General features: G+C 32.4%; 12 protein-coding genes and 1 long non-coding RNA gene across 20 annotated transcripts; 6 read left to right on the top strand and 7 right to left on the bottom strand.

Moving 5' to 3' along the window:
- Positions 1-3,344: 3,344 nt before the first annotated feature.
- LOC110600520 (glycerophosphodiester phosphodiesterase GDPDL7) lies at positions 3,345-7,877 on the bottom strand. The gene is made up of 10 exons (XM_043950707.1): positions 7,746-7,877; positions 6,557-6,653; positions 6,148-6,452; positions 5,960-6,097; positions 5,029-5,639; positions 4,955-4,977; positions 4,570-4,851; positions 4,346-4,488; positions 3,757-4,255; positions 3,345-3,718 (listed from the first exon to the last, which is right to left on the bottom strand). The coding sequence occupies exons 1-10, from the start codon at positions 7,875-7,877 to the stop codon at positions 3,345-3,347; spliced, it is 2,604 nt and encodes an 867-aa protein (XP_043806642.1).
- Positions 7,878-29,052: 21,175 nt separating this feature from the next.
- Positions 29,053-29,544, top strand: LOC110600519 (protein RALF-like 19). Its single transcript, XM_021737376.1, has 2 exons — positions 29,053-29,362; positions 29,474-29,544. The coding sequence occupies exons 1-2, from the start codon at positions 29,053-29,055 to the stop codon at positions 29,542-29,544; spliced, it is 381 nt and encodes a 126-aa protein (XP_021593068.1).
- An 11,766-nt stretch (positions 29,545-41,310) lies between these two features.
- On the top strand, positions 41,311-44,484 carry LOC110631195 (alpha/beta hydrolase domain-containing protein 17B). Its single transcript, XM_021778937.2, has 5 exons — positions 41,311-42,014; positions 42,887-42,923; positions 43,107-43,343; positions 43,445-43,492; positions 43,872-44,484. The coding sequence occupies exons 1-5, from the start codon at positions 41,716-41,718 to the stop codon at positions 44,136-44,138; spliced, it is 888 nt and encodes a 295-aa protein (XP_021634629.1). The 5' UTR covers positions 41,311-41,715; the 3' UTR covers positions 44,139-44,484.
- Positions 44,485-56,974: 12,490 nt separating this feature from the next.
- Positions 56,975-61,589, top strand: LOC110631158 (two-component response regulator ARR12). 4 transcript variants are annotated; one of them, XR_002490463.2, is made up of 7 exons: positions 56,975-57,546; positions 58,014-58,166; positions 58,362-58,769; positions 58,876-58,952; positions 59,230-60,492; positions 61,132-61,210; positions 61,323-61,589. XR_002490463.2 is itself a non-coding variant. In XM_021778890.2 (6 exons), exons 1-6 carry the CDS (start codon positions 57,411-57,413, stop codon positions 61,380-61,382), a joined length of 2,100 nt encoding a protein of 699 aa, XP_021634582.1. In that variant the 5' UTR covers positions 56,975-57,410; the 3' UTR covers positions 61,383-61,589. The 4 variants fall into 4 exon arrangements, 2 of the variants coding, with proteins under 2 accessions (XP_021634582.1, XP_021634583.1); XR_002490464.2 differs by having other exon boundaries at positions 61,320-61,589; XM_021778890.2 differs by lacking the exon at positions 61,132-61,210 and having other exon boundaries at positions 61,320-61,589.
- Positions 61,590-62,174: 585 nt separating this feature from the next.
- On the bottom strand, positions 62,175-66,680 carry LOC110599920 (calmodulin-binding protein 60 E). 2 transcript variants are annotated; one of them, XM_021736540.2, is made up of 7 exons: positions 66,204-66,680; positions 65,801-65,876; positions 65,456-65,514; positions 64,787-65,277; positions 63,787-63,947; positions 63,434-63,637; positions 62,175-63,047 (listed from the first exon to the last, which is right to left on the bottom strand). In XM_021736540.2, the coding sequence occupies exons 1-7, from the start codon at positions 66,314-66,316 to the stop codon at positions 62,316-62,318; spliced, it is 1,836 nt and encodes a 611-aa protein (XP_021592232.1). In that variant the 5' UTR covers positions 66,317-66,680; the 3' UTR covers positions 62,175-62,315. The 2 variants fall into 2 exon arrangements, with proteins under 2 accessions (XP_021592232.1, XP_021592233.1); XM_021736541.2 differs by lacking the exon at positions 65,801-65,876 and having other exon boundaries at positions 66,204-66,321.
- Positions 66,681-66,960: 280 nt separating this feature from the next.
- LOC110599921 lies at positions 66,961-75,908 on the bottom strand. Its single transcript, XM_021736542.2, has 3 exons — positions 75,554-75,908; positions 68,249-68,272; positions 66,961-67,457 (listed from the first exon to the last, which is right to left on the bottom strand). The coding sequence occupies exons 1-3, from the start codon at positions 75,744-75,746 to the stop codon at positions 67,156-67,158; spliced, it is 519 nt and encodes a 172-aa protein (XP_021592234.1). The 5' UTR covers positions 75,747-75,908; the 3' UTR covers positions 66,961-67,155.
- A 1,565-nt stretch (positions 75,909-77,473) lies between these two features.
- Positions 77,474-83,394, bottom strand: LOC110630999 (lysosomal Pro-X carboxypeptidase). Of its 2 annotated transcripts, none has more exons than XM_021778682.2 (10): positions 82,902-83,394; positions 82,375-82,555; positions 81,803-81,936; positions 81,600-81,712; positions 80,914-81,037; positions 80,644-80,799; positions 78,642-78,794; positions 78,481-78,560; positions 77,886-77,935; positions 77,474-77,770 (listed from the first exon to the last, which is right to left on the bottom strand). In XM_021778682.2, the coding sequence occupies exons 1-10, from the start codon at positions 83,274-83,276 to the stop codon at positions 77,628-77,630; spliced, it is 1,509 nt and encodes a 502-aa protein (XP_021634374.1). In that variant the 5' UTR covers positions 83,277-83,394; the 3' UTR covers positions 77,474-77,627. The 2 variants fall into 2 exon arrangements, with proteins under 2 accessions (XP_021634374.1, XP_021634375.1); XM_021778683.2 differs by having other exon boundaries at positions 83,103-83,394.
- A 5,860-nt stretch (positions 83,395-89,254) lies between these two features.
- On the top strand, positions 89,255-90,388 carry LOC110630801 (temperature-induced lipocalin-1). The gene is made up of 2 exons (XM_021778386.2): positions 89,255-89,840; positions 89,918-90,388. The coding sequence occupies exons 1-2, from the start codon at positions 89,466-89,468 to the stop codon at positions 90,098-90,100; spliced, it is 558 nt and encodes a 185-aa protein (XP_021634078.1). The 5' UTR covers positions 89,255-89,465; the 3' UTR covers positions 90,101-90,388.
- A 1,723-nt stretch (positions 90,389-92,111) lies between these two features.
- On the bottom strand, positions 92,112-98,711 carry LOC110600182 (VAMP-like protein YKT61). The gene is made up of 6 exons (XM_021736969.2): positions 98,409-98,711; positions 98,025-98,122; positions 97,164-97,268; positions 96,218-96,283; positions 94,019-94,105; positions 92,112-92,455 (listed from the first exon to the last, which is right to left on the bottom strand). Exons 1-6 carry the CDS (start codon positions 98,599-98,601, stop codon positions 92,405-92,407), a joined length of 600 nt encoding a protein of 199 aa, XP_021592661.1. The 5' UTR covers positions 98,602-98,711; the 3' UTR covers positions 92,112-92,404.
- A 1,948-nt stretch (positions 98,712-100,659) lies between these two features.
- LOC110630786 lies at positions 100,660-107,350 on the bottom strand. Of its 2 annotated transcripts, none has more exons than XR_002490416.2 (2): positions 101,588-107,350; positions 100,660-101,487 (listed from the first exon to the last, which is right to left on the bottom strand). It is a non-coding gene; the product is annotated as an uncharacterized LOC110630786 (long non-coding RNA). The 2 variants fall into 2 exon arrangements; XR_002490417.2 differs by having other exon boundaries at positions 102,040-107,350.
- A 7,937-nt stretch (positions 107,351-115,287) lies between these two features.
- Positions 115,288-119,056, top strand: LOC110630881 (probable UDP-3-O-acylglucosamine N-acyltransferase 2, mitochondrial). Of its 2 annotated transcripts, none has more exons than XM_021778513.2 (10): positions 115,288-115,681; positions 115,816-116,023; positions 116,128-116,204; positions 116,581-116,630; positions 117,030-117,094; positions 117,214-117,265; positions 117,338-117,408; positions 117,571-117,637; positions 118,049-118,120; positions 118,276-119,056. In XM_021778513.2, the coding sequence occupies exons 1-10, from the start codon at positions 115,519-115,521 to the stop codon at positions 118,342-118,344; spliced, it is 894 nt and encodes a 297-aa protein (XP_021634205.1). In that variant the 5' UTR covers positions 115,288-115,518; the 3' UTR covers positions 118,345-119,056. The 2 variants fall into 2 exon arrangements, with proteins under 2 accessions (XP_021634205.1, XP_021634206.1); XM_021778514.2 differs by having other exon boundaries at positions 115,302-115,681; positions 115,819-116,023.
- Positions 119,057-120,478: 1,422 nt separating this feature from the next.
- Positions 120,479-122,017, top strand: LOC110631051 (class V chitinase CHIT5b). The gene is made up of 2 exons (XM_021778758.2): positions 120,479-121,675; positions 121,787-122,017. Exons 1-2 carry the CDS (start codon positions 120,505-120,507, stop codon positions 121,813-121,815), a joined length of 1,200 nt encoding a protein of 399 aa, XP_021634450.2. The 5' UTR covers positions 120,479-120,504; the 3' UTR covers positions 121,816-122,017.
- A 2,428-nt stretch (positions 122,018-124,445) lies between these two features.
- LOC110631237 (DCN1-like protein 4) lies at positions 124,446-130,464 on the bottom strand. Its single transcript, XM_021778990.2, has 10 exons — positions 130,170-130,464; positions 128,688-128,766; positions 128,095-128,169; positions 127,963-127,999; positions 126,431-126,514; positions 126,258-126,318; positions 125,891-125,997; positions 125,718-125,783; positions 124,838-124,994; positions 124,446-124,740 (listed from the first exon to the last, which is right to left on the bottom strand). Exons 1-9 carry the CDS (start codon positions 130,243-130,245, stop codon positions 124,899-124,901), a joined length of 681 nt encoding a protein of 226 aa, XP_021634682.1. The 5' UTR covers positions 130,246-130,464; the 3' UTR covers positions 124,446-124,740; positions 124,838-124,898.
- Between the last annotated feature and the right edge of the window lie 13,394 nt (positions 130,465-143,858).

Raw genomic sequence — 143,858 nt, 5'->3', positions numbered from 1 at the left:
TTTCTTGATGAGAAATGTGTTGACCAGGCTTAATGTATGGCATGCTTGATGAGACGCCAGTGGGTTGTGTTTTGGGAAGAAAGGGTAACCAATTCCTTGACCACTGAGAGGGAAGAAAGGGTTCCAATCCCTTGACCCAACCGTGAGGGAAGAAAGGGTTTCAATCCCTTGACCCACAGCGGTCAGTAGTCACTGGTGTAGGCCCTGAGGGCTGTTTCAGATTTGTATAAATAGTAGTTAAGCCTGGTAGTTTTACAGGATTGTTGTTTATGTTTGATTATGTATGGGATTTATCAGACACGCAGAGTAGTTAGTAGGCTTGCTATGGGTGCCGGCGGCCTTAAGCCGACCTGGATCCTAGCGCTGGTGGCGGTTCGGACCGTTACAGTAGGGTATCGGATTTCGGGTTGTTACATTTTTTTTCCACATTTTTTTACTCTATTTTTAGCAAATTTACCTCGTAAAACTTTTGGAACAACATAAATGTCAGCCATAGATAAATTAAAACAGAAAGAGAAAGAGGATAAAGAAGTTAAAAAATAAATCAACAGGAAAGAAATAAGTAAAAGCAGGCGTGGCAGAGATGAAATCGAGCAGAGATGAAAACGAGCGCAGCATTTATAGGGTGAAGGTGGTGCCTCTTAAAGAGGCGCCAGGATGGTTGGGTTTTCCTGATGCGTCAGGATGGTTGGCGCCTCTTAAAGAAGTGCCAGGGCGATGGGTTTTTTCGAGGCGATGGGTTTTTCCGAGGCACCAGGGTGAGGCTGGCGCCTCTTTAAGAGGCACCAGCCTGTCTGCGAAGCGTCAGGCCACGCTTGGCGCCTATCAAAGAGGCGCCAAGACTTCATCTGGCGCTTCTTTGAGAAGCGCCAGGGCCTGGCGCCTTTCAAAGAGGCGCCATACACTCTTTTCGCTTGCCAGAACCTCAAATTGGCAAATAAAATTTTTTCCATCCCTAATTTTGTAAAAAGACCTAAAAAGACAGCCGCCCAAACACCGATAAAATAATGAAACTCAACCTCAAATCAAACCCTCACATTGCTTTACTACTGTTCCCTTCTCGTTCTCCCATCCCTTTCTCTCTCTTATTATCATTTGGATAATTCAATGTGTTACAAAATCAAAAGAATTTTACATTCATCCTTACTATAATTTATTATATACACATATTATTATTGAAAAATATTATAACAACCCCAGCTTTAATTTTAATTTAAAATTTAAAATATATTAATAAAATTATATATATATATCTCAATAATATAGAAAATGACTTTTTCTTTTAAACTATGAAAGTCATTTTATTTATAAAAGTATAAGAAAAACACATAGAAAGTATATAAATCTAAAGTGAGAGTTTATTTTATTTTTTAAAAAATTAAAATTTTATTTAATTATTTTTAAGAATCTCTATATGCCTTAGTAGCTTATACTATATATTTTTAAAATTTAAACATTTCATGTTATCCTAACGGTTGAATTATGAAAAGCAATATGAAATAAAAATAAGGATTTATTTTGATATATTTTTAAAATTAAAAAAATTACTTAATATTTCTTTAGTTTATTTAATCTAATTTTAAATTAAAATATCTTATTTAATCGATTTTAATAGTTAAATAATTTATTTAAATTAAAAAATTAAAGAATTTATACAAATGTTTACGCATGGCTTTAACATCTCAACAGAATTTAAGGGGGAGGGGAAGGGCTGGAGGGGCACCGCAGCGTCAGCCAAACAGAGGCCATAGTGTAACACGCTCCCAAACCATCGCGAAATCGCAATTGACCAAAATAACCTTATACTCGGCCGCCTCAATGTCTTTCTACAGCTAGTGGACCTATAAGGGTAATATGGGAATAGTGGAACTAGCATGTAACTTCTCACTATAAAAGGACGCTATTATCACAAACAGAGAGTAAACACTTATTAGTAATAATAATAATAATAATAATTAAGCGCTCCTTAGTTTAAGAATGAGGCTTTGCTCTCGGACAGGCGGACGGGTTTTCTTGGTAGGGTGGTTGCCAGCCTCTCCGAATGCATGCGGAGCCGATGATTTCAACGCCGCTTCTGTAAAATCAACCGCTCTATATGTTTATTTATTTGTTTATTTATCATCTTCTGCTGCTGCTGCTTTATTTACGAAATCGAATCGGAAGAGGCTGTGATGATTTTTTTTTTCTGAGTGCGAAAATCAGACGTTAAAGAACGCTTTGAATTTTTGGCGGGGCGATATCTATGTATTTCTGTGGAGATGGCTTTGCCTGCCTTCATGGAGATCTTCTTTGTTGCAGCCATAGCCATTGTGTTCCTTTTCTTGTCTGATAAAAGGCGAATCTGAGCCTCCATATGCTTTTCCCCAAATTCTTTTGGTTTCACTCGGAGTTAGGTCTAATTGTGATTTTCAAGTATTTTGGGCTTTCTTTTTTAGTATATTGATTGATTAATTCAATATAGACAGTCAGTTGGGGAGAAAAAGGATCGATTAATGTATATGGTTAATTTGATTTTTAAATGAGTCGTATTAATTTTATTAAAGAACCTAAATTTAATAAAAATAAAATATTTGGTTTAATCTTGTCCGTAAAAATATTTTGGTTAATAATTTGAGATATTTTTTATTTTGAACTTTAGATTTCAAAGAACAGAAGATAAGAGCTAATAGATTCTACTGGAAAGGTGATTTTTGGCATGATCATAATTTTAATTCAATTGCAAACAAAATTACAATCTACCGGTAAAACTTCTGTTTCCAGCATATCAAATTGAATGGATACAATTCTTCTTATCAAAATTGTAAGAACCAAATGGATACTCAAAAAATAATAAAACAAGGATTAAATTGTTGTTTATATTTATGGTTATTTTATGGGTTGAGAGCTCTAGAAATTGTGAAGCTAGACATGCACAAGGAAGAAATTTTAACACGATGGTTTTATTATGAACATTGCATATAGTGGGACAGTTAAATCTTTTATTTTCTTTACACAATCTAATGCAGAGGAGTGAGAGAGCTTTAGGAACTTGACAAGTATTGCAGAATTTTCTTTGTTTTGACATGCAGGTATCCCATCCACGTTTGAAGGACTCATCAGCTATCCACATATGTTCTGCATCTTATCTATGCTTGGTGAAACTTGTTTAGTTCATTGCTGATTTGTCTATTATCCAATCCACGAATGCTGTGTTTTTTATCTACTCATCCATTAAAACTGATATCAATATGCCACTCTTATATCAATCTCATAACTATTTACTACAGATTTCTCAAGGGATGGAATAAGGCTAGCAACATCAAGGTTAAATATCAGTTTCCAAGTCAATTTATGCGTGCTTCTTTTTAATATCCTTTACAGAGAAAGCCTAACACCAAACTTGCCACCAGAAAAGAACCCAAAACATCTGCATTTAGTAGAGCACTTGAAGATTTTTTATCACTGCCTGGAGCAGCAGGGGTGCTATCAGCGTCGGTGATTTTGGCTACTGGTGGTAATGCTGGGTCAACAACATCTGCAGGTTTCAGAGGCGGATTAGGAGCACTTGCTGGTCCTGGTATGTTACCAAGGAGCTGAATTAGATATGGTGGTTGAATCGCTATTACGTAGGGAGTAGTGTCGAGATCTGAACATACATTAGCTGCAAGACCAAAGCAAAAACCATTGTTATCTGTTGGATAGATTAAAACTCTGATTCCTACAAAGAAAAAAAAAAACTCTGATCAATAAGAAAGAGCTTGCATTTGTAATACTTACTGAAATATCTGTTTACAGTTGCTGGGTACTCGCTTACAAGCCCATCCATGTTGAATTCAGCAAATGTAGCAATTTCTACTGTAGGATCAGCCATATAATCAAATGCAAGAGAAAAGAATTCATTTCTCATGACTGAGATGTATACTGTTAGATTTGCTCTTTTCAGTTCTTCTACAACATTGGTTACAGATTTAATAAGGCCTTGCGTTCTAGTACCACCTTGGTTTACTACAATGACGGATTGTCTAAGGATATTAACTGCATCAGCAAACTTCTTGATTTCATCTATAGACTGCATGGGTGCATCACCTATGTCGTTTGTAATGGCAAACACTCTTTGGTATGAGGGGACAGTCTTAAATTTGGACAATACTGAAGTGTCATCTGATTGGATTAGGACTTGTAGTGTTGACTCCTTGTCCAAAGAGGCTTTGCTCAAGGCAGCGTTAACGGCGCCGATTATATCAAGACCCTTCTTTGCAGCTAGGTAAGCAGCATTCTGCAGGTACATATTTGTAAGCATAGCAGGGTAGCAATTTGAATGAATCACATCAATTTTCCATGTGAAGTGAAAAGAAGAAATGCTTACCTCTATGTTGATTAATATTCCATATGCTGCCTTGGTTTTCGCTAATTCCAGAAACTGACCCAGAGTCACCAATTTACCTGCGTTCTTGTATGCAGGATTTCTTGGATATTTTTGTTGCATTCCAAAAGGGCTTCCCAATTGAGCTGCGATAAGAGATATTTAACAACTGTTACAGAGGGATTACCAGAAACATCATGCAACTGTATGCAGTAAGAAGGCCTTACGTTTCAATGTCTGAACTTCACTCCATGTGAGGTCAAAAGAAAAGATTCCAGGACGGACTTGAATTTCTGGGATGGTGGCAACTCGCGTTTGGAAGGTAGCCACTGCGGTAGTTTCTCCTGCAAGATCTGCAGAACCCATACAAAATGCCATCCCATCCTTTGTCATTTGAACTTTGCAATCTATTATGTCAGCTCCATCGGTTAATGCTTCTTCATAAGCAAGATCTGTGCAGTTAGAGTAAATTCCACTCGCTCCATTATGTGATATGATCAAAGGTTTATCTGCACAAGTACAAATTTTTTTTATGTTAAAAAAATTTTCTACTGCTAATCAATTGTCCCCACTACATTAGAATAGGAACTTACTCTTCTTAGTGAAGTTTACATCTCTGTAGGTTGCAAAGCATTCTGCATAAACCAATCAGAAGTTAGATGGCAAAAAGAGTTATCCAAAATCACATATCGAGTTGTTTTCTTACAACCCTTTTGTTTAAATTAGATGCATATTGGTAAGAAAATGACAGATGAATATAGAGACATGGTGATAATACATTACCAATAGCTGATGCTGCTGTGTTAGCGAAATCTGTAATCACTCCATCAACAGAAAACTGGGGAGCATCAATGAAATTCAAGTACTCGGCTATAGGATCATAAGAATAATTAAAGACGTTGAGAAAGTCATTAGCAAAGCCAGTAGCATAGACTTGTAGACCCAGTTCATGAGCATCAGGGACAAGAGTAGTGGGATCCTCCAAATACTTGGCTTTGTTTACAGGCCAAATGTAATCTTTTGGGACAACAATCCCAGATGCAAATGCCTTGACTGAAGCAAGATTTTCCAATATTGAACCATATGTTTGGTTTGTTGAGGGTTCAATTTCATCTTTTCCCCGGAAAACAAAGATAAGTTGAGTCCTGACCTTGTTCACTTTCCCATTCATTGTCTTCAAGAAATCTATCTCTGCACAAGATATGTACTTGACCTTCCGAAATGATTTTTCCCCTTGAATATATGATGCCAGATTTAGTTTTTGTTGTGAATAGAACGCAGCATTCTGCATATTGAAAAGTTAGGAATTATTACAACCAGTTGTATCTATATATGGAAATAAATAAAGAAAGAAAAATTTACTATCCAGTTCCTTAGGTATAAAAAATAATTAATTATCTGAAGTTATGTTGTATGAAAATTTATTAATTAATTCATCAATTTTGTAAAAATATCTACTAATTAATTTGATTGTATTTTAAATTTTTTTAAAAAAAATTTTAAGAATGTTTTAATTTATGTTTTAGAATAGAGGGATTTACTAGTTAATTTTTTTGTACCATAGGGACTAAAAACTAATTTTTCAATCAATAAATTCATTCAACACAAGAAGGTTACCTGAACATTCAACCAAAATGAAGAGAAGTCATTTTGGAAAATTTCTTCAACGGTGAGAAGGGGAAACATATCGTCAAGAAAATCCGGCCGATTTAATACAGTTTGCATCCCTGAATAGACCAAAACATTAAACAAACTCTGAATTCAAACAACACCCAATTGTTCATTAAAGGATTTGTGACTCAAACTTTACCTGTTACATTGGCTTTGAGCATATCATCAATTGTATAATCCACAGCAAACCAGCCTTTCACATCCTTGCCATTAATTTTATAGGTTTTTTCATCATTTGGAAACTTCATATCTATATTTGTTGAAACTTGAAGATTCATGTCTTCTTGGCATAATCCAACCCCATCTTTTGTTAATTGTAAATTGCAGTACAAAACTGTCCCTTTTGTCCCAAAATCCATTGCCATTTGAATTGCCAAGAAAGATGATTCAGGGAAAACCCCTGAAAGCCCTCCTCTTGCCATTATAGTAGGTGGCCGGCCTGCATTAAAAAAAAAATTAAAAAATTTTACAGTTTCTTTTAGAATATCAAAGTTAAAAACCCAAGAAAAAAACTTAAAAAAGTCATCCTTTCTTCTTGTTTACCATTTAGAGTTAGCCATTTCTTGGTGCTTGCTGGTTTTGAAGATACATGAATCAACAAGGAAATGAGAATAAAAAACCTGATCATTTTCTTCATATCCTGATTCAATCAACACCCAAATATTAAAATTTCTTTCTCTATTTCTTTCTTCATGATCATCATAATCCAAAGCAACAACAACTTACAAATGAATCTTGAAGGTTTTTTTAGATTATAGAAAAAAGCAAATCAGTCATTCCCTGTTGGAGTTTCAATATAAAATTGAAACTCTTCAAGGGAATGAAATAACCCAGAATAAAAAGGTAAGAGAGAGGATTGAATTTGCTACGTTGTCTTTAATTTTCTCCCACACATTTATCGCATTAACTGGTGGAATACCGTTTCTTTTTTAAACCCATGTAATAACTTTAAAGCTCTTAATTAATGGTGTTCAATTAATTTATGATCTTTGTAACTACTATTTTTTATTCCTGAATAATAGAAAAAATCAAGTAATTTGTACTTTTAAAGTAGGATGTAAATGAGTAAATGAGTAGAGTACTATGAAAATTAAAATACTCTCATTTAAATTTAATTTATGTCAATAAAATATAAATTCATTTCAAACTTAATATAAAAAATTCATTCCAAATTGAATTATTATTATTGGAACAAAAAATTTAACTCATATATTTTAATTAATAATTTATATAAAAACATTTTTTATTAATAATTTTTATTTAAAAATTTTAATATTTTTTAAAGATATTTAATTTTTAAATAAAAATATATAAAAAAATTTTATAAATATTATTATAAAAATATATTTTTATATTGAATTAATTATTTATTAAATAAATTCAAATGCTGAATATTCTATAAATAAAACATCAAGTCGATCTGAATCATCACACAATATTATTTTTTTTTTAATTTAAATTCATTTCAACTTAATTATAACTATTCATATCAGTTCGATTCAGTGGAGTATCTGAAAATACCTTATCGTCCTTTGATATAGTGAAATTTTTTAGTTGGATACTTAATTTTAAAAAATATTAAAATACTTGTTTAAAAAAATATATTAAAATATAAAAATAATTGTTTTTAAATTTTAAAAATCCTACTGATGACCTCTGGACTCATCTCACCCAAGTCTAGGGCCAGGCCCATGACTTTAGCCCATTACCAAGAGATCCCCAAGCCACTCACGCCAACTGGGTCCAGTCCGCTCAGCCTCACCGCCAGGCCGGCCTCGTCTTTACTGTACCTCGAGCTGATCCCGTTTGAGTCCAGCCTTGTTCCTATCCTCCGGCCCAACCCGGAACCCGAAGAAGGATCCATCCACCCGCCTCGTAGACCCGCCTACACGCGCACAGGGAGAATCAGAGGCCGTTACGCATGGGGCAGAAATCTGATTCCCTCGTACGTCCGTATCAGCGTAGCAGGAACAGATGGCCTAATGATACTCGTTCTGTTGGCACGTCACTAGCAGACAAAAGGAAACATATAAAAGGGGAAATGCTCCTCTCTATGTTTAAGCTTTTCCTAAGTTTTACAAAGCCCATTGTAAAAACCCTATTTTCTGGATCTCAGATCATCAATTGGCGCTGTCTGTGGGAAACGAAGGAGATCTTTTCATCACCGGAGTTTCACTCTTAACAAAACCCACTGAGATCCACGATGGCTAATCACAACGAAAACAACCTTAACATCCCAAATGACCTAAGCTCTGCCCAAGAGGGGTAGCAGTTCTCCTTTTCTAGCCCTACAACACTAAACAACCAAACACCCATTCCTCTCAATCCCTCGCCAAGTTTGGCAGGGAATGCTCCCACCGCTACCTTATCCAACCAGGACCTTCAAACCATGGCCCTCCAACTACAGAACACCGCCCACTGGTTGGGGCAGATAATGCAACAAAGGGGCCTCAGCACCCCGATAAATACACTCCCAGTGGTAGAAGAACCCCAAACCAATGAGCCCCAACCTACCCCTGATCGCCTTCAAACCAGCAGCCGCGACGCCGGGGAAAGGGAGAGAAGGGCCGGAGAAGAGGAAGAGCCGGAGGCCCGAGTCCACGGAAGAAGGGTGAGGGAGATGATAGAAAATGAGGAGGCTGACAACTATTCCGCCGGGACAACCAGGTGGACCAGGAGTGAAGCAGAGGAGGAGGAATATCGCCTGGAGAAAAAGCCCAGGTCGGAAGATGGGGATGTGGACCAAAAACTGCAGAAGTTGAGAGAGCGGCTTTTGGTCGAGCTGGGAAAGAAAGATCAAAGCCAAACCTTCCTGCCCACTTCTTCGCCTTTCTCGAAGTGGGTGCAGCAGGAAACTGTCCCTAAGAAGTTTATGATGCCATCAATGGCAGCCTACGATGGAGCTGGTAACCCGAGGGAGCACGTCATGAATTACAAGACCTTCATGGAACTGCAAACTTTATCGGATGCCTTGATGTGCAAGGTATTCCCAACGACACTCTCAGGGCCAGCGCGAGCGTGGTTCAACAGCCTGGAGACTGGAAGCATTGGGAGTTTTGGAGACCTGGCGACTCGTTTCATCAGCCGGTTCATCGCCGGGGTGCCAGCGGATAGGAAGACGAGCTATCTGGAAACAGTAAGGCAGAGACGGGAGGAATCGCTTAGAGAGTACGTAGCTCGTTTCAATACAGAAGCCCTGCAGATTCTCGAGCTCGATGAAGGAAGGGCGGTGGAGGCCATGCAGAAGGGGATATGACCTCCGTCGAGTTTTTCGGTTCATTAAGCAGGAAGCCTCCGACCTCACTGGCCGAGCTAATGAAGAGGGCTGAGAAGTATATAAGACAGGATGATGCTCTGGTGACAAGCCGATTCGCCAAGGGAGAGGCAGGCAAGGAGAAAGCCCCGGAGGAAAGAAGGCCGGAGAAGCATGAAAAGAAACATGGCAAAAGGTCTGAGCCTTACAGACAGCCTTGGGAGCGAAGGGACCAAAGACCTTTTCCCCCTCGGGCCTCAGAGCAAAGGCCACTCCCTTCATGGGTTCCGGAGAAGCCGACCCCACTTAATGCCTCTAGAGCCGAAGTGCTCGTAGCCGTCCAGGACAAAGAATTCTTACAATGGCCCAAGCCCCTGAAATCGGAAGCCGACCAGCGAAATCCTGACAAATACTGTCAGTTCCACCGAACTCATGGTCACGACACCAATAACTGTTTCCAGTTGATTGCAGAAATTGAGAGGTTGATAAAGAGAGGGCACCTAAAGAACTTTGTAAAGAAACCGGAAGGACAGAGACCTCAACCCAATCCGGCAGCCCAAACGCCGAGAAGAACAGGAGCTAACATTGTGAATGACGGGTCCAGTGGAACTATCAATATGATCGTAGGAGGCACGGGAGGTCGGATGAGCCGAAGGGGGAAAAAGAGAAGCAGAGAAGGAGAAACTAGCAGTGCTGAGGTCATGCAGATCGTTGAACACTCTTCAACAACCATCACTTTCTCCTCGGAGGACGCTCAGGGTATTCAGATGCCTCACGATGACGCCCTTGTCATTGAAGCTGTTATTCACAACTACCGGGTAAAGAAAATCTTGGTGGATGACGGAAGCAAGGTAAACCTGTTGCCTTATCGAGTCTTCCAGCAGATGGGAATTCCTGAAGAGCAACTGGTTCGGAATCAAGCCCCGATTAAAGGGATTGGAGGAGCACCAATCACGATGGAAGGGAAAGTAAAACTAGCCCTTACTTTGGGAGAGGCTCCGAGGGCTCGCACCCATTATGCGGTATTCTTGGTGGCTAAACTCCCCCTGAGTTACAACGCGATTCTGGGATGACCTGTGCTGTTCGACTTTGAGGCTGTCACCAGTATCAGATATCTGGCGATGAAGTTCCCAACAGAAGCAGGGATGGGGATAGTTCGGGGAAGCCAAGAAGAAGCAAGGGCAATATACCTGGCTACGGTGGCAGAGCCGAGCATAACGGAGGAAGGGCTGGATTCAGAAGTCTTAGAGGTCAGGGATGAAAAAACGGAGGCCAGGACAGAGCCAGTAGGGGAACTGGAGACTTTTCCATTATCAGAGGTGGAAACAGATAAGGTCTTTAGTCTCAACGCCGGCCTGACAAAAGAGCAGAAAATCGAGGTCATGACTCTGGTCCGAAGTCACGCACCAAGCTTCGCCTAGAAGCCTTCTGACATGCCCGGAATTGATCCCGAAGTGATGACACATAAGCTGAATGTCCTCCCCGAATCCAAACCAGTAAAGCAGAAGAAGAGGGTGGTAGGAAAGGAAAAGCAACAGGCTACCAGGGAGGAAGTACAGAAGCTAGAAGAGGCAGGCTTCATCAGAGAAGTCATGTACCCGCAGTGGTTAGCTAATCCTGTACTAGTCAAAAAAGCCAATGGCAAATATAGGATGTGCATAGATTTCACTGACTTGAATCAAGCTTGCCCAAAAGATTGTTATCCCCTCCCTGATATTAATAAAATGGTCGATTCTACGGCCGGTTTTGATTATATGTCGTCTTTGGACGCAATGTCTGGTTATCATCAAATTCCAATGGATAGGTCGGATGAAGAAAAGACCTCGTTTATAATAGAAGATGGGACCTATTGTTATAAAGCCATGCCTTTCGGATTGAAAAACGCCGGGGCAACTTACCAAAGACTGATGAACAAAATCTTCAAAAAACAGATCGGCAGAAACGTAGAAGTTTATGTAGACGATATGGTGGTCAAGAGCCTAACTTTCCAACAGCACGTGAAAGATTTGAAGGAGGTGTTCGGAGTATTAGATCAGTACAGAATGAAGCTGAATCCAGCAAAGTGCGCCTTCTTCATCAGAGGAGGAAAATTCCTGGGATACATGGTGAGTGGGAAAGGCATCGAGCCCAATCCGGAGAAGGTAGAAGCCATACTAAATATGTCAGAACCGACCTGTGTAAGGGAAGTCTAGAAACTAACCGGGAGAGTAGTGGCACTCAATCGATTCATGTCACGGTCGGAAGAAAAGTGTTTACCGTTCTTCAGAAAGTTGAGGAAAGTGCCAAACTTCGAATGGACAGAAGACTGTCGTGAAGCCTTCAAAGAACTCAAAAGTTATCTCAGCTCGCCTCATGTGCTTAGTAGTCCCATAGAAGGTGAAGAACTTCTGATATACCTGGCAGCCTCTGAACAAGCAGTTAGCGCCATACTAGTAAGGGTGGAAGAAGGAGAGCAGAAGCCCGTTTTCTATGTCAGCAAGGAGCTTAAAGATGCCGAGGTCAGATATCTGAATATTGAGAAAATAGCGTATGCTCTACTGCTGGCAGTCCGGAAGTTCAGGGTTTACCTGGAAAGCCACCAAGGAGTAGTGATGACAGATCAACCATTGAAGAAGATTCTGCATAGACCAGAGACCTTAGGTCGGATGCTCGCATGGTCCCTCGAGATCAGTCCTTACTGCCTAGAGTACCGACCTCGAACAGCTATAAAATCTCAAGCCCTTGCCGATTTCATAGCAGAATGCACGTTCAGTAAGGAACAAGGGGAATCATCTTCAGAAGCATCGAGGAAGGAGAGGAAGGAAGAACTCTTCCAAAAGTTCAACTGGAAGTTATATGTGGACGGGGCTTCAGGCGCCGGAGGCAGCGGTGCAGGAATAATGCTTAAGGGGCTTGGAGAATTTAAGGTTTGCTACACCCTGTGCTTAGGATTCAAGGCTTCCAATAATGTGGCGGAGTATGAAGCCCTAATAAACGGAATGATGGTGGCAATGGAGGTAGGGGCAACCGACCTCGAAGTAAATAGCGACTCACAACTGGTGGTCAATCAGATAACTGGGGCATATCAGGCCAGGGATCCAACCATGCAGAGTTATCTGGCAAAAGTAAAAGCAATAGAGGCCGAGTACATAGATCAGGGAGTTACCATCAAGTTCCAAAGAATACCACGAGAAGAAAATGAGGAAGCAGACCTGCTTAGCCGGTTGTTTAAAGAAGAACTAGAACAGCTTCCTGACGAAGTGTACATACAAAATGTCCTTACGCCCGCTTTCAGTAAAACAAGCACGGTGCTACAGGTGGAACAAAGCCCAACTTGGATGACCCCATACCTAGAATACCTAGAGAAGGGAAAGCTCCCCGAGGATAACGACGAGGCCAGAAAGATAGCAACTCGTGCCGCCAACTATCAAGCAGTAAGGGGGACCTTGTACAGAAAAGGGAAGTCCAGCCCATGGCTCCGGTGTGTGAGCCCGGTGGAGGCTATAAGGGTGATGGAAGAGATACACAGGGGAATATGTGGAGCTCACGAAGGGGCAGGGACCTTAGCCAATAAAATATTCAGGCAAGGATACTACTGGCCCACTGTCAAAAGGGAAGCAGAAGAGTTCGTCAGAAGGTGTGACATATGCCAAAGATTTGCTAATGCCATCAGAGTCCCAGCCACTCCTCAAGCCAGCATATCCAGCTCATGGCCATTCTCACAATGGGGAATAGACATCCTGGGACCCTTCCCCAAGACCACGGGGCAGAGGAAGTTCGTAGTAGTGGCTGTAGAATACTTCTCAAAATGGCCAGAGGCAAAAGCAATAGCCACGATCACAGCTCGCAAGATGATAGACTTTGTATGGGGAAACATTATCTGCAGATTTGGCATACCAAGAGTGCTTATCTCAGACAATGGCAGACAGTTCGACTGTAGTACTTTCAAAGCATTTACAGCAAACATGGGCATATGGCACAAATTCTCCTCCGTGGCCCATCCCCAGACTAATGGCCAAACAGAGGTTACTAACAGAGCTATCCTCCAAGGATTAAAAAAACGGCTAGATGGAGTAAAGGCGAACTGGGCAGAAGAGCTCAACAGTATCATGTGGGCACTCCAGACTACCCCCAGGACGTCTACTAAAGAAACACCTTTTGCACTTGCCTACGGCACAGAGGCTGTAGTCCCAGTGGAGTTGCAAATCCCCACTCATCGAATCCAATTCGTTAGTGAAAACACTAATGATGATAAGTTAAGAAGCAACCTGGATGCTCTCGAAGAAATCAGGGAAGAAGCTCAAGTCCGAACTGCCGCTTATCAACAACAGGCAGCACGATATTACAATCAAAAAGTCAGAGAAAGAAGCTTGAAAGTGGGAGACATAGCCTTGAGAAACCTGGAGGCTACAGGAAAAAGAGCGGCAGCGGGCAAGTTAGCACCAACCTGGGAGGACCCATTCAGGATAACAAAGATAGTCAAACCGGGAGTATACTGAATTGAAGATATGCAAGGAAATCCGGAGCCTCACGCCTGGAATATCCAGCACCTAAAAAGGTACTTCCCCTAGTATATTTGTAAAAGAAAAGCACTGTACTTTGACAAACATAAATGAATAAAACAACACCATTGTTCACACAGTGGGATTATCTCTATTATCATTATGCATAACAATCCTCCATAGAAAAGAAGACCGGGATCCCCTAAGAACTCCCGAGAAAACAAAACAAAAAAACGGCCGGTGAGGATCTTAAAGACCTCCCGGAGCATGAAGACCGGGATCCCCTAAGAACTCCCGGGAAAACAAAAAAGACCGGGATCCCCTAAGAACTCCCGGGAAAACAAAATAAAAAACGGCCGGTGAGGATCTTAAAGACCTCCCGGAGCATGAAGACCGGGATCCCCTAAGAACTCCCGGGAAAACAAAGAAGACCGGGATCCCCTAAGAACTCCCGGGAAAACAAAACAAAAAACGGACGGTGAGGATCTTAAAGACCTCCCGGAGCATGAAGACCGGGATCCCCTAAGAACTCCCGGGAAAACAAAGAAGACCGGGATCCCCTAAGAACTCCCGGGAAAACAAAACAAAAAACGGCCGGTGAGGATCTTAAAGACCTCCCGGAGCATGAAGACTGGGATCCCCTAAGAACTCCCGGGAAAACAAAGAAGACTGGGATCCCCTAAGAACTCCCGGGAAAACAAAAAAGATCGGGATCCCCTGAGAACTCCCGGGAAAACAAAGAAGACTGGGATCCCCTAAGAACTCCCGGGAAAACAAAAAAGACCGGGATCCCCTAAGAACTCCCGGGAAAACAAAGAAGACCGGGATCCCCTCAGAACTCCCGGGAAAACAAAGAAGACCGGGATCCCCTAAGAACTCCCGGGAAAACAAAGAAGACCGGGATCCCCTAAGAACTCCCGGGAAAACAAAGAAGACCAGGATCCCCTAGAACTTCCGGGAAAACAAAGAAGACCGGGATCCCCTAAGAACTCTCGGGAAAACAAAGAAGACTGGGATTCCCTAGAACTCCCGGAAAAACACAAAACAATCGGAGAAGGCCTTAAGGACCTCCCAGAGCAAAAATTCCCAATATCATCTGCAGGGACAACTCCTAAAAATACAGTTCCGACCTCACACGAAAGACGAGTCCTGAGCTACCAATGAAAAACAAGACCCCGACCTCTCAAAGGAGCTCGGGGCACAATAACCAAAAGCGCCACAGCCCCAGGCCAATCTTCAAAAGCGAGCTCGGTACAACATCAACCTCACAAATCAACTTCTAGTGCTGAACTAGCTAGCCTAGAAAGAGGTCCGAACAGCAAAGCGTCCGGACAATACTCAAAAGTACAGGACGCGCTGCAGATTGTAGGTATAAAAGCCTAAGCAAAAAGCAAAGAACCGATCTCCCAGCTCGGATAGACTCGCAATATGTGACATTCAGAAGGATAGATACAGGCAAAAGATCATGTTCCTAGCTCGAGCCAATTGGTCATAAGCAAACATTTAACAAGAACAACCCAAACAGAAAGAAAACGACAAAAGCCGACCTCCCCGTCCCAGTGGAGCACGTAGAAAGGCAAGGACCAGACAGCCGACCTTACAACTAAAAAAGCAAAGTAAAATCGCCTAAGGGGAGGCCATGCGAGTACAAATAAAATACAGAGATCCACTCCCTCACTACTCATGTAATAAATATTGAGGAAGTAAAGGAGCAATCCGAGGGAAATCCAATGGCATGAAACAGAGAACACCTCAGCTCCAATCCCCGTCAAGACAGAACTAAAGGCAAAAAGTCAGCCCTGTTATTCACCATTAAAAGGTACGTGATCCGACTTTCCATAAGATCGAACAACTAGCTAAAAAACGAGCTCATGGCTAAAAACTAGTTTAGCTCGACTAGTTCCGATCGGAAAAAGCTCATGAATAAAGATTTCTTAGTGAAATATCTTAGTAAAATAGATAAATCTACAAGCCAGAATTTCAGTGCCGATCCAGAATTTCAGTTCTGATGGATCTAAAGGCAAAAAGAGGAAGACATCACAGAGGACCTTTCAAGAAAATCACGAGATATGAAAATTAAGTGCTCCAGTCACGATAAGAAAAGATAAGTTCAAGAATGAAATAAAAGCAACAATAGTCCAAGTAAAAGCAATTAAAATTTCATTAGAAGAAGAAGATAGTACAACTTATTTATCTGATGAATTTGAAGGAAACACAGTCCTCAAGGGACTTACATCTCTCGGAATGTCATCACTTATAGTATCTTTATTTACATTTACATCCGGAGGAGATCTGGCACCCTCCAACTCTGGGCCAGGGTCCCCCTCTTCAGGCTCGGGGTCTTCGCCTTCAGTCCCGAAGTCCTCCATATTGTCCCCCTGTTGCTCGGACTCTTCCCCAGAAGACCCAGCTGCAGCGCGAGAGGTCCCTCTAGGCAAGGGGAAATCATCTTCCCCATAAAGAACATCCTCGCCATCGGAATCCACTTCTCTAGCTCGAAGTTTTGCCATAGGAGTATCAGGAGCACGTCTGGCTTCTCTTAAACCCCTATTGTAGCCAAACCTGAACATGCGAAAGGCTTTCTGCCAGATAGCAGTCTTCATCTCCGCAGAGGCTTTATACTCGTCCAGATGCGACTCACAGGCCTCAGCTATAACTGCCTTCAATTCAGAGGAATCCTTATAGTCTTGGAGGTGAGCTTCACAGGCCTGCTCAATCTTTCTTTTCAGCTCATCCGACTCCTGATACTCCTCCAGACGTCTCTCGCACTCTAGCTGGATCTTATCCTCAGCCTGTCTAGCCGCCTCGAGCAGGGCCGAACATTTACGTTCTAAAGCCCTGACTTCATGGCTAAGCTGTTGATTACGAAGCGTAGACTCCTCGGCCGATGAAGCCAGGTCTCTGATACGCTCAGAACTCGTGCTCAGCTCCTGCTCGAGGATCTCCACCCGAGCCAAGGCCCCCTCCTTTTGAATATTCACCTTATTCAGGTGAACTTGAAGCCCTTCAAAATCAGCCTTCAAGGCCTCATACCGGCACTGGACCTCCTCCTTCTGGCTTATAGCCTCATCCCTTTCACGAAGGGTCTCCACCAGGGAGGACAGCTGCTTCAAAACCTCTTCACTTCGAGCCTCTGCTACAGCCGCCCTCTCATCAGACTCCTTGAGAACCCTGCGAGTATGAGACAACTCTGTCTCCAGGGACTTGATATGCTCTTACGCCCCAACCGTTCTCTCGTCGGCTCTTTTGAGGGCCTCCAACGCAAAATGCAGCTCCGCCTGGAGGGACTGGGTATGAGCTCGAGCTGCTGTGAGGTTGCCCCTAGCATCGCTAGTTGCAGACAAATTCTCCTCCAGACGTGCTTCCTCTATCCGGCGGTCCACAGATTCTCGAAGGGAGTGATCGCGAGCATCCACCTCCATGAAGAGGTCCATCACCTAAAACAAAGGAAAGAACTGTTAAAACAAAGAAAACCAGAATGCAAACAAAGGAGGTACATTAGCTTACCATCAGAAGCATCTCCCTGATGGTGTCTCCGAGCTCCCCGCGAGGTCGTGAACGGAACGCTGCTTGCTCCCTAGTAGAGCTGGCTAAAAGACCGGTGAGGGCAAGCAAGCGCGAATCCGAAGCCTCCAAGATGCCACCGAACATCCGTTCCTTGACGATCTCAGCAACCACGCTCACTGGGGACTGATGAGTGATATCCTCTGCATTCAGAATGTCGTTATCAGAGCGGACAGCAGTGGTATCACAGGGACTTCTTTCTCTTTTCCAATCGGAGGGAGAGCTGGAGCTGATCCCTTGGAAGCTTTGGACTTTTTCTGAGCCGGAGCTGGGGAGGGCACTTCGAGGGAGGCAGGACGTTTGTCCCCTACCTTCTCTATGGCATCCTCGTCCTGGGCAAGGTCAGACCCCATCTCTTTAGGGGCATCTCTGGTAAGAGCCTCCGGGACACTATCCTCAACAAGAATGATTTCCATTCCTGTCCCGGGAACCTCCTCTTCAATAATAGGGGATTCAAACCTTCCCCCTGGTACCTCCTCAACAGGAAGAGCAGGATCCGTCCTTGTCTGTCCAATATCTCCTGCCTGCTTCACAACAGCTAGAGGAGCTCCCTCCGCATCCTCCGTAGAACCCTGACCAGAGTTAGCCTCCTGAACAGGTTTCAGGGCAGGGGCCGACCTGCCACGACCAGATGGCCGAGAGGGTTTGGCGCCATGGGAGCTCGACTTTGGAGCCCGAGAAGAAGCTTTAGTAAGAGGTCGGCTAACCTTCTTAGCAGAAACAACCTGAGCCACCTCTGCAGTGACCTCAGACATGCGGCGCCCAGCCAGAAGGGCATCTAAGGCGGCGTGCATACTCTCCCGGGACAGAACTAAGTTCTTCGGGGGCTTGATCTCATCCATTTTAACGTTAGAAGCTGCCAAGAAACACAAAACCAGAAAGAGTTAGCGTACTTTCTAATATCACTTACGAGAAAAAAGCGGAGTTGCTAAACAAGGCATTATACCCGTGTCCCAGATATCCCTAAGGTTAGACACGAACATACACCTCTCGACGTCATACTTCTTGTCAACAGAAGTCAGTCGAAGATACCCCACCTGCTCGGTGAGGCTTAGTTGGGGCAGGTCATTGATGCCCGGGGGGACATCCTCCCAGTCTAGCCCCACTCCCCACGACAGGCTGGTCTCTTTTCTCAGCTCCGCCACAAGGAAATTCTCTACCCATCCCTTTATTGAGTCCTTGTAGCCCGTGAAAAGAGACAATCCATCACGGGGGGAAAAATAGTAAAAATTCTGAGTCGCCCTAACAAGGCGGAAGAAAGTGACAAATAGACACGCTGTGGGTGTAAAACCCCAACTCAAGCAAATGGATTCAAAACAAGCCATGAACAAAATGGAGTTTGGGGACAGCATCCGAGGGGTTATCCCAAAGTATCGGAAAACCTCAATGAAGAAAGGGGTAAAAGGGAAAGTCAGACCGAAATCCCTCTGCTTAAGGAAGAAGATTATGCAAAGGCCCCTTTGGGGATCTACCAAGCCAGGAGGGGAAGGGTTTGGAAGAACTATCCTTTCATTTCGGAGAGGAGCTCGAAAAAGATAGAGTGGAGTGTCTAAATAACTCCGAGAAATATACTTGGTTATGGAAGAAGGAGTAATGTGCGACTCGAGATTAGCAACATCGGAAAGTTTAGGACCCTCCATGGAAGAGTGAGAGAGCGTACCTGAAACGCAATAAGGTTGAGAAAGCAGAAGAAGTCGAAGGAAAACAGAGAGCAGACGAGAACAAGTTTCTTCAGAAGACAGAAAGAATTCGAAATGAAAGGCAATAATGAGACGAAGCGTTGCTCTGCACAATTTTGTCTTGGAGCGGCGCAGTCATTAACTACTCTCGAAGTTTACCCCCTCACCAGTTAGACAATAACTGACGAGAAGGTAAAGGGGCAATGCTGACCGCTGGATTCTCCTCACCCAGTCTAGGGCCAAGCCCATGGCAATAGCCTATCACCCGAAGGCCCACATGATATCTGCATAAAACAAGCCCAACTTGCTCAAACATTAAGACCAGGCTCCACTTGAACCTCTCACTCAGCAATAAAGACCAAACCTGCTTATTACCTAAGAAGGTCAAGAGCTCGGCTCACAGGTTAAAAACAGAGCTCACGAGTACGACTAGCTCAAAGACGCAAGCAGATGGAAGCATGATACAGACCAGACCTGCTCATTACCTAAGAAGGTCAAGAGCTCGGCTCACAGGTTAAAAACAGAGCTCACGAGTACGACTAGTCCAGCTCGGAAAAAGTAAGTCGAAAGCTCAGTTGGCTAAATGAACTCTAGTTCTGAACGACCAAGGGGGCGAGAGGGAAAAAGCAATACAGCAGATCCCCTGGGAAAAGTTACGGAGCAAGCAACCTAAATACTTCATTTATGACAAGGAAAGAACAGCTCGAGTATGAACGCAAAACAAAAATTTCATTAAAAGAAAAACACATTACAGCATGTCACAAATACCAACACTACGGAATAAAAGGCTATCCTTAAAGGATTTACATGCCCAGGTACATCATCATCTACGTTTACACCACTATCTTAGTTTTCGATTTTAGAAGAATCTCGTAGTTCGGAAGATGAGCTTCGTAGGTCGGCTAAGCTCCGTCTCGTTATTATAGGAGAACTGAACAAGTCGATCCCCATGAGCATCATTCACTGTTCCGTCATAGATAGGCGTTTTGAAGAGCAATGGAACAAGTGAATGTTGCAAGCCTACACCCAAGTGTGATGCGCGATACACTCGTGCACACCCAGGAAAATCAGCGAAACATTCTGAAGAGCAATGGAACAAGTTAAACTTTCAATATCTTGAAACACATGTGGAAAGGCATCATCAGGAAGTGGGGCAGGCTTTGTTCCTGCCAATCTGAAGTCCTCGATTGATCTCAAAGTCTGAGAGGACCTGAGAATTCGAACAATTAGAGCACTTGAGACTGACTTGACACTGATGTACAGCCTTGAAGATTCGGAACCTCGAGAGCTCGGCATGGAAGCCTGAGCTGGAGCCAGGGAAAGACAAACCATACTCCTTTTGCACAACAAAGAAAACTAAACCCTCATCTTTCGGGAGACCGGTTGAACAAGAGGAAGGAAGATCGAAAAGAGAAATCTCGCTGTCTCGTTAAAGATCCCAAGGATGAGAAGGAAATGTCAGTAATATATAGTCAGAGGCTGAGTCATTAATGTGAAACGGGGCGACTCTATACTCTAGGCTAGCAGCATTAGAATCCTTAAAGGCTATTCACCAGAAATGAAAGAAAGCGTACCGAGAAGATAAAAGTAAGAAAGCGAGGATAACAGCGCGCACAAAGAGCAGAGGAAAGCTAAAAATAGAAAAAAGACAGAGAAGATTTAAAGCTACAAGTGACAATAAGATGAAAGGGCAAGCCGAATTCAAACAGACGCGGTCATAATGGTTCTAGGGGTTTACCCCCTCGACAGTTGGGGCAATAACTGCCGATAAGGTAAAGGGGCAATTGATGACCTCTGGACTCATCTCACCCAAGTCTAGGGCCAGGCCCATGACTTTAGCCCATTACCTAGAGATCCCCAAGCCACTCACGCCAACTGGGTCCAGTCCGCTCAGCCTCACCGCCAGGCCGGCCTCGTCTTCACTGTACCTCGAGCTGATCCCGTTTGGGCCTAGCCTTGTTCCTATCCTCCGGCCCAACCCGGAACCTGAAGAAGGATCCATCCACCCGCCTCGTAGACCCGCCTACACTCGCACAGGGAGAATCAGAGGCCGTTACGCATGGGGCAGAGATCTGATTCCCTCGTACGTCTGTATCAGCGTAGCAAGGACAGATGGCCTAATGATACTCGTTCTGTTGGCACGTCACTAGCAGACAAAAGGAAACATATAAAAGGGGAAATGCTCCTCTCTATGTTTAAGCTTTTCCTAAGTTTTACATAACCCATTGTAAAAACCCTATTTTCTGGATCTCAGATCATCACCTACTAATTAATTTTTTTTAATAATTTTAACTATTATTTATTCTCTCTTCTATTTATAAAATATAAAAAAAATTATTTATTAATTTTTTTATTTTAAAAAATATATGTAAAATGTCCATGAAATTATAAAAAAAGTCTATTATTTAAGTACTGTGTTAATTTTAACTGTTAAAATAATTAAAAATAATTTATTTTTTTAATATTTAATAATTAAAATTAATGAGATAATTAAAGAATAGATTTTTTAAAATCTTACCTATGTTTTTTTTTTTTTTTGAATCAAGAAAATCTTACCTATGTTTGTAATATATCTTTTAAAAAATATATAATTTTTTTAATAAAAATATATTTAATATAGTTAAAACAATCATTTGTGGTTATAATAAATTTTGTGATGTGTTTTTAACAGGCTTTTTATTTATATTGTTCAATTATTAAATTATTTTTAGAATTAATAAATTTTAATTTTTAATACATTGTTAAACGGAGTATGTTATAAAATTAATAAATAAACTACCATCTGCAATGACCGGTAAAAAAAATCTAAATGTTTAGAATTTTTTTATATTTATATTATAAACTTAAAATTTTAAATAATAATAAGGGTAATTTTTTTCCATTCATTTTAGAACCGTAAATGAAATAAGTTATTTGTGAGTTATTTAAAATTCATTTCGATAAAAATTCGATAAGACTCTATTTGATTTCTAAACGAGTTAAATTCGAACTTAATTTTTAGCTTTGTTTATTAAACGAGCCAAATTGATTTTTATAGTATTTCTCGTTAAAGTTCATGAGCTAACTTGTTAAGATACTCATGAATCGTGAACAAATTCATTAAAAAACTCGTTAAAAGACTCGTGAACAGATTTGTTAAGAGACTGGTGAACAACTCGTTAAAAGACTTATGAACAGATTCGTTTAAGATACTTATGAATAGACTCCTTAATATGCTCGTTGAGTAGATTCCTTAAGAGACTCAGTTGAATTCGATTATATTTTCAAGCCACTTAATTATTGTTAATTTTTATATTTTTATCCTTTAATTATGTAATTATATTATTTATTTATTATTTATTTTTCGCTATATGTGTAAACACTCTTTTTAAATTATTAAATTTTTTAATAAATTATTGTTATTATTATTATTTAATAAATTAATTTTATAAATTAAAATTTTTATATAATTTAAATATAAATAAATATGATTTTATTGATAAAATTTGAGTATTTTATATATATATATAATTATATAATTTAAATTAATTATATTTATATTAATATATTTATTTTATGTAATAATTTATATTTATATTATATCTATAGTATTTTTTATATAATAAAATAATTTAATATAAATTATAATATATTAATAAATTTTTTATAAAAATATCTATTGATACTAATAATAAAATTATACAGATTTAATTAAAATTATATAATTTAATAAAATTATGCAGATTTAATTAAAACTATATAATTTAAAAAAATAATATAATTTAAAAAAATCTCTTTGAATATTAAAAGTTAAATAATAAAAAAATAAAATATTAAAATATTAAATTTTAAATAATAATAAAAAAATCATTTATTGTCAATGACAATAAAATTACTTTTGATTTTACACGTTATGTTATATATAAAATATTAAAAATTACTGAAATAATATTTCATATTTCACATCTATAAGGATAGGGAATAAAATTTTTCTATAAATAAAAAATTTAATTTCTATTATATTTTAATTTAAGAATTTAATTATAATAAAATTTAATTAAATTATATTTAATTCTCTTTTAATTTTTTATTTTAAAATTTTAATATTTAAAAATTTAAATTAATTAAATTTTATTAATAAATTTTTTAATTGAATTTTTGAATTTCAATTTAAATTAAACTCGTTATTAATTTAAACAAATATTTCAATCGAATTTTCGAATTCAAACTTCAATTAAACTTATTATTAGTTTAAACGAGTTGTTTATGAGACGAACTCGATTATAGTATTTAATTTTTTAATCGATGTCGAATTTAATATTTGAACTCGAGTTGAGTGTAATATTAAAACTCGTCGAATTCGAACTCAATTTTATAAAATTTTTTAATAAACGTGTTTAAACTTTAGAAAGGTAGATTTCATACCATTAGATTACACCTTTAATTCATTTTAATTTTAATTATTAATTTCAATCAATTTTAATATCTATGTATGTGAATTATAATCTTACGTGTATTAAATAAAATATTTTAAATATTTAATATATAAAACTTTAAATTTTAAATAATAAAATATAAAATTTAATAATAAATTATAATAAAATCTCTTTTACTTAACTATAAAATAATTTTTAAAATTCATATTTTTTTAATAATATTCTTTTGTAATAGTATTATTTATTCCTTTTCTTTTTTATATACACAGTAGCTTAATTAAAATTTAAAATGTACAGTAACTTTATAGATTAAAATATTTAATATTTTAGTTTATTTAATATTATTAATATAAAATATAATTTTTTATATACTAAAAATATACATATAATTTATAATATTGAATATAAATATTTAATAAAATTTGATTCAAAAAAAAATATTTAATAAAATACTATAATATATAATATTATATGTGCTATTTTATATGATTGAAAATTTATTTGTAATAAATATTTATTTAATATATAAAATAAATTTACTTTTAATATAAAATTTAAATGAAAAATTATGTATTTTATTAAGGTAACATTTTAGAAATTATATTCTAATTTATAGAGACATGAGATCTCGTGACAAATTACAAATCATTTAGACGTATTTTAAATAATTTTATATATAGCATAAAAATTATCATTAGCTCCCTGTATATTTAAAAAAATTATTAATTAGTTTTTATTCTGAAATCATTTGAAAATATTTTCTATTTTATAAAATTAAAATTTTTAATTTTTTATTAAATAAATCCTTATCTGCATTCAATATTATTTAGTTCATTTAATTTTAATTATTTATTTTATTTTTCCCTCATATTTTTAATTTTTCAATTCATAAAATTTATTTTTTATTTTTAAAATTTCAACTCCAATACGTAACTATTTTTTAAAAAAAATTATTCATTTATTGCATAATTTAATTTTATATGCTATTTTTATTATTAAAAAGTAAGTATTTTACTTAATTTATTTATATAATTAAAATTATTTATTAAACTATCTAAATTTAGAGAAATAAATTTTAAATTTTTATAAATAAAAGTGTTTTATGATTAATATTTTATTAATTAATGAGTTTCATTGATTATTTAAATTTAAAAATAATTTAATTTTAAAAATATAAATTTAGTGGACAATAGGTTAGATAATTTAAGTTTAAAAATACTTAAATATAAATAAGTATTATTTTTTATAAATAATAGATTAGATTATTTAAATTTAAAAAATAAAATGAAAATATTATTTTTATAATTAATGGGTTAGATAAATTAATTTAAAAAAAATGAAATTTATAGTAAATATTATATTAAATTATTATATTACTTTAAAAATTTATAATAAAATTTTTTTTATAATAAATATTATTAAAAGTTGATTTTATAATAAAATGAGTGATAAGCTATTGATTAAATTTATTATTAACAAAAATATATTTTTAAATATTAAAAATAAAGTTGTTGTTAATATATTTTAATTAATAAATGAATTATAATTTAATTATAATATTTTATTAATATTTATATATATATATTTATTTTATACATTTTATTTTTATTTACCATTCATTAAAATTGAACTCCTAAGTAAATTTTTTGAATCCATTAACCATTATCTTCTTCTGATTCAATTTATTTATTTTTATTATAATTTTAACAAAGTTGACGGAGATTTAATTTTTTATTAAAAGTTTAAAATTTTTTATATAAATATAAATTAAGGTAAATATTTAAATTTTTTTATTAAATTGACTTTAAAAATAAAAATTGATGTAGTATGATAATATGAATTAAAATTTTTTTTATTAAAATTAATTGAGTTTAATCACTAAAATAAGTCAAATGTGAAAATATTTTAAAATTTTAAATATAAATATTCATAAAATTTTAAATTTTTTTATCCAATAAATCATCATAAATATGTTTAAAATTTGATATGATTACAGCTAGTCAAAATTGAATTTGAAAAATTAAAAATAAATTATAAAAATCAACATATAACATATCATTTTTTCATAATTTTTTCATTTTATTTATTCATATATATATTAGAATGAAATTTTTTTATTAATTTTATAATTATATTTATTTTAAAAATTTTAAATTTTATTAAATATTCATCTATATTTTGAATACATATTTAGAAAAATAATAATTAATAAAAAATTTATTAAAAATAAGATAAAATTAAATAAATTTAAATTTTTTTACTATTTAGTTTTAATAATATAAAAAAATTCAATAATTTATTAATTTTATAAAAATATTTACTCATTATTCTCTCAGTCTATTTTAAATTTTTTAAATGAAAATTTACGTGATATGAAATAACTTATTAATTAATTTTTTAATTTTAAAAAATATATTAAAAATCAGAAAAACATAAAAAAACATTAATTATTTCTTTTATTAATTTTGTCTTTAAATATTTTATTATTTAATTTAAGAAAAAGCCATTATAATATTTTTTAGGGTCCCAGAAAGAAGAATAACCCACTCAATAAGGACCCCACTACCAAATCATTTGCCTCTTTTCTTTTCTATGCAGTACACGCATGATTTATTTTTATATGCAACTATTTATAAAATCATTTGTATTTTCATTTTATTATTAAATATCATGTTTAAAAAAATATTTTATTACTTATTTTTTATATAAAAATTTATAAATTTATTTTTATACAAATAGTTTTTAAGAAATAAATAATAAAAATACAAAAAGAAATTTTATAATATTACCAAACACATCCTAAATTATTTAATTTTAAAATGACAAAATTAATTATAATAATTTTTAAAAATTTAATTGATACTGACTAATTGAGTGATCGATCATGTGATCACAGGCGTAATCGAAAATCTGTTGGATTGTTTTTTAATTATCTTGAGCTAAAATATGGGTTTATTGACGATTAATTTTTTCGCTTTGAATTTCATCTCAATTATACATATTTTCCTTTTCTTCTATATTTTCTATATATTTTTCAACAGTTTTCTATATTTTTTATATATTTTTCAACAGTTTTCCTTTAAATTCAATATAATAGTACACAATATTCGATTTAAATTAAAAAATTTAATCGAATTAAATTAATTCAAAATTTTTTTTTTTTTTCAATTCGATTCAATTTTTATTTTCAAAAATTTCAATTATTTCAATTTAATTTATCAGAAAAAGTCAATAAAATCAAATAGATTAGTGACAATAATATATTATTTTTTATAATATAAAGATATTATACCATAATTAAAACTGAAATACTTTAATTAGATTTTAAAATATTAAAAATAAAATATAAAAAGTAAAAAGTTCAATCGGTCAAATCGAATTGAACCGAATTAAATTAGATCAATTTAATTCAAATTGATTTCTGTTTAAAATCGATTCGATTTGATTTGATTTATATAAATATTAAAATTTTAATTTTGGATTATTTGATATAGTTTGATTTTAAACTAAATTAACCGAATGCTCACCTTTAATTTGACCGGTTTGATTTGTCTTTTCAATTTTTTTTTTTTTTTTTCATTCTTTGACGGGTCTTCTTCATTGATTTCTTGGGTTTTTGGTCTTAGAACTCAGTCTTTTGATTAGGTCTTCCTCACTTAGTTTTTCATCTTTAGATATCAGTGAGCCATAAGTTTTTAATATTTTTATTTGGCTTGTAGTTTATAAGTAAAAAATAACAAATTTGAATTTACGTATTTAATTATTAGCTTGGTTATGTATCGATTTTAAGTGTTATAATTTATTAGATGATTTAACAGGCGTAATCGAAAAGCTGTTGGATTATTTTTTTTAATGGTAATTTTATGTAAAGACTTATTCAGCAGAAAGTGAATTTTGATAAAGAATTGAACACTATAGTGTCTAAATTTTCATTTTCATGTATAGTACCATATATTGAATTATCAGACTCTTTCATGTGGATTTGTCTTATAATAATATAACATATGATTTATTTTAGATAATTGTTGTATTATATTAAATATTTTTTTATTAAAAAATATTTTTTATTAATTAAATTATTTAAATAAAAAATATAAAATATCGGCAAACAAACGAGGCTAAAATCTTTAAATCTTTTCATCGGATAAGCGTTAGGTTACAAATAGTTTAAGGTTGGTATCATGAAGTCGTATAAACCTCTAATCATGTTAAAATGTTGGTATATGTGTATAACTTGATTTGATGATTACAAAGGTTTCATCAAATCAAAGTACGGAGGACAATTTTTGTGAGATCATTTGAAAGCTCTTGCCAATGATGCTTCAATATGATGAAATTGTCTACAACAAATTGAGAAATTAAGGTTTTCAAGAATTAAATGCGTGAATCTTGAAACCAATAAATGTCTTAATCTAAGTAATGATGTTAGATAAATCGTTATTTGCAAATTCAGCATACGCCTCTCTCCTTGTATTTTTTATATTTCAAGATGATACTAGGTTCCCAAGACCCATCAAGGAATAAAAAACTTGCTAATAATTAAAAATTATTAGTTATAGAATTTTTATTAAATTAAGACTTTAAATGAATTATAGTGACTTTTATATATAAATTTATTATAAAAGGTAATTTACATTAATAATAATTTTATTTTAAAATTATCCTTGTGGTTTATCTATTTATTTTAAAATTATCCTTCCACGAAATGCAAGGCTTTAATTACTACGTGTTGATCAAAAAAATTAATATTTTCCTATTTTTAATACTATCACTTCATTATATAATTTTAAAAGATTATTATTTACTTTCTATAGTTTTAAAAAATATATTAATTATTTATGAAATTTTAAAAATTTTATTTATTAGCCATTTTATTAATTTTAACGGTTAAATATTTTATTATTTAATTTAATATAAAAAAATTTATCATTTAATCCCTTTGCAAAAATTTTACCAATTAATCTTTTATATTAAAAATATTTTGAATTTTTAACAATATATTTAACGATTAAAATGAATGAAGTTGTTAATTAATAAATTTTTTAAAATTTTAAAAATATTTAATATATTTTTAAAATTTAAAAATTAATTAATGAATTTCTATGTAACCAAATAATAATTTTCCCAATATTTTTTTGTCATTTTAATACATTATACCTTGTAACCAAATAGTATTTCATTTAAAAGTTATTTTTAAGTAATTTTATTAAATAATTACTTTGATAAATTAAAAAATATATTTTAAGTGGAAAATTAAAATTAAATAGTGAACCAAAACACACAATAACTAATCCTTGGTTTTCCACCACACAAAGTTGTTTTCCAAATTTTGAGGTTTTTTTTTCTACTGAACTCATTCAAGATTTATTCTAAATTGAGACACATACCAGATATAGAAAAACAGTTCCCCTCTTAACAAGGGATGCATACGTAACCACCCCATATTACAAACAAAAAACAAACCATACAAAAAAAAAATTAAAAAAAAATAAATAAACAATTACATAATATAATCTACAAAACCCAAATTTTCTCTTATATTCTCTTCTATTCTCTCCCTTTCTTTTAACAAGAAAAGCAGAGAACCAAAAGAAAAACCCACATAAGAAATTCATTTTTCTTTTGAAAATACAATATATAAAATCAAATGAATCTCAAGTTCTGGCAGATACTCATCCTTTTAGCCATAGCCATTGTAGCTAAATCTGCAACATGTGAAGCTGCATTTGCCAACCCCAACCATACTGATGCGGTGGGAGATTCTATCAACGACGAAGAAGAAATGATGATGGATTCAGAAACAAGCCGTAGGGTTTTGGCTGGAAAACCCAGAACCATAAGCTATGCTGTACTCAAGGCGAGTACCACTCCTTGTAATAAAAGAGGAAGATCTTATTACAACTGCAGGGTTGGTACTGGAGCCAACCCTTACAGACGAGGTTGTCAAGTTATTACAGGTTGTTATAGGTTTACCTATTAAACATAAAAAATAATATTTTATATTGATATTATTATTAATATAATATTGATCATATCTTATATGATTATCTATGTATGTTTGTGGCCAGATATCTGTATTTTGCAAACATTTCAAGAACAATTGAAATCTTTGCAGGGTGTGGCTATCTACTCTTCTTGAGTAGTTTATTTTTATGTTTTCTTTTTCATGGGTATGCTTTCTGAATCAATTCTTATGTAATTAATATCAACTTTTGTGTTTCTGCATTTCTTTTTTTTTTTTTTAATTTTGTTCAACATCTTTTTTTTTTCGTTATATATATATATATATATATATATATATCTAATATTGTCCAATTTGTCTTTATTTTATTATTAAATTTAAACCCGCACGGAACTTCAGTAATATTTTAATAAATATTATTAATTAATCGATATTTTAATATTAATATTAAATAATTATAGTATAAATTAAGTAAAATTAATTATGATATATTTTATACACAACATCCCATTCAAATGAAAAATTGTGTTAACATGATCGGCGTTATTACGAAAAAATTATAAATTGGTGAGTATACAAAACCAAAAGGACCATAAAAATATACATAAATCATAATAAAAAGTAACAATTTATATTCTTTAATAGGCTTTATGCCTGAAAAATACATACAAAATCATACATTAAAACATTAATATTTCAGGAATAATGCATAAATAATTATCCGCAATTTGATTTGGATCTTTTAAATTCACAACCTCCCCTATAATACATTAAAATATGATTCTCTAAATAATAAAAAAATTACAATTAAGTGGGAGATACATTAAAAGCCGATTTTCTAATCAACAACATCTACACACAAATAGCCGATTTTCTAATCAACAACATGTACACACAAATTTTGTTTCTTTATTTCTAAATAGTAGAACGTAATTATTTTGAAGATTTTAAGTTTACTATTCTTTAAGCTGTTTCTTTTATCGAGACTATTGCTTGATAGACTATTATAAAAAAGAAAATTCATTTTAATATATTGTGATTTCTAGAAAATAAAGGGGAGACTCTACTTTTAGAATTCATTTCAATGTATTTTGAACACAATTATTTTATTTCTAAAGATTTTATATTTAGAGTTTTGACTGTGGGAGATTCTACTTTTAGAGTTTTTGGTTGTTAGAGATTTTACATTTATGGTCCTCCCAATCTAATATTTTGATGATCTTTCTTTTGAAATGTGTGATCTTAGTAATTTTTCTTTAAAAGATTTGGTCTTATTGTTTTTTTTTTAATTTTTTATTTATCTGCTATATTATTTATTTTGTAATGTATTATGTTTCTCATTCCGAAAAGAAACAAATGCAATGGTGTCTCAATCTCTTGTATACTTTGATCTTATTGTTGAAACTTTTTTTTTAAGCTGGAACATTCTCAGATGTAGAGTCCAAAACATGGATGGAAGAATTAATAGAATCTATACTTACCAATCACTCGTTCAAGACAAATTGGTTTTAATCCAGTCTGGTCTTGCCTTTTCCAGTTCTTGGTTCTAATCTTATAATTCAGCAATATATTTAGCCGATGTATATAAAATTTAATAATTTTAATTGTAATGATTATATTTTTTATTTAGTATAAAATAAATATATTTATATATTATTTATGTGACCTAAATTTAGATATATTTTTTATGAAATCGTATTATGATTTTATGCTTAATTTTACATTACGATTCGAATTAGATAAAAAAAATAAAAATGTGTGTTGGGAGAGGCAAGGAGGATAGGCCTACGCCTGTAGCTCAATATTGATTTCAAATGAAATGCGATAAAAAAAAAAAAAAAAGAAGTATTTTTCTATTTCGTGATCAAATTTACAGTATTCAGTTTAAGACAAATGATAAAAAATGCAAATAGATGAGACAACTCTATATAAGATTTTTATTTGTAAATATGGAAATTTTTTATATTGAATTGATTTTTGTGTTAATTTTAATGAAAATATAAATAAGTGATATAATTATAAAAAAATTATTAATATAAATATTTTTATCGAAAAAGTAAAATATAATTATAAAAAAATATAAAATTTAGAATTTTTATGTACATTTAAAGAATTTAATTATAAATAAGTAGCTCTGTTGTTGGTTCTTGGAACATAAATTAAGAGAATTTCTGGTAAGAAACAGAGGGAAGACAGAAGAAAAAAACAAAAAGAGAATATTATATATTTATACCTAAAGGCTGTTGACTACATTGGAGCAGAATCAAAAGGATTTGTGGTTTCCCAAACAAAAAACTCCATGATAACAATGATTTCCTTTGTTTATTTCTTTCTTTTTCATTGGTCCATCACGTTTGAACTCATTATTAAAGCTCTGTCCCTTATCCACTAGTCTTCAACTTTCATATGCCCACCTATACTTAATTATACAATAAAAAACCACTCACGGACTTTAAAGTATGATGATAAGTCCTTGAATTTGAAGTTTCAGATTCTCCTCTCTTCAGTTTTTAATTATTATTTTAGAAAAGAAATTATATAATAAAAATAAATTTTAATATTAAATAATAAAATTTTTTTATTTTTTAAATTTAAAATTTTAGAGTATGAAAATTTGATTATGAATTTATTAAATGACTGATATATTTTTAATTATTAAATTAAATTAAATTATTCAATTTTTGTATAAAATTATTGATGAGAAGGAAACTAATTCTTTCTTACCACCACTCATAGAGTAGGTTCCTTCCTCACCTCCAGTGATTACTTTCTTTTATTTTTATTTTTTAATTTCTTAGTTTTTTTTCTGTTTTTTAATTTTTTTGCAACAGATTTGTAGAAATATGTGAAGGTTTCTTTCATTTACCGTGGTTTTCTTTTCTCTTGTTCTTTTATGGGTTGTGTTTGTCTACATATAGGTTTTTTTGCTTCATAAATCGACGGCTTCTCTTTCTGAATAAGCTTGGCAGCAGGGGATGGCAATAGCTTATAGAGTAAAATCTCAGAAGGCGCAAATGAGACTCCAAAGAGCACATCCCCTTCATCTTCGTCAGCAACCTTTTCAATCTGTGGTGATTGAAGTTCCAGATTGACTTTTTTCTTTTTTTCTTTCAAGTATGTTATTGGTTGACATAGTGGCTCATTGAGTAGAGTGCAGAATTTGGATCGTTGAAGAGAAAACGTCATTCATCTTCATCGGTGTTTCCTTCAATTTGTAAATGGCTTTTGACTCGAGATTTAGTATGACGCTCTTTATTCTTCTAAATAACAATGGATGCCGGTTGATTTAGTATTGATTTGGTAGAGGTTTGGATCACATTCATCACTATTGTATATCCCGATTTCTAGGCCTTTTACAAAATTTATTGTGCTCCTTCTCATTTTAATATTTCAATATGTATTAAAAATCATTAATTATCTAAATTATTTATACTATTTAAATTTTATAATTTTAATTATATATATTATTTTATTTTTTTAATTTTAAATATTTATACTGTTTAATTTATCTAATTAATGCTAAAATAAATTAATTAAATAATTTTTTACATAAAATAACTAAAGAATTTAATTTTATAAAATATAATAATATTTTTATCGATTGATTTTGAAATCAAAACAAATTAATAAATTTTTTAAAAATTTAAGAAATTAACAGTAATTCTGCTCATATGATACACACTTTTTTTAAAAGATAAATAAACATTTTTTTAGGTTAATAATAATGGAATAAAGATATGAAATAATAAACCTAAAAAGTAATATTTCTCATTAATTAATTAATAATATTAAATTAATATTGTCATGGGATATTATTATTCCACCTGAAAAATCATGATCCATAGATTTCTTAAATCATAGAATCAAAAAAGTCTTCATGGTACAACATCTGACCTTGGTAAAATCCTGGGGGCTCTGCTGACTTGTTAACAGTTATATAACAAAAAATTATTTTCGTCAGTAAATTAAATAATATAGATATTTAAAAATATAAAAATTAAATATTATATATAATTAAAATTTTAATTACTAAATAATATAAATATTAAATATACATATAACGGTTTATAATAGCGACTAAAAAGTTTGATTAATCAAATGATTTTAAAATAAAAATAAATTAATAAAATTTCTGTAAATTTAAGTAATGTTTCTATAAAAAATAAATAAAACAAAAAGTTATAGAATTCACGTTTCCGTCTTGACCCGTCTTAAAGGTGTAAAAGCCAAGGTATCTTTGCAGCTCCTTTCCTTTTTCTTTTCTCTGTTTCTTTCTTTCTTTAAGTGCACCAACTTCCATGCATTCTATGGGCTTTTTGACCCAGTCTAATCCTTTGGACTGAAGGTAAAATTACCTTTTAATTTCTCTAAAAACTAAGTTTTTTTTTAAAGAAAAACTTTTATTAAATTTTGTGATTAAAAAACAAGGAGATTTATAATTTATTCTCTGGGTATTGTCATTATTAACAAGTTAGTCCATGTATTTTTAGAAACCTATTAAAACGTCCTTATATTTTTTTTCTGTCAATGAAATAGTCCTTCCGTCTATTTTTACTGTTAAAAATATAATAAAAGACTAAATTACCTCCATTATTTTCCTCTTCCTCCTCCTTCCTTTTCTTCTTCATCAATTCTTCCTCCTTCCACTTCTTCTTCTGCTTCTGCTTCTTCTTCTTCTACTACTTCTTCTTCTTCTTCTTCTTCTCCTTCTTTTGCTTCTTTTTTCTTCTTTTTCTTCTTTTTCTTCTTTCTCTTCTTCTTCTTCTCCTTCTTCTTTTGAGGAGGAGGAGGAGGAGGAGGAGGAGGAGGAGGAGGAGGAGGAGGAGGAGGAAAGAAAAGACAGGGACTATTTCGTTGACAAAAAGAAACAATAAGGACGTTTTAATAGATCTGAAAAAAGATAGGAACTATTTCGTTGACAAAAAGAAACAATAAGGATGTTTTAATATATTTCTAAAAATATAGGAAGGACGATTTCATTGACAGAAAGAAACAATGAGGATGGACTATTTTGTTGACGGAAAGAAACGATAAGGACGTTTTAATAGATATGAGAAAATATAGGGACTATTTTATTGATCGGAAAAAAACGATAAGAACGTTTTACTAAATATGAAAAAAGATAAAAACGTTTTAATAGATTTTTAAAAATGTAAGGACTAACTTGTTAATAATAGTAATATCCAATGACTAAATAAATGGTTTTATTTGAGGGTAAAATTGGATTTAAAAATTTTTCTCTCTCCTCCTTTATCTAATTTTAACAGAAAAGATGACAGAAGGACTATTTCGTTGATGGAAAGAAAACATAAGGACGTTTTAATAGGTTTCTAAAAATATAGGGACTGACTTGTTAATAATGGCAATACCCAGGGACTAAATTGTAAATCTCTCTTAAAAAAATTGTTATAGACATTGAGTTAATCTCTACCAATAATTAGAGATCACAATTCGATTAGTTTAATTTAAAATCGAATCAAATTAACTAAATTAAAAATTAAAATTTTAGTATTTATAAAAATCGAAACAAATCGATTTTAATTAAAAATCGAATTAAACTCAATCGGTCTGATTCGATTCAATTTGATTAGTTTAAATTTTTAATAAATTTTTTATATTTTACACTTTATTTTTAATATTTTAAAATATAATTGAAATATTTTAATTTAATATAATCTAATCTCTCTATATTATTAAAAATAATATACTATTATCACTAATCAATTTGATTTATTTTTTTTATTTTTTCTGATAAAATCGAATCGAACTGAAATAACCAAAAATTTTAAAATTAAAAACTGAATCGAAATAAATAAAAAACCAAACTAAAATTTTAAATTATTTCAATTTAATTAATTTTTTTTATTTGAATCGAATACTGCTATCCACCGATAATGGAAGGAACACAAAAATTTTAACAGACAACTATTTTCTCTCAATTTTCACTAAAAATATATTTATATCTTTTCCTCATCTTTCTACAAACAATCAATTTTTCTCGAACTCAATTTCATTCGGTTGTTATAATTTAGTTTTGTTTCTGATAAATCTAATCTTCCTCTTACTCCATGATAGATCTAATTTTCTTCTTACTCCATCATATGGGTTCATCAAATGGGTCTCTCAATATACTATTTGAAAGGACCTGCAAAATAAGAAAAGATGGTCAGAGGTCTACCAGGGATACCCGATGGATACCCTTTGACGTTCAAGTCAGATTCATAAACTAGTGTAGTATGGATAGGCAAGAGTTGTAGAGAAAAATAAAAATATGGAGTTGAGGAAGAAGTCAAAAGAAGAAGCCCCACAAAAAATATTCCCTCTCCTTTTTTACTTGCTCCTGACGTCTCCTGTCTCCCTGCTATTGTACTACCTGTTTATGTCACTCAAACCCATACGTACGGACGTGTCAGACCCCTCTCTATGCCAGACGGTCATTTAATTCCCCTGTCGCGCATATGGACAGGGCTGCGAAGTGACTGGATAAGCTCCTCTCCCTCACATCACATTACCGGGCTGGACTTCTTCATGCTAGGTCTGGGTTCGCGAGTAACCCATTCGGTCCGACGTGTTTGGGTCGAGAACTGAAATGCTGAGTTGGTCGGCCTAATGAGGGCTTGATGGGTTTTGGGTCATTGTTCTTTCTTGGACCCGGCCTCGCCCAAGAAAGAAGTCTGGCGATTATCAGTTTTTATTAAAATTTTTAGGAAAATTAAAAAGATTAAAAATTAAATAATGTATAGTATTAATTAAATTTAGAGTAATACATTTTAAATATGGGTGTATTAATTGACTTCAAAAAAAAATATGGGTGTATTAATAAAGTAACAAATAAATTACATTATAAAAAAATAAATTATAATTTAAAATAAATTGAAAAGAAAAATAAGTATATAATTATAAAATGGAGGTAGGATTATTTATGAGGATATAATGTGTATTTACATACGAGTGTTTTAATATTTTTATTTATTAGACAATTAAATTATCTTATAAATACTTAAATTTAAAAAAAATTACTTTTAAACATCTAAATTTTTTTTAAAAAATAACTTTTAAACACTTAAACTTAAAAATAAACCTTTTCTCATATCTATTTGAATTATTTAAATTAATATATTTTTTTATTTTAAATTTATTTTTTTATATTATAATAGTATATAAATTGATTATTATAATTTTATTTTAATTTTAAAATAATTTTTTATTAATTATTTTTTAAAATAAATATTTAAAATATCTTTTAATATTTAATAATTTTATAATAAATATAATTAAAAATTTAATAAAATTTATTTTTTTAATACGCGTGAAAAAACATAAGACCAAATTTACGGGAGAGTGTAATTTTTTAACAAAATGTTAGTCTGGAGTAAGATGGGCGAACAAAAGGCTTACAAAACGAAAGAATGTCTGACACTGACATTTCTCTTTTCTGCTCTGCGGACTGCTGAGATCCTCAGCAGCCTTTGACCAAACCTCTCTTTTTCCATTTTCCCTAATTTTTTACTATTTATTTTGTGTTTTAACAGCACTGGTTTTGAGATTTGTAATCCATTGTCTTCCGATGATATGAGCTTCTTTTTTTCTAACTTAAAAGACCATATTGCCCTTCTTTTGCTAAAATCTCATAAACATATAATATTCAAAATATAAATACAAATATAAAATTTTAAATTTTAATTCAAATAAAATAAAAAAAATATTTTTTATTATTTTATTAATTTTTTAATTAGTATTTATAATTAAATTATATTAAAATATTATATTATTATTAACAAATAATAATAATTTTTAGATTTTGTCAGAAAAACTAACATATAAATCATATTATAAAATATTATTTATGGTATTAATATTTCATATTATATAAAGTATTAGTGAGATGAAAAATCTAATATGTTTAGAGTTTGTAGAACTCAAAAATGTGTTTTTCGTAATTTTATACATGATCAAAATAATTTGAATAATATTTTATTATTTTTGATTTTTTTTTACAATTGAGATATTAAATTTCATTTTTGATAATATATTTACTTTCTAAACATAGTAAAGGCATTTTGATATATCTTTTTTAATTAAAATAAAAAATTAAATAATATTGATGACTACGGTCACTGGCACCCAGCCTATAATCCAACTCTTGTAGGAGAGTGCGGCTTACGACTCATCAAAATTTATTACGCAAACTGATCCATTAACGCGCAATTCAGTTCATAATTGAGTAGGATGATGGGGATCCGGACTCATAAAGAGGAACCCAACTCATCTAATGTGATGAGGCAGTAGGGGGAACAGACTCGATTATGCCATGATCTTATCAGTACGAGCACTAAAAAGAAATTAAATGGTTGCATGACGATGATGAGAAGGTAGGTACGTCTGTATGTACAGCCCTGTATAATAGCGACATGTGGTATTGTATTAAGATAGTGGTTATATATCACTAAAAAATAAAAATATAATAATAAAAAAAGGAAAGTATGAACTATTCAGATTATGTTGAATTATCTTTTTTTGAATCTCACATTATTAGAAATCAATTTATATATATATATAATAAAGTGATGAATTTATTTATTTGATTTTGAAATCATAGAAAGTAAGTTATAAATTTTCAATTGTATTATATTTTATCATATTTTCTAGAGAATTTAATTTATCTATTTTATTACGATAGAAAAAATTGGTGATATTTAACTTTATTGTTAAATATTTAAAGAATTGATTGTAATTATTAATTCAACTATAAATTTAGAATTTTTAATGATTAATTTATAAAAATTTAAATTTTAAAAAGTTGTTATAAAAATGGTTTAATATTAACTGATGTATATCGACAGTGTAGACAGATATTTACTACAATTTTTTAATGTGATTTTCTTTTTTATTATTATTATTTTTCATATTTATGGATGAACAATATCATAGAAAAGCTATCTCTTCTAAGAGAAATTTATATGTATCGTATGAATATTGATTTTAATCATACTAAAGGCTTCAAATTTCTCTTTCATAGTACTTTTCAAGTAGGGTTAGGGTGAGTGTAAATAAAAAATTTGAATTTAAAGAAAAGTGTATTAGAATACGCATTTTAAACTTTGTTTATACTTTACTTTTATATTGTAATAAGATAAGATTAGTTAGTAATTTTTCTAAAAATCCGACTAATACCGGTTGGTGGATAGGAGATCCCGTAATTGTAGGTCAAATAGGGATATGTTGTATATCATCTCTTAATCAGATATCATGAGAGGCTTGATCAGATATACGGAATGAACCTTCTATTGTTTCGTGCATCAATCATCTAGTCAATCGGTGATAATATGCATATTTGTGTAGTTTTAATGTTTTAAAATATTTAAATTTTGAGTTTGATTCTATTTAAAACGGGTTGATTTGTTTGAATTTTGATATCTTGATAGGTTAAGCAAGAATTGGAAAATACTAAAAGAAAAATCATGTTTAAACTCTACATTTTAAAATTAAAGAGTCATGGACATAACCAAGTTCACAAGAGAATAACAAAGCAAAGTCATACTTGAATTATAATTCTCAGATGTACTGTATTATAGACTATGTTGTGGGCATAATATACTTAACGAGAAGAATTAGAGTTAAGTTCTAAATCTGATATGCGATTAGAAATTCTCATCTTTCAAGATATATCAAACTTGACTTTTTTAGAAAAAACCTTCCTGTTTTATTTTGGTTATGAGTATTTACGTTGAATTAAAATTTTAAGTACTATATAAATATGATATTTTGATGTAAAACATCATCTTTTGCTCTGAATTAATTTTGGAAGGCTTAAAACACTATTCTTCTTGTTGTGTTTCAGCTATAAATATGTGAGGCTGAATTTTCTTTTCATTTGAGAGATAATTGAAATTTCAGTCTAATTGGTTGTGAGATTTGAATGTTTTTATGAATATCTTGCGTTTATTAGTTAGAATTAGATTCTTCTACTCCTTAATGTGGTAATTGGATTAAAAATTAGGAGTGACTTTGATATCTATAATTAGTTTTTTTTTTTAAACAAAACTATTGATTGTATTAATAAAATTCCATCAAATAAAGATGGATATCATTCCAAACAAAGAGACGATTATACCTGATAGATTCTCTAGTTAAAGTATAAGCAGTTAGAGTAACATTACGACGAACCCACCTAATAAAAATATCAGTTCTAGAGTTTAATAAAAATTTACAATCATTCAAAATTAAACTACTGCATAAGATAATTTGATAAAAATGCTTCTCAAGTGCCTGTCTAAACCCCTGTATAAGATAATTTGGCAAATATACTCATTATTCTTTCTCATCTCTCGAGCATAAATCATTAAAATCTCCCGAATAAAGCCATGGAAGAGAACTTCTACGAGATAAAGTTCGAATAAGGTTTCAAGACTAACGTCGTCGTTGCGATTCCGGAAACCCATAATAACTAGTAAACCTCCATTGAACATTAAACAAACGAATCAATAAAATTGAAGAAAAGTCAATCACAGAAACAGACCCATAACTTTTCCACATTAACAAAATGTTTCCTCCTATCCTTGTATATTGCAACCATCAAAATAGAAAACTAAAAACTTTTGTTTCCATCAAAAATAATTTGAAATTATCTTTATATCGTATGTAATCAACTAATAAAATTAAAATTAAGATTAATTTTTTAACTGAATTCATCTCATATTAATTTTTTTTCTTAAATTTAATTGTTTAGCTTTTTTAATTAATTTTCTCATTGAATTAATTTTTATTTCCTTACGTTTACGTTTTCTAATTTTTATTTTATTTTTGTTCAATCAATAAAATTATTTTCTTCCCAGTCTATGTGAATTAACCTTACTCATTACTATCAAAATTTATTTTATTTTGGAAAAGTAGAAACTTATTTTGAAAAAATTACTACTTAGTCTCTATGATTTAAAAAAACTCACTAATTAGTTCTTCAGTTTTAAAAAATATATTAAATATCCCTGACTTTTAAAAAATCTACTATTTGGTCCATCCGTTAATTTTGTCATTAAATATTTTATTATTTAGTCACTATAATTTAAAAAAATTTATTAGTTGGTCTTTTAGATTTTTAAAAAATTTATTAATTAGTCCCTCCATATCAAAAATATTTTATACTTTTTTTACAATACTTAACAACTAAAACTAACGAAAGACTAATTAGTAGATTTTATAATGTCAAAAATATTTTAATACATTTTTCAAAATCGATGAATAAATTATAAAAATTAAATAATAATTTTTTTCAATTAGTTTTGGAGGTTTCGATACCTATCAATTGGGTCTTCTCTCTCGTAGATAAAACTTGAGTAATTAAAAGTTACGATTTACCAAAATTCTATTATATAGTTTTATTGTAACAATATATATATATGTTTTGGGCGAGTATTATCCCATGTAAGATGTCTATAAATATTTTCAACACATAAATACTTAAATATACAAAAATAGATAATTATTTTTTAATAACATAGTATGTCCTTCCATTAATGCTTACTGATGTAAACTTTTTTACGACTTCCAGAAGTAAATTATTGAAAGAATATTATTATAGTATATTTCTTTGATTGTTTAAAATTAAAATAAATAAGTTATTACTCAAAAGATATTTTTCTTTTCCTGATAAAATTTGAACAAAAAATTTAATTTTTGTTTTTATATTTTTATTGGTTTTATGTTTAAAAAATTATGATGTATTTATTTTTTATTGTTTATAAATGAAATTTGTTTTTTTGGATATGATGTGGAAAAAAAAAAGAACAAATTGGAAAAATATAGTTGAATGATTTCTGAAGGTCAAAACCGTAACTTCACAACATCATCTTGGAACAATGGGTATCATTCTCAATTTCTCATGCACACACCAAAAAATAGAAATAAAAATTAAAAAATAATTAAAAAATTAAAAATTAAGAATATGGAAGCAGGTTTACAGAGATCATCACCCACCATCAAAACTATAAACCAGCACAAATTTTCCTCCCTCTCTCTCGTCCTCTAAAAATCCATATTATTCATTTTCTGGGTTTCTGTTCCCTCATTATCTCCACCAACTTCACCGCCACCACCACCGCCGTCGTCTCCACCACCTTCAGCTCATCCTTTTAGATTGGATCCCTTCACAATAACCCATGAAAGCACCGTAACCAAATTTCACTAACCGCAGACAAATTCCAACACTTTTCACCATATACGCATATTTCTCAAGTGGGTTCGGTTTTTGTTGTGTTTTGTTTGCTTTCGTGGTTTGTCCTCGTAGAAAAAGAAGATTTTTTTTTTCTAACAAAAAAAAGAAGAAGAAAAGAAGAAAGAAATAATCCGTAAATGGGAAATGTAACGTCTAATGTGGCAGCGAAATTCGCCTTCTTCCCCCCAGACCCACCAACCTACGATGTGTGTGAAGAGCAAGATGGGAGGCTGTTGTTTTCGACTATCACAGCTGACAAGAACATGGACGTGCATTTGTTAGAAACCAGAGGAGGGAACAAGATTGTGGCCACGTTTTGGAAACACCCTTTTGCTAGATTCACCATCTTGTACTCCCATGGAAACGCTGCCGACCTTGGCCAAATGCATGAGCTCTTCATTGAGCTTAGAGCTCATTTGAGAGTCAATATTATGAGGTATGTATTTATATAGGTAATTGCTTCCTTTCTGGGTATTTCTGGTTTGGTTGATTGTCCTGAGAAGGGTTTCCATTTGGTTATGGTGGATTTTTCTGTTGTGTTTATTTATTTGTTGTCGTATGTTCTTGTTTTGGCAATTGATTCAATACCCATTTGCTGATTTCTGATTCCTCCTTGTTTGATGATTGATTCGGATAAAATTAAATAAATTTTCTGGTATTAATTATCTTTAGTTCTAGATTAAGATGTTTTGTGATTCATGTTGCTGCCTGCCAACTTTTTGTGAAAATTTTCTCTCTCAAAATTTTCCTTTGGTTTTTGGATTTGTTGATTTGTCTTTTTCTTCTCTTTCTCTTCTCAGTTGTTCCTGTCTTTCAATATGTTCCTTTGTGTGAGGTTAACTGATGGAAATAATTGGTGTCATGGACCAATTTTTGATCTGAGCATTTGATTTAATTATGTTGCTGGCTTTACAATCATTTCTTGGGGAAAAGAAAAATGATAAATTTGGTTGCTGCTTTAAATTTGATCATGGGTCACATATTTCCTGACTTTTCTGGAATCTGTCGGCATCATTTGTCATTATCTGCTAATGCATATTAATTTATGGGTTTTTTTTAGAATTGAAGGTTTAAGATTTTAATTTATTTTTTCTAAAATTTTCCCCCTTTGTGTCGTGTGCATGCCATGAAGGTATCCTCAAATTGTTCTAATTGAGCATCTGAGATCTTTTATATATGTGCAGAAAGGAAATGAAGATTTAGCATGTCAAGCTTTAGTGGAAATAATTTATCAGGATTTTCAAGTTTTCATTTGATGCAGCTAAGCCTGTGAGCTTTGTTCTTACTTGATATTTCGCTATTTTGCAGCTATGATTATTCAGGATATGGGGCATCTTCTGGCAAGGTAAATATATTCTATGAGATCAATTATCTGTATTTTTTAAATTAAAATCTTGAGTAGCTACTTTTTTTCTCAAAAAAAAAAAAACTATTTGTCTTAATAATTTCTGCCTACATGTTCATTTGTCTTCACCTTCAATGCTAATTTTACATGCCTGATCAGTTGTTATTTGTGGAATTTTAATAGCCCTCTGAGTTAAACACATACTCTGACATAGAGGCTGTGTACAATTGTTTGATGAATGAATATGAAGTTAAGGAAGAGGATTTGATCTTGTATGGCCAATCTGTTGGAAGTGGACCTACTCTGCATTTAGCTTCTCGTTTAGAGAAGTTGAGGGGAGTTGTTCTTCACAGCGCAATCCTTTCAGGCATACGCGTCTTGTGTCCTGTCAAGATGACATTTTGGTTTGACATTTACAAGGTGAGTTTAGTGCCAGTTTTCTTGATATTCTATTCCTTTTTGTACTAGTAAATTACATTTCTTATTATTTTTTAATTGGAGGACTTGTCTATTACTTGCAGAACATTGACAAAATACGGCAAGTCAATTGCCCAGTTCTTGTTATACATGTAAGTTCCTGTCATTGTTATTCTTCGTAATATTACATTACCAGATAACTTCAGTTATGAAAACTTCAGAGTGTAAAATAGTTTCACATTGATTGTAAACCCACATGTGAAGGTAATAATGCATGGTTATCAAACGATATTTGCATATGGCTCAAATTAGCAGAAACTAGAATACAGACAATCAAGCTTCTGTCATTTTCTTCTGTGTCATCCATACTGCTCTTTGCTTATGTTTATGAGCACACTTCATCATTTGGTGTCTTGAAAATATATGCTTGTTTCATATGTGATTATTTACTCTATGATGATTCTATTTGGCTTCTGGTTGAATTGATAAATTGCATTATCGTTGCTGATATTTGTCATTCAACATTCTCAGGGAACAAGCGATGACATTGTTGATTTTTCTCATGGGAAGCGCCTATGGGAACTCGCAAAGGAAAAGTACGACCCCTTATGGGTCAAAGGTGGTGGCCATTGCAACCTCGAAACTTATCCCGAGTATATCAAGCACTTGCGAAAGTTCATGAACGCAATGGAGAAAATATCCATCACAAAACCCACAAAGCAGCTCACTTCTATTCCAAGCATTGATGTCAAACAAAACAAATGCTTAAGATGGAAAAAGGCAGCACCTCAATCGTAGTTCATTATTACAGGTAGTTTCATTGCAAGGAGAATCCATATCCAATGTTAGATCTGCTTGCTTCGTGGACTCGGCAATTGCCAGCCAAGCTTGTTACTGCTTGGTATGTTTCTATTAGATAAGGAACTGATAGCAATTGCACCTAGTATGTTCGATCCAAATCTTTTTTTTTTTGCTAGGGAGCTTCTACATCTGTCTGCGAAAACGATGTACCTAGTGTTCCATTAGAAAATGTAACCCAAGTGTGCTTGATCTGGGTTTCTTGTATAATTTAAAAGAGTTGTTGTGTGTAAAATCTGTCATAATTTTTCGGAAAAGCAAATACATGATAGTTGCTTTTGTTTGCTATAGAGCATTGGCCTTTTCTTCCTGTGATCTTCAATACAACACATTTCAAATTTGCCTGCCTTGTGCATTCCCATTCAATCTTCAAGTTGCATTTCTGATAGTGATGTATTATCTATCCGTGATTTTATGGATTTCCTTGTAAGTTCATAATTAAGATGATGTAGCATTCAGCCCTTCTTTGTTTTCCTGAGATGTAATCCTGGATAGTAAAATCCTTGCTAGTTTGAGACCAAAATTCAGTAGAATTTGAGCAATGGCTGCAAAATGAGCCTTGATCTTGAGGAATGAGGCCTGTTTTATAGGAGTCCTAAAAGGAATTTGCCTGAGGTTTCGGGTAGAATGTCTGAATATACACCTTGTCTGTTCCGGGCTTCGGCTTGTTCGGATATTCGGGCATTTAATAATAAAATTATTAAAATATTTTTGAACTATTTGAAAAAAATCTAATAAAGTAAAATTTAGAATAAAATATTATTTGAGAGAAAGTAAAAATTTTGATTTGAAAATTTTTAAAAAATGAGTTCTTTTAAATAATGTATTAACGAGTCAAGTTAAAAGTGAATTTTAAAAGAAAGTATTTAATATAAGTTGTTTATTATTATTATTATTATTTTTAAGTTTCTCAACTAAACAAGCCACTGTTTATTAGATCCAGTCTAGTTTGTTTATAGTGGAGGCAACATGGCACCAGTTAATTCGTTGGAATATCCCAATGATCTCTTTACAACTAATGATCTAATCATTTCAATTACTCAAATCTTTTAATAAAAGAAGGGAAAGGTCACTGAGCGTATAGAGTTTGTTTTGGGGTTGGATGCGGTTCGATCTATAGTTGCTTTGGTTGGTTCAGTTTTTGAGTTGGGTTTAATTACTTTATGGGCCTTATTTTCTTCCTTTTGAACCTATGGAAATGCAATACTTTTACATGTTAAAAAAAAAAATTTGTTTGAATTTGAATGATAATTATAATAAGAATGGATCACAAATATCATGTTTAAATTATTTGAACTTTCTAGAATTTAATTTTTTTAAAGAAAAGACAATTAATAGCATTAACTGGGGCTTTTGTCTGCCCAATAATATTATTAAATTAAAGACACGAGGCAATAATTTTTTTTTTTAATAAGGAAAAGCCATAGCCAGTTGCCTAATTGTGACCACTAAACTTGGAACAATTGATTATTTAATTATTCTCTCTAAACTTATACACTTGCAATCAACGGATGTATTAGACTTGGATTCATATATCATTAATCAAGTTTGATTTAAAATTAAATTAAATAAATTAAAAATTAAAATTTTAGATATTTATAAAATTTAAATTAAATTGTAAAAAAGTGATTTAAATTAAATCGATTTAATTCGATTGATTGATTTTTTTTATTTTTTATATTTTATTTTAAATATTTTATAATTTAATTAAAATATTTCAATTTTATTTAAAATATAATCTCTTTATATTATAAAAATAATAATATTATTAAATAATTAATTTAATTTAATTTTTCTCTGATTAAAATTAAATTAAATTAAATTAAAATAATTGAATTTATTAAAGAGATTATATTTTAAATTAATTCAATTTAATTAATTATTTTAATTTAAACTAAATAATATTTCCCTCTAGATTTAAAAGTAAAACACAAAATAACTATATATTTTATTAAAAAATAAAAAAATATATATTATATTTTTTTATTAATTAGAAAAGGTTCTGAGACTTTGTTTTTTAATCCATTACGTGTAGTTTAAAGTTAACTGTTCTAGTCCCTATATTATTATCAATAACAATATATAAAATTTCTAAAATTAAAATATTCTACAAAATAATAATTTATGAATTAATTTACCGTGTAATCTAATTTAAGAATCATAAACTCATTATGAAAAAAAAATCATTTTCAATAATATTTTAAATTTTAATTTAATTTAAATTTTATTATAGTTATATAATATTTATGATTATCAAAACCAGACCGGTCGATTGAATCGATTTAACAGAAAATCGAATATATAAATCTTTAATTTTAAAATTTTAATTTTAATTTGATATGAATCGGCCAATTAACTATCAAACTGTTGATTTAAATCGGATTTTCTAAATCTAACCGGTTACTTTTAACATAAAAAAAATAATTACTAATGTTTGCAGCAAAGGTTCAACCAACACTGAATTTTATTAGTTCAACCATTAAGGCTACCAAACTAATTGTTATTTTTCACAACCAATAATATGCTAACCGACACAAGTGATATTAATATAAGTAATTATTAACGTATAACTTATTATTTATAAAAAAAATTAAATGCAATTTAGAAAATTAATAGTATATAATAATTTATTTTATTAAGTAAAATAAATTATTATATATTTTTCATTTTATTATCTTTTATAAAATTTTAAAAAAATACATAATTTTTTAGTTATTTTGTTATAAACATTATTATTTATTTTTATTAGTTATTATGAAGTTTTCATTTTAAGTATTTTTATTATATAATATTGAATATTATTATTTGAAATTTTAAATTATTTTTTAAAAAATATTCTGAATTTCAAAATTTAGGTGAATTTATTTTAATAATTATTTATAAGATATATAAAATAATAATTAAAATAAAAATATTATTATTATATTTATTTAATAACATTTCAATTGTACTACTTCAGAAAAAAAAAAAAAAAAACATTTCATTTGTACTTTAAATCTTTAACTCTCTCTATTCACTGGTTCATTGACGGGACTGAGTCTGAAAATATTGATAATATTAGTAATTAATTTTTAAAATTTATATTATAAAGTTATTTAATCGAAACTCATAAATTTAATTCAACTGTAAGTGCATTTAATTAGTGGTAAGTGGATTAAATTGAATATTGAAAAGTTTTAAATTTATTTCAATTTTATCTTATACTTTTATTTTTTATCAATTAAATTTTATCTTTTTAATGTTTAACTAAATATATTTTACACTTACAGAATTATTAATTTATATTTTTTTATTATTAAATGTATTTAAAAATTACTATTTATATTATTATTCAATTTTTTTTATTTTTATCAATAATTTTATAATAACAATTTGTTTTATCCTATTTTGACTAAAATATCATCAATCCAATTTTTTTTTAAATTTGTTTAATATACTTATCATTTAATATTATTTTTAAAATTATTATTAAAAAAATAATCTTATTAAATATATTAGTTATAAAATATTAAAAAATAATTTAAAATAATATTTAATATGATTCAATTTAAAAAATATAAAAATAATAAAATTATTTTTTTAATTCTCAAATATAATGTTAATATATTACTTTTTCTGACGTATTTTAAATTTATTATAATATTTATAAATTTTATTTATTTATATATAGTATAAATTTAAATATTAATGTATATAACCAAAATTTAAATATTTATTTACAGTAAATATTAATATTCAAATATAATAATTGATAATTAGAACAACATATCATCTAATAATTTTATATTATCAAATTATTTATAATTTTTCATTATGATTTAATCTTTAATTTAAAATTAAAATATTTATAAAAATTATATTTTTATCATAATTAATAATATATAAATAATTTAAATTGAGATGCAGTGCAGATTAATAAATAAAGAGCTCATTAAATTATTAAAAATGAGAGTATAAACTACTAAACACTTACATGATTATTAATGATGTCTGCTAATAAATATCATCATAGATTTTATACTTTTGAAAAATGTATATTATTAAATTATTATTAATTCAATCTTAATTTTAGTAAATATTTATTTAAATATTTTTAGAATTTTTTGTTTCATTTTTAATTTTATGTACTTATCTCAGCCATTCATTAAAATAAAATCAATATTAATGTAATTATTTTAAATTAGTTTATATTAAATTACAATTTATCATTTTAATGGTTTCAATTTTTATCTATTGTATAATTATATTTCAAAATACTTTATATGATAATAAAATATAATTTTAGCATTATTAAATTAATTATTATTACTAAATAATAGTTCAATTAAAATTCTTAAATTTTAGTATTCATTCAAATTCAATAACTTATATCCTATACAATATAATAATAATATATGCTATTATAAAAAATCTAAACTACAAATATTATTAATTAATTAATTAATTAATTAATTAATTGTTAATAAATAAATCATTTCCATATATATTTATAAAAATATTTTATACTTTTATAACTATTTAAAAAATTATTTTTATATTTATTTTATATTAATTTTATTATACGATATAATTTTATAATAATCATATTATAGTATAATATTTATTCTAATCTATCTATATATATAATATTTATATATATAATATAAATAACAAAATTATCATTTAATTTATATCCTTATTTTAAAAAAAATTAATGTTATTATATTTATATATTTTTTAAATTTTTTATTAACTAATTAAAATTAATATAAATTATAATATTATTATATATTTAAAAATTAAATTTTAAAAAATAAAATTATTAACTATTTAAATAATTAAATATGGTTGTAAATAATTTAAAGACTTAAGAGTATTATGGGCAATCCTATTATTTTTCACTTAAAAGTTAATTTATCAAAAAAATGCCTTTAGAAAAACCACCAAACTTTATGAAGACCTTTTTAACTAAGTGAATGATTTTCTATTTTAAAATGAAAAAATTATTTTTATTAAAAATAACTTTTTTTTTATTTAAGTAGAAAAATATTTTATATTGATAAAATTTTCAATATTTTAAATATTAAAAAATATAAAAATGGACCCTTATATAGATAAATTTATTAACATATTTTATTTTTTAAATTAAAATTAAAATATTTAATATAAAAAATATATAAAAAGATATTTTTTAAATATAAATTATTTTCTAAAATAAATAGAGTTGGTATATTCATTTGTTTTATTGGCTTAAAGTACTTTTGGCCTTTCTTTAATTTTTTTTTTTCCCTCAATCATATTTCTTACATTGAAGACAGTTTTGTTCCCATTGGTTGTGCGAAGTGGGTCTCCTTGTCTTTTAACTTTCTTTTTGTTCTTTTTAAGGTTTTATTTTTTCTGCTCCAATGGCTGAAACATGTTACAAAAGTTACCACATCTTTTCAAATTTAATTAAACTTCTTTGATGACTAGTTCCATTTGCAAACATTTCATTTTTAAATTTATTAACAAAAAGCTCAAATATTGAGATCATTACAAAAATATTAAGAATGCAATTAACCCAAATCGATCTGAACTTCACAGTTTAGGTTTAATTTATGAATATTTTTTAAATTCAAGTGAAGTTTGAATTTTAATTTTAATTTAAATATATATAAAATGATGTAAACAAATTTTTTTAGTTATTTATTTATTTATTTAAAGAAAAGTGGTTTGATTGAAATGTTGAGTGGTTGGGGGGACAAAGAACCAACCTTGTATTGAAATTGTCATATAGCATATCTATTTAAAAGGAGATGTTTGTATTAATATTGCTATTGTTGACTGTTTGGTATATACCTACTCTCCCTAAACAAAACCTCCAATTATAATACTTACACCTTATTGGTGGGTCCAACTTCTTCTTCATCATTTTTTTTTTAAAAATAATAATAAAAAGTCCATTATATATATATTTCTCAATATACTTTTTTTTTAACCTATGAAGGAATTGGGTGAATAATTTGCCATTTAAAGGATTGGATTAAGAGCCTACCTGAACTATATATGGACCCACATCATGTATCATTTCATTGAAGAATATGTTACATAAGAATGAATTTTAAATTTTATAAAAAATTTAAATCTAACTTAAATAATTAAAATAAAAAATTAATTTCTACTTACAATATTCGTTTGATTTGATGTCTATAATAATTTTTTAAAAGAGAATTTAAAAATAAATGAATTTCAGAAATGCAATAAAGAGCCACATGTTTTATTGTAAAGTTTGATGATTAAATTCTATGTTTTAGATGTCAATAATTAGTTTTAATTTTTCACATTAAAATTTTTATTATTATAAATAGTTTTTTTTAGAGAATTTTTAAATTTTTGAAAATTTATAAAAAAATTTTAAATTTTATTTTAATAAAATGATATTAATTAAAATTTCTAATGGAATACAATAGTCATGTTTCAGGATATGTCTTCTAATTGCTAATTCTCTTTTATTTATGAGCATTCATGTTTAGATATTGAATTCCAATCAAATTCTCTCTCATTTTTCTTCAATTTTCAAATTTTGGCTTAAAGTTTCATTGCTACACTAAACAAAACATTAAATTTATATATAAAGATTTTATTAAAGTAAAATTTTATACCGTAAATTTTTAATTATTTTTAAATTTTAATAATTATTTATTATTTGAAAGATGGAAAGTTTCAAATTTCAAATATCAAATATTCTAAAAGAAATGAAAAATGGGTAGATTATTTTAAACCCTAGCTCCATAAAAAACATTACAACTATTACAAACATATATTCACATCTCAAGAAACATCCCAATTAGGGTTAGGGTTTGAACTGAAAATTACCTAACCCTGACTTGAACCATCACTCAAATTCAGCTCTTCCTTATTTTGGTAGCCATGACTCAACCACTTCACCTGCAATTGCACTCATTTCCCTTTTCTTTCACCATGTGGGTATGGGTTTTTAAAGCAAAAAACAAACCTCACATGCCTTCATTTTTCAACTTGTTGCTAATCAAGTCATTTGGCTGGCAATTGGTTGTCAAGGATACAAAATGCATCTAATTCTTAAATAAAATAATACCCATTAATCAGCTTTAATCAATCAAACATGTGATTTCTAATTATCAAATGGATATATACCATTGACTTGAAGGGTTAATTAATATTTTTTCTTTTTTACTTTTTGCAATTCTATTTTCCTCCTCATTATTGTTAAATAATCTATGAAAATGAAATGTCTTCTTTTAATACCACCCAAAGGTTTTGGAAAATGTGAGTTCAGAATTCAGATTCTGCAGGACAGCCTGAGTGAATTCGAACTTTACTTAACCTCGATTAAACAAGACATTAGTTTTCTTTCTAATTTCCCTTGCCCTAACCAAACATGGCAATAACCATTTAAGCACAACAATGTTATCCGGTAGTACGCTGCAGCATCATCCTCCAAGTAGATGTCGATGTGGTCCCAGGAGGAGGACACTGCTACAATTCCCGAAATGTCCATTGTCTCTGATATCCTGCGACCGACGAGTCGGTATCAAGAAAGGCTGCATTTCTTTCTGGATTTAGGAATCTCCACTGGGTCCCGCAATAACGGCTTACAGCCAATGAGAGAGCGAAACGTGTTGATCATACGCGGCATGTTCAGTGGTCTCAACAACATGAGAAGTGTACTTTTTAGTACTTTTGGGTTATGGCCAAAGCTGACCTAATTCAGTTTGTTTTTTTTTTTTTTTTTTTTGTTTCTTTTCCACGCTCCTTTTATTTCCAGTGTCGTACACGCGCGCTCTATTTGTATTTTCCTTGGGGAAATGTGACCTAATTCAGTACATTATTCTTATGCTTTCGTTACTTCACTCTAAAGTTGTCTTTTTTTTATCACTTCAAGGATAAATTATTTTAATATAATTAATTTGCTAATGTAATAATATTTTAAAAATAAGTTAACTGTAAAAATAAATAAACAATTTATTTACTCTTTTTAGAAACGATATATTAAAATTATAGAGATAATTAATAATTAAAAAATATAAATTATTCAATTTTAGAAGATATTTTTTAACTTATAAAAATTAACTAATATATTTTAAATTTATTTATACTTTATTATTAAATTTAATCATTAAATTTGATGAAAATATTAAATTTTAATTTTTTAACCAACAAAAAAAAATTTACAAGAAATTAAACAGGGGAAACAATTGAGAATTACAATTTTACCTATTTTAAGATTTTCAAAACTTGAATATGAATAGTTCAGGAAATGATTGATTTGGTTTAAAATTAAATCGAATAAGGTAGATTAAAAATTAAAATTTTAATATTTATAAATATTAAATTAAATTAATTTTAAATAGAAATCAAATCAAATCAGTCTAATTCAATTCGATTCGATTTAATTAACTGAATTTTTTAATAAATTTTTTATTTTTTACATCTTATTTTTTAATATTCTAAAATTTAATTAAAATATTTTAATTTTAATTATGGTATAATCTCTCTATGTTATCAAAAATAATATACTATTATACTAATCGGTTCGATTTAAATTTTTTAATTTTTCTAATTAAAACGGAATCGAAATAATTAAAATTTTTAAAATTAAAAATTAAACTTAAATGAATAAAAAATTAATTAAATTTTTAAATTAATTTGATTCGATTCAATTTTTCAAAACTGAATACTGTTTACCTTTAAATATGAGTCTGGCTAATCGAGTTTCCTCCCCTCCCTTAATTATTATAAAAGAAATTCTAATGACATAATTTTAATTCTTAAATTAAACCATAATAAAAATACATTGGCGAATTTTATTTTGCTTTCTCTTGAATATGAATTAGGATTAATTCAAAATCATCCGTTTTAATTAAGGATTCAAAATCAAAACTAATCCAATTGGAAAAAAAAAAATCAAAATTATTTTGAATCACAATTTTATTTCGAAACTAAATAAAAACCAACCCATGGTTGTTGTGTTTATTGGAAAGTATAAACATTTTGACATATGAAATGTTATTCTCTTAAATTTATGAAATTAATTTAAAAATTCACATTTTTTAATAAGAATTAATTTAATTCAGTTTTATAAAATTTTGTAAAATTTTCAACTCTCTCTCTATGTATAAAGTCCAAAGATCTAAAGGACAATGAGTGAGGTTTTGTGACTTTGGTAAGAAGATTCAACAAACCTATTGACAACGGTAATCTCTCCTAAACGAAAAATATATTCCTTCTATTTTATAATTTTATTTATTATTTTAAAATTATTATTTATTTTTTTAATTATAATAATATATAAATTAATTATTATAATTTTATTTAATTTTTAAAAAATTCTTAAAATCTATTTTAATATTTAATAAATTTAATATATATATAATTAAAAAATTAATAAAAAATATATTTTTTAATACGTGTAAAAAAATAAAATAAATAAAAATTATATGATGAATTATTAAATCTAAGAGTCTTTCAAATGGAAGATGTTTTAGATTTTTACATTTCGCATTTCATTTTTCTTAAATCATTTATATATATTTTTATTTCTTTTAAAAAAAGACATGATCAGAGTTTTAAATAGTTAAACATTTAATTTTTTATATTATATATAAAATAAATATTCACTACTTAAATCTAAAATAACGATTAAAAATTATTATTTTATATATTTAAATTATAATTATAAATTAATAATAATGATTTAAAATTTATTATATATGGCTTTGCTGTTATAGTATAAAATACTAATTTATTTTTTTTTAAATAAAAAAATAATTAAATTATGATTTTATTAAATATAAAATAAATTATTTATTAAAATATATTATATATAATAAAAAATTAATTTTTTAATAATAATTTTAAATTACTGTTAAATTATTATTTTAATATTATTAAAATAATAATTTTATAATTACTATTATAATATTATTGTCTAAGCTTTTAAATAGTTTGAGACTAATTACAAATTCCTCCTATCAAAGACTTCTTTTATTTTTTTTAAAGGAAAAACTTATTTTATTAATTATATTTTATTTTTCTCATAATTTTTATCTATTTAATTTTTCACATATATTAAAAAATACAATTCCTTTTATTAACTTTCTAATTATATCTTAAATATATTATATTTTATTAATATTAAAAAATATTTTAAAAGATTTTTTAAAAATAAGAAAAAATTAAATAAAATTATAATAATTAATTTATATATTATTATAATTTAAAAAAATAAATAATAATTTTAAGATAACTAAAAAAATGAATAAAAATTATGAGGAAAAAGGAATAGTATATTATATAAATGCAATTTTGTCATACAATAAATATCTAAATAATAATTAAGCACAACAAATTCCCTACTACTTTAACAAAATGGTAAATTGCAACTAACACTTCTATTTTAAAAATATCTTCTGTTTATGGAATTAAAAATTTTGTAAAACTTTAATTTAATTTTTTTTTCTAAAATTCTTATTTAAAATAAAAAAATTTAAATTTTTTTAATTTAAAAAATTTCTATTAGAGGATGAAAAGAATTCGTTTCCATTCTTTTCTTGTAAACTTATTCATACCAAATGAAGGTATAATATTCAATGCATCTTAATAAAATTTATTTAAAAAAAAACTTCAATAAATTAAAATTTTAATTAAAAATACGGGAAGAAAATTATAAAAAATGCTTTTTATTCTTAATCAATGATATCAAAAACGAAAAAGTATATAACATCTTAACTTTTATTCAATTATTAGTTAATTAATTCATCCCACAAAAATGAGTTTTCTATTTTTAAAATGAAAGATCGAAAATTGGGAGATAGAATCTGAGACCTCTCAGATTTATTCAATTGTATTTATCGAGTTAAATTGTGAATCCAAAAATGAATTTTTTTTTAAAATTTCAAATTATAAGTCATATTTTTTTATATAATTTATATATTAACTTCCTAATTTATACATATTTTTGACATCCAACACCTACATTAACAATTTATAAAAGTAAAATTCATTAATTATAATAATGGTTTAATGATAAAACAAGATATATTAAGAAAAAATATAAAATTTATTTTTTAAAATTATTTATTAGTGATAAGATTTTTAATTTTCAAATACTAAGAAAAGGACTGTTTTAGACAATATAAAAAAAAAAAAGAAAAGAAAAATATGCAACACAAAAGTAGATGATGGGATAATAAGTGGGGTCCTTAATTGAAACTTTAAACTTTAATTAATCCCTATTAGGCAAAAAAAAAAAAAAATTTGTAATGTATCACTTTCACCCATTTCTCTTATTACTACAAATTAATACTAAAAATACAAAGGTGTGAACAATGTGGAAATTGACTCATGTCTCCTTTTCCTCGGTGTGAAGGGATAATATTTATCCGTAGGAGAAAATAATTTATATTTTATATTTAAAAAATATTTTTTAATAAAATAATTTATTTTTTATTATTTAATTTTAATTTTAAAAATAAAATATATTAATAAATTAATATAAAGAGATTATAATAAAAATTTTAAAGAATAGAAAATAACTCAATTTTTTTAAAAAATATTTTATTTTTTTAATTAAAAAATTATTTTTTATTGACTAAATTTTTTTTGAATGCTCTAAAAGTAAAAAAATATATAAAAAATATTTTTTATAAAATAAATAAAATTTTAATTAATGAATAAATATGTTAATTAGTGCAAATATTTCTCATTTTTCACATGTGCAAAATATGAAAGTAACATAAATGTGCATGAATTATTTCACTTTTCTTTCATAGACAATAATAATAAAAAATTAATAGCTAATTAACGATAATTTTATCGGTTTCTCATTATTTTTATTTATTTATTTTGAAATATCCAGTTTATTTTATAATTTATCAGTTGTATTTAAAATTTATATTTTATTTAAATTAAAAAATAATAAATTAATATTAATTTTAATTTTAAGAGTTTCTTATTTTTCATACGTAATTACTCATTTTAGATGAAAAGTAATAACAAAAAATTAATTATTTTAGTAAATTTTTTTTATGAGCCCTCAAATTAAGCAAGAAGACAAATTTGCACCTATTTAAATGGCCTAATAAATAAAATTAAAAATAAAAATTAAAGGTTAAATTGTGGTAAACACATTAATTATTAATTAATAATTACCTAATAAGCCTACTCTCTAATCACAGGATCTTTCAAGATCATCAGAAGGAATTCTTTCAAGAAATTGTAATTTCGATTTAGGAAAAAAAAATCAGAAAATCATAATCATTTAAAGACCTAAATAATTACTAGATACTCATTGGATTTTTACCTTTTAATTTCCCAATTTTAAATTTTCATCCAATCACTTAACCATTATAGTGATTTATTGTTTTTTATTATTTTCTGTATTTATTTTTTAATTTAAAAAATGAAAATTCACACTGAAAGATCAGTACCCATCAGAACTTAATGGACCCTCACCTTTTATCACCGTACAAATTTTGCATCAAAAGCACACTTATGTGATGGGAACAATCATTAATTGACAATTTTGGCTTTAAATAAAAACCATCGGGAGGGCCCACACTCACAGTACAAATGAAAACAGATTATATTGGTGAACATATACAAGGTGTTATGCACATGATGCACAGAGAATCATTTCTTGAAGGTCTACTGGTTTCATATGGAGACAGAGGAGAGAGAAAATGAAAGAAAAAGAAAGAAAGTCTCCATTATCATTATATAAATCATAAAACAATGCAAGGGAAAGAAAAAGGCTTTTGTGTTCTGTTTGGAAGAAGGGAAAGGAAAAGCTAAAGACAAATACAGAGGAGAGAGACAGAGACAGAGACAGAGACCGAGAGAGAGAGAGATTGAACAAAAAAAAAAAGATTTATATTTTGTTGGGGTTGAAATCTCCTTTCACTCTCTTCTGGCCATCACTATCATTGTCCATTGTACAGCCTTTTCTTTCTTTCTTTCTTTTTTTTTTACTTGCTCCCATTCTCTTTCTTTCTCTGTTTCTTTGTTCTCTTTCAGTTCCGCTTCCGTTGAATCTTTCTCTCTTTCTTTCTCTTTTTTGTCATCTCGGTTTTGTTGGAAAGGCTTAATAGCTTAAGCCACACGAGTCTTGATTTCAATATTGTGGGAAAAGTCTGTTTCTTTTTGTTTTGTTTCTTGGGTTTGTGATCTCTGTTTCTTTTTGTTTTCTGGGTGTTTTGAGTTGTTTGATTCACAATGACTGTGGAGGACAAAAGGAGTGGTTCAGTCAATGAAGATAAGTTTCCTGTGGGTATGCGCATTCTAGCTGTTGATGATGACCCAATTTGCCTTAAAGTTTTAGAGAATCTGCTTCGGAAATGCCAGTATCAGGGTATATTTTCTGTTTCATTCTATGTCTCACGTTTGTGAATTAGTTCTTCCCTTGATATGGGAACGTGGCTCCAATTTTTTCTTCTTCTTTTTGTTGATTTGATCTTTAAAATCAAACTCACATGGAATACTGGATACTTTGCCAAGGTGCTCTGTTTCATCTGTCACTGTATAAATTCTAAATGTCTAATTCTACAATTCTTTTGATTCAAATCTTAATTTTGTGTCTTGTAATTGTTGGGTTTTCAATCCTCTTGTTGTTATTAGCAAATTTAGGATTTTGGTTTGATTTTGATTTTTTGTGTATATTTGTTTGGTTCCTCCTAGAAACTTGAACATTTGGTTTTATGATTTTTCATTTTGGTCCATGTAAATTGATCTATAATTATAATGAGTTGTGAGTTTTGACTATGGACATTCTTTCAAGGTTTGGTTTCTTTTTCTCATTGGACATCAATGATTCTGCAGTTACAACTACTAATCAAGCAATCACAGCTCTGAAAATGCTTAGAGAGAACAGAAACAAGTATGACTTGGTTATCAGCGATGTTAATATGCCTGACATGGATGGCTTTAAGCTACTTGAGCTTGTGGGGCTTGAAATGGACCTACCTGTTATCAGTAAGCAGGGACACTTTTCTTTGTAATAGTGAATTATAGTTATTGTCTTTCTTTCTCAATTTATGATTATTGATGTCAAATGTGAGAGAATCTTGATTAAAATCACCTTAATTTTCTTGGGATTTCATGAAATTTTCTTTTAAACAATGGATGGATTATATTGAACATAGCTGCTTCCCGTGAATTTTATTACAGTGTTATCAGCACATAGTGACAAGGAGCTTGTATATAAGGGTGTCACACATGGCGCTGTTGACTACTTGCTAAAGCCTGTGAGAATTGAGGAACTCAAGAACATATGGCAACATGTGATTAGAAGAAAAAAATTACAACCCAAGGACCAAAACAGGTCTCCAAATCAAGCCGACAAATCTCTTGATGGAGCAGGAGAAGGTGGACAAGGAGTATCTTCAAGCAGTAGCGCTGATCAGAATGGAAAAGTGAATCGGAAAAGAAAGGACCAAGATGAAGAAGACGAAGAAGAAGGTGAAGAGAATTTACATGACAATGAGGAACCAGGAACTCAGAAGAAGCCCCGAGTTGTTTGGTCTGTGGAGCTGCATAGGAAGTTTGTTGCAGCTGTGAATCAATTGGGTCTTGACAGTGAGTTCCTTTACATAGAAGACTTGAATTTACATTTCTGTAGCAGTGACTCCTTTTCCTTGTTTCTTTTGTCTATACATTCACTTTTTACTTGAATCAATTGCAGAAGCTGTTCCGAAGAAAATTCTTGACCTTATGAATGTGGAAGGGCTTACAAGGGAAAATGTGGCAAGCCATCTCCAGGTTCTAAATTTACCCATTTGCTTCTTCTCCATAAAACCTTAGAAATGTCATGCATATGATTGACTTAATAGTTACTGATCCAAGAATATAAAGGTAACCATAATCCATTTGTTATGTCTCAAATCTGGTAATATCTCAAGGATTATGCAAAATAATTGAATATCAGCCTCACTGTTTGTATTTAAATCTTAGATAGTTAATGATTAATCTGGCAGTAAAAGTGAATTTGGATCTACAATATTTGGAAGAGAACTTATTGTTTTCCATTTTATCACAGAAATATAGGCTTTATCTGAAAAGAATCAGTAGTGTAGCATCCCAGCAAGCCAACATGGTTGCTGCATTTGGGGGTAAAGATTCTTCTTATTTGCGCATGGGTTCACTGGATGGATTTGGAGATTTTCGCACCTTGAGTGGACCGGGAAGGCTTTCAAGCACATCCATATCATCATATCCTGCTGGGGGTATGCTTGGCAGATTGAACTCCCCTGCTGGTCTAACGTTGCGAGGTATAGCTTCTTCTGGTCTTCTCCAGTCAGGTCATTCCCAAACCCTGAATACTTCTGCTAATACTCTCGGAAAGCTTCATCAGCCGGCTCTTTTGCCTGCGAGTCAAGGCACTAATCTGTTTCAAGGTGTTCCATTGTCAGTGGAGCCCAATCAGCTGCAGGGAAAATCCAGTACCCTCATTGGAGATTTTAATCGCAGCGATGATGCAGCAGGCTTTACACTTGCAACTAGCTTCTCAGATGCCAGAACCACTGTTGGTAGCTTGAATAATACTGTGTCCACTCCCACAAGTAACCCACTGATGCTACAAGTAAACCCTCAACAAAGTCAAAATAGGGGAGCATTTGCAACTCAATCTTCTTTAAGTGTCCCTCCATTGTATCAGGAGTCTTTTGATGTTGGTGTTCATGGTACTTCAAATTTTCTGGATCATAGTAGATGTACTGAAAATTGGCAGGGAGCAGTTCAATTGTCCAAATTTCAGACAAATTCTTTGCCTTTGAGTGAACCATTTAGTCATGATCCATTATCCAATAGTAACTTAAGAGACAATATTTCATCCACCAGCTCCCAGATTGGTAACAGCCCGAATGACTTTTCTTCTTCCAATATGCTTGCCACACCTTTAGATTCCAGAGTAGACATGCAAGGGCAAACAGACTTGATTGGTAACGTTGTTCAGAACCTGAATTTTAATTCAAGACAGAGGTGGGAAGATCATAGTCAGGATTATAACCCCAACCTAATCAACTCATTTGGCAACGCAAACTCAATGGTATCTAGCAATGGTGTTGTGGTTTCATGGAATCAAGGTGTGGAGCAAAGAAAGAAGTTTGATATGCCATTGGCGGGCCAATTAAACAATGTAACTCCATCTATTTTCCAGCATGCCGAGGTTGAGAAATCTGCCTTAGACCCAAAAATGAGGCCCAATGAGAACTATCTTTTGGAGCAGACAAAGTCTCAGAATGGTTTTGCTCAAAACAACTATGATTCTTTGGATGACATAATGAATGCGATGATCAAACGGGTATGATCCCTTCTTGCTAATTGTCTGAGTCACATTTTTTACTGTATTCCTTTTGCTGTTTTAGTCATAGAGTTTAGTTTGTTGTTGACCATTAACTCTTCAAAATGATGCAAAACAAAAATTTGTTAATTGAGCCTTTAATCTTCTAAATAACTATACTGGAAATTATCAAATTTTTGTACTTAAATCCACACAGCATTATAAAGTTTGTTATTGCTGCTGTTGTTATCCCTTTAATCTATTACTTCTGCTTCTTGAAAATAAAGAAAATCGTAATTACTCGGTTTTAATCCGTTGCACTCTACATGGCTGCTTTAGTTTTGATGATTCATTTTGCTAGTTTGCGCTTTGTTCTAGCAACTTGTATTTGAGTATGATTTCTGTCAGTCTTGCAATTAAGTATTCTTTCTTTAAGGTGCAAGTAGGCAGAATCACATTAACATTGAGACTCCTCTCTTTAAAATATAATTTTTTGGCATGAATCCTGTTTAGGAGCAGATACTAAAAAGGTTTGGCGATTCAAGGGAGTTCGCTTTGGTTATGGTGATATAAAAGAGAGCATTGAATAATTAAATTTCAATATCCAAAACAACAAATGTTATGATTAAATTATAAAAGAAAAGCTTGTCTCTCTTGCAGAGTCTGTAATATAACATTTCGGACTCGACCTTCTGCCTTCTGAGCCACTGCAACTTACCTACTGATAAGCTTCTTTCATGTCTGTAACACGAGTTGTTTCGTTCATGTCTCCTCTTTTACTCATTTATGAAGAATAATGCTTTCCTTGTGCAACTCTTGATCATTGTGTGACACTTGTGTATTTGAAGCAGGAGCAAAATGAGTCAATGCTAATGGATGGAGAGTTTGGATTTGATGCATACTATAGCTGATTTGTGGAGAAACAGGGTAGCCAAAACACCAAACTCCTCTTCTCAAGGAATTTGTATCATCTTGTAATCTATATTCTAACTTTCTTTTAACCACATCTTCCCTTTTGCTGCCCTCTTCTCAATCTACTTTCTTCTTCTTTCTTTGTTATTCTCTGATGCTATAGTTAATTATTGCTTAATAGTGATAGTATAATTCCTAGTTTCCAATTTCTTTCTTCATCTTCTTTTATTTCTGTTGATAAATGGAGTTGGCATTCTGACAGAGAAGGAAGAGAGGGACATTGAGTGGATTTTGAGGGCAATAATGTCATTTCAATTAATTGACTCAACATTTATATTTGAATATAATTTTAATCAATTTTTAAAATTAAAATTGAATATAAGTAATTTACACTTTCAACAGTGATAAATTTTATTTTATAATAATAATTATAAATATTTTAAAATAAATATATTATTTAATTTAAAATAATAATATATACAAAATAATTAAAAATAATATATATTATAAAACCTTCCATAATTGCTACAAAATAAAATAATTTACTAAGTTATAAAATACATATTTAATAATTAAATTATTATTATTTTTAAAATTAAATATATCAATAACTATATTTAAGCATGTATTAATATTATTTTTATATGTATAATTAATTTATATTTAAAAAATAATAAAATATTATATTTCTCATATAATTTAAACTCTCATTTTTTTAATTTTTAAAATTTAATTAAAATTATATTTATATGTAAACTTTGGCTCATTCTATCTAAATTTAAAACGTTGAATTAAAATGCAAAATATTCAAATATTCATCCATATCTTCTCAAAAATCATAGGATCATTAGGGAATTCAAATGAATCTAGAAACGTACAATCTCAGTAAAGTTAACACTTAAGTTAACAATTAGATTCATATTACACTCAACTCAATCAAGCTCAGCTAGCTGAGCTCTCCTCTCTGCAGCTCTCTTCCTTGTAAATATCCCCCAGCGCAAAGCAGCTTTCAGCTTAAGCCATCCCACAACAGCCTTCCCTGAGCCCCTGCCGTGGTCCCGTGTGTATGCTTGATCCATCTGAGGCTCATATGCTTGAATACTATAAGAATAACAAGCCTCATCAGGATGACCTAAACCATTTCCAATCCCAACTCCAACACCCACACTGAACGTTTTCAGAAGTCTCTGCATGTCATTACTCTCCAACATCTCTGAACTCCTGACCCGGATTTCCTCAGCAAAAAAGTCTTCCAATCCCTGCCCGTTTCTCGGTCGACACCAGTCTCCTGCAAAACAAGCACCACCTCCAGGAGTTCCAAGTGAAACATGATCTATGCCACCACTAGCTAAAGCTGCTTGTTGATTATTTAGTGTCATGACTGCATTTTGATCAGAGCTTACAAGTGGGAATTCAATCAACTGAGGAATTGTTGTGTGGTTATTTACAGATTGGATTTGTGAACGTTGTTCGGATGATATGTATTGCTGCTGCCTGTTGTTAGAAGTGATGTAGTGAGTTGTGTCATGGTTGTCAACTAAGGGTGCAACTGAGGTTCTCTTTCCATTCCTAGTGGTAGTTAGTGTGTTCAGGACTTTGCCATCATATTCTATAACTTGATGCCAATTTTCATATGCTCGCCTGACCAAAGTATCTACTGATATCTGCAAGAAAATTCAAAAGCCGTTTTACTGGTAAATAAAGGTGACACAATTCTTCACTTCCTAAGTTTGTAGTTTCATGCTGCAGAAGGCGAGTTTCGTTCCAATGTGCAAAGGAAAGAAACATCTGATTTATATCAATCTTTATCCGACAAATAAGCTATCAAACCATAGGATCCTGATGGTCTGTTAATCAAACACTGCAATATACAAACTGTCCAAGGATCCTGATGGTCCAGTTGTTCCTTGATGTCTAATTTCAGAATCATGTTTTTAGATATTTGAACACCAGAATTGTTAATTTGTTCATTTGGTAAATTATGTTTCAAACTGAAAACATACGCTGTGTTGTATGATACTGCTGGGATTTCTGAATGTAGGCAACTCACTTTTTGATTATGGTGAAGTGATTCCAAAGGGAGAAACTGCCCATCAGTAATAAGGCCTTGGAGTTCATAAATATGGTTGAAAACAACACCAGCCCTATGAGTTGCATTTGAGTAGTAAATGTAAAGCTTCTCCCCCAAGACACAGGTCTTAGCATGCTCCACAGTATTCTCCCACATTCTATTGGACATTCCACTTCCAAGTATCTGTATTGTGAACATCAAAATGGAAAGCAGAAAACGAAATAAATCAGTAAGTAAATAAGGAATATGAAAGGAATAGAAACTTGTAATTGCATTTTATGGAAAAAAAAAAAAGAAAAGATAAGAGGGAAGGTTGAAAAATGAATTATTACATTTCTCAATTTCTGTGCATCTCGGACAAGAAGCCTAAGAAAGTCTTCAACTGTTACAATTTGAGCCTTCACCAGTTTTTTGTGCAGAGCTCCATCCTTTGCAATTCTATCCAATCTCCAGATTTCATCATGTAAAGCAGGTGGATAGTGTTTCTTGTATACTGCAATTACACCAGAAATGTCAGTACAACAACTTGCTTGAGTCGAATTTCATCTGAATTATATTGCAATATAGACTTGGTAATGCCAGCATGGCAACTCACTATGGGAGTCAACATAAACCAGAGAAAGCATAAATATTATTGTTTAGTTAAACTAGAGTTTTTGCATTGCATTTTGAGGTGAACAAGAAAATAACCGTTTAATCCCACATGTTGTGGAAAGGGGTAATGTGCCCCTTATACGGGTCATAGGCACTCCTCTCTCTTGAGCTAGCTTTTGGGGTCCTCACATCCGATATTGGACCTCCTATAAATATGTCACGCACCAGTAAAATTTTAAGCATGAGGAGTGTGTTGAATCCCATCGGGTGAGGGGTGTTTTGAATCCCATCGGTTGTAGAAAGGGTAACGTGACCCTTATATGGGCCATAGGCACTCTCCCTCTTGAGCTAGCTTTTGGGTTTCAACCTCATTTAATAAGGCAAAGGATTCAATCTTGGAAGATTGCAAAGCGAACTACAAATCTCCTGATGTTATACAACCCATCATAAACCAGCATTCTCAACATACATTGGAGGACTGATAGCTTCAATAGACTGTTCATTTCTCATAAAATAGCAAATAAGCTTCTGACTACATTGTGGTCTAAGGATCTTGTTAAAAGTTCATCTTTGCATCCTATGAAGAAATGCCCTTTTAAATTTAAGGTGTTACTGTATTAGGTTCTACCATTGTTATGCGTGATTCTCATGCAACTACTTAGTAGTCCTATCCAAGTAGGATAGCAGTGAACAATACTTAGCTTATCAATCACAAACCAGAACATGTGGAAAACTCACATTCTCCCCGGTGATCTTTAACAGCAAACGCCTCTGTTTTAGCCTCACGAACATGTATACCTTCACAATAACCAGAAGCAACCTTAACACCAAGCCTGAACTTTCTGCTCCTTATCCAGCTAGAATTATCAGTAAAAGAAAGTTCTCCAAGAGTTCCTACCCCTTCCTCTAGAGTCACTTGCAGATCCCCAGTCAGAAGAGGCCTTTTCCCTTCACGCTCTTTTACTTTGTAGCCTTCAAAATGTTCTGCTGTCCAATCTTCATCAGCCTCCTCATTGAAGTCACCTTCAAGAACCACAACATTTAGTTTGGCACCTGATTCTGGTCCAGTTTGCACGACACATCCTGTGCTAGCATCCAGCAGGACAACATGGATAGCTGCACCTTGTTCCCCCTCAACCTTCCCGCATGTGAATAGGTGAGGAGGCATCCTTGTTCTGAAATGAAGCTGTAGATTTCTTCCTTCTGGCCCTTCTATATTTGGTGGGGACCTGACATAAGTAGAAACGCAATTACTGATGTCAAATATTTCAAGCTATTGCCTATTCCCCATGGAAATATTCAAAAGTTCCCGAGTTTCGTAACTTTTTCACAAACATATTAACAAGAAACATACATGTTAAGATGAATGAGGAATATATTTATTCTAAAATTAATTTAGGAGCTTACCTTGCAGCTAATTTAGCATGTCCCATTCTTGTTAAAGCAAGCTCGACTTCTTCACTAACCTGTTCATTCATTTAAATTCCCATAATCAACCAAAGAATAAGATTCCAGAATTGAAATCAGAGAGGACATTGAGCCATAATAATGCCTTTGATAAATAGAACCAACAGCTAGAACAATATTGGATGAAAAGAAAACATGCAGTCTAGTAGTTACAAACATAAAGCAGCAGCAGTAGAATTATTATACCATTGAATGTTTCACTACAATGTCAATAATCATTGTTCTCTCATCTAGCCCAGAATTATTGCGATATCAAATTAATAGAACAAAGAATTTATGTCTCACAATTCTGCGAAGTAGAGGCTCCAAAGATGAGCAAAGTCTTTGCAAACTGTCCAGCTTCAAAGCTTCCACAATAACACTGCATGCAGATTAATGCACATATCATTGAATGGTCTCACAAGCTTGCCACAGAACACTTGCACAAAGTGGAGACCAGGCAAACAAACTGAAATAAAGGCGATTTAATATGACCTTGAACTTTGAAACAATCCTTCAAAACTCAATTTGGATGGTAGTTTCAATTAACAAAATTTAATCACAACACAAGCAAATGTTTCAAGCTAGGAAAAAAACCAGTACCAAATCACAAAGTGCTTAAACCATTAACCAGTAATAACAAGAAGAATCATATAAGGAACACCCATCAAGAAAATTAATAACACGATGTATAAAAAGGAAAAGGAACCTTGCTAAAGCCGGCATTTTCGCCTTCTTTGAATCAGGCAAGTGATGACCTTCATCTTCAACACTTTGCTCATAACCCCTTTTCTCTGCTTTCCTGCCTCTTGAATTTTCCATTTATAGAAAAACTGGAAAAATCACCAAGTTTGTCTTAAATATACTCCAAGAAACTTCACAGAGGAACACCAGACAAGGAGCATTACCAGTGCACTGAAATTTCTACAGAAAACTGAAAATTTCAGGCTCCAAAAAAACAGAAAACTGTCTTTGATGACAAATTTAGGATCTGGGTTACTCTAAAGATGGTGTGATAGGTCAGTTTGGATAGATGCAAATCAAATTTGGTATATTTTAATGGTGTAAGATCTAAAAGACATCATAAAAATGGTTCCTTTTTCTTACATTATAGTAAGAGCGAGATCAGTCACAGCTGTATTTGCATGAACCTTGAAAGTCTATGAAACCGCGTTTGTTGGTATATTGCAAGACACGCAGAGTCTCCGTCGATTTATCTCATCTGTTGGCGTTGGAGGCGGTGATGGCATTTGCATTTGACCATTTTTGCTTGTTGCAAAATAAGCCGGAAAGTCAAATGCTGGCGATGTCATGTTTGGGTCCCACTTTATTTATTAGATCAGTCTTGAAACAATTTTTTCTATCTTCATACCATAAATTGCGGAAGAAAGAAAAAAAAATATTTAATTTTTATAATATATAATATAATATTTATTATTATGATGTTCAATTAATTAATAAGGATATAATTCAAGCAATGCTGCTTCAGCTTAAAGATCTAAAAGATGTCAATTACAGCTAAAATATTATGAGTACATGTATAATTTGCTTTCCTTCAGAACACAAACAATTTACTAATCATTTTCTTAGCTAACACAAGCAATCTGCTTGCCTCCTATATAAATACCTCCTATTTCAACTCAGTTTTACAAACCCATTAATCATTCTCCTTCCCAACCAAGTCGGCGAGCCCGTTGCTCCCACAAGGAAGTAACTTTCCTCTCCCTTATCAGCAATGCCTCAGCCTGCTCCCTAGCTGCTTCACATGTTTCTGTGGCAGTATTACATTTTTCTGCTTCTCTTTGGTACTGGGAAGCTACCCTTTTCGCTTCCGCAAAAGTTATGTTCATGTGGTGTGCGTGTTCTTCTGCAACAGCCTCTTGTAATTTCAATTCCTCTGTTAGGAGGTCAACAAACTGCTTCTCCATCTCTGTCTTCAGATCAGGATCATCACTTCCACAATCTGTAATTTCACCATATTTTTAGTTACTATACCAATGAGATCATGACTCAACTTTTCATAATTCGGAAGAGTAGCGGTAACAAAGCACAACAATGAGGAAGAAGGGTTACTGAATAGCACCACAGGAAGCTTTGTTGACTCAGAATTTTTTGCCAAAACATCTTATCTATGACCATCTATAGTTCTTTTTCTTTTTCTTTTTATTGTTGATTGACATTAATTTGGAATGCCATTGCACATTCAATCATGTGATAACTAAGTTAAATGATAGAAGAATAACCAAATCAAACTCACAAGAATTAGATAAGTACATTTAACATAAAGTTTTTTAGGCCTTCTACTCACCCATGATGCACTTAAAAGCATGACCCATGCAGTGAGTTAATAATCTCATCACAGCATGCTTGCTCAAATTATTTGAAAATTATTGTATGATTAACTTGTAGGAAAACCAAAGAATTACAACAGGGGACAGATTTTCCACTTCCCTCACTGAGAAAAAGCCCATTTAATTATTCACACATTTGGCAGTTGGATGGTGGAGATTCCTGGTTATATAAGTTTCAAATGCATTTACAGGAAAGCATAAAACACATTAACATATGTGATGCGTGCACCCGTGCTCGCATCAATATGTAAGTCACCAGTATTGCAGTATGAGCACCTTGTTTATGTGTTTGTGTAAGGGGAAGAGAGAGAGAGAGAGAGAGAGATGAAAGTCAACAAATTTGTCATATAAGAAATGGCGAAAAGGTTGATCACCAAGATGAGTTAATAGAGTGAGTTCTAACCTGTGACTGAGAGATTGGCCAACCCTGCAAACATAAAACAAATAACAAAGAAAGCAAATATTAGCACATTTTTTCAAAAAAATTTTCTCAAACTTCAACCATTGAGCAAGCATAAGCTAATAAATATTAACAGGTCCACAAAAACATCCTGATTTGTAAGCAACTTCCAATTTAACTGGAGATTTTCTATCCTGGTATGAAGTCGTACACCAATTAAACACAAACTGATGCATGGTCATATGTACCAAAAAACATTTGAAAAGAAAAAAGAAGAAAGGAAAAGAAACATAAAGCTAACTTCTCAAACAAAACACAAAAGCAATAATTCTCTCTGCAAATAGATGGCCTTTGTTCTACACCAAATTGAATAATAGAGTGATCCAAATATTCACACATAAATGGATCTCCCATTAAGGTCTCTAGCCAGGAAATGCTTCCTTACCCAATTTCTATTTTCTGTCTCCCATTTAGCTAAAACAGCCAAATGGACAAGTTTCTTTAAAAAAGCCAATAAGAAAAAACTCATAAAATCACCTTTGAGTTTTATTCCATCATCAAACAAAATCAAGAACAAGTGCCCTAATCGCAGCACCATTGCTTAAAGCAAAAACAAATTTTATGCATACATATATATATATATATATATGTATATATACCAACAAAATGTATGGACCGTTTACCAAATGATGATTCAGATTTTAAGCCTTCGACAGTACGTGGCATTGTAACCCAGGTTTCTTCTACGGCACAACAATTGCCGGATTGAAGAGGTCTGGTTTTCCAGCCTTTATACCACGAAAGTAACTAAATTTTACCAAACAAATTTCTGATGTGGAAGATCAGCCTGAGCCGCAACCACAGAGCATACTTAAATAACAAATTTTTAAAAATTTTAAAGGTTAGGGCTCCTGCAACCTTAACCTGGGATCCCCAGAGTTAAGTCAGATTGTGGGGGGAGAAAAAAAAGGTGCCGTTAACACGGGCTTATACAAGTAGCAGAAATAATTAATACAGAAATAAAACTTACTATATTTAAATAACACTTCAAACTTTACAAAACTTCTGAGAATATTTTAAGAGGAAGTTTACAGAGAATAAGTGAAGAGAGAATATAGAGAGAATGGGGTTACAAGTGTATGCCTTCACAAAGGGAGAGGCTCCCTTATATAGAAAATTCTGAGCTTTTACTGTTGATTCACGAGAACCTTACTGTTGGTTCACTCGGATTTTACTGTTCATGAATAGTGACTTGTCTGCCACTTTGTCTGATACTTTTTACTGTTGATAAATAGTCTGTCTGCCACTTCTTTGTCTTTTACTCTTTTCCACCGAAATTCTGATGCCATTCTTTACTCTGAGTCTGACGATGAGGTGTCCTTCTTTTTCTTACTCTTCCGTTTTAATTTTTCTTCCTTTTCCTTTTTCTTTTTACCTTATCCTTTGCCTGTTTTACTTCGGATTTTTACTGGCGGTAGAATTCCATAGCAATCGTCTTCATTACTGTCATAGTGTGAAGATGTCGAGTTTTTATCGGAGGATGACGTACTTGATGACGCTGTCGACTCCGCCTCTGAGCTTGACTGCTTTTTAGTCTTTCTTCTGCCAACTTTCTTTTTTATTTACTGGAGGATTTTACTGATGATTCCCTGCTGGAAGATTGTTTGTCTTCCGGTTTTACTGATGCTCCCGAGCTAAGCTGATTGAACATTTTCTGACAAATCAGCTTATATTCTTCAGGTGTTTTAGCTGCGGCTAACATGGCCTGGCATTGAGCCTTTTGGGCTCCAAATGTGGGCTCTCCTTGCATTGTCAATTTACCAGCATATGAGGTTTCAGGAAATTGGGCCTTTTTAATGATCCATTGTTTTACTGTTTCTTCCGTGGTCGGGTTTCTGAAAGATCCCCACCATTTTATCTTGTGCTTCTTTACTATAACAGGGATATTTAATTCTGTCACATATTGAAAATCAAAATACCATTGATATACCCAAGGTAAAAAGAAGTTTAGACAAAAATACATCAAAGGTGGTATACACTTTTCATTCTGAGGTGGTCTATAATTAGTTTTAAAATATTGATATATATGAAGTAATTCCTAGGATAAAATATCTTCGGTAATACCTCTAGATTGCCACCATATAAAAAACCAATTTGGGAACTTGGTGACAGTTTTAATGGTTTGTTGATCAAAATAAATTAACCATGAATGGGTTGTTGTGGGATTTTGAATACTAAAAATATTAGTCCAAACATCAACATAATTATATGACGTAGAATATCTTTTTAATTTTTTAAATGCAATCTCAGTATATAAACTTGGCGCAGGCCAATCCTTAGGATGCATAACACTCTTTATTTGAATAGAAGAATAAGCTATTATTTCTTTATGATTTTTATCAAAATTATGCTTGACTTTAACAGATCCAGTTTCTTCCAAAATACTTTGATAATAATCCTGAGGTTTTAAAATATTTTTTGGAGTGAAATACCAAATCTGAGGATAATATTTTCTGATTACTTCCCATGGGTTTATATTATTAAAACCGTGTTCAACTTCAATTTCAAAAGCAGGTTTTAAATACCATTTGTAAAATCCAGTATTATACCCATGAGATGATTGGATTTTTGGCAAACCCACAGCCTTCAACGGATTTGATAAGTCTTTACTGTCTACCGTTTGAGACAGACTAGCCGTACCATAAGCGGGTACGATCGCTTTAGATTTAGAAGCCATACCTGTTTCTCCTGAAGAGGAGGCCATACCTTGAAGGGCTTTAATCACTTCCGGTGATTGGATCAGTTCTTCAATCTATTTTTTAATTTCTTCTTGGGTTTTATCAGATGTTTGGGGTTTTAAGGAGGTTTTACTGGGTTCAGGGGTTTTAGCCATGGTTTTACTGATTCTTTCTGATTGTTCAGAAAGAGCTTTAGTAGGAGAGCTGGAACTGGACTTTATCTCTTTTCCTTTATTCTTCCCATTTTTCTGTAAAAATTCTCTTGTTAGAAAATCTGGGATATTATTTTTACTTCCTTTAATATATTCAATATCAAAATAAAAAATACTTAAAAGCGCTTGCCATCTAGCAAAAATCTGTTTAGAGCCAAGATTTTTAACATCTTTTTGCAAAACATCCTTTGCAGATTTACAATCAATTCTTACCAAAAACTTCTGATTTAATAAATCAGACTGAAACTTATTTATGCATGCCACAATACTTAAGATTTCTTTTTTAATAGTCGAGTAATTTAATTGTGCTGAATTCCAATGTCCTGAAGTGAATTGGATTATACATTCTTTACCATTTATTCTTTGTTTTAAAACGCCTCCATATCCTATATCTGATGCATCCGTCTCAACTATCTTAAAGGCTATAGGATTGGGGATATATAAACATGTAATTTCTTTTACCAAAGATTTTATATACTTTATAATGCTGGTATGTTCTTCAGTCCATGGACCAGCATTTTTCTTAAGTCTATCATGCAAAGGTTTTATCATTCTGTTTAAATTTGGGTAAAAATCTATAACATAATTTAAACAGAATGATAAAACCTTTGCATGATAGACTTAAGAAAAATGCTGGTCCATGGACTGAAGAACATACCAGCATTATAAAGTATATAAAATCTTTGGTAAAAGAAATTCCATGTTTATATATCCCCAATCCTATAGCCTTTAAGATAGTTGAGACGGATGCATCAGATATAGGATATGGAGGCGTTTTAAAACAAAGAATAAATGGTAAAGAATGTATAATCCAATTCACTTCAGGACATTGGAATTCAGCACAATTAAATTACTCGACTATTAAAAAAGAAATCTTAAGTATTGTGGTATGCATAAATAAGTTTCAGTCTGATTTATTAAATCAGAAGTTTTTGGTAAGAATTGATTGTAAATCTGCAAATGATGTTTTGCAAAAAGATGTTAAAAATCTTGCCTCTAAACAGATTTTTGCTAGATGGCAAGCGCTTTTAAGTATTTTTGATTTTGATATTGAATATATTAAAGGAAGTAAAAATAATATCCGAGAATTTTTACAGAAAAATGGGAAGAAAGAAGAATAAAGGAAAAGAGATAAAGTCCAGTTCCAGCTCTCCTACTAAAGCTCTTTCTGAACAATCAGAAAGAATCAGTAAAACCATGGCTAAAACCCCTGAACCCAGTAAAACCTCCTTAAAACCCCAAACATCTGATAAAACCCAAGAAGAAATTAAAAAATAGATTGAAGAACTGATCCAATCACCGGAAGTGATTAAAGCCCTTCAAGGTATGGCCTCCTCTTCAGGAGAAACAGGTATGGCTTCTAAATCTAAAGCGATCGTACCCGCTTATGGTACGGCTAGTCTGTCTCAAACGGTAGACAGTAAAGACTTATCAAATCCGTTGAAGGCTGTGGGTTTGCCAAAAATCCAATCATCTCATGGGTATAACACTGGATTTTACAAATGGTATTTAAAACCTGCTTTTGAAATTGAAGTTGAACACGGTTTTAATAATATAAACCCATGGGAAGTAATCAGAAAATATTATCCTGAGAATTGGTATTTCACTCCAAAAAATATTTTAAAACCTCAGGATTATTATCAAAGTATTTTGGAAGAAACTGGATCTGTTAAAGTCAAGCATAATTTTGATAAAAATCATAAAGAAATAATAGCTTATTCTTCTATTCAAATAAAGAGTGTTATGCATCCTAAGGATTGGCCTGCGCCAAGTTTATAAACTGAGATTGCATTTAAAAAATTAAAAAGATATTCTACGTCATATAATTATTTTGATTATGTTGATGCTTGGACTAATATTTTTAGTATTCAAAATCCCACAACAACCCATTCATGGTTAATTTATTTGATCAACAAACCATTAAAACTGTCACCAAGTTCCCAAATTGGTTTTTTATATGGTGGCAATCTAGAGGTATTACCGAAGATATTTTATCCCAGGAATTACTTCATATATATCAATATTTTAAAACTAATTATAGACTACCTCAGAATGAAAAGTATATACCACCTTTGATGTATTTTTGTCTAAACTTCTTTTTACCTTGGGTATATCAATGGTATTTTGATTTTCAATATGTGACAGAATTAAATATCCCTGTTATAGTAAAGAAGCACAAGATAAAATGGTGGGGATCTTTCAGAAACCCGACCACGGAAGAAACAGTAAAACAATGGATCATTAAAAAGGCCCAATTTCCTGAAACCTCATATGCTGGTAAATTGACAATGCAAGGAGAGCCCACATTTGGAGCCCAAAAGGCTCAATGCCAGGCCATGTTAGCCGCAGCTAAAACACCTGAAGAATATAAGCTGATTTGTCAGAAAATGTTCAATCAGTTTAGCTCGGGAGCATCAGTAAAACCGGAAGACAAACAATCTTTCAGCAGGGAATCATCAGTAAAATCCTCCAGTAAATCAAAAATAAAAAAAAAAAAGTTGGCAGAAGAAAGACTAAAAAGCAGTCAAGCTCAGAGGCGGAGTCAACAGCGTCATCAAGTACGTCATCCTCCGATAAAAACTCGACATCTTCACACTATGACAGTAATGAAGACGATTGCTATGGAATTCTACCGCCAGTAAAAATCCGAAGTAAAACGGGCAAAGGATAAGGTAAAAAGACAGCAAAAGTAAAAAAGGAAAAGGAAGAAAAATTAAAACGGAAGAGTAAGAAAAAGAAGGACACCTCATCGTCCTCGTCAGACTCAGAGTAAAGAATGGCATCAGAATTTCGGTGGAAAAGAGTAAAAGACAAAGAAGTGGCAGACAGACTATTTATCAACAGTAAAAAGTATCAGACAAAGTGGCAGACAAGGCACTATTCATGAATAGTGAACCAACGGTAAGGTTCTCGTGAATCAACAGTAAAAGCTCAGAATTTTCTATATAAGGGAGTCTCTCCCCTTGTGAAGGCATACACTTGTAACCCCATTCTCTCTATATTCTCTCTTCACTTCTTCTCTGTAAACTTCCTCTTAAAATATTCTCAAAAGTTTTGTAAAGTTTGAAGTGTTATTTAAATATAGTAAGTTTTATTTCTGTATTAATTATTTCTGCTACTTGTATAAGCCTGTGTTAACGGCACCTTTCTTTTCTCCCCCCACAATCTGACTTAACTCTGGGGATCCCAGGTTAAGGTTGCAGGAGCCCTAGCCTTTAAAATTTTTAAAAATTTGTTATTTAAGTATGCTCTGTGGTTGCGGCTCAGGCTGATCTTCCACATCAGAAATTTGTTTCATATATATATATATATATATTCAAACTGAAGTTTAATTGACAATGAACTAAATCAAGAACAGGGACAAGTTGAACCAGCAATAGGATGCAACAAATTTTCCAAAGAGATCTAAGCCACAAAATTTCGCATAAAGAACTATGAAAGAAAGAACTTTGTAAAGCAAAACTTCCTGATGAATCTATTTAAGAAGAAACAATAGTCACTATATGACCATTGGCTTTTTGACAGTAAACAGGTTTGAAATATTTCTAATGAACAGGCTTGGCTCTTCAAATATTTTAGCAGCAATCAGCCATGGTAAGGAATAAACCAAGAACAAGGTTATTCTCAGTTTGGGTCACAAACAAAATGCACGTACCATAAGAGGTGAACAATAGATCTTTCCATAACAAAGAAACTAAGTGCATAGTTAATAGGATTAATCAAGTTATATTCATGAAGGGCTTCAAGTACAGAAACAATGCGTATTGATGAATGTAGAAGACAGACAATAATGGTAAAATTTCAACATAACAAGTAACAAAGACTCATTTATACTGAGATCATATAAAATAAAGTATAAGGCCAGATCTTGCTGATTTAATCCATATCAAAGCAAGTTAATCAAATTTGCAACACTCAAAAGCATTATATCGTTTTCTCCAGACAAAATAGTTACACAGACAAAAAAGATATAGAAACAGAAATCTAAAAGCATCTACAGAAACAATTCCAAGACTCAAAAAGGAAAACCAAGCAGCCATAGTTTCACTCCAGAAATATAGATAAGTGGGTTTCATCTTGTCGGCAGTTTGCTCAGACCAAATTAAAAAAGTTTCCAGAGAAAAAAAAAACCTTGAAATTAATGAAGTGGGTAACCTAAATTACGGCCAAAAGAACATATAGCTTCCACTAACAAAGAAAGAGAGCTCAGAATCCAAAATTAGGAATACTAATAGATCAAAACCTCAAATTGATGAAAAGGGTAACCATTAATTGAACTCATAGCGAACAATCAATTAAAAAAAAGAAACAAAACAACCCAGATGCACAAAAAGAAAGATACAGAATTAGAGCGATACCAGGAGCAATCTTGAGAAGGGACAAAGGAGGAGGACAATCACAGATGCAAGGAGGACAAGAAATTTTGGAACCAGATTGTCCAATTGTTTTCTTAAATCTCCAATAAAGAGCAGGGCCACAGACAGCCAAAGCTGAAACAACTGCAAATATGACCAAACAACATCTCAAACAAGCCCCTGATCTCCTTGACATTGCTGCTTGTTTCTCTCTCAGTGTAAGCTATGTATCTGAACTCTGTATGACTGTATCTAGCTTTGGAGCTTCGGAGTTTGGTGGACTTAGCGTCTCTATATTCGAAGATAGCGAGTGAGAGATCTAGTGGGAATGCATTCATGGATAGTTACGGATGAATCTACCACACTGTTGGCTTCTGTTATTGCTCAAATTACTTGGGTTAGTAAGATTAGTCAGTGTAAACAAAAAAAAAAAATTAATAAATAATATTATTTATATATTACAAAATTTAAAAATATATTAAAATCAATAATAAATAGTACTATAATCAGCAGCTTCAATTTTCTACATAATTAAATTTAAATTTAAATTTATTTTTAGAAGTAATTTAAAAAATTTCTTCCGATTTAAATTATAATATTTATAGTAATAAAATTACTTAAATAAAATAATCCATAAAAATATATTCATTTTGATATATTAAACTTTATAAAATAACAGATAGAAAAATTTATATACTTTTAGGATATAAATGATTCATTAATTTAAGTCAACACACTAATAAAATAAATTATTGACATTAAAAGAACAAAAATTAATTAATTATTCAAAGGCACAAAATTAATGAAAGAAATAGGCTTTATTTCTTTCTCAAAAAGAAGTTTTCATTTCTTTTCATACTCTCAAATGCCACTAATTATTTTAAATGGCTTAAAAAAATAAATCTCTACAAATGTTTTAAGCTATTTTTTAAATTTTGACAATGTGGGCAATTTTTTGAAAATTTTATTTAATTTTTAGATTGAATTTGAACAAAGTTGACGTGACAATTTGAATGAATTCTAATTACCCTTTGTTTTCTAGAACGAAAGTTTTTTTATGTTTTTTTATTAAAAGGCGAGATCTCATTTGCTATTTTTGATGTAGGCAATGGAAGGTCATGTTTTCATGATTTTTATTTTGTTTTGACAGGTTTGACTCGCATGGAGAGAATTCATTAGAAGACATGTTTGCTTTTTACTTTTATTATCTACCATCTTTTAGAATTTCATGCATTGTTTAAGTGTTACTTTTGAAAAGATTTTTAATTTTTTTAAAATTTTAACATCTCTAAGGTTTTTTAATGAATTTATAGTATAAACAGACTTGAATATCCATAAGTCTATGTTCATAACCGTTATTTGGTTCTCCTTTTCAAAGCACAAACAACATGTATTGAGCTTTGGCGGCTTGAGTTTTATTTTTTCTACCTCCTTTGATAATTTTTACGAATTTTTATTGTAATTGTACTCAATATTTTTTTAATGAAATTTAAGTATCTCTAAAGAAAAAGATTTTTTAGTATTATATCATAATTAAAGAAATATAATTCATTTAAAAAAACAATACTTTTCCTTTTTTATATTTATATATATAAATCTAAAGTTGTTTTTTCTCAAATATTAATAACTAAACAAATAAAAATAAATTTTCAATCGATAAACTAAAATATATCAATTTAATTTAAGTTTTGAATTTAACAGAAAACTTCACAAATAATAACCTTATACGAAAAGGATTCAAATTTTGATAAAATCTAAATATTTAGATTAAAATGCAAATAAACAAAAAGAATTGATTTTTTTTTCTTTTAATAAGGATTTCTTTTATTATGCATCAGAGATTTATATATATAATAAAAGTCACATAAAATAAAAACTTACTATAAAAAAAGCACAAAGAAATTTATGTTAATTAAATTTAAAAAAAAAAATTTATGTTACAAATTAAAGTTGGCATATCTTACTACCAAACACTTAGGTAAATTTACATTGACTAGCTAGTGCACACAAAGAATGAAGACAAACTTGCAGCAAGAATCATCAAATTTTGCACAAGATCCTCTTTGTGATATAAACTTCATGCATTATCTATGATTTGCTTTAAATCAGCATAGTAATCATGTATCCATCTCTTAATGATGTCAACTTCCTGCCTCCTCTGCTCCTTAAGCCAGTCAGGATCATCTTTTGTTGCAGATCTAAAATCAACATGATGAGCTCCTGAAAAAACAATGAAAAATTTCTTCAGTGTTTATAGCAAAACTAGGCCCTCTGTAAGATAGCCTTCATAGTAATAATATGCTAAATAATGAAGGAGAAATTAAGATTCACATACCCTTCTTGGTGACAAGAGCAATGATGCTGGAAGATATAGTTTTCAAGACACTGAATAGATTTTTTCGGAAAAAAAAAAAGTTCAGTTAGATATTATGGCATCACCAATAACCAAAGATGCAAGAAATGTTGAATATTTATCTGATAAAGAAGGGAACAAAATCCTATATTCTTTTTTTTTTTACCATGCACATAGCATTTTAAAATCTTATGAAGGGCATAACTTCAGAGTTCTGGGATCAATATACCATGTTTTTGGCATCATACTAAGCAGCCCAGGTGCCCAGAGGTTAACTCTAGGTATAAGTAGTAGTTGTTGAATCCCAAAATAGTAAAAATATTTCACGCTTCACCATAGTTCTGGGTGAGGAGTGTATTGAATTCCACGTCGATTGGAATAAAGGTAATATGCCTTCCTGAGACACTCCTCTCCCTCCTCTAAAAGAAGGTGAGTTAAGTCTATTCAAAATTTAACAGTAGTTTCTCTCAAGCACCATTGTATATAGCAATGTATATGGACTTCAACTACTGAAACCGGATGTACAGTTGCAGTAAAAGGACAAAAATCAACTAAAGAAAGGCAGAGAACTTCTGACCTTCCTCTGCTCCAGGGGTCTTGCATTCCATTAGAGAATATGATGTTGCCACCAGATCTCTTCAACACTTGATCAATTCTCTACACAGGAGAAACACATTAACAAAATAGTATATAACTCAAGAAGGAGATCTGGTAATAAGCAAGTGAAGCAACTCTCACTTTGCCACCAAATTCAGTAGTGATCCAATGTGGTCGAGGCATGACGCCATATCTTTTCATGCATCTGTCTGCAAACTCTTTGTAATCAAATTCAGATGGAGGAAACATGCTCTCCTTTGAGCAAGTCATTGGCATGACCATCTCTGTACATGCCTGCATCATTGTTTAGAAAAAGATCAGTAACAATTCTCTGGTAGATTTTTAAGTGATTTAGAAATATTAAGCTCTTAAGAAAAATACGATGGGTTTAACTGACCCCAAAAGGTATCACAAAGTAGAGAGAATCGTCCAAATCATTATACTTGGTATTAAATTCATGTCCTAAACCCAATGTAGGTATTGTAAAAGTTAATATATCTCAAAAGTTTTTTGTTCCACCTAGTAAAGAAATAAGCTTTTTCTTTAGTTTATAAATAGACTTCATTTTTCACATATAAGAGATATCTGCCTTCTGTGCCTCTTCTCTGCTCTGCTGGGTTGCCTTGTTTATCTTAATGGGTTCTGGGGGCGTTACCTGTTACCTCTTACACAAGCCGACCGCGAAGTAACTTGAAATTCTTTTATATCCTTGCTCTTTTGCCCCTATTCTCATTTTTATCAGTTTTTATACTTTCCAGCACTTTCAAAAACAATATTTTTCAAATTTTCTCTTGTTTTCTCTTTAAAATTTCAATATTTCCATCATATTTCTCATACAAGCTTAGATCAATCATAAATCACTACATTTTAAAGCTTATTTCTTCTAAAAAATTAGTTAAATTTTCAATATTTTAGTTTTTAGTTGTTGTTTTTTCCTTTTTTTTTTTAATTTTTTTGTGAATTAAAGTGTTAGTTTTGAGTTAAAATTAATTTATAAAGATTGTATTGGTTTTTCTTATTTTAGACTATACGATGCTTAAATTAAGTTAAATAGTCTATATTTGATGCATTTATATGATGTTTAATTTAAGTTAAATAGTTTATATTTGATGCATTTATATGATGCTTAATTTAAGTTAAATAGTTTATATTTGATGTATTTATGTTTATTATAAATTTAAATCTAATCAACATTATTTCATTTTTAAACTTTACAAATTGATTTAAAAAATTTGCATAGTATCACGTCGTTACCATTACATTACAATCATTACAGGCCTGTTCGCAATTTAAAACCATGTTAAGGACGGTACAACACACAACATATTATATTTTCCTTCTTCATATACTGCTCTCCTAACATGTAGAACAACACACCCATGAATGTTTACCGAAAACTTATTACTACAAAGTTAATGTGAACAATTATAACTTGATATGATTTTAGATGTGATATTTTTTTTACCTTACATAATTTTCATAAGTAAATTGTCCCACACTAATCATTGTGAAAAAAGATTCACAATAATCATGATGGAAAAAAAATTCAAATTGAATGGATTCAAAAAGCTGTGGGACAACACACGAACACTATGTTTGGGAAAGAAAAATAAATGAAGGAAAGTACTTTTACTTTCTCCCTTTTATTTTCCTCTCTTTTGTTTGGAAAGAGGGAAAAATAAATTTGTTTTATTTTCTCCCCAAATTGGAAGAAAAATTGGAGAGAAAATAACAAGAGGAAAATAACATTTTTTTTCCTTCCTTTATTTTCCTCACTTTCCCAAACAAAGAAAAGTAAGAATCTCTCCTTATTTTCCTCTATTTATTTTCCACCCTTGTATTTTTCACCTATCCAAACAAGGGTAAAAGTAATAAGTTACGAATGCATAGCTTTTTCTGAAAATTGTAAGGTTAAGTGCTCAATGATGTTATCAAACACCATGTTTTCTTGTAATGATGCAAGTCAGAGAGAGAAAAAGTTTCATTTTAGTATCAAATGTGTTGTGATAACTAGCAATTGTATTAGCCAAGGCCTTGCAAAATTCACTTGAGCTTTCTTCCATGTTATTGTTTTTAATTTTACCTCAAATAATCATCATGTGAACCAGAAATTTGGAGGAATAATGAGCAAACTAAATTGCACCTGCCAGTTCCAACCATGAAGGCCATGAGCATCAGGTGCATTTTCCAACTGAAAGCATTTTTCTCCCTGAGAATAGTTGTAATATAAGCTGGCAGCTGCAAAAACCCTGCTAATCTTGGAAGCCCCTGGTGGAAATCCATCAATGATCTTGCACATCTTCATTAAAAACAGTAAATACCACAGATCTCTGAGAACTGGATTTTGTCTTAAAAATTATATGCATCTTATCTTATGCATGTCTGACCATATCACTGCAACTGCAAGTCTTACCTCCTTCACAGGGTAGGCAGGTAGTGGCTTCATAAAATTTGCTTCAGTTGGATAGTTCACCATGGCTGTGTAAACGAATGCAGACCATAGCCAGTCCCAGACAGAATCTAATGAATGAAGATTTCTGTACATGGGAATGAAATAAATTAATATCAGAACAAGACCAACCATAGCATGATGCAAAAGATTGAGCAGATTCTCTAAATCCTAGTCCAAATGTCATAGAATTGTCTCAGCAACCCAAAAATGACTAGACAAGTTAACTTCACAACTATTCGAGAATTGTTTTTGATATAATCCGTAGAAAACAATAAAAAAGGTAAATCTCTTATAATACACCAAATCTTGGCTCAGTTATTGATAGAGTGAATAACTCATTTCTTGGGGTAAGGTGTATCCCCGTTCCGATCATGGAATAGATGAAATAAATCAAAAAAAGAATTTTTGTTCAGTCTATGTAGGGGACATTCCTCTTTGTTAAAATCAACCATATGCTCTCTCAGAGCATTATTCACCATCTTTTATCCAAGTACCATTTGTTTCTCTCATCCCTATTGATAAATTAGATTGAAATGGGAGCAAGTAGAACACTTTTCCCTTCTAGATAAAAATGTTCGACTGTTGACTCTCAACTAAGAAACCAATTCCAGTTTTCAATAAATTCAGAGTGCAAGGTTAGAACTTACTTGCAAGTTCTAAAGGTTCTGCTTAGTTCAATCAAACCTTCTTTCTGAGCTGACAATGCCTCCAGCTCTGCCCAGCTATTCTTAATCACTTCATAGCAATTTAAGCTTGCCTCCTTCCCATATTTATTTTACAAGTTACATGAGAATACAATAAATTGTTAAATCAACCTTGCAAGTATAAAGAGGGAGAGAGAATAAGAGACCTTGTAATCCTGGGATACAGCATCATAGAAACTTGACCATGGAGTAATGTCATCAAATTGCAAAATGGGAGCTGAAGATGCCAATGCACCAATGGCTATGTGTGGGTACTTCAGTCTGAACCAGGCAGCCAGCACTGAAAGAGAGAGAGAGAGAGAGAGAGAGAGAGGGTGGGGGATGATCATTGTTTTCCCATAAATTTAGACTTTATGATCGAATCACAATAAATTTTTTGTTTTTATTTTCTTTTTTTATTTCTCTAATATTGCGATTGTGATTGTATTCCTAGTTTTGTGGGTTTGTTTCAAACAAGTGGCATGAAATTAAAGTAACACTACCAACATCCAGCAGCATAACATGCAAAGAACATTACAGCTGCTGCATTAATTGCCCTTCCCCCTTCAATTACAACACCTACTTAAATCAACTGCTACTGTATTGAGAAGAATTTATTCATAGGCCAAGATATCTACTTTAATATCATATGAATTGACCCAGAAAGCTATCCCATCCAAGAGTATTTCAAAGACAAACCTTTAAAGTGCAATAAGAGTGAGAAGAGTTTGGAGCTTACTGCCTCCATAAGAGCCACCAAACACCACCACTGGTGATGCGTCGGAGGAAAGATTATGCTTCAAGCTCCTTATCAGAACAGCAAAATCAGCCAATGCTTGTTGTGAATTCAAGTACCCTAATGTCTCTGCTGAATCGTACGAGTTCTCCCCAAATGGCAATGACTCCCCATAAAATCTATGCTGAAACCACACAGAAACAAACCCATCAATGATCATGTTTTCTTCTCTGGGAAAAAAATATTAACGAAATTAACTAGAAAACAAGCTTTGTGATTTAGCTGAACCAATCATTAACTCGAGTTTCCATCATTTTATAAAACCCAGAAATTGCTTTCAGCATGCCAGGAACCTATATGTCGATAGTTTAGGGACGAGAAAAAGGAATTTTTGGTGTTTTGCCTTGGGAGAAACACCGAGAAAAATGTTTTCCCATGAGCTCTGAGCAAACCCAGGCACTGCTTTTAAGTTTTAATTGCATTCTCTAGCTCTATTGAGTATGATCTTTTAAACTTAAACAGGACAGTACTTCGATGAAAACCAGGAGAGCTTGGAACTTAGGAGCAATATCGAGCAAGAAGCCAGTGTTGGCAGCAAACCAGTCAATGTCACCTTCATTTCCAGTGTAAACAAAGATAGGAGCTCCTCTGTGCCAGTATTGGCTATTAATGAGGTACTTCTGGTAGAAAATTTTAGAGCTTATAGGTTGGAAAGTGAAATGGTCTAGAACCTGAGGGAAGTAGTGGGCCTTGTAAGGGATCTCTGGATTTTTCGCCTTTGATTGTGTGGTGGTTAAAGATTGATAGTAGCTTGCTCCGGGGAAAAAAGCCGCCATTGTTTTTGAAGTTGGCATCGTTACAAGGAACGCAAAGAACAGTAGCAGAAGGGATGTACAAGAAGCCATCTCTCTCCGATCTCTCTCTCTCTCCTTCTCTTTCTCTGTGTGTGTGTTTGTGTAGAGACAGAAGAGACGGCTAGTTCTTGGCTGAACGCCTGAAGCTAGTGATTATTATGTCTGCATTATCTTCACATGTAAAATGACTTTTGTTTGGAGTTAAGCTGAAACAGATAAAAGATAAAAGCTAAATTACATTTCAATCCCTAAATTTTTAAATAATTAATAAATTAATTTTTATATTTTTAAAATTAAACACTTAAATTTTTATAGACTCGTCCGCACTTTATTTTTTTAAAATTTTATATTACATAAACTACATTTTAATTTTTAAATTTTAACATAATTAATTAATAATTTTTTATATTTTTAAAATTAAATATTTAAATTTTTATATATTTAATCCGTCTAAAATTATAATTTTTTTACTCATTACAAATATGAGTTTAAAATTAGTAAAGTATCAATCTTCTTTTAAAAATATAATTTTTTTAAAATATTTTTTTAAAAAATTTTATAAGAGTAGTTATTATCACTTAAAAATAGCTGAAATTATAAATATTTTATAAAAAATTTGAAATGATGAAGGTTAAAGTATTTTTATGAATAAAAATTAAAAAATAAAAAATATTAAAAATTAGTTAAATGAGATATTATAATTAAACGTTAATAGAAATTTAAGTGTTTTTTTAAATAAAAAATATAATATAAAAATTTTTAAATTATAATAGACGAGAATGGATGGATTATAGAATTTATATATATAATTTTAAAAATAGAGAAATCGATCTATTAATTATACTAAAATTCAATAATTTAAGTGTAATTTTTTTTAAAAAAAAATTTAAGTATAATTAATTCAATAATTTAAGTGTAATTTTTTTAAAAAAAAATTTAAGTATAATTTATTTATTTAAAAAAATAATAAAAATATTTTTATATTTTAAATGATAAAAATCTCTAATTTGAAAATTTAAATATTTAATTTTAAAAATAAAAAAAATCAATTTATTAATTATATTAAATTTAAAAATTAAAATATAATTTCTTCGAAATAAAATAATAAATTATTTTGTAATCCTCATATGTTAATCCACATCTTTAGAAATAGAGAAATTTTTAAACAGATTTAGTCTATTATGAATTTAGTCAAATTCAAAATATAAATATATAAATTTTATTTTATAATTGACTTGGTTCATAGCTGATGGAATCTAAACAAGTATTTTACTCTATTAGTTTATCGTACTATAAAAAATACTCCAAAACGGAGCGTAAAATGCCATCAAGCGAAAACTAATGTACTATAATTCCTATTAAAATATTATTTTTAATATTTTAATTTATCTATATTCTCTTATAATTTATTAATGTAAAATTTTAATTTAAAAAATTATAATTAATTATAAATAAAAAATTAAATTAAATCAGCAGATAAAAAACAACTCTCATGATGAAATTTATCAAAAATACAATTAATATATTGTTTATCACCTATCATTTAATTTTCTAAAAATTTACTAAATACTTTAATTTAATTATTTATTTAAATACCAACAGTGTTTAACAATTAAACTATATATTTATTTAGATGAAATACTTCTCATAATATTTTTTTAAATAATAAACTACTGTTTTTTAAATAATAGTAAACTAATTTTATTATAAAATAATTAAAATAAATGAAATTTTATATTTTTTTAAAAACTGTTACGTATATTAGTCGTGTACTAATTTTTTTATGTGAAATTAATTTTTATAGTTAATAATATAGCTACTAATGTATTTCAAAAATTTCATAAATTTACCATAGAAAATAATATATGAATTTATGACAACAAGCCGATCATTTTACAGATATGTGTCTTATTCTATATGAGTAATAAGCGAATGTTGTTAGAGGATTCAATACACAATAAATAAAATATTATCCGTTTTTAAGTATTTATAATTCGGAATAGAGTAATCATTCAAATATTAATTATGAGAATATAAAACAACATATTGAAAATCCGTAATCAAATGCAGTTAAGCTATAATTGTATTTTAATTGAATCAACTAAATTTTATTCTTTATTTAAAAATAATATTAATTTTTTATTTTACATAAATAAAAATAAATTATATAATATATTAGTCGTATATGGTAAACTAATAAATTATTAAAATACTATTTATTAAAAATATAAAATATAACATATTGAAAATCCTATTTGTGAAAAATAAACTCAATAATCAAGTTTATTGGATTTAGAAGTGCTTGAGATTTTTTTTTTAAAAGACGCAATTGATAATAAATAAATTTATATACTATTTATTTAATTTCCAATAAAAAATTAAAGTATAAAATAAAAATAAAATTCAAATATAAGAAGTCATCACTATAAAAGAAATAAAATTTCATTCCATGCAAATCAAAACCAAAAAACATACAAACTAAATGGATCCCAAATATACAAACCTCAACATCAAAAATTCAAACGATGTAAGATCTAAAAACAAAACTATACAATAAAAAATCACAACTGAAGGGAGCGTAAAGGTAAAGCAGCCTCATTGCTGGAGCCTTCCATCTTCCCTTCCGCCTCAAACATTGATAAAGAATAATTTGAAAAGAAAAAAAATTAACTATTTTAAATTTAAATTTAATTTCTAATTCTTTTTTCGTGAATATAAAGTTTATCTTTTCATCATAGACAAGCACAGATGATGTGCATAGTACTTGTAAGCCAGCTGCCATGACGGTGGTGCCAGATGAGGATAAAAACAGCAAGTGATGGGACATGGAAATTGGTCTCATCCTCACCGAGAATGGAGCTGTCGGCCTTTTCATTTTTTTTTTTTGGCTAATTATTTTTTATTTTCACACCCCATTATTTAATTATTGTTTTATCATACAATATCATTTATATTAAAAATCTTGAGAAAATTACAACTCAAAAATAATTGCAGATGGTTTAAAAATCTACCGTCTACAGATGAAAATCCAATAATCGATAAGTTCAACTCAGGCAAAGTACTGAACAGACAATTCTGAAAAGATATTATGTTGGGAAAATTACTAATTTGGATGCAATTAGCACTTAGGGTTAGGGTTTTCTTTCTCATTCTCATTATAATCTTTTTCCTTCTCATTTTCCTTTGAGAGATTTGAAAACCATTCAAATCCTGCTTGGAAAATTTTTTTAGAGGGAAAAGAAAATTAAAAGTGGAAAATAGCCAACATTTTCTTTTTATTATTCTCTCTCATTCTTGTTTAAATAGAAGGAAAATAAATAGGATTAGAATTTAGAATAAAAATAAAGTTATTTTTTTCTTATTTAAAAAGGAAAGAAAATAATAATATATTTACAATTTTGTCCTAAATATTTCAAAAATGGTAAATTTTTGTCGTGAAAAGTAATTTTTCTTATTTCTTTTCTTTTCTTTTTCTCTAATTTGAAGAGAGAATAACAAAAGGAAGATAAAAGTATTTTTTATTATTTTTCTTTTTTCTTTTTTTACAAACAAAAAGTGTCCACTTCCCATTCATGTTTCTTAAAATATTCTTTTTTGTTAAAATAGAAAATATACTTATAGGAAGTGTTTATATACTCATTTAATAAATTTATTAATTTAAATTAAAAAATAAAGCTAATAATGATTTTAATTTAAAAAAAATACTTCCCTCCATTGACATAGATATACATGCTGTCTTTGTTTTTTATAGGAAAAATTATTTTTTTTATTTTAAAAATCAACGCTTCAATTTTTAAATTTTAATTCAATCAAAATTAAAAATTTCTTTATAAAAAATATCATTAATAATATAAAAAATGATTCACTATTTGTTTTAGAACTTAACAATTTAGTTTTTAAAATTTAATTTTTATAAATTTATAAATTTCTTTTATAAAAAAATTGAATTAACAAAATTTCATTTACAAATTAAAGTAATAAACTGAAAGCTCAAACACGAAGTGTAAATAAAACTTTTAATAAATTTAATATTTAAACTTAATAAATATAAAAAAATCAAGAAAAAAACACTTTTTCGGTCCAAAAATATAATATAATTAATATATTTATTTCTTTATTTTTTAAATCCAACGCTTTAATCTTCTAAATTTAATTTTGTTAAAATTCATAGAAAAAAATTTTAAATTCAATCTCCACAAATAAATAAAAAATTTAATAAATTCAATATTCAAACTCAACAAATATAATAAAAATTAAAATATATAAAATTTAAATTATTAAAAATTAAAATTTAATAGAAGTTATTTTTGTGATATTGTTACTATTCTAGTTGCATGCTACTCGAATTGCTAATTGTTCTTCCATTTGTGTCACTTACTTCTTACATTTTTGGCTACTCGCTGATCGCATTTTCAATAACTCGCGTCGCTCATTGCTCGTATGTTCAGACACTTATATCGCTTGTTGATTGCATCTCCAACAACTCACGTCGCTCGTTGTTTATATCTCCAACCACTCACATTGCTCACTGTTCTCATCTCCATCCGCTTGCTGCTCACTGCTTGCATCTTCGACCAAGTGCGTCACTTGCTACTTGCATTGTCAGTCGCTCGTGTCATTGGTCGATCCTACATCTTCTTCTCAATTACTACAAAATGAGTTTTTAACATATAAATTTTGTAGTTTTAGGTATGGACTAAATATGAATAATGAAAAGGGTGTGGAAAGTAGATAAAAGAAATATGAGAATTCAAAGGGTAGAAGGAATTTTTATTAGAAAAAATTACTACTTAGATCTTATGATATGGAAAAACTCATTAGTTGATTCATTGATTTTAAAAAATGCATTAATATGTCTCTGACATCTTAAAAAGTCTAATAATTAATTATTCTGTTAATTTTAGTCATTAAATATTTAAAAAAAAATATAAAATAATCATGATACAGAGGGACTAATTAGTAAACTTTTCAATAATTTAAGAGATCAACTAATAAGTTTTTCAAAACTATATAGACTAAATAGTAAAATTTTTAACGATAAAATTCACGAAAGGACTATTTAGTAAACTTTTAATAATGTCAGGTACATTCTAATGTATTTTTTAAAACTGAAAAATTAACTAGCGAGTTTTTTCATATTATAGGGACTAAATAGTAAATTTTTTATTTTATTATTTATAAGCGTATTTTTAAATTATATTTAATCTCTCTTTTTTGATCGGGCGTAAATCATATATTTAATATAAATTTTTGATGAAAGAATTTTGAATTTAAACTTTAAAAATAAAAGTGTTGAATTCTAAAAATAAGATAAATAAATTTATTAATTATTCTATATATATTTTAGTGGCTAAAAAATAATTTTTTTTTATATATCAAATTATAATTTTTTTTTATAACTCTCTTTAATTATAGGAATCACAAAGTAGAAAAAGATAGCAATATTGGTGGTAAGCTTATTAATGGAAGATGAGCTTAGTAGTTCGTTACTGTTGATCCATTGCAGTGTGTTCTTCTATTTCACCTTTCTAGGATTGTTTGCGAGCCATCGTTCAGCTGCCCTTTTATCCGACTAAAAATTAAATATTGCATAAGAACCGTGAAACCTCCACTTGAAAAACCACAAAAAATAAAGAAAATTACCAAAGGAAAACAAGCAAACAACATTCAAATCAAAACCATCTATCAAATCCTCAACGATTAACTCGATTGTAATATCAAATAAAAAAAATACTTACATCTAATTTAACAGTGAAAAGAGTAAATTTATTATCGGATGAAATGAGATATTCCTTCGTTCAGAAAGATAAAAAAAATTGTAAATGAGATAGATGAAATTGATATATCCAAAAGAAAGGTAAACAAAAAATAAATGATAATATAAATTTATTTTTTTTTAAAAAAAATGTAAATGTATTTTTATGAGATGAAATAAGTAATTTAACTGAGTAAATTTCGAAATTTTGCTATTAATTAATAAATAAAGTGTGGAAGCAAGAAGTTTCTTCCCTTGCTTGGCTACCAAGATTGCTTTTCCTTCCAAGCATCACAAAGAAAACACTAGAAACTCTCATATCACACACACGGTTCACAGCCCTCCACGTCTCTCTCTAAAATCTCACCGCACCAAAAACCTCATCCATCTCTCTATATAACCCTCATTATCTTCACCCAAGAATCTCTCACTCAAACCCATTAGCAGAAATCGGATCATTTCACTCTTAACCAGAAGCAATCGACATGGCATCCAGTAAAAAGATGGAGGTGGTGAAGGGCGTGGACATAAAGAGATACATGGGGAGATGGTACGAAATAGCTTCATTCCCATCAAGATTCCAGCCCAAAAATGGAGAAAACACAAGAGCAACCTATACTTTGAATGAAGATGGCACTGTTCATGTCTTGAATGAGACATGGAGTGATGGGAAGAGAGGATACATAGAGGGTACTGCTTACAAGGCTGATCCAAACAGTGATGAAGCTAAGCTCAAGGTTAAATTTTATGTGCCTCCTTTCTTGCCCATCATTCCTGTTGTTGGGGATTACTGGATTTTGTTTTTGGATGAAGATTATAGTTATGCTTTGATTGGGCAACCCAGCAGGAGATATCTTTGGGTAAGCTTGTGATAACTTCTTGTGTCATTTTGTTGCTCTGTTTATGTGATAGTGTTAACAGGAATTGGGTATTTCAGATTCTTTGCAGGCGGCCTCATCTTGATGAGAAGACCTACAACCAGCTGGTGGAGAGGGCTAAAGAAGAAGGGTATGATGTGAGCAAGCTTCACAAGACACCACAGGCAGAAACACCACCAGAGGAAGATGGCCCCAAGGACACCAAAGGAATTTGGTGGATCAAATCCATTTTGGGATGGTAGAAATCCCAATTGAATTCGCATCTTGATCATGCTGTGTGCTTGGTAGTCTTGTTATTGTCAGGTTTTTGATTAGATAGGAATCCAAGGAGGAGCATTGGGCTCCATCTTATATGTGTATTAGCTTATTCTGTGTATTATTGCTGGGCTTTGTAGGATTACAGTGTGCTAAAGAAAATAATAGTTTATTAATGTGAAGCCAATAGAAATTATCCTGTCATTTTCCATGCTAATTGTTCCATGGCACTCACCAGAATCCCATGTTAATTTAATTTATTCTTTTGACTTTTTTTTTCTTTTTAATTTGCAGTCAATTAGTCTTAAATGTACATTATTTATTATTATAATTATTATTAGAAAGAAACCTGCTTGAGCCCTTGAAATTAAATAAAATTTCAATTTATTATAATATAATGGGATTTAATTTTGTTTTAATTTTTCAAAATAATTTTCTATAAGTTACTGTTATGAAAATCCTAATTATTGAAAAAATTAAAATTGATTGTTGATATAGAGTCATAATATAATTATTTCACCAAAATGCAGACACTACTAAAGATTATGTTATATTATATTTTAATATGTTTGTAATTTTTAATTTAATATATTTATAATTAAAGTATAAAAAATAAATAAATTATTACTTAAATTTTATAATATGTATAAATTTAGTTGTTGATTTTTTTATTTTAAAAAATACATTAAAATGTTTTAACATTTTTAAAAAATTTATTAATTATTTATTTTCTTAATTTTAACCGTTAAGTATTATATAAAAATTTAAAATATTAGTAGAATAATTAATAAATTTTTTAAAATTATAAAAATTAAATAATAAAAATTTAATAATTAAACTGACTGAATACCTAATAAGTAAATTTTTTAAAAAATTAATTAAATAATAAATTTTTTAAAATAAAAAAGATATTTTAATATATTTTTTAAAATTAAAGTATCAATTAATAAATTTTTTTATATTATAAAAATTAAATAGTAATTCTTTAGGTATAATAAAGTTATATAAAATATATTATTATTTTTAAAAAATTATTATTTAATTTTTATAATATAAAAAAATTCACTAATTAATTTTTAATTTCAAAAAATATACCAAAACATTTGACATATAAAAAAATTTACTGATTAAATTTTTCGTTAATTTTAATTATTAAATATTTTATTATTTTAATTTTTATTATTTTAAAAATTTATTAATTGATGACTCAAAGTTTTTAAAAATTTAATTAATTAATTTTTTATATTTTAAATATTTTAAATTTTTTAATATTTAATAATTAAAATTAATAAAAAAATTAATTAATAAAATTTTTAAAACGTTAAAAATATTTTAATAAAAAATTAATTAATAAATCTATTTATTAAATAATAATTTTTTTATAACGATTTTTAAAACTTTGATTTATCATGGGTCCAATATAATTCGATTAAAATTTGTAATTAAAAATAAAAACAAAAATCAAGTTGAAATAAGTCAAATCAAAATGATAAAAGAACTTCAATTGAATACCAGTTCAATAGATTTAGATGATTCCTAAATTTAATTGGGCACTAAAAGCCGTCCAATCCCTCTCTTTCAATCTTTCGTTCCTTCATGTCTCTCCAAAATACCACCAAGAAAGCACTAAACACAACCATTTTAACCACTTAATACAATTAAAACTAGTGGTGAAGTCATGATAAAAATTTAAAATTAAAATATCATTTAATGCAAAGCAAAAGGATTTAGCTGTTATTCAGTCACTTGTGTAAATGACAACACCCCCAAAAGATTTTTATTTTTCTGTTGATTTTTTCACCCAATTGGTTGCACAAACATAAAAAGCTCAATAAAATAATTAGGTTCGTTAGGTAAAGAATCCCTCATCACAATCCTGGAAAATACTCACCATATAGTTATAGCAATTCACCCTTTGCATCTTCAGAGAAGCCTGGGGAAACATGTTAAGCATTGTTCTTCATAATCTTTGAATTGATAACCATATAGAAAGTTCAATATCTCAAAAGAACAAACATATATTACTTTCAGACTGAAACAGAAAGAAGGCATACAGCATCCAGAAAGTGAACTAGTTAAGCTACTCAAGAGACGTAAATGGTATAGTAAGACACTCTACTGCTGATGTTGAGGTTTCCTTTCTTTCTTGATCCAAGAGATAAAATTTCATGAGAGGGTATTCCCTCATTCCAACACAAAAACAATTGATAAATGATATCAACACATTACATTTCACTTTGTCCACTGCCCTTTCAACACTAGCATTGTCTTATGCTGCTTTCTTTGACAACTTACAGTATGGTACAACATTGATTGGTTTTCTTCGCCTGCTTATAGAACATCTGCTTCAACATGCATAGATTTTGTGTTAGATCATGCATGGAACAAGCATAGCTCAATTCTAACAACAAAAAAATGAGAACAAGAACACAATTATCATCTTTTTTGGTGAGGACAAAAGGAAATGTATTTGACACCGTAGTGAGTCACATATATATTTCCCTTTTGCCCAGATACATTTATTTCCATCTTTTATTCCTCTCTATCAAATATTAGCCCAAGTTCCAATGATTACCATCTCTCAAAAAAAATGCATAAAAACACAAAAATCTATCATTAACATGTAGATAAACTTGATCAAAGAAACTCTTTCCATAGGTCAAAGCTTAGGGACTAGCCTCAGTTGCCTTTCATGGTACCAAAACTCGGGTGAGAGTTGGGACAAGGCCTCACAAATGGAAAAAATAAAGGGATAATCAAAACATTTAAATAGGTTAAAAATTTAACACAATTGAATATCACTATAAACTAGCCTATCTGAATACCACTATTCAAGCCAAGTATCTTATTTAGTACCTATTAGCTATAACTGCATTCAGTTGGCTTATGTTTCCCACAAGTGACGAAGGGTCCATTTTTGGTCAAGTAGTGGAGAAAAAAGCACCGTTGAAGCTCTTATGGGCAAAATCAATACAGCTACTTCTTTTTTTTCTTTTTCTTTTTCTATCATTTGGTTTATACAGGAGGAAAGTAAATCCAGACTTGGATCTTTTCCTAAGTTGAGAGGTGTACCCACCACCAGGCTACATCTATGAGAAAAAGATGCAACATTGACACCATTTGCAGGCAAGAATGAAGAGAAGATATAAACAGAAAAATAAACAACCTTTCATCTATTAAAAGACAACAGATCAGACTTATAGATTTTTGGATTATCATAAATTGACACTCGGTCACATCCCACTCAAACAATACTGTGTAATTCAGACACGTTCTAGTGTGAAAAACCATTAGGTCACTTCATTTACTATTCAACTCTAGAACATGTTGATGTGTCTCCAGGGAAAAAAAGAGTACAAATAGATGTTCACAGCATATCTTTTATTTATTTATTATTTTTTTGGGGCGGGGGTGGCAGCCATGGTCATTCATGGTGCGGCTGGTTCTCTTCCAACTTATGAGGGACATTTTTGAAATTGCTAGTTTCTCATGTTCCTGGATGTAACAAGAAAAGTCTCAGTTCTACAAATATATGCTTACAATAAGAACACAGGTCTGTGGCTGAAATTGCTAGTTTCTCATGTTCCTAGATGTAACAAGAAAAGTCTATCAGTTCTACAAATATATGCTTACAATAAGAACACAGGTCTGTGGATCCAGCCACAATGCATTCCTGTGATCATTACTTAGTTCCCTTGTGTGTTGCATGGCCAATTTTTAAACAAAATATTATATGCCCTCAATTACATTGGGCAAAGGTGAAATGAAATGACAGATAACAAATTTGAGATGCCCAAAAGTAGGGAAGTGTAAAATACGATAACATGAATCGAGCATATTTACTAGCATGTAAAGAACTGTACTAGTAAAAGAATGATGGTAGTGTATAATTCTTGTGACTGAACCTGTGAAGCAGCACTCAGATCCGAACTCTTCTCAACTAGACTGTCCAGTTTCTCACCTCGAGCAAGAACACTGTCGATAGTTTTATGCTGTAGAAACAATATATATATGTATATATATATATATTTCAGAAAAAGCATATCTATGTCAAGGGAAAGATAACATAAGGAAGCAAAAAGTAACTAGGTTAAAGGACAGTGATGGGAAGGCAGCAATATTTAGATATGAACAGTGAGGATGCAAATCAAATTCCATCAACATTTTATCTCCATGCTTTCCATGAGTTTTGTTGCAGCAGTCGATATAAGAATAAAATACAAGATGGAAAAAAGGAACAACCAAAGGCACTTTTGTTCTTCAATTCTAGACACTAAGTTAATCATCTTCTTTTGTTTATTAGTTGTACAACTTGCATTCATGCTCCTTCAATTGAAGCACATGCATAGCATTTTAATCAATCAAATTCTCTTAGTACAAAGGGGGAAGTAAGAAAATAATGCAAGTATAAGAAAGAATCATTGCAACTTCTGCTTCATTTAATTACTAAAGAAATGCTCGCATGCCACATGATTTATATTAACTTTTAATTTTTTTTTACAGCATAAGATCTTGTAACTAAACAACTATTAGTACAAATATAGGAAAACATTGAAAGGGAAAACTAAGATAAATTCAAGAAATTAAAATACATCAAATCAAATATCTAATACGTTCACTAAAAAACTAATTTTATATTAATAACATTTTAAAAAAGTGATTGGACTTCAGAAGCTTAATATTTTCACCTCCATTTTAATAAACTCTTTCAGCAATCAAACATGTAGATCTACTATCCTTTTACCTTAATTATGATATTTTGCAATCATCTTCTTTTTATATTTCTGTATGTATATACATCAAAAAAGGATCCATATAGCCAAACCAACTAGTTTGAGGTTAAGCTTTAGTTATTGTTGTTTTATATATATATATATATATATATATATACATTCTGCTAACTGTTTATCTCATTTGATACAATCACATTTTAAATGAAAGTATTTCAAGTGATCCTAAGAATTAATAAACTCTGAATATGATTAATTTTTATTTTGTTATCTCATTTTAATTAATAGCAACAGACTTTGATAACCTAGTGCTAGCATTTTAATTTTGATTAGTTTCAAGATAGATTTGAAAGAAAGAACCTTAAACTTCGATTTAATCCTTTCTCATGAGGATAAAATCATGGAACTCTAAATCCTTGAGATGAAGTTTCAAATGGTACGAGTGATAGAATTTAGTAAATAAAATTTAGAGTTCCAAAGTTGTTCCATGAAAAGAAATTAAGTGAACCAAAAAGATTATTAATGATGAAGTATGAGAAAAATAATGACAATAATGAATAACCATGCTTAGAAAGACAATGATAGTGCTACTAATTAATTACTACATGCTGTTTCAAATCTATAATGGAAAAAAGGAAAAAAAAACTAATTAAGCCAATTAATAAAGACAAGGTATAAGGTTGCAGGGAACTCTATACTCCAGGCGCCATAAATGGACTTTCCCATGAAAAAGATACAGATAAGAAATTACTTACCCCAATATCTTCAACCAGTTTTGCATGTCAAAGGGACAAGAATATGCAAGTATCAGTCAGCTATATTATATAACCAAAAGGATGTTCTTACTTGTCTTATAGATCTCAAAGGTCAAAATAGCCACTCCTAAATCCAAGAAGCAAATATAGATATACTAGTACTTCATCCCATAATTAAAGTGGAGATGCAATTGTTAAAAAAAATTATATGATAAGGAAATTTCCCCAATAGTGTCAGTGTCCTCATAATTAGGAAAAAGCTGAATCTCATAATATTTCATCAATTTGAGAGAAGTAGAGAATATATGGCATGTATCATCACTCAAAATTGTAAGCAGTCATCTATGACCTTAACCGCTATTGCATTCACAATTTGATATCAGGTTTTCTAAAACCAAGATAGCTATATATCAAAATCAAGTACTTATGCCAAGTAGTACCCCCCTCACAGAAAACAGCCATAGCCCATAGCCCCTAAGGTGGGGAGAAAGGGAGGAACAGGGAACCATAGATTCTCAGTGGAAAGGAGAAGAATGGTGGAGGCCAAACATATTAATACAGTAAAAGCAAGGAAATTGTACAACCAGTCAGATGTATTCTATTGCAGCTACCAACTCACAAGGATTATTTTTGTCTCATCCAACTCCCTTTGAATTTTCAACAGCTTGTCTGCCTCTGCAGGATCCTGAAAATTTAAGAGGAAAAGGGTAAAAAAAAAAAAAAAAAAAAACTTTGTTCTCTAGAAAAAAGCTTCAGATTTTACTTTCAAGAAAATAACTTAAAAACATTAAAGTACTATTTTACAAAAGGTTAATTTGTAATGTAGTCCTTAAAATTTAGCAAAAAATCTGGCAAAACTTTATTAATCGGAAACAAATTTAGTACCTAAGCCTCCGTTTATTATATGGAAAAAATTTTGCTGGTTTCCTGTTGCTTGGAGCATTGAGGAAAATTGATCAATGGAAAATATTTTTTTAATCAAAACGAAAACTTAAGTTATTTGACCTCCTCTTATAAAATACCTTTTTTTAAAGAGGAAGTTATTTTTTAGACTTTAACATCCTATTAACACTATTGTATATAAATTTATTAATATCCTCTATTTTTAAAATTACAATGAAACAAGAGAAAATAAGTTACTTTCTTGAATAATATTTTCCATGGAAAATATTTTCCACATAAAAAATAGTTTTCATATGCATATTATTTCCACAAAACAAATAGAGCTTAAGTTTTCATTTTAATTTCATTAACAAAACAGTCATTTTATTAAATTCACGTTCATAAATCATAAATTGAAAAATTAACCTAAATTGCAGGGGCTAAATTATTGCAAATATTAAAATTACTAGGACTAAACTACTACAAGAAGTGAAATTAAAAGGACTATATTATTATAGTCTAACATTAAATCTAATAAAAAGACAATTTTGTTAACAGCACAAAACCTCAAGGAATAAATTGTTTCTTATTTAAAAAAGAAAAGAGTCTAAGTCATGGATTTTAACAAAGCTCAAGAACTATATTGTAAATTACCGTTATAAAATTACTGCCGGATAACTTACTTGGAACTTGGTCAATGCTTCATTCAAATATGACCAAGCTTGTACATTATCTTCCTGTACAGTCCTCCATGAATCACCAAAATTCTTCTGATACTCGTCTAGCACCTGCAAACATTACAATTTCTCATCTCATCAAGAAATCAAGATGATAGCAACTACATATAATTGATCCAGGCAAAAAAGAAAAGGATATTTAACAATCAAGATATAATACAAATACATGGTCCAAATAATATCAAGCACCCTGACATTGCTTTCAATCTTCAAGCCCAAAGGACACATTAGGGTTTATTTGACATTATTGTTTTCACTATTCTTGAGAAAAATATTACCTTAAAAATATTAGTTGGAGGCTATTTAAAAATATTTTTACATTAAATTTGATGAATTTTTAGTATAAAAAATCTAAAATAGATAAATACCTTCTTCACACTGCTTCATTAAAATGGTTTTCTTCTTTTTTTTTTTCAAAAAGCTTGTTTCAACCTCAATACCAAACAAATTCTAAATCAGAGTATTAGGTTGTCATGTCTCATGAAACAAATGAGTCATGGCATTATATCATATCAAGAAGCTTTATTGCTAAGGATTACATTCATTTACATGATAACATACTGCAAAGTTTTAAATCGTTATTAGCTACAGAATCCAAGTTATACGAGGCACCTAATAACAAACACAAAGAAGACCAAATGATATCCCAATCACAGTGCATTATGCACCACAACAGGCCTCCTTTTGTTCCATTGATGAAAGCCAACCAATGCAGAATTCACCATTTAATCAACGAACTCAAAGCCATTTAAATGCATACACAACTTAAGTTGTACAGTTTTATCCATAGCACAAAACAGGAATTACCTGATTCAGAAGAGAAAAAGCACTTCGGACAGGATAGGCATCATCCATAAACCCAACCGCACACAGGCCATTGCTATTGTAAGAATGTACCTTGTATTCTACAAGAGAAAAAGGGCATAAATTTTAGTAATATTTTCCATTCTTAAATACACAGTTAAGCTCTCTCAGAACGCTAGACCCTTAAAATTCTGACACCAATCTACCAAACAAGCTACGAAAATTCCCCAGAAACCATTCCTACAAACTTCAAAATACATGCCAATTAATTTTAAATTCCAATCAACCACATCCCACGAATCAAACCCAAATTACAAATCCAGCATCACATTATAATACGCATAAAAAAATCCGGTACAAAAAAAGTCGTTAGATAGAGAGAAGGACCTTCATGCTGGACGGACTGGCGTTGGCCGGGAGGAGTGCGTTTGGCTACGGTCCGACCGACAAAAACAATGAATTGTCTGACGCTTGGCCTCTGGAAGTACCCGAAATGGGTCACATCGGAAGCGTTTGATAAAATTACAGGATCCGATCCATCGGGATTGCACTTCAATACCAAAAGCGCTGTGATCTTCATATCTCTCTCTAACTCTGAATTTTCCTCTCTCTAAAACTGAAAATTCTCCTCTGCTTTCTTACGCGAAGCTGTGTTCGGTTCCTCCGTATAACAGTGCGTTGCATATTTGAGATCCTGTACTTGAGTTTATTGTAATTGTTTGCAATCGCTAAGGTGGTCAAATTTGATGGGCCACTGTACGAATACGAATTGAAGCTGGGCCGCAGCGCGAGTCATTTAGATTTCATAAGTTCATGGATTTTTTTGAAAAATTACTATTTAATCTCATAAATGAAGAGACTAATAATTCTTTATTATAAAAAATATATTAAAATATATTTAATTTTTTAAAAATATTAATTAGTCATCCATTAATTCTAATTTTCTATAAATTAATACCTTTAGGATTAAGGTATTTGAAATTTTTCTTTACATTAAATTTATATTTATTTCACAAGATAATGGACTCAACCTCCTAACAAGTGATTATATATATATAGCGCAGTTTTCCTACAAAGCAGTAGATTTTTTGTTTCATTATCTAATTTAAGTAACATTAACAGAAAAATTCGCTTCTAGTTTTTTTACCGTTATTCTAGTCTGTTATTTTAGTCTTATAATAATATTGTTATACATTTTCAATTTATTAAGTTATTAGTAACAAAAGAAAGGAGCAAATAAAAATTTTCAATGGAAGTTATTTAAGTACAATTATTTTCACTCAATTTTGTATGTGCCAGATAAAAAATAACAATATGTTTACTTATGAAAATTAATTTTTTATTTCTATTTTTATTTTTTTTAAATTAATTTTTATTTTTTATGAAAAATAAGTAAAAATAAAAAAATACATTAATGACCACTTAGTCTTAAATACCCACATTATAATTGAGTCCACCATTATAATTGAGTCCACGTTGAAAGAACATATATAGTAACTTCATCAAAATTTTCAATATATATCGTAACTCCATTAAAATTCAATACACAAATCTAATATATAGGCCTATCTCCAATATGCAATTCAGATTTCGTTTGGACAAATCGGACGGAACAAGACTTAAGTCAAGTGAAGGAGGTCCAGCCCAATCAACTTAATTGATTCGCGGGACAATAAACTCCTAAACATTTTGAAATTATATCCGCATGATGTTGGAAAAAATTAAATGCCACTTTCAAAATTGTATCCACATGACGTCAGAAAAAATTATATTAAATGATCGTTTGATAGTGGAGAAAGACACAATACATCCATACATACAGTTCAGCATGATAATGACAGAATACAGAATATACAAATATAAAATAGCTATTACACATCATTAGATCGTGACATCAACCTTCACCCATAATAATAAAAAAATTATTTTAAATTTAAAATTATAAAAAAATACTTATAAGTTTCTTAATTAAAAAAAATAAATTATTAAAAAATATTTAAAATTTATATTTTTACAATGTACTAATAATTTATTCTATAATAATATAATTAATTTTAAATATATTTTAAAATAACTATTTAGTCTAATTATAAAAATATTATATATATTTTTATAAAATAGTTATTGTTTCCCTTTGATAATCAGTCATGAAACAAAATTATTATTATTATTATAAAGGAAAACAATGGAAAACATAACATTTTAAGATTATTTTTCAAATATTATTTTTCAAATCTTAGTTAAATATTAAAAAATTGAAAAATCGATTTTCTGATTCTCCACTTGGAAAACTGGAATACAAAATTTTATTTTTCAATTTCTTTCAACAAACTGCTTCAATTTTCTACATGTGGACACTAGAATCTGCGAACCAAAAGTCAGTTATGTATAAAGTTTTTTTATTCAAATCAATCACCATACCCCATTTACACGCATGCATCATATTGATTATTACCTTTTGGGCATGGAGAATGATATTATACCAGAGCTAGCGGCACTGGTTCTGGTATGTGCGCGTAGAGGTGCGCCAAAACGATAAGTCGCAAATATCATGTTATAGCACTCGACATTCTACAACAGTAAGAAAACATTGAGCTTCTGTGCGAGAAGGAATTCTAAAGGTACCCATACATCCATATGAAGCAAGCTTGTTAAATGGAATACTTGAAATAGTAACACTTCTGGGAAATGGTAATGCATGTTGTTTTGCTAAGAAACGAACTGGACAAATTTCAGTTTAATTTGAAATCTGAGAATCTGGAAACAAATTCTTCAATTTGGAAAAAGAAGCATCGCCTACGCATACATGCCACCAAGTAAGATCATCAACACTAGCAGAAACGGTTTTACAAACTGAATCTGGTCTACAAGCAGAGTTGGAAATTGGTTTATCAGTCTAAGGTCTTTGAAAAGATAAACCCTTGCTATTGCTCAACAATCCCCAATATCTCCTTTATATGGTCCTGCACTTTACATGAATCAGATGAAAAATAGATGACATGGTAGGTCTTAGGTTATTTTGCTAAGAGGGCAACGGAAAACATTTTTTTAAGATCAGGTTGGTCTGAGGTATACATCACTATACATGATAGGGGCCAAGGAACCGTTTGGTAATATTTGGGAATTTGTATGAGAAGGTTTCTTGTTATGTAGGAGGGAGGATAGGTTGGTTATGTGATCGGATGCACCCACTATCAAGAAGAGTTTGACATGAATACAAGACAATGAATGAATAATATTACTTGCAATGTTGGCGATAGAACCTGAAGATGAGGAAGATGAGCCTGCTTACACCAATGTTTGCTGCTGAAGTATGTGTAACTGGAGAAACATTCATCTTCCGCAAGCATGTGACCAAGTGTTGAATCTGAGCTGGCGTTAAGGGATCACCTGGAGGTAATACAGCAGAAAGACCAGAGTCCACTAGCCCTTGAACCACTTCTGCAGCTTGTCGTATTGATTGTGGCTAGCCAAAAGAAAAATTAGATTGAGCAGCAGCAAATCCGCAAATAATATTATTACTGAACTTTTAATTTGAAGAAAAGGCCTGTAATATGAAAATGAACATTTATCATTCTGATGCCCTTTGTATCGCAATGTTCACAAATGGCCTGTTTTATTGTATTGATTTCTCTGAAAATTCCGAGTTTTATCACAAGTTCCAGAAAACTGAGACCTTTGTGATATCAAAGCAGCAGTAGACTGAGAAGGTGGAGAAGCACAAATGCTACGTTGAGATTTTTCTTGAATTAGCTTTGTATAAATCCACTTAGGGCAATGGATCCATTAACAAGATCTGGTTCCTTGCAACTCCATAACTTTCATTTAATCCCATCAAAAACTCGAGACAATGAACAAAAGAACCAGGTGAAGGCAAATAATTTCCAGAGTCAATTCTGTCAACTCATCCCATATCTTTTTCAATAATCTTGAAAAAATATACAGATATTGAATCATCTCCCTGTTGTCTACCATAAATTTCTAATTGAAAGATTCGTCATTCATGTTGCATTTTTACCTCAAAAGGAGCTCCCGATGCAATCCAAATTCAGCTGCTGTGGCACAATATAAAACAGAAGCTGCCCTGATATTTCTTTAATCACACTGCTCTACTAGTGTGATCTTATTTCAAGGGCTACAATCATTGATTGCTTCCATGATCAAGAGAATCATTACTCCTGGTTTATCAGAAGGCAACAGATGGAGAGGATGACAAATCTCCACTGTGATATTATGACTTTTGATTCCACTATTGCCACCGGCATCTACTCCACCTGAAATTTCCACCACTTAATACAGAGGAAGTAAAGCTTCAAGGGAAAAAGATGACAGATACAAATCTAGCAGAAGAAGAAAAACTTCAAGAGAAAAATAAACTGATACAATTTTTGGGGAAAAAGAAAGAGAAAAAAGATGTGTTCTGATACCATATGAAAATATGAATGTACTGAAAAAAGAAATTACCAGTACTACAGAGCATAAAAGTAGATTTATATTACATGTAAAAGTAATCTACTAAAGGTTTGCTCACATGGACTTAACTACCTAACAAACTAACAGAAAGCTATCTAACAATGACAGAATAAATAAGCTATGCATATCTCCATAACATATACTAGGAAGATCTTAAAACTAGGATAATCACCCATTAATCAGTATTTTAAGGGCATTAATTAGAAAACTCGTTTTAAATATAAATCTTAGTTTGAAGGCTGCACTTGCGCTTCACTGCATGTTATTTCAATAACCAAAGGATATCTGCAAACATTATTACTAAGAGATGAGAACCAGATGCCAAATAAAAAACTTAATCGCATTTGTAGAATTACACAGGCACACCGTCATGGGCATATATTGAAAAAAATTCCTGACTAACAGAAACAAAATTTCTGATTTGAGGGAGATAGATAATCTTGCTATGAGCTGGCCTGAGGATTGAGGAAGGTTAATATTCACTTGCCAATGTAACAACAAGAGATGTGGGTCTGTCTGCTGGATCTTCAAGAACACACAATAATCCAATGTGAAAATATTTCAGCACCTTGGAGACCACACTCAACTCCAGTCAATGGACCTATTAGCTCCTATACTAGGTTATTAGACCACAGTATCCATGGCAACTCCAATAGAATTAGACTATTAATGCTACAATCGTTGCCTTGAAAAAAAGCGGCAAATTACTAACAAAATTAAGGAGGTTTACCCTCTTCTAAGAAAAGCCACTGTTCTTCTTCCCATTAATATCTCCAATAAAATGACTTCAAAACTAATAATTTTATGGAAATTAATGCTCCACTTGCATACTCAAAGGCTATGTTTATGCTATTTGAATCCATAAAAGAACAGATTTCATAACAATATTAGATGGATCTAATCTCAAAAATAAGCAATAGAAAAGGTTTTAGCCGTCATTACTTTGGAGAGAATGATAACATCTAATGTGAGTGTAGAATATATTTAAAGGATAGTAAGCAACGTAATAACACTTTAGCTCCAAAAACTCTACTTGTATTAGCCTCACTTTGTTTTCACCAAAATTCCTTATTGTTCTGAAGTTTGATATCTACGAATTCATGTTAGAGTCAAACAAAATATTGTAGGTTTTCAAGTACTTTAGACCTTAGATAATCATGACAAAAAACCTTCATACAATATAGGAGGCCATTAGCAACTTCATAATAATGCTAAAAGGTTTTTGATAGTAAAATTGAACATCCTGTATTAAAATTTGCAAAATATCAATAAAAATTGTTCAAACTAGTTATAATTTCTACCTCAACATTAATTATTAGGTAGTTTGAGTCTCAGTGTACAACCAGAAAGAAAGACATCAAGACTTTTGTTGGGCATGTACCCATAGAAGACCAACTTTTCATTTTTTTGCAAGCAACATCCCAAAAATCCAACAAGATTTTTATTTGCAACTAAAGAGACTTCATTCATGAATCCTTTTGGTTCTTGAACAGAAATTCTTAAAAGCCTTTTGACTGCAATTTCTTGGCCATCTTCTAATGCAGCTTAATAGCATATTTAAAAGTATGCAATATACAACTAAAGAAAACACAATATGCACATTGAAGATTCTTTATCCTTCAAAAATAATTTCTTTCCAGAAATTATTGGTATCGATCATATGAGCTCTATATCATTAGAGTTATTAAGCTCAAGAATATGATTAGGTTATAGAGTAGGCCAACCTAACCTGTCCAAGTTTATTTTCTTCAGAAAAATGTTATGTAGCTTCATGCAGGATGTCTAAGAGAATCAAATAAAAATCATTACTCACTTTTCCCTCTTATCATGAATCTCTTGGCTATTTCCTTTCACTCTAACTCAATTTTCAATTAATTGACTTAGGACAAGCAACTATTAGAGATAATGACCAAGAGGAAGGACAAGCAACTATTAGAGATAATGACCAAGAGGAAAATCGAGAAAATCATTTCCATATGGGTTTTGGAGATATTAAGCCCAAGACTATGAATTACCTTATAGACTAGGCCAACCCATGTTGTCCAAGTTTATTTTCTTCATATAAATGTTATGTAGCTTTATGCAAGATGTCTAAGATCTCATGTGATTGGTACGTAGTACTTTTAGAAAGGGGGAAAAACCACTTTTTAAATTATAAAGAACCCTCCAATACATGTTTTGATTTCTACAATTGCATTTGCATAATATTCAAAATACTATTAGGGTACATCAGAAGATGGGAAAGAAAAAAGCTTTCCAAGAACTTTTGCTTAAATGTTAAAGAAATTCATAAATGAAAAGTCCACTTTAACTGCCAAATTGCAATGTATAAATCTCGTCATACTCCTGGAAACCAACTTGCAAAAAACAATGAGAAATTACTCATTTACGAATACATGCTCAACAAAAGCCTTGATGTTAATAGTTGCAAGCTTAGATTCAAACTACCTACTATTTAATACTAAAATAAGAATTCAGAAATCTCAAGTAGTTTGAATTTTTCTTATTAATCTGCAGATCCTTGCGAGGATGTTCAACTTAATTGGCAAAGACATATTAGCATTGTTAAAGGATTTGTCAGAAGCCTCTGATATATGAAGATTTTTGTCTCTATATTATTCACAAGGACCTAAAAAACAGAAATATTTTTTATCAACTATGACATACCAGAAATATTTTTTATCAACTATGACATAAATCCAAAGATATCAAACTTTGAAAATATGATTTTTTGTAAACATAAAAGGGAAGCAAATATAAATAGAGTTGCTTGATTATATAAATGTGATTACCTAGCTTACTGCTGCAACTGTAAACCACATTCTAAATATATCTACACCAACTTTAGATGTTATTTTTCTCTACACATTAACAACTAGTAAAATCTTTCTAAAATTTATTTTGTTAGATCAATCTAGTAGTATGGTGAAATTGTTGTTCTTTTCTTATAAATTCAAATAGCAAATACATGCCACTGAAGTATGCAATGGAATAATCATTTTCCACAATATTTGATGTTTTCAATTACGGAGTTATCTTGTTAGAGATAATCAATGGGAAAAAGAATAGCAACTTTTATTTTTTTAAAAGAAAAAAAAAAAAAAGAATGAAAGCCTCCTAACCTTTGCATGTATTATGTCCATGTCTTTTTTGTTTTCAAAGGCATAGTCATAACAAAAAATTAATCGCATAATTATAATAGAAGACATAAATATATATCTTTCAAGCAAGGAATTTGTGGATGAAGTAGCATCAACAAATTGCAACATAGAAACATTGTCAAACTCCAAGGATGCTACTTGGAAAAACAAAATGAGTAGTTGAGTAAAGTAAGCAAATTAAATATTAAACAAAATGAGTAGTTGAGTAAAGTAAACAAATTAAATATTAAACAAAAAAGAAAGATATTCACAAAAATAAAATGCAACAACCAACTGTATACTTAATCAATGGTACATCAGATATAAGATAGTTTAGTAGTAAACATTAGTAAGTGATAGCTTACTAAGTTGTATAAGGACTAAGAATGAATTAAGTATAACCAGGAAATAGATGTCTCAAAAGCAGGTTCATTGTGTTAGTGATTTGCTATTTGGAACAGCTACTTAACCGTAGCTATACCTGTTGTAGGCAGTTATCATCAGCTGGTAACTGCTCTCTAAAGGGCAAGATGCTTTGTGAAGGCTATTCAAAATTAATACCAATACAAAATATTTGTTTTGCTCTTATACTTCTATACTTTACTTGCTTCCCTTTCTTTCTCTAATTTCTACTCTTTCCTACGATGAAGAATCCTGCTAAATGCCAGACAAGGACAAAATCTTCAGTCCACTATCACCAAACCTATAATGCAGTAACCATCAACTTCTAACATTTCATATCTGTTCTTAATATTTCATAACTGTCAATTATATCAAGAAAAAGAATAATAAGGTGGATTAGATTTTAGCCATTAAGCTAAATCAAATTTAAGAAATCTATCTCCCAGTTTAAAAGTTTCATCCCTATTTTTTATTCCATCAAACAAAAGGTCCTTTCACACTGTTAAGTCAATTATTCAAAGCAGGCCAATGGGAAGAGAAACTTGAATTCCAAAAATATTTTACCAATCAAGGGATAAATCTCTCTAACGTTCAAGACCCAAATTTTCAGTTTATTCTTCTCCCCAGATCATGTTACATGTTTCAAAAAAATTTTGACTTGCAATCAAACAAAACCATGAAAGAATGAGCTCCGCTGCCAAGCTTAGATCACTGAAATATTTTCTTCAAATCATCAGTGATCATCCCAAACATTAAATCACAGCTAAGTTTTTCCCTAAATTATCCACTCTTCATTTACTTCAAAATTATCACTACATAATTCAAAACCAAGACGTAATCTAAACTTAAATAATAGACACACCAAACAATCAAGTAAAATAAAGCATTCTAGGGAAGAGAATACAACGGGAAAATAATAGCATAGAACTAATTAAATAATAAAAAAGCATAATTAGCAATTAAAATGCCAATCTTGAGGTCCAAGGATTAGTCTCCATGGTCAGCGACGACGAGGATCTAGACCGTCAAAAGAAGCTGGAGAGCGGGTTGACGGTTGAGGGTGAGTTGTCCGCGGGATTTGTGTACGAGTATCAACAGATGATTTGAGGGCTTAAACCAAGTGTGAAAGCATATAATTGTGGGTTTTGCGTGAAGGGAAGTCTGATAGGACGTCTGTTTCGATTGGTGCAGGTGCTCTGTGGGAGAGCGCGAGGCGGTGAAGGATCAAAGTGAGGGATCGATGAGAAACTGTAGCTATCAGAGTAAGCCTCGAAAGAATGATTGTTTTCTCTGCTTGTTTCTGTTTGGGCAACGAGAACATATACAGGAGAATGAAATAATAAAAAATATTTTTATTGTTTTATTTAAGATAAATTACAGTTTAATTTTTAATATAATTAATAAATTGATTGTTATATTTTTAAACAAAACACTTAAATTCTATATAATTAATTCATCAAAATTGAGGTTCCTGTCATTTATAATTCTATCACTCAATTGATTAAATTTAGAATAAATATTTCAAATATTTAAAATAATTTTATGAACATTTAAGAAATACAACCAACAGCATAAAAAATATAAGGTAGCATTAATTTAAGAATCAATTACAAGATTGAGATTCAAGAAGTCTGAAAAAAACACTTCAATGGTTCATAAAGGGATATATAGAAGTTTTGCAAGTTCATTTTAAAGTTTAAGAATAATCTGGTCATTCCAAATCAATTAGACTTAATGTGTTATTATTGACGGTTTAAATTTTATATTTGCATAAAGAGATTCCTCATGACTGAATCAATAGTGAGTAGTTATCCAATAGTTGGTAGTTATCTAGTAATTGATAGTTATCTAGTAATGGATAATTAACTAATAGTGGATAGTTATCCAGTAATGATTAGATAATCAGTAGTGGGTAGTGGCATAAATTACGGGTCTATACATAATAGTGGGTAGTGGCAAAAATCATGGGTTTTATGATGTTGTCACTATGTTTTATTTAGTTATTTAGTTAGTATATGTTTTTTGTTCCTAATTGGGTTTGAGAGATCTTGGTTCTTAACATTGCATCACGAATAAGGTTTAATACTAACTTGTATAGTTCTTGTTCTTGCTGCTCTTAAAATAAATCAAATATAAATGTTCTTAATTGCATATTAATTAATGGTGCTTTAGATTGGATAATTATTTTTTGAACTAAATTCTTTTTTACTGAGGTATGTGTCGTTTCGGTCTCTAATAGACTGGGGTTCTGCATTAATTGATATCAGAGTTAGGCTTAGTGGTAATTTTTTAACTATCCTTTACGTTTTTGTATTCAATTTTGTGTTCATTATTGACTAAATATATCACTTTGATTATGTGGTGTATGTTCTTCAATTTTTTTTTTCGTGATCTTTCCGTTTAGAATATCTATTAGAGTCAAATCCATTGTTTAATTACTGTTCAAATCAAATTTTACTCTAAATTCTTGTTTAGGCTGAATTACTATCTTTAGTGATTTGGTTTGTGATTTCAGCCCTAATTTGTATCTGTCGTTCTAATACTATTGGAATAGTATTTCTATTGTTTTACTTTTGTTCATATAAAAAAATAATAAAAAAAAGGAAAAAAATAATGTAACTTTGGGTCAATTGTTGAAATTTCATTCTAATATTGATACCCACTTATATAAATTATATTTCATATACCTTGGACATATTTCTGGGCTTAGAATTTGAAATATATATTTGGAGTAGGTTTATGGCCAATTTGGATAATATTTCACAAAACAGTTGTACTTAATATTTACTGTTTTAAGTGTCTATTTTGTTTGCTTGCTTTGAATTGTTTTTGTTGAGTCAATATTAATATCAGTTAACTTAGGATTGCATGCTTAGAGAAAACTTCGTATTAAGCACATCCGTCTCGTCAATTTTGATTCTTAGTTTGTCAATTTGGTGTCTTTCTGTTTGTTGATTCCTTACACTTAATTTGATAAACTGGATATTGTTGAATATTTAATTACACTTAGTATACGAAATTTTACTGTTATGTGCTAAATCAATCCGTTTGTTCATTTTGGTCAATTTGTATCTAGTGTTGTTTCCTATCTTTTCTTGTTAGGTCTTTTTTTTTTCTTTCCTTGTTATTTGAATCGTACAAACTTTGGTTATCGAGTTTATATTCTGAAGTACAATTTTGAGATACTAAGTGAGTGCTTATAAGTTAAATACGTGATTGAAAGAATTGTGAATTTTTGCATAATGTTTGGGTATAATACTGGTAATACTTCTAGCTCTACGCCTGATCTTAAAGTTATGTATAAAGTTTTCATATATAGCTTTTAGAAGCTAAATTTGAGAATGGATAATCTTGAGGACAACCTTAGATCTTCAATGGGCAAGTCCAATCAGGGGATGATGATACACACGATTCATCCTATGAATAGGAAAATGAGGCACAATCAGCCCCTTTCCGAGTCAGAAGGTTCAATGATCATGTATCCTATGTAGATAATAATATGAATTCCATAAAGATGAAGATTTCAAACTTCAATAGTAAGCCTGATATTGATGCCTATTTAGAGTGGGAGCGTAAAGTGGAGATGATTTTTAACTGTCAAAGTTATTCCGATGATAAAAAAGTAAAACTTATTGCCATGAGTTTTCATATTATGCACTAATATGGTGGGATGAGCTGGTGAAATCTTGGAGAAGGAATGAAGAGTTATCCATTGCTACTTGGGAAGAGATGAAGCAAATCATGAGGAAGAAATATGTGCCTACTTATTACCATAAAGATCTCCATCATCAGTTGCAAAGATTGACTCAGGAATCAAAATTGGTTGATGAGTGTCATAAGAAGATGAAATTGCTCCTGATCAAAGTAAACATAGTAGAGGGGGAAGACGAGACTATGGCTCATTTCTTTAGTGGTCTAAATAAGAAGATTGCTCATGTGGTTGATTTGAAAGACTTAGTGAACATTGTCATTAAGGTGGAAAGACAAAGAGGCCGAAGTAGATAGGGGGAGTAATAGGGTTGCTCAAAACTGCAACCACAAATGGAGTTCCAAATAGAATACCAAGGCTAATCCTAAAAGGTTTGATAAGTCTTTAACTTAAAAAGGCACGTTACCTTCCAAAGAAATATTTAACTCTCATAGTAAAAACGAAGCAGCCCCTAAATTTAATAGGACTAGAGATATTCAGTGCTTTAAATATAAAAAGCATGAGCATTATGCCAATGAGTGTGTTAATAAACATGCCATGACAGTGAGAGAAGATGAGATAGTCTCTGAAATTAATTCTGATTTTGATGAAATGTTACTTTTAGAAGATTGTTCTGATGTAAAGATTTCGAGTATCCTGTTCAGGGAGAGTTCTTAGTGATATTATATACTTTAAGTGTTTCTATTAAAGAAGAGGGATTTGAACAGTATGAAAACATCTTTCATACTTATTGTTTCATAGGTAGTAAAGTCTGTTGCATGATAATAAATTCGGATAGTCAAGTTAATTGTGCTAGTGCTATTTTAGTTGATAAATTAGTACTAAAAACTATTAAACATCATAATCCTTACAGACTTCAATGGTTGAATAATAGTAGTGAAGCAAAGGTAAATAAGCAATGTAAAGTGTCATTTTCTATTGGTAAGTATGTAAATGAGGTTATTTGTGATATTGTACCCATGCAGGCTATATATATTTTGTTAGATAGACCATGACAATTTGATAGGTGTGTAATTTATGATGGTATAGTAATAAATTTTCTTTTACTTTTCTTAGTGTAAAATATATTGAAACTGTAACGACCCGAAAACCGGACCGCTACCGGCGCTAGGATCCAGATCGGCTTAAGGCCGCCGGGACCTGTAGCAAGCCTCCTATACCTGTTGGATACCTGATAACGTCCCATACATGATCATACATTTTCATAAAAATTTAAATCTTTTCATATTCCAAGCCTGACCTGTGCATGCACTATACCATAAACATAAAACCCCAATCTAGAGCCCTCATCAAATGCTCTAGTGGGTTATCATAACATACATCAAGCTTGGACTATCATTTCTCATCATAAAACATTTCATTATAAGAGATCATGTACTAAAAGGGACTAATCATACATTGGGGCCAAGCACAAATTCTAAACCTCAATATATTACTTTGCATTACATAACATCCTTAAACTATTTTTTTTTGTTTTACAATACATGTCCACTACTAACACTATTACATAGGCATAACCTACTTCAACCTTGAAGACTCCCCGGTCTATCCTGAACCTGCAAGCCTGGGGGTTAAGGGAAAGGGGGTGAGCTAAAAAGCTCAGTGAGCAGAACAATAAAACATATACAAAAATCATGCTTTCATGGAATGCATCACAACACAGACATTTCACATCACGAATGAACTTGTCACCAATAACCTCTACATATCCAATGTGCCCGGCCCTCGACGGAGCTCCGCAGGACTTCCTCTTACTCATAACATACAATGCCAAGACGCGTGGACATAGGCAGCCCTGGACTTTCATTAATCATCATACATATAAAATGTCAGGACGCGTGGACATGGGCAGCCTTGGACTTTCATTAATCATTATACATATTGAGGGCTAATGGATCATCCAATATTCATCCACATCAACAACATAGAATGCAATGCATCATATTCGTGAGATTCTAATGCAACAACCTAAAATATATCATGGTATTCGTGATGCATAAACATGCTCAAAACTTTGTTATTTTAATACATAGTTCAGTTCTACTCACCTCTGGCTGACTCTGATCTAACTCTGAAGCAGCTGACTCACTGCTGGGCTCCTCGGTTCCTCAGGTCCGATCCTACACAGGTGGACTCGTATGAGGTACCAAACATAGACTAACATGACTCTAAACAACTCCCCAAAAACCCCCTAAAACACCTCAGAACATTCATGCAAAACAGGCAAAGGAAGGCTAGGCAGGGCACCTTCGGCGGCCGAACCCTCCTTCAGATCCGAAAGTCATGCACCTTCGGCGGTCGAAAGTCCTCTTCAGATCCGAAACTCATGCATGTTCGGTGGCAGGTTCGGCGGCCGAAACTGCCCTCCAGAGCCGAAAGTCCATACTTTTGGGGGCAAGCTTAGGCGGCCAAACATGCCACCACAAGCAGGTTCGGCGGCCGAAAGTGCCTTCGGCTGCCGAACCTGAGTTCTTCCAGAAATGGCAGAACTCAGCCTCTCACATGTACATTGCCTCCCAAACTTTCCAAACATGCATTCAACACTTCTAAAACATGCATACCCACATACATGAGCATATAGGGGTCTCAAACTATCCTAAACCCCAACAACTACATAAATAACAACTCATACAACATACATCAACCATAAACTTAACATTAACCTAAACATGCATTTCTACCCCAAAAATCTCATAAAACTTGTTTAAAACATGGAATGAGCTAAAGATCTACTCTTACCTCTTGAAGATCGAGAGGGGAGGCGACCTAAACTTGGAGAAATGGAGGAAGAGAGCTCCTGGTTCTCCAAGCTTCAAATCTTGATCTTAGCTCCAAAAATCTTCAAAACCAAGTTAGAACTCGTTAAAACTTGAAAGATTTGAGGAAAATCATCAAAACCAACCATGGGAGGGCATGGACTCACCGTTGGCCGAAAATAGGAGAGAAACTCGCCCATTTTCGGCCATAGGGCCTTTTATAGGTGGCTGGCCAGGCCACCTTCGGAAGCCGAAGGTGAATCCAAAACTCATGCATGTTCGGCAGCCGAACATGAGGTTCGGCGGCCGAACCTGGATTTTCCCTCTATGGTCTTTTTCATTCAAAACTCAATTTGTTTCTCACTTAAAATCATAAAATACATAAAAACATTTTAGAAAAATATATTCTTACCCTTCTAGAGTGTCCCGACATCCGAGATTCCGCTGGACAGTAGGAATTCCGATGCTGGAGTCTAGCCGGGTATTACAGAAACAGCCATACCCAAATAACTTTTAGACTTATTTTTCACTTGGCCCAAAATAGTTAACCAAAATTATTTAGTAGTTTCGTGCTAGCTATTATATACAATTTCAATTTGCCGTAAACCGCCGATGTGAGACGTCTCCCACATTCCAAGCAGCTGACCCTTGCATTCTATCCTGCTAAATTTGCAACGTCCTCGTCGCAACTGAATTAGATACAATTACTAAATCAGGACCAAACTCTCGGATATTGTAGTTCGCTAGTATCTCGGGCGGCTCCACCTCGTCTCATACGGATAGCCCTTTCCTCGCAGGTCCACTAACTCTGCATAATTTTTCGACCCAGGGTGGCTTTGATACCAATTGAAACAACCCGACCCAAATAACTTTTGGACTTACTTTCCGCTTGGTCCAAAATGGTTAACCCAAGTTATTTAGTAGTTTCGTGCTAATTATTATATATAATTTCAATTTGCCGTAAACCACCAATGTGGGACGTCTCCCACATCCCAAGCAGCTGACCATTACATATATACTTGTACCATTATCTCCTAAAGATGTATATGCAGATCAAGTAAAATTACAACAATATGCTAAATTGGGTAAGAGAGGTGAGACAAGTAAAAAGAATGAGAGAAAAGAGGCTAATAATAAAAAGAAGGTTTCGAATGGCCCAAAAAAGAGTGACTGCACGGGTAAGGGTAAAAGTGAGAGTTGTGCAGGAGAGAAAACATTAGTGAGTATAGAGGTAAAAGGAGAGTTGAGTGAGAAGAGCGAAAAATTCAGCAAGTCTTCATTTTATTGTAAAGAGAGAGTTAAAGAAAGCATATTTAGGAAAAGAGTTTTAATAATGTTGCATTTTAGTTCCAACTTTATAATTGAGACTAACCCTACTGATAAATTGCCTAGTTCTTTTTTAAATTGTTGCAGGATTTTGCGAATGTATTTTCTGAGGAGGTGTCATCTGGATTACCGCCCATTAGGGAAATAGAACATCATATTGATTTTATTTCTGGAGCTCAGATTCTAAACCATCCAGTTTACCGAAGTAATCTTGAGTAGATGAAGGAATTGCAAAGACAAGTTGATGAGTTGCTGGCTAAGGAACATATCAGGGAGAGCCTCAGTTCATGCGCAATGTCTGTTTTGCTGGTTCCAAAGAAAAATAGAACAATACGCATGTGTGTTAATTGTCCTACGATCAATAAAATCACTGTAAAGTATCGCCATCCCATTCCTAGATTAGATGATATGCTTGAATTATGTAATGCTGTTTTCTTTACTAAAATTAATTTGAAAAGTGGTTATCATCAAATTAGGATAAAGTTAGGTGATAAATGGAAAATTGCTTTTTAAGGCTAAATATGATTTATATGAATGGTTAGTGATGTTTTTGGCCTAACTAATGCACCTACCACATTTATGAGATTAATGAATCATATTTTACGTAATTATTTAGGTAAGTTTGTAGTTGTGTATTTTGATGATATATTGATTTATAGTCGAAACTTGAATGATTATAGGCATGTTAAACTTATTTTACATAAGTTGAGTGAGCATGAATTGTATAATAATATTAAAAAATGCACATTTTATACTGATAGGCTTCCATATTGCGTGAGCATGAATTGCATGAGTCCTCTTGAGGATTTTTTTTTCTTTATGTTTCTTGGCTTTTCTTGCAAGTTGTTTCATTGTGGGTAGGCTCCCATAAGTATCTTTGAAGTATGTTTTTGAGGCTCTGTCATTGCTTCGTGCTGTTTCAGTCTTCTCCTTGCCAATGCATGCAATGGTTTCAAGAAAGATTCGATACTAGTTCCTTTTGGAAAGCGTTCTTTCGGTCTCTTGAATAATTCGAAACTTGCTTGTTTTCATCAAGCTCTACTCAAATGACTGCGCAATCCTTTGTCTTCCTCCCTGGTGGTCTAGCATCTGTCGAAGCCGACGACGCTGAGTAATCTTCCTACCAAGTTGTTGTTGCAGGTCAAGTACCCTGTTGCTTTTAGGGTTAGTTTTGGACCGGTTATTTTCTTTGGGCATGCGTTGCTTTTTTCTTATACTTGGGCCTATGGTCTTTTAGTGTTTCTTTATGTATGTGGGCTTGTACTACTTTATTATTTAATAAGCCTCTTTTGCCCCTAGCAAAAATTAAAAAAACTTTTAATTTTATATAATTAAATTGTAACTTTGATATTAAAAAAGTCAATCAAATCAAATTTAGTTTTTATCTTGAGACTCAAATTATTAATTTTAGAAAAAAAATTGTTCATGATAATCCCATATTTGGGACTAAATTGTTCATTTGAAAAAATTATGAATTAAGTTGTAATTAGTGTGAAAATTTGAGATTAAATTGTAAATTTTACTTCATTTTCTTTTTCTTTTATTTCGGTGGCGCCGCTAGCTGCCTTTTCATCAGTCATCCTTTCTAAATAAGTAAATTGTAAAGCGTATACATTCTGTTATTCAAAAACAAAGGAAGCAAAGATCGTCCCTTCAATGTCCTACTCCGGCTACTGCTAATCACATTTGCAATGGCAATTTCTGCCAACAGATCATACTATATCGGCGCCTCCAATCTCTTCTTCTATCGTACTCCAGTGAACCCAATTGTGGAACGTGTTCGCGCTTTATGTGCATTGCTTGGTGGTCCTGCTATCCGTTACCAGTGCTCGATGCCTTTGGTCTCTCGAATTGGTAAGTCTGTATGAATGTGTTTTCCTTGAGGCTTGAGCTCCTTATTCTCTTATTCAGGAAAGGTGTTCGACAAAATGTGTCTGAGACGGAAACTATTAGACATTAACTCTCGTCTGCTGTGCGTCGAAGATTAGCAGATGGTGCTGGAACAAATCACGATGAGTTTTCAAGATGGGGTAATGGAGGTGGAACCTTCCACAAATCAGCTCGTGTCGACCCAACAGCAATTATGGAAATCGGTGCGATTGTTCATTCCAAAGCTGTACTGGATGCGAATGTTTATGTTGGATCAGGAGCCGTTATTGGACCTGCTGTTACTGTTGGTCAATCAACAAAGATAGGGTATGATATCTTATTTCCGCGAAAAAGTGTCTTTGGATCACTAGCCATGTTGATTTTATAGTTACTAGCTTTAGTTGTAAACAGAAATTCTGTGTTTTATGCAGGTATAATGTTTCACTTAGCAATTGCACTATAGGTGATCATTGTGTAATCCACAATGGAGTTTGCATTGGTCAAGATGGTGGGGCTGGATTACTTTGAATTTGTTTGTCTTTCCTATAAAACTACAAAATAAAAAAGCAGTTATAGGAAAATTTCAACTTGTTCTAATTGATAATTGCTATTTGTTTGCCACTTTTACCGTCTCTTCTTTCAAAGAATATCCTGACACAAAGCCCTCTTATTGCTGTTTCAAAATAAAAAATGTGCTGAATCAATGAAATACTGTTTGGTGCTTTATTATATTTTTTTACTTGTCTTTTAATACGTTACATGCTTCATGTCCTGATTATTATATATGGAATATGGATGCCAGCTAAAAATAAAAATAACTCCAAGGATCAGTATAACTGCAATTTTTGCCCTAAAAATTGTTACTGTTCTTTTTTTCCCTACAGGATTTGGTTTTTTTGTGGATGAGCAGGGAAGCATGGTGAAGAAACCTCAAGTTAGTGATATTTTTTAATTTTCAGGGCACAGTTAATTTTGTTCTCTTTCTCCTTTGTAGTCATAAACTTACACTAAGCCTCAAGTTAGGACTGCTTCATACGTTGGGATGCATTTTGTGTCAAATATGTAATTTTGGAAGTTCTATGTTGAACTTTTATTACTGTTTGGCTTTTAATATATTACTCAGTTGAAACCCAAAAGTTGTTCTACTGCTCTCTCTCTCTCCCTGTCTTTTTCTTTTTCTCCCAATGATTTACTTCGGGACAGAATTGCTAAATCTAAGGTCTTGTCCATTTCTTTCCCCCATTTGGAGAGACCGAGTCAGTGCCTCATATATCTAGTTCAGTGGTTCCTTTTTGTATTTTGGCTAAAGTATCTTATTGTGTCTATTATGCAGCTTCTGAATGCTAAGATAGGAAATCATGTAGAGATTGGGGCAAATACGTGCATCGATAGAGGCAGGTAGGAGTATTTGGAATTAAATCTTCAAGTTGTCGCACTTGTATGCTAAACAGTAAACTAACTTGCACTTGGACATTATCCAATATGTAGCACTAAGTATGCACATATTTGTTGTGCAGCTGGAGGGACACGGTTATTGGTGATCATTCAAAGATAGACAATTTAGTCCAAGTGAGATTTTGTCCCTTTGCATAGTTGTTTGATTGTTGACGTAATGCTGTGACATCATTGTTGGCTTTGCAGATTGCTCATAATGTAGTTATTGGAAAGAGCTGCTTGCTCTGTGGACAAGTTGGAATTGCTGGTTCTGTGACGTATGTTGCTTCTAAGACATCTTTAGCTATTTATGCCACACCTTTTCTTTTGGCTGTCCTTAAGTTATCCATTCAACTGTTATGAATTTCTGTGTGTAGATTTTTTGATGATTTTTAAGGAAAAGCTAATTTATATCCCTTTACCTGTTTGTTCCTTTTTAGGATAGGAGATTATGTTACTTTAGGGGGAAGGGTAGCGGTTCGTGATCATGCCTCTATCACATCAAAGGTACATAATTGGTTGCAAGCAAGTGATGAACAATGAGTCAATTGATTTATTTCTTTTTTTTCTCTGGAGTTTTTTAGGCACCTTTACTTTTATTTGATTTTATATTTTGTATTCTTGCAATCTATCAGGGTTCAATCAGGCACTAAAATATTTTCAATTTAGGTGTGTTCAACAAAGGCAATTGTTTTATATCCTTTCATGCATTTACATGGAGAGTGGAGATAAAATTATTTTACTAGTTTTTTTTGGGGCAACTTAAAGTCTGTTTCCGTTCCAGTTAAGTTGCTTCTATGGTTAAGAGTAGAAACAGATTCCACTAGTGGCCTTGACTGTTGCATTATAGGCCTCCTCTACCACAAATGATGGAGAGTGTAGTACAGGTCATTATTTATGTGATTTGATATATTGCAGGTCCGGCTGGCTGCTAATAGTTGTGTTACCAAGGATATAACAGAGCCTGGGGATTATGGTGGCTTCCCTGCAGTAAGATTCATTTCATATTCATTCTTTCATCCAATAGTAATGTGCAATTCTAGCAAAAAAAAACGTGTTGGGCCATCAGCCTAATTTCTTCATCTCAGTTAATTATTTAGTGTAATTTTCATCAAATTAAGTCATTCCCTTGGGTTGCTCGGCAGGTACCTATTCATCAATGGCGGAGACAAATTGCTAATCATTCCCGTCTTTCTAAGAAATCGATTTCATAGGTTTAATAGGTAACTGTGTTCTTAAGTTGAGGGTTCTGGCCCATTGATTATAAATGTGAAATGTGATTTCAGAATTTCTAGTAGATTTGCAGCCTCATAAGCAAGTAGAGAAGCAAATTTTGGTGTAATCTTTAATACAAGTGAGTTTTGTGTCACCTAATCTGCCCTCTGTTAATGAATTTGTGATAAATGTAACAGTGGCAAAATTTAATCCTCCCAGATATATGCAGTGAACCCTGGGTCCATATAACTGATACATATTTGTTTTGATTTTTGGCCATGCAATAGTTTAATTACAACATTCACCATCAATTTTGAGAAAACATCGATTTTAATAGAAAATTTTTGGTTTCATGTAGGTTAAGCATCCTTTTATGTATAAATGTATAAGCTTCAGCATTTTCATGATAACTCAGTTTTTCCAAGTTTGTCAGATATAGACAAGTGAAGATTGAAGGGATACTAATCAAATAGCAGTCCTAATTCAAGTATTTCTTTTGCTTGAAATTGTCAAGAGTTCCTAACTCATGTTAAATATGAGGTTACTCACCATAGGTGTTGTTATCACTGTTTATCTGTATTTTATTGAGCTGAATGTGTAGAACTGAGTCGAGATGGCAAGATTGAACAGGAAGCACACCTACATGATCATTTAATTGTCATTGTTATGAAACATAATATCATCAAATATTTCATTGTACTGTGATATAAATTTCATTGCATTCTACCTGTGACATCCTATACATTGGTAGGAAATGGGATGGAAATAGGGTGTATATATATCTTGGTCTTAACTAAAATAAATTAGATTAGCGATTTTGGAGAATGTAAATCAAGGGTTTTGTTGGGAACAAGCTCATTCTTTTCTTCTTCGAAGCAAACTCCTAGCAACCTCACCAGATTTCTGTGTTGAAGCTTGGCTACAGATTCAAACTCATTAATAAATTCTTCAGAACCTTGCAGAGAGCTTTTATAAAGTCTGTTTCCAGTTATAATTCCTGTTCATTTGGAAGCACAAGGAGCATAAAAGAGCCAACCGTTTGATTGATTTAAACAGAAATTTAGACACGGTTTTCATAAAATCATTTGATAATGTTACTCTTTTATCTTATTAGCATTAGATTTAGAAACTCTGTAGTGGAAATTAAGTTCCAATATTTTATTTAGAAGGATGGAGCTTCCACTTGTCCCTTCACTTTCCTAAGTGTTGTTCTCTTCTCCACAAGCTGACACTAATGGAGGACAAGCACAAAAAGACATAGCTAAAAGCTTCCACATTATTATTTGCATATATTATTAATAATTATGGTTATATATATAATGACCACTTCACGCTCTAAGGAGAAAAAGGACAATATTTTTAATCATATGTAAATAGAAAATTATTGGACTTAGAAACTTTTTCTTCTTGTTTATTCCTTGTGTTTCATGTGGTCCATTTAATTGCTTTTCAAAGTTTGTCTTATGCATTATATAATGTCAATGTTATCTTAGACAAGTTGGCCTAAACAATTAGTCCATAATAGCTAAATATTGAGAATTTTAAAAAAAAAAAATTATTTGGTTCACACAATTTTCTTAAAAAGTGTATTTTTCTTATTTAGTTTATTTATTCACTAACCTTGTTTGAAATCTATTAAAAAATATAAAAATATTTCAATATTTAACATGAAGTTATTTTTGAAAAAAATCCTGAATTATTCTAGATAAATAACTTAGCATTTTGAATTTATTGTTTTTTTCTTTTACTTAATTGAAATTCCTATCCTGCCACTTTGAATATAAGAACAATACGTTAATGAAGCAGCAGTTTTTCTTATAATCAAAGCTATTGCAAGAAAATATTAAATATTCTTAATCAAAATCCCATCTTTGAATATTCTTAGCACAAACGCTGAATAGGTCACAGCCTCTATTGCTTCTCGACAAGCTAATCCCTTACCTAATCCCCTAATATTCATCAAAGGACTAAATCATATGGTCAACGAATTCATCCAAGCCAAACGTTAAAGAAGTTAAATTTTTTTTTTTGGATTCGTCATTTTATAATTAATGGTTAACCTTAATATCAACAAAAAAAAAAAAAAAAGGCAAACCCACTTCAATTCGAACAATAAAGCTCCATATATGTCATGTCCAAGTACATGTCAACATCCACTAATGTCTAGATATTTTATGCTACATATATTCTCATACATACTATGCATTTCACATATCCAAGCAATGCCTGGCCTCAAGCTTCTACGTTTTCTTTCAATTATTGTCCTCTTGAACATCGCCGCCGGATCAACACGCATCATGGCGTCACCTCCGGCAGTCAAAGGCGCTTATTGGCCTTCATGGTCTCAAACATTTCCACCTTCTGTCATAGACACAAGTTTGTTCACTCATATCTACTATGCTTTTCTCTCGCCAAATAATGTCACTTTCAAGTTCGAAATACCTGATTCGACCGCGGCTCTCCTCCACAACTTTGCAACCACCCTTCACCGTAAAGATCCGCCGGTGAAAACCCTAATCTCTATTGCCGGAGGAGGTGCTGATCCTAAGCTGTTTGCTAGGATGGCATCAGAGGCAAAGTCACGTAAAGTGTTCATAAATTCAGCTATTGAAGTAGCAAGAAGATTTGGATTTGATGGGCTAGATCTTGATTGGGAGTTTCCTAAGGACCCAAAAGAGATGCAAGACTTGGGCCAGTTGTTTGAAGAATGGCGTAATGTGATCCAAACGGAGGCTAAATCCACAAAAAAGCCTCCTTTATTGCTCACGGCGGCCGTGTACTTCTCCGTCGAGTTCTTATGGGCCGAGACGTACCGGAAGTTCCCGGTGGAGCCGATGAAGAAAAACTTGGACTGGATTAATGTAATGTGTTATGATTATCATGGTTCATGGGACACTACAGCTACAGGGGCCCAAGCTTTATTGTATGATCCAAAGAGTAATATAAGCACAAGCTATGGGCTTAGGTCATGGATCAAGGCTGGAATGCCGCCGCAGATGGTGGTTATGGGCCTGCCATTGTATGGGAGGACTTGGAAGCTGAAAGACCCGAATGTAAACGGAATCGGAGCACCGGCGGTCGGAGTTGGGCCCGGAGAAGAAGGTGTGTTGACATATTCCCAGGTGGAGAAGTTCAACAAGGAGAATGGAGCAACAGTGGTATATGATGTGGAAACAGTGTCTACATATTCATATGTTGGAACATCATGGATTGGGTATGATGATGAATTGTCCACCACTACTAAATTAGGGTTTGCTCAGGCCCTTGGGCTTCGTGGGTATTTCTTTTGGGCCCTTAGTTTTGATGCAGGCTGGAAAATCTCAACCCAAGGTAAATTTGGAATCTTAATTTACTTCTCCTTTTGTTCAGTAACTTTTTTTTGTTTAAAATGATGTCGTTTTCAGTAAGGTGAAGTTGACAAAGAATTGTTTTGTTTTGCAGCTTCAAGGGCATGGGCAAGTGATGAATGATGTTGAAGATTGGGAAATGGAGATAACTGCAAGTATCAAAAAAATTTAAATCTCCCTTTTTTTAAAAAAATAATTGTGCAAGTTCATAGAACTGAATGGTGGCAAATGATTTATATGATGGAATTCAATTTGTTTGATATTAGGGTTTAATTATTGTTTGTGTATAGCTCACGAGAATCTAATAAATGTTAGTATATTAGTATTAATGACCTGTTATTTTTATAGAGATAAAATACACACAGTTTAGTGACAGAATTAGACTATTATCAAAATCATAATAATTTTGATAAAATTCTTGATTTCATATAAGTTTTACTCATACAAACTCCATAATCGATATAGTATCTAATTAAATTATTTTGTTAAAATTTTTTTATAATTATTAAAAAATTTTAACACATTAAATAAGAGGATATCACCAAGTTATTAAATAAATTATTAATACTAATTTATAAAGAAAAGCCATTTACAATTTAAGATAAATAAAAAAATAAGTCTATTTTTATATAATGGAAAAAGTATTTATTTTATTTATTTGACTCTCTTGAAAATAACACTATGTAGGGGTGAGCATTCGGTCGGTTCGGTTCAAAACCAAACCGAACCGAATAAACCAAAAATCAAAATTTTAGTTTTTATGAAAACCGAATCGAACCGATTTTGGTCAGAAATCGAATCGAACCGAACCGGTCTGATTCGGTTCGATTCGGTTCGGTTTGATCGGTTTCGATTTTTAATATTTTTTTAATTTTTTAAACTTTATTTTTAGTATTTTAAAATTTAATTAAAATATTTTAATTTTAATATAATTTAATTTCTCTATATTATTGAAAAAACATATTATTATTCCTAATTGGTTCGGTTCGGTTTTTTCGGTTTTTTTCTGATCAAAACCGAACCGAACCGAAATAACCAAAATTTCTGAAATTTAAAACCGAACCGAACCGAAATATATAAAAAACCGAACCAAATTTTCAAATCGGTTCGGTTCGGTCGGTTTTTTCGGTTTGAACCGGATTCTGCTCAGCCCTAATAACACTAATCGATGCCATTAAATTGTGTTTTTTTTTTAAATTTATTTGTAGATATGATTGAAATTTAATTAATATAATATTTGAAACTCGCCACTTAAAAATTGAGCAGAGTTTATTTGGCAGAAGGCTTTTAAGATGTGCCGCATTCAACATTTCACCTCTGGTTGTAAAGAGTAGAAAACCAACATGATCAGAAATGATTCAATGCAATCATTATAGTGATAATTGTCATGATAGATATATATAGGATTCATTGTGAAAAGTTATCAAGTTTGGAATTCAGATAGAGTCAATTATATAAAAGAAAAAAAATTGCTTATGGCTTTAGTTCATGAGTTAGAAATTGCAGGTAGCTAAAGAGCCATGCCTTCAGTTGAGAGGTTCCAGTTCTTTTCATACCCAAAGGGGCCCTTGATTCTCTAGAGAGGTACCCTAGCTTGAATCCAGGCTGATATACCATAGCCAGTCCTTATATTGGTAGACTTGTCCTAAAGCAAAGAACTTTCGACTGTGGCTGAAGTATTCCTTATGCACATCAATGTACATTGGATTGAAGGAATTAACATATTTTCTAATGGCATCAACTGAGTATTCCCTATGCACATCAGCTAAGAAAAACCTTCCAGCAAAAATAAACTCTTGCAGCTAAGAGAACTTGTGAGGTTGTCTTTAAAATTGTACCCCTCCTGAAACAGCAATGAAAGGCTTGACATGTCTTCTGGTGTATTAGGAAATTCCCGGCCAAGATCAAGGCCAGCTAAATTAATTTCTCTTTTTCTAGTTACTTGAATGCCAGAACTTATGAAGGCTGCGCGACTAGTAGCATTAACCATCTTGGAGAAAATGTTGTGAGGGTATCGTTGATGGAGGTAAAGTTTCAGGTTTCCATGAATAGGTTTCAGGCAAAGTTTTGGTAAAAGTTTGATGTCTCCAAAGGGAGCTTCAGGATCTGGGGCTTGGGAAGACCATAAATAGGTTGATTAGACCAAAAGATTAACACCAACACCCTGTTAGCCATTGTTTAGAGCTCTGAAGAGTGAGGCTTAAAAGCTAGCATGGGTGATCCTGTGCTCAAGAGGGCTGCGTTTGGAAATGTGAAGTTTGGCGGGTCTAAACACGGTATCAGTATGCTTGTCTGTTACTATTGTTAAGTGCCTGAACCTTTTCCTCATTAGGCTGTGTAAGATCCCTGTTGGCATCATTACATGTCAAATTAACTGAAGATGTTGCTTAGAAAAATCACTCAATCCCCTGTTATCATCCAAGTTTACCTGTCAGGGGAAAGCTATATTGCAAGAATGCAGGGAGCAAGTGGCATTGCATTGGTTTGGTTGGCTGCCAATATGATAATTTGCAGACAATTAATAAAGTTGATGATATTAGAATTTCAATAGAAAGACAAACTCTGCCACAGAAGCTCAATGGAAAGACAGGATATGGGGACAGATAAGTGAATTTCATTGATTGCTTGTCTCTCTGGGGATGTGGAGAAAGGGATTCTAATTTCTTCAGAAGCAGATGATATGGGAATATCACAGTAATGGCTGTTTATGACACATAGCATCAATAAGGTGATCAATTTTAAATCTAAAACACGACAGTAATTGCAGAATCTATAAACATAATGCACTTGAAATGTTGCAGGCCTTTTTCCATCTGAAGTTGATAATACTCTTCCAAATTAAAATATGACAGACGGCTTGAATATGAATACCCTTTACTACTACATTTCGGCAAAACATGAAGCAGATAATAGAACAATGACATAAAATTTTGTCAAAACAATCATATAATGTATATGTCTCGAGAGCCCAGCACGAGTATTCCTGGTATCAGTGGTTTTATCGAAAAGGAAAAAAATCGCTCTTTTCGTTAGGTTTATGGCGAACCCCTGCATAAAGATCAATCAATTTCAAGTTATTAGCAAGTGAAACAACTAAATACCACCACATAAACCCAAATGACAATTAAAATAAAATTAACATTACCTTACTGTATCAGAATTTTACCCTATAACAGGGGACCATAATGGTCTAAGGATTGCTGAAACTAACTATGCTTTTCTTTCATCCAGTCAACAAAATTGTCTAAGATCAAGGGCCAAGCTTGTGTTGCATCATACTTTTCAAAATCTGGAAACCTTATCTGCACAAAGTAAAAGGGGATTAAATTTTTCAAAACATGCTTTAGAATTGATGAAGCTCAATAGACTTCTAGCATACAGTCTGGTATTTACAAAATAACCCTACTGAAAGTTGGTATTTATGCACATTGTCAGTGTACAAACACTTGAGCCATCAATTGAACTATATAAACAGGACTTTCCCGCATAGATAATGAAGCCATTCTTAGGTAGACCAACTAGGTTAACAAGTTTAAAGCCCCAAATATTTATTGAAGCTCAGTTAATGCATAACTGGGTATTGCAGAAGACCAAGCCATATGGAAGTTGCTATTCATTGATTCATGCAAAGAAGAAGAAATAATTAAAGATCATTGCCAAATGTATCTTCCATAAAGGAAAAGGAAGGAAGAAATAAAGCTATAATCCCTGGGGAAAATTCTTGCAATTTTTGAATTTATTAATATGTGCATATTTATGAGTTCAACATTAGCAAGAGTACTCCATACCTCAAAGTAAGAAATTTGACAAGGTAAAACCATTGCATAGGACCTCTAATAAATACAGGTACGGGAATATGGGCAAATAGATTCTCAAGTACCCCTATATTATCTAAAAGCAAAATTCGTTTCTCTTTTTTTTTTGGGGGGGGGGGGTTGTTTTGGGGGAATCATCTAAAAAAGAGCAAAGAGCAAGATACATGCAAGAAGAATTCAGAAAATATGACCGCAAACATAATCAAGTACCTCCTTGAAAAATCGAAGAAAATTCATCCATTGGTCCCAGTTTATCACCTTGTAATCACTCTGGATCTGTCAGACAACCAAGTTAACAAGTCATAAGACATATCATGGATGGATATCCAGATAACAAGATAGGTTAAAGCTAACAAATTATAGTAGAGGCATCAACAAACTACCTTTAGATACTCAATTAATGAATCAACCTCGGCTCGGAATTGGGAACCAAGTACAAGATCCAACAATTCACAAATGCTCTCAATGTCTACACTTTTTTGCTTCTCTTCTGAAATAATGAAATGATAGAAAATTAACTATCACAATAAAAGAAAATAAAGATATTAATTGACAAGTTCATGAAACCCAAAGCAAATGCCTTTTTTTCTTTGATACATCAGAAATTCCTTTAAAAGGAAAAGGGGTGTAGGCATTCAAACCCCTAATCTCCTGCACTATGAAGCAGGCACTTGACCATTGAGCCACGAGTCCAATGGCACAAAGCAAATACAATGAAATACAGCGTATCCTTGCCAATGCTAAGCTCACCTGTTAGGCAATATCGAAATGCAAAAGAATAGAAATCCTCGAAGTTTGCTGGTGTGCCCACCTTTTTAAGGATAGAGAGTGCAAAAAACAGTAACACACCCAATTTCTAGCAGTCAGAATCATACATAGGAGACTTTCAGTAACTATTCCAGTTTCGAGACATGCATAAATACCTCTTTCTCCAACTCAGGGAGTGCTTTCTTTAATTTGTTGAGATTATCAGCATGAAGAGCCTTCAACCCTGTCCGCCACTCTTCCTGATAAGTAAAGGGAAAAGAATCATGACAAGTGAAGAGAAATACAAACATTAGCACGTGAAATAATTCAATTTCGCCAAATAATTGACTGTTTACAATAAGGATACCGTGACTTTACTTTGAAATAAATAAATAAAAAGGCCATTATTATTCCTCTCATATAATAGCTTGCACCATCTTTATAGAATGAATCTTTTCATGGTGCCTCACTGACCACTCAAAGAAAAGAGAAGCAAATCTTAAATTTTCTATCAATTCTCAAAACTCAATTGTAGATAATAAAATCTCTATACATACCTAAAGGACATAGATAACTATAGTATAATAACTAGTCATACAAGTATTAGGATTAGAAATCCTCGAATTGGAAAAATACTAATCAATCTAACTAGGAATATAAAATTGATAGTAACTCGGAAAATACTAAATCTAATACAACTTTAAATATATCTAAATGATAATAGAAACCCCAAACAATAGTAATACTTTTCCTAATTAAATTTTCTAAATAAACAAAATTTAAATAATAATTCAGAAGTCTTTGATTCTTCTTATTCCTCAAAACAATTGAATGCATATTTATGTACACTTGGTCCTATAACATGCTAACTAAATAGGAATATGTATCTCTATGATGATGCTTACTAGATAAGATATATAATAGACAAAATAGGTATACAAAATAATCGACTTTCCTACACTATAATGCTAGCACTCAAATTGGAGCATAGATGCTAATCATGCCTTTATTATGAATGTGTTTGACTCGAGCTTTATTCAAGGCCTCTTTTAAGCATATCTCCTAACTCTTCTTCAATTTTGATGTCCTGTTGCGATGACTTTTTGTTGAATCTTTTTACTATTGAAAAACAATCAATCTTAGATATATTTGGTTCATTCATAAAACACATAGTTAGAAGCAATATAGAAGACAATTTGATTGTCAACACTATAGCTTAGCAAGAAGTGAGGTTTCATGATCAATTTCATGCAATAACTAATGAATCCACATAATCTCCATACAAATTATGTCATAGCTCTATGTGATGATTCAGCACTAGATCAGTAGATTATATTATTTTCACGTTTTTATGAGACTGAGTTTCGTCCAACAGAAGTACAATATCTTCTGGTAAATCTTTTGTCAATTTTGGAAGCCGCCCAATTAGCATCCTGAAACACTTGATATTAAAAAGTGTCCATGATTTCTATACAATATATCAGAACCTAGATCCTCTTCAAATAACATAAATCTGTTCCAGAGATGTCCAATAACTGTAGTAGAAGACATAAACGACTCAATGTATGATACCTAACAGAGAGACAATTAAATTTGCCAGCTGATCCTCTACATGTTTAAGTCCTCAAACAACTCACCATGCAGGAGAAGCAAATAGCAAAAAGAATATTTATGTACAAGGTTATATGCATGCTATAATGATGCTTACTTGAGTAAAATAACCCTGCTTTTGAGCATTCATCTTCCTAAAAAACAGAAGCACCAAAAATATTAGGTAGAGATTTAGAAGTAAATGACAATGAAAGTAGACTCCATGACAGGTCCACAGTAAATGACATACCATGCAAGCATCAGAATCCTAACATCAGTATGTTGAACTTTCATGTCTGAACACAAAGCCTCAATTCCTTCCGGGCTGTTTGAGCAAAATAAGAGCAGAAGAAATTTAATATTCCAGTGCATAACTGATTATGCCAAATCAAAGCATGCCACAGACAAAGCAAGGCAGAATTTCCATATAAAACAATTAAAAAATGAAGGAAAAAGGAAAAAATAAAGAAAAGCATTCTAGACTATCTTCCCTCTCTTAAACATGGAAAATCAACAAACCAAAGTTTTAGCACTAATTGAACACGTTTTTTCCTGGAATCATGATTCACACAGTTTAACATTTAAAGGTTATTGGCAGATGGTACGGCCTTGATATGCTAATATCACTGCTAACACTGTAACTGCAACACATAGAAGGGAACCATCAAGAGCAAAAACAATAGATAAAAACATGATCCCAAAAACCATGTAAATTGGAACCATCAATAGCTAAAACAATGAGATACAAATATGATTCCCAAAAGACCAAGTAAATCAATGAAATATTAGCACTAATTAAAATAGTGAAATAATTAATGTAAACCAATTACAAGGGAAACTTACTCAATCATGCCTAACGAGTTATTTGCATACAAAACAAATAGGTTATCTATCCGCTCAATCTCCTTCGATTTGGCCTTACCTGAGACTCAAAAAAGATCATACATATGGTTAGAAACTGGGAAATGTATGGTTTCCTCAATCAATTTAAGCATATCAAATGTAACTATGCATGTTTCCAACCAGAAAAGGCCGTTATAAAACACTTTTTTATGAGCATTTTGCTAACACGTGGCACCTGCTTGATAATTAAAAAAAGTTAACTTCATGCCAACTAAAAATTATGTCTTCAGCCACAGAAATAGCCAATTGTTGCTTGACTTTTAATTACGAGCTGCAATTCAAGATCAGGAAACAGATGACATGTTAAAATAATTTTGAGAGCACCCATCATTTCCATCTGTCAATGAAAAAGCTTGACAATAAGAATCACACATAAACTCAATTTAAGAGCATCATGTGTTCAAATCATAGAGCTTAATTTACAAGTCATCTAATGCTTCATATTCTATTTTGCAATTTTTGTATCCCAGTACGAAATATTCAGGAATACAGTGCAAATGGATAAACAGAATTACCCAAAAAGCCCTTGGTTAATTTCACAATTTAAGAGCATCATGTGTTCCAATGATAGAGCCTAACATGCAAGTCATCTAATGCTTCATATTCCATTTTGCAATTTTTGTAACCCGGTACGAAATATTCAGGAATACAGTGTACATGGATATCCGGAATTATCCAAACAGCCCTTGGTTTAATTTCAGACTAAAATTTATCTACCGGCTGTTTAAAGGTATAAATTTTAAAAGGTAATAACTAACTAAGAGATTTGATAAATAAATAGATGATGTTAAGTAGTGAAAATTTACAAATAATTAAAGACTAATTATTGAGCATTTAATGATTGTCATCTCTTCAAAAAATAATAAATTAATAAAATAAACGAAAAATTCATTTAACGTCAAAAACATATTCACATAACCCCTTTATAAACAAAATCCATTATCTATCAATAAATCAAGCCTCCAATGTTCCAAACCCAATAACCAAATCAAACCTCTCAGTTACACTAAAGATTAAAAATAAACAAAAGCAATACACAAGATTTGGAATTACCAGAGGATCTTAAAATAAGTTTCCTACAAAACCAGACAAATCAATAAAAGGAAAGCCTTTCACAGCCATTTAGCCTTTCCATGTAAATCGCGCGAAATTCAAATAAGTCGATCATCGCATCTCAGTGAATAATTTTCAGATTTAAATCTTCCAAATTTCATTATTAAATTTTATATCCTTCCAATTAGTATATAAATCTTAAAAGTTATCTTAATAAATTCTCGATCGATTTCTCGGAAATCAAATAACGAAAAGGATCTTCTTTCTGTTTCGAACAATAAAAAGTTATTATTATTATTATTATTAATACAAATAAAAGAGAAAGAGAGAGAGAATGAGAGTGAACGGTGAAAGGGGGCACCACCATACCAGCACGATTGTCAGCAGCTGATGTGACGGAGGGGGAGCGGAGTGGGGCCGCTTTTCTCTTTGATGCGCGAGGCATTTTTCTTTTCTGATCTTTTGTTAGAGACGATAAACAACCACCGTTGGATTTGATGACCACCGAACTTAGACTAAAGTTAAAAACCCAAAACCCTAAATTAAAAAAAAAAAATTCAATATAGTGTTTTTCAGATTGAGATTTTTCTTTTTTCTTTTTCTTATTTTTTGGAAAATTTTTTTTCTCTAAAAAACCAAAAAATTTGCTCTGTGGTGAAACCTGCAGACGAGGCGAATGCGAACGGTGGTGCTTATGGGGGGTCCATTTATAGAGTTCTGGTGCGAGTGGCTTGCTGGGACAGAAGGTTACAGCTCACCTCCGCGTTCGCGCGTGTCGCCTCATTTTTAACTAGTTATGCGCAGCGAGCTATTTATTATTTTATTTTAATAATATAATTTTATATTATTTTTATATTTTAAAATTATGTAATAAATTTTTATTGATGCTGAAATCTTTTATAAATTATATTAAAAAAAGCAGACATCATATAATATAATTAACAATTTTATTAGGATATAATTTAATATGATTTCTATATTTTTTATTCCTAAAATTATGTTATAAAATTTTGTTAATGATATAATCTTTTATCAATCATATTGAAAACGTAATTAACGTGAAAAGAAATTATCGTACTATATAATTAAAATTTTATTGAGAATATATGATGTTATATTTTTAATACAATTATCTAAATGATCTTTATTTTTAATAATTGGCTTATAATAGATTATGTCAAAAAAATTTTAAACTTAAAGGGTTAATATTTATTTTCTGAAAATGTATGCTATTTAATTTTAATTTTAAATATATGTAATTTAAAAAATATATTAATATTAATTATTAGTATAAAACTTAATATATTATATTTTGATGGTTTTAAAATGTACATAAGTTTATATTTTATGTCTTTAAATTTAAGTAATTGATGCACCATAAAATAGATGTGCAAAATAAGAGACAAACACGAGTGGTTTAGGACAAAATCTTTAATTCTTAAATCAGTTAAAAAATTTAAGAATAATTTAGAGAAAAAAGAAAGAGATAATAAGATAAATCTCATATCTTAAAGTTATCCATTTAAATAATTTGTCAGTAGTCTTATCTTAATGGGATTTAAATTTTGTAGTTAAGTTTTAGTAGGATAACGATTTCTACTCTTTAGGACTTTATTATGGAATGGATATCGGGAGAGTACGTTTGGGTTTTAGTTTGAAATTAGTTATAAAAAGACTCATCCATGTTTTTGGCCCAATGGTTCCTATATTAGTATTGATGTGGCCGAAATGAAATTGTGTTACGATTAGTCAATCTGGAAAAAAAAAGAAAGCAAAGTGATTGGCGTCTATAACAACCACTCTAATGCTCAAGTCAATAAATTGAGAAAGGGTGAGTGTAATGAGATATTTTAAACTCAAGAGTAGTTGTGTCAGAAGAGCATACCTTGAACTCTATGATCATTAGCTTTGATACTGTAAGAAGATGGAGTTAGTTATTACATCTCTTGAAAATCTGACTGGTATCAGCCAATGGATAGGGGATCCCATGATTATAGGTGTAATGGGGATTTGCTGGATTATATCCGCTAACGATAACTTTATGTGAAAACTTGACATGTTTAAGAGAGAGCGAGTTTTGGCGTTCTAAACACTGAGTGTTACGATGCCCTAACATTTCTTTTTACGAGTGAAACTTTTGCAACAGCATGTCATAGCTTATTATGGTCTTGCTACGTGACCCTATCATATGGTGACAACCCATAGCACACTTTGGACAAATATTGTATAATATCAGAAGCTCCCCCATCGGTCTTTGATTCTTTATATTCAAAACTTACAACTGTTTTCCATGATTTTGGGACTAACACTTGGTCATATGTCTGACGATTATCCGCCTCATTGTGTTTTTTGGTAGAAATTTATCTTTTTCTTTTAGGACTAATACCTGAAGACTTGTCTAGCGGTTACCCACCTTGTGGCGCTTTTCGGCAGAAGCTTGCATTTATTTTTTAGGACTAACACCCAAAGACTCGCCTGATGGTCCACCTTGTGGTGCTTTCTGGTAGAAACTTGCCTTTATCTATTGGGACTAACACCCGAAGACTCATCTGGCGGTTACCCGTCTCGTTGCGCTTTTTTGAAGAAACTTGCCTTTGTCTTTTGTGACTAACACACAAAGATTCGCCTCGTGATTACTCGCCTTGTAGCGCTTTTTGGCAGAAATTTACCTTTGTCTTTTGGGATAACACTCAAAGACTCGCCTGGTGGTTACCCGCCTTGTCTTTCGGGAAAACTTGCCTTGTGACGCTTGGCAGTTACTCGCCTTGTAACACTTTTTGGCAGAAACTTGCCTTTGTCTTTTGGGACTAACACCTAAAAACTCGCCTCGCGGTTACCCGTCTTGTAGTGCTTTTCTACAGAAACTTGCATTTGTCTTTTGAGACTAATACTTGAAGACTCGCCTGGCGGTTACCTGCCTTATGGTGCTTTTTGGCAGAAACTTGCCTTCGTCTTTTGGGACTAACACCCAAAACCTCACCTAGTGAATACTTGCTTTATTGCGCTTTTTGGCAGAAACTTGCCTTTGTCTTTTGGGACTAACATCTAAAGACTTGCTTCACAGTTATCCGCCTGGTTGCGCTTTTTAGCAGAAACTTGCATTTGTCTTTCGGAACTAACACCTGAAGACTGACCTAGCTGTAACGATCTAGAAATCGGACTGCTACCGGCGCTAGGATCCAGATCGGCTTAAGGCCGCCGGGACCCATAGCAAGCCTAACATACATCCTGCATTCCTGTTTAATCCCATACATGACCAACACATACATAAAAATTTTGAACTTTCACATTCAATCACCAAACTCAACCTATGCATGCACAACTTATGATCATAAGCATCGAACCTCACACTGGAGTCCTCAACAAATACTCCAATGGGGTAACATAGTATATAATGAGTTTGGTCTACATAAAACATCATTAAACCATTACATTTGAAAGATCATGTAACAAAAGGGATTAACATGCCAACTAGGGTCAAGCACAACTCTAATCCTCAATGATATCATTATATTACATAATTGTTCAATACTATACTTTACATTACATCATTCTCATGTCCACTTCTAACTATTACATAGACATGAATTTACTCTAGCTGACCTCCTGGTCTAACCCGTACCTGCAAACCTGGGGAAATTAGGGAGTGGGGTGAGCTATTAGAGCCCAGTGAGCAGAATAATAAAACATTGTATTTAAAACATATGATATCATGGAATGCATCACAGCACAAACAAATCACATTAAGGATGAACTTGTCACCATTTAGCCCTCTATACAGTCTAATCATGCCAGGGGCGTAGTGCAGGCACGCCTGGACTTCCATATCATATCATACATATCCAATCGTGCCGGGGCGTAGTGCAAGCACGCCCAGACTTTCTCTTACATAGTGCCAGGGGCGTAGAGCAGGCATGCCTGGACTTCCATATCATATCATCATGTCGTAACATATGAGGGCTAATGGATCATTCAACATTCATCCACATCAACAACATAATATGCAATGCAACATATTCGTGAATTCTAATGCAATCACCCTAATATATCTCATGGCAATCGTGATGCGTGAATCATGCTAAAACTTTCATTATTTGCTTTGAAACATAGAGAGTTATTCCACTCACCTCTGGCTAGCTCTGACAAGACACTGAAGCAGCTATCTCACTGCTGGGGTCCTTGGTTTCTCAGGTCCGAACCTACACAGGTGGACTCAAATGAGGGACCAAACATATAATAATATGACTCTAAAATACTCCCCAAAAACCCCCTAAAACACCTTAAAACAATCATAGAAAACATGCAAGGGAAGGCTGGACAGGGCACTTTCGGCGGCAGGTTCGGCGGCCGAAAGTCCCTCCAAAGATGAAAGTCATGCACCTTCGGCGGCACTTTCGGCGGCCGAAGGTTCCTTCCAGAGACGAAACTCATGCATGTTCGGCGGCACCTTCGGCGGCCGAAACTCCCTTCCAGAGCCGAAAGTCCACTTTCAGGGGCAGGGTTCGGCAGCCAAAGGCTTGTCTCCACAGGCAGGTTTGGCGGCCGAAAGTCCCTTCGGCTGCCGAACCTGAGTTCTTCCAAAGGGCAGAACTTAGCCTCAACAATGCACATTTACCTCCCAAAACATTCAATCATTCATTTACCTATTCTACAACAAGCAAACTCAAGCCAACAAGCATATAGGGGTTTCAAACTATCCTAAACCCCAACTACAACACATCAAACATACATAAACAACTCATATTGCTAAAAAACTCAACATTAACCCATAAACTCAATGTAATACCCGGCTAGATTCCGGCATCAGAATCTCTATCTTCCGGCGGAGTCTCCATTGGAATCTGGAATTCTGAAGATGCCAGAGTCTTCTAGAAGGGTAAAGTGAGTTTTTAAAATGTTTTCACATGATTTTATGGTTTTAAATGAAAAAGAAATGAGTTTTGAAAAGATTAGGCCAAGGAGGCATTTGCCAGGTTCGGCCGCCGAAAGTGAAGTTCGGCCACCGAACATGGGAGGGTTTCGGGAGCACTTTTGGCCTCCGAAAGCTTTGTTTGAACGAACCAAGGTTCGACTGCCGAACATGCATGAGTTTAGGGGGCACGTTAGGCTGCCGAAGGCGGTTCAGCAGGCCACCTATAAAAGAGCCCTCAGATCGGAAATGGGCGAGTTTTCTCCCCATTCTCGAGCTCAGGTGAGTTTTGGTCCTCCTTTGGTCGTTTTCATGCTTTCTTTACCCATCCCTCAAGTTTTCATGAGTTCTACCCTTGTTTTGAAGTTTTGAAGCTTAAATAGAAGTTTTGGAGCTTGGAGGCTTTGGAGCTTGGATCCTCCACACCTCCGAGTTAGGGATCGCACCAACCCTCGATCTTCAAGAGGTAAGTGTAGATCCTTGCTTCCCTTGGTGTTTAATGAAGTTTTAAGAAGTTTTAATGGTTGAGTATGGGTAGATTTACATGTTAAGATTTATGTGGGTTTTGTGCCCAATGTATGTTTATGTGCTGATTGTTGGGGGCCTGGACTAGTGTTTATGCCCTATATGCATGTGGGAGAGTGTATGCATGATTAGGAGAGGGCAAGTGAGATTATGGGTTGTTTTAATGGTTTTGGCTTATGTGGGTCATAAGCTATTTATGTATGCTTTTTGATGTTGTTTTAGGAGTTTAATCTAGTTGTTAAAGCTCCTTGATGCATGGTTAAGGATTTATGCATGTTTTTGAGAAGTTGTATGCATATTTAGGATGTTTGGAGGCTTATTTGTGCATGAGGCTGAGTTTTGGATGAACTCAGGTTCGGCAGCTGAAGGGACTTTCGGCCGCCGAACCTGCCTGTGGAGGCAGCTTTTGGCTGCCGAACCTTGCCCCTGAAAGTTGGACTTTCGGCTCTGGAGGGGAGATTCGGCCGCCGAAGGTGCCGCCGAACATGCATGAGTTTCGTCTCTGAGAAGGACTTTCGGCCGCCGAAGGTGCCGCCGAAAGTGGCTGAGTTTCGGCTCTTGAGGGACTTTCGGCCGCCGAACCTGCTGCCGAAAGTGCCCTGTCCAGCATTTTCTTGGGTATTTTTCTGCATGCATTGATGATGTTTTAGAGGGTTTTTGGGGAGTTGTTTATGAGTTTTTTAGAGTGTGTTTGGTCCCTCATTTGAGTCTACCTGTGTAGGATCAGACCCGAGGAACCGAGGTGTTCAGCAGTGAGTTAGCTGCTTCAGAGTTAGCCCAGAGCTAGTCAGAGGTGAGTAGAACTGAACCTTATGTTTTTGTTAAATTTAAAACAATTGATTTAAGCATGTTCATGCATCACGAATACCATGTTATGTAATAGGTTGTTTGCATTAGAATTCATGAATATGATGCATTGCATAATACGATGATGATGATGTGGATGAATATTGAATGATCCTCTAGCCCTCAGTACGATATGATATGATATGATATGACATGGTATGACATGAGATGGAAAGACCAGGTGTGGCCTAATCGCCCCTGGCAATACATTATATGTAAGAAAAGACCAGGTGTGGCCTAATCGCCCCTAGCAATACATTATATGTAAGAAAAGACCAGGTGTGGCCTAATCGCCCCTGGCATAGTTGGACATGTTATGATATGAGTTATGTAAGAAAATACCAGGCGTGGCCTTATCGCCCCTGGCACAGTTGGACATGTTACGATTTGTGGAGGGCTATTGGTGACAAGTTCATCCTTGATGTGATATGTTTGTGATGTGATGCATTTCATGAAAGCATATGTTCAAATGAATTTTTTTTATTATCGTTCTACTCACTGGGCTTTATAGCTCACCCCTCTCCCCTAACCCCAGGTTTGCAGGGTCAGAGATAGTTCAGGAAGTCAACAGGATATGGCTATGGTTATGATATGTAATAGAATAGTAGTGGACATGATGTAATGTAAGGTTATGTAATAATGTAAAAGAGTTGTATTATAAAATGATATTATGTAATGTGTTCAGAGTTATAGTATTGTGCTTGGCCCGAGTTGGATAATCCCTTTGTACATAAGTTTTATATTATGTTGATATATGTGTTGGACCGAGTTTGACATAGGGTATGCTGACCCTAGGGGTTATATGAGTTCAGTCATAGTGCATACACAGGTCAAGCTTGGTAAAGGTAAAGTTTTAAATGTTTTATGGAAATGTTTGATCATGTTTGGGATTATACCAACTGTACAGGATGCATAGTAGGCTTGCTACGGGTCCCGGCGGCCTTATGCCGATCTGGATCCTAGTGCCGGTAGCGGTCCGGTTTCCGGGTCGTTACAGATTGGTATTAGAGCCCTAAGTTCATATGGTCAGACCTATAGTGTCTCGGGCTCATAAAGGTTATAGAAGGGCAAGCACAATAGGAAAATCATGTCCACTAGGATAGAATGTGGAGTCCTGTCTTGCATGATGATGTGAAATGCCATGATTTTATGCATGTGCATTAATGTTATGCTATGCATGCTATATATGTTGCAGGTTCATGTGTTTCTACCTGAACCGTGTGATGATGCTAATGTTTGTATGATTGTGTATTGTGGATTCATGTGTTCCCGCATGGATCATATGATGTTATGTTTAGTATGTATGTTGTGCCTTTCAGAAAGCAGGATGAGAGGAACTCGTCGATATGCACGATTGACTGGAGCTCCACCAGAGAATGAGGGCATGGATGCCCATCCCCCTGCATTGCCAAGGGCAATGTCATGTAGATCAAGCAGAGAAGGTACATCAAGAGACCCTAGAAGGTCTTTTGATGCAAGCAGGAGGAGCTCAGTTCAGGGGGGTATGTTAGAGGATATGAGGGGATCGGAGGAGAATGATCAGAGAAGAGATAGGAGTTTGGGCGTGAGTATGTCAGTAGAGGATATGGGAGAGTCCCAAGGAGGCACTCAGGCCTCGGGTTTTGTTCCATCACAGTACCCACCCTACCCGCAAGGGCCAGGGCGTCCGATGGGGAATGCAACGGATTTCTTTAGCTATAACCCATATCCCACCTTTATACCCTATACTCCCTTTTACCCGCCATATCCACAATATCCCATGTTTCCACCCTCACCCTTTTTTCCAGGTACAGTAGACCCTAATCCGGGGAATGCTGCACCTCCTCCTCCACCAGTAGAACCAGTAACCCCAAAAGTCCAAACACTTAATCCTAGCTCATCTGGGGGGAGCAAGGTAAAGATGACAGACTATTTGAAGTTGGATGCTCCCAAGTTTGAAACAGGTGATGACCCTTTTGAGTATCTCAGAACGGTAAAGATGATAACTGATGAGTTGGGAGCAAGTGACAGTAGAGCCATTCAGATGGCAGGGTTCACATTGAAATGCAAGAAGGCAAGGGAATGGTTCAAAAACTATGTGGACCCAAGGTTGGAGAGCTTATCCTGGGAGAAGTTTGCCAATGAGTTTGCAGGATGGGCTTTTCTAGATAGTTCCAGAGAATTGAAGATGATTGAGTTTGAACAGCTGAGGCAAACAGAAGAGATGAGTGTTGAGGAGTTTACAGATAAGTTTGTGGAGTTGTTGCCATATGTGGGGCAAGCCTATGATGCGGACCAGAAGAGGGCTAAGAGGTATACCATGAGGCTCCATTCCAGGTATTCCTCTTTGATTCAATCAGTAGGCAGGGAGAGCTTCCATGCCATAGTAGATATGGCTCGGAAGATGGAGGCTAGTGCCATCATTCAAGGGATAGTTAAACAGTATGTGGCACAGTCTCCGGGTTCCAAAATCCCGGGGACAAGTGATGTTAATCTCTCCCCTCTGAGTGAGGCTGTCACAAAGAGTAAGAAGGGAGGCAGAGGCCTCAGAAGATCGAAGAAGAACAAGTTCTGGAACCGGATAAAGTCTGGTCTGGGAATAGGTGATGGTTCGAGCTCTGGTCTGGACGACTCCAGATGTACGAGGTGCGGTAGGCTGCACAAGGGAGTCTGTCTGGTGGGGACAACGGCATGTTTCAGGTGCGGACAGGAGGGGCACATGGCACGTGAGTGTCCCACCGCGACCTTAGTGACACAGTCCCAGCAGACAGCTTCAGGTAGAGTGGCTCAGCCAGGAGCTCCAGCCATGGCGCAGGGCAGAGGCAGAGGGAGAGGGATAGCTCCTTCTTCAGGAGGTTTCCCAAGTGAAAGTCCATCAGCTCCAGCGCGGATCTTCACTATGACGCAGCGGGAGGCTGACACATCGGACATGGCGGTGGCAGGTAATTTTCACTCCCTATGTTTTGATGTGTCTGCTTTTATAAACCCTGATGTTTCTCTTTCTTTGTTGCTTTGAGAGCCGTAGAGACTATGGGTTTGATAGCTTCTGGGATTTGAGTGTCCTCTTTGGGTCAATAGACCCAAGTATGATCCATCAGCGGCAGAGTCAGTCTGCCGGTATAGTTCAGAGTATGTTGTGAGTAGGTGCCTTCCAGCTGACCTAGTGGTTCTAGAGTGACTGTTTGATGTCATTCTAGGGGTGGATTGGCTAGTTGCTCATAGTGCAGCCTTAGTTAGCAGAGGCAGGGTAGTCATGTTTAGAGATCAGGATGGATCAAGGTAGTCTTTTGAGGGGACAGTGTAGTGATGCCTAGAGGTTTGATATCAGCCCTGCAGGCTCATGAGCTGTTTAAGAAAGGTTGTCAACGACCCGAAAATCGGACCGCTACCGGCGCTAGGATCCGGGTCGACTTAAGGCCGCCGGGACCCGTAGCAAGCCAAACATACATCCTGTAAACCTGTTTAATCCCATACATGATCAACAATCATACATAAAAATTTAAAACTTTTCTTTCAACATTTCTCATACACCAACTCAACCTGAACATACATGTACATAGACATGATCATAATCATGATCCCTCTGTGGGATCTCATCAATGCCCCAACGGGCGATACAACATGAGATGAGTTGGCTAACATCTGTATCATCAAATATCTAAGATCATGCATCAACAAGGGATTACAATACTCATAGGGTCAAGCACATCTATAACCTCAATATACCTCATTACATAACATACTGAAATCTCTTACATTACATCATAGTACAATTGTCATGTCCACAATCTAGCTATTACATAACATACTTCAATAAACTCTGGCTAACCTTCTGGTCTACCCTGTACCTGCACACCTGGGGTTAGGGGAGAGGGATGAGCTACAAAGCCCAGTGAGCAGAATAGTGAAAACAATATATTAAAATTTCATGCTTTCATGGAATGCAACACATCACAACAAATCACATCTCGGATGGTATTGTCACCTATAGTCCTCTACATAGGTCCAACTGTGCCGGGACGTAGAATGGGTCAACCGGTCTTTCCCTTATCATAACATATCATATGGACCAACTGTGCCAGGGACGTAGAATGGGTACAACCTGGACTTTCTCTTACATCGTGCCAGGGACGTAGAATGGGTACAACCTGGACTTCCATACCATATCATGCCATAACATCATCACATCATATGAGGACTAAAGGGTCATCCAATAACCAACCCACATCAATCATCAAAATCATAAATGCAATGCAACATATTCGTGAATACTAATGCAACAACCTACTACATCTCATGGCATTCATGATGCATGGATCATGCTCAAAATTCATATTTCATCTGATTTAAAAAACTTAGGATTTATTCCACTCACCTCTGGCTAGCTCTGACAACTCTGTAGCAGCTGGCTCACTGCTGGGGTCCTCGGTTCCTCGGGTCCGAACCTACACAGGTGGACTCCAATGAGGGACCAAACATACATAAACATAACTCTAATATACTCCCCAAAAACCCCCTAAAACATCATGAAACAATCACATAAAAACATGCAAGAAATGGCTGAACAGGGCACTTTCGGCGGCAGGTTCGGCGGCCGAAAGTCCCTCCAGAGCCGAAAGTCAGGCAGGTTCGGCGGCACCTTCGGCGGCCGAAACTCCCAGACAGAGACGAAACTCATGCATGTTCGGCGGCACCTTCGGCGGCCGAAAGTCCCAGACAGAGACGAAAGTCTCCTTTCGGGGGCAACTTCGGCAGCCAAAAGGCCTGCCTCCACAAGGGGGTTCGGCGGCCGAAACTCTCTTCGGCGGCCGAACCTGAGTTTCTCCCGAATGGCAGAAACTCAGCTCCCCTAAGCACATTTCGCCTCCCAAGCTCAAATCACGCATAAACTAGTTCTAAAACATGCATACATACCATACATTACACCTAGGGGTCTCAAACCAGCATATACCCCAACTACAACACTTCAAACACACAACATCAACACACATTGCTCAAAACATCAATATTAACCCATAAACCTAACTATGAGCTAACCATGCATTCTACCCAAAGAACTCATAAAACTTTACTTAAAACACATAAGGAGCTTAAGATCGGCCCTTACCTCTTGAAGATTGAGAGGAAGACGACCTAAACTTGGAGATCCACGAAAATGAGCTCCTGAGTTCCCAAAGCTCCAAAACTTGTCTTAAAGCTTGAAAATCTTCAAAACCAGGTAAAAACTCATGAAAATCGAGTAAGATGGGAAGGAAAGAGCTCAAGATCGGTGAGGGGCGGCGGAAAGCTCACCTTGGCCGAAAATGGGAAAAAACTCGCCCGTTTTCGGCTAAGGGACCCTTTTATAGGTGGCTGGCCAGGCCACGTTCGGGGGCCGAATGTGCCTCCGCATGCATGCCATGTTCGGCGGCCGAACTTGGGTTTCGGCGGCCGAACCTGGGCTTCCCTCACTCATGCTTTCGGGGGCCTAACGTGCCTCCAAAACGCATGCATGTTCGGCGGCCGAACTTGACTTTCGGCGGCCGAACCTGGGTTTTCCTCCAAAGACTTCTCATGCAAAAACTCATTTAGTTTTCATACTTAAAATCATGAAATACCTTAAAACATTTTATGAAAACATGTTTCTACCCTACTAGAGGCTTCCGACATCCGAGATTCCACCGGACGGTAGGAATTCTGATACCGGAGTCTAGCCGGGTATTACAGGTGCCTTCCAGCTGACCTAGTGGTTCTAGAGTGACTGTTTGATGTCATTCTAGGGGTGGATTGGCTAGTTGCTCATAGTGCAGCCTTAGTTAGCAGAGGCAGGGTAGTCATGTTTAGAGATCAGGATGGATCAAGATAGTCTTTTGATGGGACAGTGTAGTGATGCCTAGAGGTTTGATATCAGCCCTGCAGGCTCATGAGCTGTTTAAGAAAGGTTGTCAGGGGTTTCTTGTTCATGTTAGGGAGCGTAGCAGTCAGATCGGGGAAACCAGCTTCAGTGCCCGCAGTCAGAGAGTCCTTGGATGTTTTCCCAGACAAGCTGCCAGGTTTACCACCTGCTAGGGAGATGGAGTTTGAAATTGAAGGAATGATGGGGACCAGACCTGTCCCTACCCCTCCCTACAGGGTGGCACCTGCAGAGTTAAAGGAGTAGAAAGAGCAGTTATAAGAGTGGGTAGACAAGGGTTTCATCTGACTGAGTACCTCGCCCTGCGATACTCTAGTGTTGGTTATGAAAATGAAGGATGGATCCCTAGGACTTTGTATCGACTACCAGTCGTTGAACAAAGTCACTACCCAGAACAAGTATTTGTTACCCTGGATCGACGATCTATTTTAAACCAGCTAGCAGGAGCTGGTTGCCTTTCCAAGATAGATCTGAAGTCCAGGTACCATCAGTTAAGATCAAAGAAGAAGATGTACCGAAGGCAGTATTTAGAACCAGATATGGGCACTATGAGTTCCTAGGAATGTCGTTCGGGTTAGTGAACGCCCTTACAGCATTCATGGATCTCATAAGTAGAGTATTAGTCGGTTTCTAGATCACTCCGTTATTGTCTTCATTGACGGTACCTCGGTGAGTTCCAAAAATATAGAAGAGTATGCCCATTATTTGAGGCCAGGATTGCAGATCCTGAGAGAACATGGCTTGGATGCTCAATTCTCCAAATGTGAGTTTCGATCAAGGAGCATATCTTTCTTGGGTCATGGTATGTCGAAAGAAGAAAAGTGAGGTAGACCCGAGAAAGTTGAAGTTGTAGCTGACTAGCCCAGGCCCATTGTAGTGACAAAGATCAAGAGCTTTTTGGGTTGGGCAGGTTACCTACTGGAGGTTCATCCAGAACTTCTCTAGAGTTGCCGCTCCTATGACCAGATGGATCAAGAAGAACCAGAGGGTTGCGTGGTCTACTCAGTGTGAAGAGAGCTTTGAAGAGCCGAGGAAAAGGTTGACGTCAGCATCAGTGGTAGCTCTGCCTACCAGTAATGAAGATTTCACAGTGATCTGTGATGCGTCCCGTATGGGGTTAGATTGTGTGTTAATGCAAGTGATGAGGTAATTGCTTACGTTTCTAGATAGCTGAAGAAGCATGAGTTGAATTATCCTACACATGATCTAGAGATGACAGTTGTAATCTTTGCACTCAAGATGAGGAGGCATTACCTTCATGGGGTAAAATGTGAGATCTTTACAGATCATAACAGTTGGCAGTACATCTTGAGTCAGTGAGAGTTGAACCTAAAGCAGAGAAGATGGGTAGGACTGCATAGTGACTATGATTGCAAGATTCAATATCATCCGGGTGAGGCAAATGTTATGTTAGACGTCCTCAGCTGGAGATCACTTGGCAGTTTATCCCATATTACAGTGGAGAGAAGGCCGATGGTTAGAGAAAGAAGTAGAACTGCTGTGAGTCAGCAGAAGAGTTGTGTAGAGTTCCAGAAGTGGGAAGAGTTTTATCAGAGTGCGCAGTGAAAGCTTGTTAAGGTCTAGGAGAAGGTTGTGGTTTACTGGGGGTGTCTCCTTAGAGAGGGTGATTCGTTATGGGAAAAAGGGTAAACTAACTCTAAGATACATCGGACCCTTTGAAATCCTACAAAGGATTGGGAATGTATCCCACGAGTTAGATTTACCCACTTCAATGGAAGAGATCCATCCGTTTTTCCATGTTTCCACGGTATATGAGTTCGTGTCGGATCTGAGTGAGGTTCTTAAAGGAACCAGAGGTGGGGATCGTAGAGGATCTCACCTATATTGAGCAGCTAGTACGGACCGCAGACACACAAGTCAGAAAGTGTGGAAACAAGGAAATTCC

This window comes from Manihot esculenta, chromosome 14, assembly GCF_001659605.2.
Source record: "Manihot esculenta cultivar AM560-2 chromosome 14, M.esculenta_v8, whole genome shotgun sequence".
NCBI classification, from domain to species: Eukaryota; Viridiplantae; Streptophyta; class Magnoliopsida; order Malpighiales; family Euphorbiaceae; genus Manihot; species Manihot esculenta.
The sequence above is the reverse complement of the archived record's forward strand: the minus strand, read 5'-3'. Positions and strand labels throughout refer to the sequence as shown.

Bases quoted from the DNA above. Each gene is read 5' to 3' on its own strand.
- LOC110630801 (XM_021778386.2), top strand. From the start codon at position 89,466: ATGGCATCCAGTAAAAAGATGGAGGTGGTGAAGGGCGTGGACATAAAG. The intron at 89,841-89,917 runs GTAAGCTTGTGA...TGGGTATTTCAG, and splicing joins CCAGCAGGAGATATCTTTGG to ATTCTTTGCAGGCGGCCTCA.
- LOC110630881 (XM_021778513.2), top strand. From the start codon at position 115,519: ATGGCAATTTCTGCCAACAGATCATACTATATCGGCGCCTCCAATCTC. The intron at 116,205-116,580 runs GTGGGGCTGGAT...TTTTCCCTACAG, and splicing joins AGTTTGCATTGGTCAAGATG to GATTTGGTTTTTTTGTGGAT. The intron at 118,121-118,275 runs GTAAGATTCATT...GTTGCTCGGCAG, and splicing joins ATTATGGTGGCTTCCCTGCA to GTACCTATTCATCAATGGCG.
- LOC110600182 (XM_021736969.2), bottom strand. From the start codon at position 98,601: ATGAAGATCACAGCGCTTTTGGTATTGAAGTGCAATCCCGATGGATCG. The intron at 98,123-98,408 runs GTCCTTCTCTCT...TTTCTCTTGTAG, and splicing joins CCAGTCCGTCCAGCATGAAG to AATACAAGGTACATTCTTAC. The intron at 96,284-97,163 runs GTAAGTTATCCG...TTAAATTTTCAG, and splicing joins AAGCATTGACCAAGTTCCAA to GATCCTGCAGAGGCAGACAA.
- LOC110600520 (XM_043950707.1), bottom strand. From the start codon at position 7,877: ATGGATCCTTCTTCGGGTTCCGGGTTGGGCCGGAGGATAGGAACAAGG. The intron at 6,098-6,147 runs GTTTGAGTCACA...GTTTGAATTCAG, and splicing joins AAGCCAATGTAACAGGTAAA to AGTTTGTTTAATGTTTTGGT. The intron at 3,719-3,756 runs GTAAGTATTACA...CTTATTGATCAG, and splicing joins AACTGTAAACAGATATTTCA to AGTTTTTTTTTTTCTTTGTA.
- LOC110631158 (XM_021778890.2), top strand. From the start codon at position 57,411: ATGACTGTGGAGGACAAAAGGAGTGGTTCAGTCAATGAAGATAAGTTT. The intron at 57,547-58,013 runs GTATATTTTCTG...ATGATTCTGCAG, and splicing joins TCGGAAATGCCAGTATCAGG to TTACAACTACTAATCAAGCA. The intron at 58,770-58,875 runs GTGAGTTCCTTT...AATCAATTGCAG, and splicing joins GAATCAATTGGGTCTTGACA to AAGCTGTTCCGAAGAAAATT.
- LOC110631237 (XM_021778990.2), bottom strand. From the start codon at position 130,245: ATGCCTCGCGCATCAAAGAGAAAAGCGGCCCCACTCCGCTCCCCCTCC. The intron at 128,767-130,169 runs GTATGGTGGTGC...TTTGAGTCTCAG, and splicing joins AGCTGCTGACAATCGTGCTG to GTAAGGCCAAATCGAAGGAG. The intron at 128,000-128,094 runs GTATGTCATTTA...TCTGTTTTTTAG, and splicing joins AGGATTCTGATGCTTGCATG to GAAGATGAATGCTCAAAAGC.
- LOC110631195 (XM_021778937.2), top strand. From the start codon at position 41,716: ATGGGAAATGTAACGTCTAATGTGGCAGCGAAATTCGCCTTCTTCCCC. The intron at 43,344-43,444 runs GTGAGTTTAGTG...TATTACTTGCAG, and splicing joins TTTGGTTTGACATTTACAAG to AACATTGACAAAATACGGCA. The intron at 43,493-43,871 runs GTAAGTTCCTGT...CAACATTCTCAG, and splicing joins GCCCAGTTCTTGTTATACAT to GGAACAAGCGATGACATTGT.
- LOC110600519 (XM_021737376.1), top strand. From the start codon at position 29,053: ATGAATCTCAAGTTCTGGCAGATACTCATCCTTTTAGCCATAGCCATT. The intron at 29,363-29,473 runs GTTGTTATAGGT...GTTTGTGGCCAG, and splicing joins AGGTTGTCAAGTTATTACAG to ATATCTGTATTTTGCAAACA.
- LOC110631051 (XM_021778758.2), top strand. From the start codon at position 120,505: ATGTCTAGATATTTTATGCTACATATATTCTCATACATACTATGCATT. The intron at 121,676-121,786 runs GTAAATTTGGAA...TTTGTTTTGCAG, and splicing joins CTGGAAAATCTCAACCCAAG to CTTCAAGGGCATGGGCAAGT.
- LOC110599921 (XM_021736542.2), bottom strand. From the start codon at position 75,746: ATGTCAAGGAGATCAGGGGCTTGTTTGAGATGTTGTTTGGTCATATTT. The intron at 68,273-75,553 runs GTATCGCTCTAA...TTATGTTTGCAG, and splicing joins CCTTCTCAAGATTGCTCCTG to GGTTGGCCAATCTCTCAGTC. The intron at 67,458-68,248 runs GTTAGAACTCAC...GTGAAATTACAG, and splicing joins GGCCAATCTCTCAGTCACAG to ATTGTGGAAGTGATGATCCT.
- LOC110630999 (XM_021778682.2), bottom strand. From the start codon at position 83,276: ATGGCTTCTTGTACATCCCTTCTGCTACTGTTCTTTGCGTTCCTTGTA. The intron at 81,937-82,374 runs GTAAGCTCCAAA...TCTCTCTTTCAG, and splicing joins TGGTGGCTCTTATGGAGGCA to TGCTGGCTGCCTGGTTCAGA. The intron at 81,713-81,802 runs GTCTCTTATTCT...AAATATGGGAAG, and splicing joins CTGTATCCCAGGATTACAAG to GAGGCAAGCTTAAATTGCTA.
- LOC110599920 (XM_021736540.2), bottom strand. From the start codon at position 66,316: ATGGAAAATTCAAGAGGCAGGAAAGCAGAGAAAAGGGGTTATGAGCAA. The intron at 63,948-64,786 runs GTGAGTTTTCCA...GTGTAATTGCAG, and splicing joins TAAAGATCACCGGGGAGAAT to TATACAAGAAACACTATCCA. The intron at 63,638-63,786 runs GTAATAATTCAT...TTCACAATACAG, and splicing joins ATGCACAGAAATTGAGAAAT to ATACTTGGAAGTGGAATGTC.